We start from the raw sequence: 144,179 nt of genomic DNA on the forward strand, positions 1-144,179 counted from the left end.
CAGTCAAAGTGAAATAGTGCGATGATTATGATGAGAATAGTGTGATATCAATAACGTGCTAGGCTTCACCATTGTATTTTCCAATAGGATCAACGCAGCTATGACGGAAATTAGTTTAACGAAGGCTCTTTGAGGTTTGGCATTTAGGTTTCAGTGATGACATTATCTCAAATACATGTAAATTCAGTAAGATACGCCACGTATTATATTTATGCGACGCAGCTCGTAAGCGCACTCTTGATACTTTACATAATTGATTTTTTATGTAGTACTCCAAGTGCCCTGCCCGTTCCCATCCCTTTTCCTAAAATTCTCATTCACATTGCATTCTATTCCCATTCCATTTTCTTTCCTCCCCCCCCCCATTCCAATTCCCATTCCCATTCCCTTCCTATTCATGATTCCCATCCCTATTCTTTGTTCCCATTATTCCATTTCCTATGCCCACTTCTGCGTCCGGCCCATTCCCATTCCCATCACTCCCACACCCATTCCCACACCCTTTCCCACACCCTTTCCCACGCCAATTCCCATACCCATTTCCTATACCCATATTCCCAGTCCCGTTCCCACTCTCCTTCCAATCTTCATGCATTCCATTCCCATTCCAATTCCTTCTCCCATTCCTGTACCCTCTTTCAATTTCATTCTCATTCCCACCCGCATTCCAATTGAAATTCCATTCCCGTTCCCAGTTCCCGTACCCTGACCCGTTCCTATTCCCGTTCCCGTTCTCATTCCCATTTACTTTCCCATTCCCATTTACTTTCCCATTCCCATTCCCTATTCCCGTTCCCATTTCTGTTCCCATTCCCGTTCCCATTCCCATTTACTTTCCCATTCCCATTCCCATTTCCGTTCTTTTCCCATCCTGTTCCTATTACCTATTCCCGTTCCCATTCCCATTCCAAAATATGTACACTCTAAAAACTGTGTTAAGCAATTAAACACAATCTTGCTATCACTTTGTAAACATGTTTAGAAGCTAAACATTATAAATGTGTCCAATTCCTAAACATCAATGTTCAATAGCTAAACACAATCCATCCTTACATGTTTACAAACTGATAGCAAGAAAGTGTTTAGAAAAGTGTTTAATTGCTAAACACAGTTTTTGCAGTGTAACCTTGATCCCTGATATACCCTCAGTTACCGCCGTTCAACGTTTGCAGTGTATAGGTGCCTCCTACTTCCCTCGATCTTGTGTCCCCTCCAGTGACACGTGATGCACGAAATCACCCTCCGCAGTTACCGTGGTAACTTGTAATCCACTCCACCGCCATTAGCGTTGACACACTCAAAATCACCTCAATAATGAACGATCTTGACAACTGCCTTGTTTTCGTTTCCCCATGCACAACTGAACAGAACGGGATTAGAATTAAAACTCAGCTCAACTGTTAACACATTTTTTAATGCCATTTCGGTCAGCGCATCTTGCTATGACTGTACTTCTCTGAACGTAATTGCAGTTTCTTCTTTATGTTGAATTCATCCGAAACTAATGCAGGTGCCTTCCCCCCTCTTCAAATGTGTTGAACAGTGGGAAATTTACCTTTCACGAGTGAAGAGCTAAAAAAGGTCGTCTGTAAAAAAAACCCAAAAAACAAAAACATGTTCATTATAATAAAAAATAATACCGTAGACTTATATAGCGCACGTATCTACCAACAATTAGGTACTGAAGGCGCTGGTAATATGTCTATTTTTTAAAACAGGTAAATGAAGTTTATGAGAAATATGAGACCCATTATGTAGCACCTTTATAAGGGTTTACAAGGTGCTGCGGCGCATATTGCAGCCACTGCAAGAAACACCGGGGCAACCCCTTCTCTTAGCGATATTGAGTTCTTTAACGTGCATTACATCACGGGACCTACGGCTTTACGTACCATCCGAAGAATAATGGTAAAGTGCCTTGCTCAAGAGCACAAGAACCATGTTAACACGGTCAGGATTTTGACCCCATGTACCACGGCACACGAGTCGAACACCGTAACCATTGGACCACAGCCCCCACATCACAAAATAAAAGTTCAACTTTAAATATTCATTGGTGTCTTTCTTAGTTTACAAATGTATGTTTCAATCGTAGATATCATGCTGTCTAACTCTTAAGCCCCTGTCACACTTGTCCGAATCTATAATTCCGTTCATAAACCGATCTGAAGTAATATTAATTCGGACACGTTCGGAGAGAAATGTCAAAAAACCAGCCAGAAATGAAAATACACCGATCATAATCCGGTCTTATTCCGGATCTAATAAGTTGCTATTCCGATTGCAATCCGTCTATATTCAGAACCTCTCCGATCATCACCGGACATGCCAAACTTTGAAAAAATCATTGATCTCAAGACCGACCGCTTTCCGAACGTTCCGTTTATTTTCCGTTCGTCTCCGTTATATATATGGTATTACATCGTGGTAATGCGGTATATCATCGGATAAAGTGACATCAAAGTCCGTTTTTTGATCGGCATTACAATGTGGGTTCGGAATGAACTCTGAATACATACGGAGGCCTGTTCCGTACTCTTCCGTACTTATTCCGCATTGCAACGAATGGCAACGAATGAGTACAGTGTGTATTCCGTGCATTCCGTGCATATTCCGTGTGTATACCGGATACCGTTCGTATTGAGGTTGTCGCGACAATTCGGAGAAATTATTAAACAGGTTCAATCATTTCTCCGAGTTCCTCAGTGCATCACCGAACGTACACGAGTATATAGCGTTGGAAAACCGAGGGAAATCCGTTTGAGTTCAGTTCAAACCGATTAAACACCGAATCCACAATGTTTTACTCGGAACATGAACGGAGTGACGATTCGGACAAGTGTGACAGGGGAGTTTGCGCAGTGTAAATAGCGCATGTTGATCCGGAAGCGCGCCACTAGGGGTGAACTTTCAGGGTCTATTGTGGAACGGTTATTCGATCTGTGGAGGAACGTTCATTAAACGATAACATCCTTTGCCGAAAATGCCGTGTGATTTTCACGTTGGCCTACCCTCGCTAATCTAGGCCCAATTTCACGGCGCTGCTTGACACCAGAAAAGTTGTGTTTAGCATAGCAGAAACATTTGCTAACCTTAAGCACTATTTCACGGCGTGGACGTGCTAACGGTCACGTGTGCATGGAGATTTCTATTGTTACGTCACTACGTTAAGCAAAATTTTCCCCCGAGGTAAGCGTGCCTTTTGTTGTGCTTATGCTTACGGTCTCCAAGAAATAGACGAAGGCTCTGTTAGCATACAATCGTGTGCTTAGCAGCGCCGTGAAATTGGGCCCAGTTACCGAGTAAGCCCCTAGATAATCTAGGCTCGAACCTAAACGAAATTTAACGCGCGCGCACGCTCACGCGCACACGTGTCGCCATGGAGATAACAGCAGTGTGTGTTCCAGCCACAATCCAAACAACTTCGAGCCCAAGCTGATTTCATCACCTCACGCAGTAACTATAAACAGATTGCATTATTCACTCCCGACTGTTCCCGAGGTTAAAAATAAAGTGAATCACGTTAGGCGTGGTAGAAAATGCTTCCCACTAAGTGCTTCGAACCCTTCTTGTCACCCACCCCCTTTTTAGTTGATGCACTCACACCACACGTCCATTTCCTTTTTTTTTCACACGTTCATTTTTCCTGGCAAAAGTGACCTCGTTTTCCGGGTCGTTTCGGGCGCCGCGTAGGTTCGTTGTCACCGATGCATTGTGATGCATCAATCTTCATTACATGTTGGAGCACTGCTCAGGTGAAATATCTAAGCAACGAAAGATCGGGCCATAAGAAACGCGGATTTGATAAGACTTACATTCATCAATGCTGCTTCAGTTCAGTTGACACATCTTGTTCAGGCTGTTTTATTTCGTCAAAGTGTCTTGAGCTTAGTTTTGAACCTCGACTTTTTTCAAAGCAAGTTTCTCTTTTTCATTATTACTATTTCAATCGAAAATTTTAAAGGATTTTATTTTTTTTGGTCGCCATAATTTTGAAATGCTCCCCTTTCTCTGACTGTCAAATCAACATGCTGTTCCAGCAGTCAAAATCAATCAAGTGACTGTTTTTAATAGTTAAGAGCTCCCAGCCTGCACAAAGCAGAATTGACTGGTTTTGACTGTTTAATTACTTGATACAGCTTTCCTTGACTGTAGGTGATTGATAAGCGAGCTTTGCCAACCAGTTACCTGCTGTCGTCCGTTGACTGAATTTGACTAGTCACAGTGCTTGCTTGAAATATGATATGACTGTCGGTGACTAGCCTGTGTAAAAGGCATGGCAGGGGAAGATATGTGTTGACTGTTTGTGACTGTTCAGACAGCAGGAGGGCTCATTATTTGTCGTTTGAAAGGAATCACTTTTGTTTCACCAAATTCGCAAAGTGTGAATGAACGCTGAGTAAATGGAAGCATTGTATTCGTGTGCCATTTTGGATGATGACGATGATTATATACGACATACAAATGTGCACAGGAATGCTCTTACAACCAACTTGTTCAAAAAAAAACACAACCCTATTTACCCTTTAAAAAAATGTCCACCAAATTGCAATTCTATCAAGGGAATTTCACTAATCCTCTGGAACTAAGCCCTATTTCAGTCCGGATTTCAATTCAGATCGAGGAAAGCTTCTTAATTCCATTCCAGAATTGTCCAGTGTTTTTTTTCATAGCAGTGTGTGCATTTTATCAAACTGAAACCCTGACATGTTAAAGCATTGCGTCAATTTCTTCCCATATGCTACCGCATTAATGTAATTTAAATGCTAATGTCGCCATGGCTATTATGGCTGCGAATGGATGAGTTCTTGTCGACAGTTGCGCTCAGTGTCTGTCACATTTTGTAGTGGGGCAGATAGCGAAGTGTTTTAGGGAATTGTGCCTTTGATGATACAAGCATGGCTTTTGGCACACAGTCAAAGTATGTCATGAAAAAGATATTTAGCTATAGAGCCCTCGCAGATTTGTCCTTTGAAAAAATATAGGTAGAATAACAAGCAATTTTCAAATTTGCTTGTAATCCTATTTATAGTTTTTTCAAAGTTCAAATATGCGACGGTCTTATGGCCATTTATCTTTCTCATGACACCATCTGACTGTGTGCCAAATTCCATACTTTTATCATCAAAGGCACAATCATGATCACCCATCTGGGGTGTTGTGGTCCAATGGTTACGGTGTTCGACTCGTGTGCCGTGGTACATGGGTTCAAATCCTGACCGTGGGAACATGGTGCTTGTGCTCTTGAGCAAGGCACTTTACCATTATTGCTTCATCTTTCGGATGGGACGTAAAGCCGTAGGTCCCGTGTGTTGTGTAATGCACGTTAAAGAAACCAGTAACACTTACCGCTAAGAGAAGGGGTTTGCCCCGGTGTTTCTGGCAGTGGCTGCAATATGCACCGCAGCACCTTGTAAACCATTAATAAGGTGCTACATAATGGGTCTCACATTTCTCATAGACTTCATTTACCTGTCTTGAATAATAGACATAATTTCCAGCGCCTTGAGTACCTAATTGTTGGTAGATACGGGCGCTATATAAGACTCCGATATTATTACTTTTATTGTCTGCCTTACTATATAAAAAGATACATCACTCTTTGGGCGCGCACTCACATTATGCAGGACCATCCCATCCATACATCTGTAGTAATGTATTCCAACAGTTAATATTCATTTATAATTAAAATAATTTTATTTAATCAAATTGTTTCCATCCATCATGTTATAGGCGTTTTCCTTTGTAGGATGTTGTAGGAATTAAAAACAATTAAATAAAATTGACTCAATCAATTAGAATAGACACAACACCTGTTAGTTTATCCCAACCATATATATAAAATATGACAATAATCCTGATTGTTATCCAACGATACTTTAATGAATGAATGAGTTTTAAAAAAGTTACAAAAGTACAAAAGATAAGGATGGATAAAAACACGAAACCTAATTCCTCACAAACTTTTGCCCACTGTCTTGGAATGCCGACTACATTCCATGGACCATGTGCACATTTTATTTTGTACCATAAAAGTTAAATGCAAATCCGTCAAGTGCGAGTGCAGTCTTGCATGAAATCGATCAATGATGATCCGATGGCATTTAGGGAAAACCGTATTTTTGGGCAATTTTCTTGGGACGGACAGAGAGAGAGAGACCATCCGACCGACCGACCACCAAGTGACAAGAAGAAGCTCCTGCCAAGCTTAAAAACTCAATAGCAAGCCCCTTATTTCCCTGTCAGTCTTATACAAAAACCGGTCCTTAGTCTCGACCAAAAAAGGCTGACCAACACTCAAATGAAAAAAATCCAGGCTGAATGTCCGATCGATATCGGAATATCGATCTGTTTGTTACTCCTTATCCCCTCCTTTGATACCCAAAACTTCCCCCCTCCGGACCCCATTCAGCCCTCCCAAACCCATCTCGAACTCTGATAAATAATTGCTAAAGAATATCGTCCCTTTAGAAGGTGTCTGAATGTTTTGCATAGAGAAACTGAGCGTAAAATTTACTGTGAGCTACCGAGCACAAGACATGGGCAAATTTCAATGGAGCTGTAAGCAGAGAAATTGGTTAAGTCCGAAAGCTAGTGCTCAACAAAACAGGTTACCAACGAAAATGTCATTATAGATTTATACAGCATGTGCCTGGCACCCAGCTGATTTCTGCTTAGTACTGGAAATTTCTTAGTACTATATATTTTGTTTGTTAAGCAGTGCCATAGTGAAATACGGCCCCAATGCTTGCCAGTAGTTGTTGAAATACATGTGCCCTAATCGGAATCGTGTTTGTGGGGAAGGTATAGGAATGTACAACATTTTGCTTTTGCCCATTTTGAGAAATAAATGGATTTGGAGTATTAGTATGCTATAGCAAATATTGTTAAACTGACTTTTTTCACGTTTTGGGTTCTGAGATGCCGGAAAACCAAGAAAACCAATCATGTTCTTGTAGTCTGCCTCCCTGACCCCTCTTAAGATGAAACGGAGCAATTTATAGACCTTGGGAATTTTTGTAAGGTCAGTAACAGTCTAGCAGGCTTGCACTCCTTCACAGGTGTGTAATCAATTGCAAAGAAAATGCAGAACAACTAAATATGAAAAAATAGGAGCAGTTTTTGAGAAAAAAAAGCCAGTTTTCTCCAACGCTGGACGGCTGACCAGCGTTGGAAAAATACTATTTTTCTTAGAAATTTCAGCACACCAGGAGCCACGATTTTACAGCATGCTTTAGACTGTCATTCCCTAACATTCCAGTGAGGTATTTCCTGAGAATTGGATCATTTCGTTTTTGTTATGTTTGCAAATGTTGTATCATTCCCCTTAAGGAGCATTTGGAGTCTAGTTCGTGGGAATTTCGACCGTCCCCAGCCCCACAAAGTTGATGGTAACTGCAAAACCAGGCATAAGAATGTGGTCTGCATCTGCAGAACAATTATAATTCTCGTTGGGGATTTTTGACGCCCCGTGACCTTCAACAAATGTTGTAGTTTTCCCAAAAGACATCGATATTCCTGGCTTGTTGCTCTGTTGATACCATGAAGAGGCACATTGAGATTCGGATCGATCCTGTTTTTGTCTGAAAGTAGGCGTTTCACAACGCGGTCCCAAAATATTCTCTGTAGAAAACGCGGACGCCCTACATCTGTTATATTGCTTTAAACTCAACCGCACCACTTATGCGTGTCTTCAGAAGTGACATTCTGTATCCTGTGTATTAGGTATAAAAATTGACGCAGGAGAATTGCCCACGTTCAAGGTGTTTTTTTTTACCTTGTTAAATCTCTGTCCCTACAAATTCAGTAGTACTATGCATTACATTTTCTGTGGCTGTCTGTATATGTGCGTCTTAAATTAGTACTCGTATTCTTTGGTTGTTTATTTATTAAGTCAAATTGAATATATAAAGTTTATTTATACAGTACTTAACCAATCACCTTGTTGGTTTTTTTTTCAGAAAGAAACTATTTTCACAGCTAAGCACCAGAACACATTATTGCATTTTGGAAAGAAAGCCTTTGACTTCAACACGCGCACAAACATCACAAGACAGGGCCCACAAAAGAGCACAAGCATGAAACATGCACACAAAAACACTAAAATTAAAACTTGAAAAAAGTAAGACTGCTGAAAACTATAAATTAATGTGGCCTGACGTTGCGAACTTAGCAAGTTCTTCCAACTTCTCTGTTGCAGTATCCCTTCGTGGTGATCCTCCTTGCTGACATGTAAGTTTCATTGTGTTTTGTTTTGTTCCTTCTTTTGCACCCCCATGTTAATGTATGTACCTCTGTCATTTCTGTTTTAGCCTCTGAAGAAGAACTTGCTAAGTTCGCAACGTCAGGCCACATTAATTTTTAGATTTAAAATTAAAACTATGCAAATTATCAAACTGGACCAGCCCCGTCTCATCCCGTCCCGGCAGTCGTCAGTTACCTGCAGTAGACATACGGACAACAGACAAAGAAAAAAAATACAAAAAAAAAAGAGAGAGAATTGGATTAGTTGCACAGTCTAAACTTGATTTCAATATAGATTTTTGGACCAAAACGTCAGTGCGCCATTTCGTCACGGTTTTTTTTAAGAATTTGTTTTTTGAGAGCTAGCTTTTCTGCTGTGATTTACTCTCTGGAGTTTTAAAGGTCTTGACATTTTGGCACAAGTGTTCCAAAGGGATATATGCTTAGATCAGAACAAAATAACATTTTCAGATCTCGTGTGACGTTTCCTGTCGAAATTGGACAATGTTTTGCCACTAAAGCCTTAAATCTCGAAATCAATGAGATTAATCTCCGAATATAACGGTCTAGAAAAAGTCTTCAAGGGCGGATTCTTAATCCAGCCTGCTCGCAAGATGTACTGGCGCTTAGGACATTCAAATCCGCTTCTTATTATAAAAGCCGCGCCAGTCAAAAGCCGTCTTTAGAACCCATGTAAGCTTTTCTTCGCGAAAGCCGCTTTACGGATGTGTTAGGCTTCGGTCAAACCGCAAAAACTGCGCTCAAAAAGCAGCCTTGCAAGTTTTCGTGTAGTCGCCATTTTGTTCCGTTGTTGCATGGTACAAACAGAAAAGATTCTTTTGGCTTTGCAATATTAGCCTCTCTTTCGTTCGCAGGGAAAGAAGCTGATATTCTATCTGCATTTCAGCTTACGGTGGCCAGTTAGTGACACTCACCCACCCAATGTGTTTTTTATAAAACATAGATTGTTTTCACTGAAAACCATAAGTGCTGTTTTTCTGTGTAAATTAATTCTTATTTTATCATCTTTAGATCACTTTTGACAAGGCACAATGAGCTTTGTGTACATGGGGACCTTAATTACGCACCAACATATCAAATTTATAGAACTTCATTTTAAATTTAGACTTTATTTTAGTAAGGGCCAAAGTTGTCCATGGTTTGCAATTTATTTGAGCAGACTCGATTTTCAAGTCGTCATTTTCAATGGTCAAAATCTCACATTCCCATCCTACCCCCATTCACAGTTTCGTTCCCATTCCTATTCCTATTCCCATTCCCATTCCTCCCCCTTTCACAGTCTCAATCTAAGTTTCCCATTCCATTCCCATTCTTACTCACAATCTCATTCCTATTCCTATTCCCATTCACAGTCTCTTCCCATTCCCATTCCATTCATATCTCATTCCTATTCCTATTCCCATTCCTCTCCCTTTCACTGTCTCAATCTGTTTCCCATTCCATTCCCATTCTTACTTACAATGTCATTCCTATGCAGTATGCATATTCCCATTCACAGTCTCTTCCCACTCCGATTCCCATCCCTATACTCCCATTCATAATCTCATTGCCATTCCTTTTCCTATTCCGACGTATATCCCAATTCCTCCCCCATTAACAGTCTCATTCCCATTCATATTCCCATTACTATTCCCTCCCCTCCATTTCCATTCCCTTTCCCATTCCTATACCCGTTACCATTCCCAATCCCATTCCTATACCCGTTATTGCCATTCCCATTCCAAACATGTTAACTTCCTGGGTAAAACCTTAATATTTATGACGCTGATGGGGGAAAAAAGCAAATTATCTTTTTTTTTATACCGCCACTGGAACATAGAAATTTGCCAATTCACATTGTTTATAAACGTGTTTTCACAACAATTAACCCGACCCTTATAATCGGCCCCTTCCTTGTTGCGCCATCCCAGTAATAATCTGCTAACAATGACGTCAGCCTTAACGACGCTGACGGCGGGCGGTACATACATGTACACAACCTCCGATAGCACGCACGTTGATGAAGGCGGTATCAAACATAACGCACGGACAACGTGTGTGTATAACTGACTACCGATCAATTCTCCAATAAACTGTCTCTGTGTGTGCTGGGGGCTGCACTGGCGACCCAGGTTCTTCTATTGTCATCGAATTGTGAAGAGGTGGATTTTGTATTTTATGTGGTCGTCGATTATGCAAAACAAGTCTTTCACAGCATCAGTAGACTCTCTAAGATGCGAGCTGTGCAACTTAAAAAATTTGTGCTCTCCAACATGGAAACAATATTTTGCGATGAAATTAAAGGCTAAAATACATGAGGAAAATCTAAAAGGTTGACATATAGAGGAACCGTTTCTCTTGCACGACGTTGGATTGTTTTTTAACAGGGAAAATGGTGAAGACGTTTTTTGAACGGATGTATTGAGGATGGTGTCAAGGATTGTTCGGTTTGCGGATCAACGGAGTCTTCGTGTGCAGTTAGCGTGGCAGGAGCGGACAAGCGATGGGGTGTTCGGAGCCAGTTTCCCGCAGGTGACTCTGGCAACGCGCGCTGAGTGAGAGGATCGGATATTGGAGTTTAGTCGAGTGGCAAATATTTTTTGCCAGAATTCTGTGGGGGGGAAAAAGGAATTAATGATCTCGCTTTTCTGCAAGTGGCAAAAGGTAGGTCTGCTGTTTGGTTGCAGATGGACTTATCTTTGATTTGGAAACGGTATTCGAAACATGTTTCATAAATGCAAGGAAAATTGATGAGAGTTTTTGCTTTTTTTAAAGAAAAAGATGGCAAAAAGTCGATATATTTTGTAAAAAAAATTGTAATGTTAACGTGGCTTGATAATTCCACCGTTATTTGATACACTGAAAATGTGTGATTTCCACATTTAAATTACTTCAGAACGAAAGCCCAATTATGTTGCTGAACAAATGCACTTATCATTAGCGTTAATTAAAAATCAAATACGCAAATGCATTAGCTGTGGCAACGTTGCGTAACATCGCGATGGTCCGTGCAATCACCGAGAAAAAAGGTCTTCCGTTATGGGGGATTTCCTTCCGTTTCCCCGCGGCCGGATATGGCTGTGACTCGCTCCAAAATTTCACACCCCGAAGTTGCACCGTATCGTTTTTATATTTTTTTTTATTTCACAATTTCGGATGAAAGTCCCATATCGTATTGTTTTGTTCGTTTGATGTTTTGTCCGTTTACTTGTTGGTTTGTTGTTTATCTTTCAACAGCAAAACTATAAATAAAAGAAAATAATTGATGTTTACAAAAAATCGGAAATAGACAAAGATTACTTAATTTGTGTTTGCTTAACTTACAGCATTTCTTTTGGTTGAAATAAGCATAATGTTAAAAAAGTTATATTTTTATTATTATTATTATTGTTTTTTTTTTTTTTTTGGGGGGGAGGGGGTGGTTTGACTTTTGTTTTTCAATTTCCCTGTGTTTAAACTCAGAGAACTTGAGGTATACTTGCATTTATGTTTCTGTAAAGTCACAGAAAAAAAGTGAATTTTTTTTTCAGAAGTGAAATTTGGTATCACTAGGAAAATGACCAAACTAAAGATGTTATAAGCAAACAAAATCTTATTTTTATCACATGAGTAAGAAATTCATAGTGGACAATGATTTGCTATAATATTGTTAGACATTAGGCCACTTCCTTTTTTCCTGCCTGCCTTTTTTGAAATCATACATTTGCTATATTTGTAAATTGTTGTCAATTTATTGTCTTTTTGGTTTTTTTGCATGTAGAAAGGGTAATGGCTCCTTAGGACACAAATTTTGTATCAGCAAAAAAATTGAGAAAGTTGAAGAATCAATCCGCAATCTTTGAAAATCTGCCATCTTGGAGAGAAAAAAATGCACATTTTTCTCAAATAGCCCAGACAAGAAACTGTTCTATTTTTTTAATCGGCCTCATCAAAATAAAAATTAATGTGTGCATTGAATGAACCTATTGTGCAAAGATTACTAAATTGGTATTAAAAGAAGTTGTTCCTCAAGATTTTATCTAAAGAAGAATGTGCTTTTTTAATAACAAGAATTTTGAATTGCACATGAAAAGAAATGCAAAAAAATTGTTTAATTTTCTGCCAGTGCTGTATTATTTTGCAAAGTCTACGTTTTGAGGGAGATAAAACTCAAAAATTAAAAATTTCCAAAAATTTTGATCAACAATTTTTCTTAATGTTTTTTTAAACATCCCTCGGGCTATGTTTATGGTATGCACCGCACATGAGTAGTACTAAAAATGTCCTTATATGGAGATATAATCTCCTTTTATGGAGATATTCTGCGATGTGCCGCAGAATGCAGCGGTACCTTAAAAAGTGTTCAAAACCAGTCGGTGTTTTATCAACCGTTTAATGAAACCAACCACGTGGCGGGCTTTCGACCAGTAGGAATAGGTAAAATGTCTTAGATATTTCTGAAGATGTTTCAAAACCTTTCTAGAATATTTTTTTTGGCGTGAACTAGATAACTTGTTGATCTTTATATGCTTTAAATCACATCTTATTTCTTTTTGTTTTCAAAGAAAAAGTGACAGAATTTTTTAAGTTCATCCACAAAAAAATACAAATTTGTTGTATATTTTTTTCTGAAGAGAGATCATCCAAAGCAAAACAATTTTTTTTAATTGATCAGTCTCAAATTTCCATACCTGGATAAACCATTTCCAACTTTCTGTAATCTGAAAATTGTCAAACTTCTAGAATGTATGCGGGCTTTAGGATTAACCCTTACAGAACTCAACCCATCAAACCCCAATGGCATGTTTTGTTGGAATCTGTCAGGATGGGTACAGTACTAACTATCAGTCTTTTACATTGGGTTGGCACACCTCCAGAAACATAGTCAGAAATATGTGCGTGCAGTTTCCCATATGGTGTTGGAACTTGCCAGGGTATGCATGGTTCCTAGTAAATCATGCTAGGAAGTTAGAGTTAATATGTGTACTAATTATTCAAAATAACAGTCCTTTTATCTGTCTTTGTGCTTTAGCTGATTCAAGATGGGCAACAATCAGTCGGAAACGCTCGTTAACCACTACACAAATTATAGCAATGGCCAGGTGGTGGAGTACGTACCTTCAAATCAAGAACCCTGCAAGAGTTGGTTGCTGCTGCCGGCCGAAAACCTCTGGTCAGTTCCTCTCCGCGGTATTCTCTACATCACTGCCATGCTGTATATTTTCGTCGGCATCGCCATCGTGAGCGACATCTTCATGTGCAGCATTGAAATGATCACGAGCAAGAAGCGGAAGATTCTCCGCTGGGACTCGGAGAGCAAAAAACACGTGGAGAAAGAGGTTCTCATCTGGAACGAGACCGTGGCCAACTTGACTCTCATGGCGTTAGGCAGCAGCGCCCCTGAAATCCTCCTGAACATCCTGGAGACGTGCCAGCACGTGCAAGACTACGACCCTAACAACCCCCAAGACAGTTTGGGAACGTTTACCATAATCGGCAGTGCCGCTTTCAATCTTCTTATCATCACCGCTATATGTATCTCCAGTGTGCCTTCGCCCGACGCCAAGAAAGTCAAGGAGTTTGGCGTGTTTATGGTGACTTCGGTCTGGTCCATCTTTGCCTATATTTGGATTCTGATCGTCGTGGTTTGGAACTCGCCGGGCGAGGTTGAAATTTGGGAGGCGTGGGTCACGCTGCTGTACTTTCCCCTTCTCGTTATGAACGCTTACTGCCAGGACAACGGATGGTGGATTAAGCGACCTAAGGTGGGCGGAACTGAACCCCAGTCAGGCAGCCAAATGGTGAGTAGAAGTTTGGTTCTAAGCAAAGTTCTTGGACTTGGCAAAGTTCTTCAAAGATGTACTTGGTTCTTCCTGTAATGTTTCGTTGTAACTTTTTGTAGTTTAACTTTTCTTTAAAAAGTTAAGCAACCCCAAGTGGGTGGAGTTGAACACCAGTTAGGCAGCCAGATGGGAAACCATGGTAGCAAAAAGTTCAATACAAAGTTCTTGGTTCTTGCAAAAGTTCTTCATAAAGGTCAAATCATGACAAAGTTCTTAGTTAGTGGTGTGCATTTACGGGTAGCGTGGGAACCAGGCACCCGATTGAAAAAAATTCACGGATACTATATAAAATTCAAATCTCAGAAGTTGCTGTTCAGATTGTTCATAAAGGTCCGCACGATAATACTACCACATCAGTGCATCAATACAGCAAGATACAAGTGTGTACAGTGAGCTTTATAGCTTCACGATGTAAACTGCAACTTCCGCAAGCGTCATAAACATGAAATATGTTTTGTTTTCCCGTATAGCCTGGTTTTCATTTGGAAAAGTCTCTACAAATGACATAAAAAACCTTTCTTTTTCATTGTCTGAGAAGTTACTAAGTACATTTTGTAAAATATAAAGTTGTTTAAGAGTTCTCGATTCCATAATCTGGAACTGGTTTCTGACATCAACGATCGGGTGCTCGGGAACCCGGTTTCGATGCACATCCCAATTCTTAGTTCCTTCAAAGTTCTCAAAAAAAAGGTTTTTCGGTTCTTACTAGAAATTGATTTTAAACATTCTTGGTTCATCCTTTGAGAAAGATCGGGCTGATAGCAAACATTCAGACCCTTCTGGCAAGTGCATTAGTAACAGCAAGCAATTATTAATAAGTTCTTGGTTTACCAAAAAGTTCTCCATAAATGTTCTTAGTTCTTACAAGAAATATCCTAAACTAGAATTGTGTACAATACATGTGGACAAACACAAGCTGTTTCGTCTGTTTGAAATAACCGCCGTCTGTTAGATTTTCATGTGTAACACATCCATGTATACAATGTAGACAAGTTTTTTGTTAAAGCTATAGTCCATCATTTGCAGCAATCTGAAAAGTAACTGGCGTAATTATTGTTGAAAATTGTCGTGACATCGCGTATACATGTAGCTGCAATCAGCTCAGTGAGAACGTGTCTCGGACACTGAATTCAGGCCCAATTCAAAACATGTTTCGGCAACTTTTGATTTGAAATGAGATCCCAGAATGCTGTTTTTCTCGGAATATACAGCTGAAGCTGAACTGAACCTTCATCAGGTTAGTTGTTCAGTATCCTTCATTAGATTTTGAACTCTTTTGTTGCTTCAAACGAACAAAATGCACACATTACAAATGATGGACTATATCTTTAATGGGTACAATAAACAGAACAAAGTACTACCTGTATAACTAAGAATTGAACTTGCTGAAAATAAGGAAATTGGATCAACAGTTTGATAAAACATATTAAATAAGGCCAAAGTCAAGAAAACAACACTGCAAGTACAAGTAATATGAAATCCGCCATATATGGGTCAAAGTACAGCAGTACGTTACCTCCCTCTTTTGGGAATTAACTTCAGGACGTCTCTGCCATGTCTGCAGTCCAGACCAAGAGGCCTCTGTGGACAGGTAGTGAGACCCTGTAACCTGAGTTTACCATGAACTCCGAATGTGTAGAAAGTCTATGGCCACAAAATGCATGTTTAATAACTTGACACCTGATGACGTCATTGTGACAAAATTCTTCTAGGACATCCGTGGGTGATGGTCTAAGTATGTGCCAAGTCTGAAGTCCATCGGATTTACGAAAGTGCCAAAGTGTATGGGCAGACGAAAACATGTGTACAAAACCTACATGTACAATGTATGGAGAGGAGACTAAAAAATGAGAACTAAAATTTATAAAAAAAAAAAAAAAATTACGAAAACAAAAGCTGTTTCGGAGCATGTACTCCGAAACAGCTAAAAAGGTTCTTGGTCCATTGTACATGCACTTTTGTACTTGGGCCCTTTTAACTTTTAGAATGTAGCAAAAAAAAAGCCTATACAACGTTTGCCATTTGCATGAAAAGCTTGTTACACCGTGTACATTGTATTGTCTTTGTATTGTACGTGCCGGATTTAGTCCATGGAAAAATGCTTTTACTCAGTGATACAATTTGAGTGTCCATTTATAAACGGCTGGCCGTGAAAAAGTGACATTGGCCATCAACCCATTTTCTTTTCACAAGCATCAAGCATTCTTAGCGTGAATTTAAAAAAATGCATTTACCGGTGACGACTTTTATAGGCCATTAGTATTAAAAGCACCAATACATGTACTGTGATTATCTCTGGAGGCCTGATTATCTCCGGAGGCGAGATTTACTAAATTACTGCGGCCAAATGTTGCCGTTTATTCTGCTTTTGTGACAGAAGTATATTAGTTTACATGTACCCCTCAAGCGACTTAAATCGACATGGTTTTTAATCAATCCAAAGGGGATATTAAATGTAACGTACTACTGCGGGAACTATTAACAGCACAAAAAAATTACCAGAAGGGAGCAATTATTCAAGCTACAATGATTATTACTAAAACCACCCAAAAAATGTCCCTAACTGTTTTTTACCAAGTATTGGACTATGCAAGTTCGCCGAAATCCATCAATCACTCTGCTTCCAATGCATGCTTTGCTTTAGGCCTCCATTCCATCATACTCCATCAATATTTAGTCACTGAACCAGGCCTGCAGGACCAAGTCCCCCCAAATGCACCAAAATGGGAAATTGTTTTTGATGGAGTTTGGAGGTTAGGGATAAAATCAATCTACTTCTTACATTGTCTTGTGACTTTTTATTAATTTTTCTTTTTTTATATAGCTGGATCCCTTGGCTCTTTGTAGGAATTGTAATTTCCTGTTTCTTTAATTACTAATAGTAATAATCATGCAAGCTGCTGGCAATATGTTGTGTCCAATACTTTCAGTTTTATTATTTTTATTATTATTTTTTTCCTTTTTTGTGGAGGGGGGGGGGGGTGTTTCTTTATCTCATGTCTGAGTGTTTTTGTTTTGTTTTGTTAGGTTTTAAGCTATTTCTTGCAACCCAGCACATAGTTGGTATTGGTATTGATATTGTTATATTTCCATACATCACAATAAATAATGTCATACAGTTATTTACAAATATGCACAGGGCCACGGTGATAAATGGCGGATACCAGGCAAAATGCAAATGCTTGTACGTGGCCTGGTTCCTTATTTAACACGTTAATATACATACATACATGTACTACTATAATTACAAGGCATAGAAAAGAGAAAATAATACAAAAGGTAAATGACTGTACAGCTGAATTCCAGAATAAAACAAGGTGCTTTTTCAATGCAATACATGTATATACACAACTCGCGAATAAAAAGAAAATCTAAGTAGGCCTAGGCATGTTTATGACTGCATTGTAATATCTACAATAATGATAGAATGTAATACATGTACTGAATTCTAAGCATAAATAAACTATTAGGATATAAGAATATTTTTTAGCTACTTTTTAAAACCATGCATACTTCTAAAGTAAGGTACTGGAGTGATTTTATTCCAGAGCACTGGGCCTTGATGTCGAACTGTTCTATTAGTTGCCAAATGTACCGTACGCCATCGCGAGGCCAAACATCTAAAAAGAACATCAGGCGCAGAAGAAAAACATGACGCAGAAGAAAAAAAATGACATTGGCGCGACATCCACTCCACCACCTTCGATCTGTGTTTCTCATGTATACCGCTCGTTTCCCTGAGCACAAGTCAATACAACTCTCTTAAGACGTGCTCTCTTGTCGCTGTCCGCCATTGTTCCCGGCTTAAAGGAAGACCAGTCTGCCAAACAGCTCTGGATCCATATTCAAATGGTGGACAAATAATGCGGCTTTCAAGTCCCTGAGTGCTTAGCCTTTGTGTGTGTAGAATAGATTGTGTGGATGGGTTTCTCTTGAAGGACTTAACTACAGGCACATTTTGAATATAACTGGTCTTCAGTGTGTGTATACATAAGTGTACAAATGTGTAATGTTTAAGCCTGTTTGATGGTTTTCCATCATGTGTCTTCTTTCTCATCAAGTTGTTTGTATTTTGGCAATTCCACGGTTAGTTTCGTTACATTTTAAGCAATGTAGCGCCACTCTTGGGGCTCTTATTTCATCCAGCACCCAATTTCACGAAGTGTTGCGATGCGTCACAACTCGAGTTACAACGTGTAACACGTTGCAACTTGCGACGTGTCGTATCATCCATTTCACGAAAGTTGCGATGTGTTGAACGCGTCGTAAGTTCCTTGACGACGGCTTAAAACACGTCGCAAGTTACGACGTGTCTAGTAGTCATCGCAAAATAAGAAGAGTCCCTTTCTTAACCAGTTTAATGCCATAAACATTACATAAACGAGATCATAATACCAAGGCAATGTGTGTAAAGTTATGGAAAATTCATTGAATAATTATGAATTAGACTGGAATATTGCAGTTGAATTTCAAAGTAGCTATACAGTGCACTGAGAGCTTGTTTTCCTTCAAACTTGCATCGCACGACTGCCATTTTGTTTTACGTTCTAACAATTTCGAGCTGAGATCCGACGAATCTTTGTTGAATATCAGACGAGTATTTACTGTGCGCTGACTAAATACATACATGTAAAACAGTCACCGAGTTGTGCTATAAATACACATCTACGACGCGTCGCACTTACGACATGTTTCGTGAAATGGATCGCAGGACGCGTCGCAGCTGCGACGCATCGTAGCGATGCATCGTAAGTTACGAAGAGTTTGATGAAATCAGGTGCTGGGTCGCTTTCCATTCTCCATTTTTGCATCATTAATTCATCTTACCAGGTCCTATAACACAACCTTAGACAAAATAATTTCGAAATGTTTTGTGAGTTGTTGTGGGACATGCAATCTTGGTTTAGTTACGTTACGAAAAACGGACAAGAAAATCTTTGCATAGAAAGTGTCCTCAAATGGAATACAGCTGAAACAAATTATGGTATTTCTTTAATTGCTTACTTACTGACAAATGTTTTGACATATAACATTTCTCAATTTCTCACATATCAGTTTAAAACATTGATCTAAAATGTTGGTTAGTTACGTTACGATTAGGTTCCGGTACGCTACAGTTTGTCCGCCCATTTTTGGCTCACGTTGTACCATAATAAGAAACTAATAAACAAAAAAAGCTATTTTGGCACAGAATTTGAACCTTTTTCAATAACTTAATTGGACAAAAATTCACAATAACACTCAAGACTTACATGTTAAAAACAAGGTACCTAAAATCCATGATTTTAGCAAAAATACAATCATGTTTTTTTTTACCAAAACAAACTTTACTACATTCTATCTCACTGTTACACAATCAAACAAAGATTTTGTTGTCCCCTTTAATTTGATAACACAAACTTGCTGCTTGTAGTTCTGAAAATATAACAATTAAGGTTCCACTTTTAACAAGGAATTTTGCGTGAATGTATGTATGCATAGGAGGGTCATACTGTTTGCCTGAAAATTTTCCTAAATAATATAGTTTCTGTTACGTTTTCTTCATTTAACATTCAAATGTGCAAGGCAGTATGAATAAACCGAATTGTTTGACATCCCTTTTGAAAGCTGTTAAACCTTAAAATGGTGTGATCCAAATATTGTTGAGCTATAGTCCTATGTTTTTGATAAATTAAATATTTACGAAAAAAATGTAGAGAACAAGAATAGCTTCATAGTTGCGGTATTCAGTAATGTCCTCTTCTCTATGGGTGGTTTGAGAAAAACATAAATATCTCGGCTTAAAAAAAAAATCTAATTACGTTTTCTCTGAAAGATCCAATTTTCCGGATGTGTTTGTAGGTCATGCGTCATATCAAACTTGTATACATGACGAGACTTAGGTTGTCGGAAAGCTATGTTAGAATTCTCTAGGGGGAGTTCGCGCTGCCCGCAGAATAGGATTTATGTCATGGGAACAGTGAAATGATGCTAATACCGATGAAATAATTGGATTGAGTGATTGTCATCGATCTGGCTTGCCAACATTTTATCTTTTTTTGTCGGACCCAGAGCTAGGGCCCAACCTAGTGTTCTCTTCACCAGGAGTGAGGTTTGTCATCATTTTTTTTCAGGGTCGGATCAAGGAATTTTGGCGGGGGGGGGGGGGGGGGGGGGGGTGGGGGATAAAAAAATTGTGGAATGTAGACAGCTTTTTTTGTCCGGACACTTGGCCTCCGAGAAGCAATGGGAGGGGGGCTGGTACCATACTTTCAATGGGGGCGATGTTTAAATCCGACGATTATTAACACTATATTACAGAATAGTGTACAAATACCCCCTAACCAAGCTGGCACTGTCTGTATTTTGTGCACAGGCAAACATTATTACCAGTATTTTTTTTGGGTGTCAGCAGGGGGAGGGAGGGGGGGGGTGGTTGCATTATTTTTATGAATTTCTATGGAAAAAACCTAATTTTTGACAGCTGTTTCCCCCCCCCCCCCAATCTGCACCTGTTTTTGTAAGGATTTTTCAGGATTTTGAAAGAATCCCTTTTGAAATTTGAAATTCCTTCGGTGGGTTTTCCTCAGAATATTCTTTTGGGCTTTTCCTCCCACCTCTTAAACTGTAATTTCTTTTCATGCATTGTCTTCTTTCTACTGGTTTCTTCAGGCTTTTGAGCTACAGTGCCTGGGGCACTTTTGAGGAATCCTAAGTTTCATTACCAGAAAGAAATAAAATAAAATAAATATATATAAAATAGACTCTAATACACAGTATTGAGAGTCCCACATTGTCAGACTACCATAGACCCTCAATGCTGTGTGTGTGTGTGTGTGGGGGGGGGGGGGGGGGGGAGGGGTGCATACCTATGTTCCCCAATACCGATGTTCCCCAATACCGATGTTCCCCGAAATCCCTACCAATATAACCCTAACCCTAATCCTAAGGATTTCAGGGAACATCGGTAGTGGGGAACATCGGTATTGGGGAACATTGGGTAGATCCCCTGTGGGGACTGTTGATTCTCGTGGATTTTTCCCCCATTTCCCTGCCGAATTAACTACAAGTTTTGCTGAGTTTTGACTATTTCATATTGGCAATAATTCCACCGTGTTGATTGTTGCTTGATTGCCCGAACCGTGTAAATTGATCTTTCACACAGGTCCTATTTGAACAATTCCCAATAGGCCTATAGAGAAAAAAAAAAAAAAGAAGTCAGTATTGTGTGTGCACAGCAAATATTCACACACAAAAGGACGAAGTCAGTGTAAGCTAGGACAAATAGACCGCTTTTTGACCGAAGAAGCTCTTGCATACAAATGAAAATTAAACAGCAAATATAAACTGTCTTAAAAGGAATATACAACAATTGCTTTTGCCGTAATTTTCAGAAATGGATGGATTTGGGGGGTTAGTATTGATAGCAAATGTTGTTACACTGAAAAGTTGTGGTAAGTTTTGTGTTCGTACAGGCTGGGAAAACCAAGAAAAAAATCATGTTCTTGTAGTTCCCTGACCCCAAATCCTAAAGCATCTTCATGGTATATGGTGAAAAACGGTGCTGAAAAAAAGGCTAAATTAAGAAATGGCGATGGTTTAAAGGAAGATGGTCAAAAACCAGTTTGTCCACACGTGATTCTATGAGATACCAGTGTGGTCCACACAGTAGCGCTGCACGCACAAAGAACTGCAATAATGGTATTTAGTCGTCTATACGACTGCCATAGAAGCGGACGAAGTAATTACTGACCATTTTTCTGTATTAAAATGGCAACTATTTCTTATTTTCAACACCGTCTTCACCATACGACCTAGATCGTGTAGTTCAGGAATATCTGAAATTAATTTCAACTTATCTCATCAAATTTGAGAAATCTGCCTATTAAACATTGGGCATATTTTTAAGACCACGTTGTACATGTATGTGAGCCCAAATTTCACAATTTTTTTTGTAAATCTTACCTTGAACAACCATGTTCATGATACTTAGTGTGCAAGAAGATCATGCATAATTAGTGTTATGCGACTTAACATTTCACGCTTGAGCAACCATTGCAAGGCGTTAGTAAAATTAGTGAAACTTTTACATCCGCGATGAATGGCATTTCCCATCAGCAGAAAGACAATAGGTATTTTCATGGAGCATTGTAAATAATGCATAAGAGCATTCTTGAAGATAACATCATTTACATAGTTGCTAATGGATGAGTAAGGGCCATGCATGAATTCATCCTTTTTGTGACAAATCTTTGCTTGATCAACGATTGCTTGGCGTCAGTAAAATGACATGTACAGAATATGGCGCTTTTACAATGTATGCATCCGTGGTGAATGACATTACATTAGCAAAAAGACAATATTTGCCGGGAATGTTTTAAATAATACGTGAAAAGCATTCTTAGATAGCGTCCTGTACTTAGACTTAGCGGGATGTCTTTAAATAACGAGGTTGCAAAATACATATTGCACGAATTTGTCATCATAAAAGTTATATTTTGCGTGATAGCGATACGTTTTGGAGTGTTTCATAGAGATTATGTTGTAAGGCAAAAAAAAAATTCAAAAAATTCTGCTTCCCATTACATGGCATTCTAAAATACGGTAGGTAGGTAGGGAATTACTTTTCTTGGCCAATTTTTTTGTGTACAATCGTATGGAGGCGTCTGCGTGTAGTCAAGGGTAAAAGGTAGAAATTGATGGTTTTGGGAGTTTTTCTCATTCCCCCCCCCCCCCAAAAAAAATAAGGTAGGGGCTGTCAGGATAGGGTAGGTAGGGAAACCAGAAGCAGAACTTTTTTTTTTTGGCCTCTAACATTTAATTGTTCCAATACTGAAAGAAAAAAAATTGCCAAAAAAAACAAAAAGCAAAACAAAACAAAAATTATAATTTTTTGTCATGCCAATTGTGACTTTAGAGGACAGTTAAATCAGGGTATATAGCTACCACTTATACAATATTCAACCAAGCTTCTCTATTAACCCTTGCGTTTTGTGTTTCCGCATGCTTCTTAGGCCTTTTTAACTAAAACTAGACACACAAACATCAGACAGACAGACAGACAGACAGACAATGTAGGATCTTTTATGCTTGGATGAGTAAGAGTCATAATCCATGAAGATCCTTTTTGTGACAATACTGCTTGCTCAACAATTAACCTATGACAATAGAATCACGTCAACGCAGATTACATTGTCCAATTACATACAAATGGACGCGGAACGCGCAAAAACTCAAACAAAACTTTAACGTGTAAAATTCCATAGGGCTAAATGGTAATAGGTCAATTGCAATGCGTCATTTAAAATAAGTGCCACTTTTACATGTATATCCTTACAGAATGAAATGTCCCATTAGCAGAAAGACAATATTTGCATCTAGATATTGTTATTAATGCATAAAAAGCATTCTTAGATAATGCTGTTTACTTAGATGCTTGGATGAGCAAGGGTCATCCGTGAATATCTTTTTCGTCCGTAGGGTTTCAAGCCGCCTTCCGGCCAGACAGAATAAAAACAGCACTCACTTCCCAACCAGAAAACTGGAAACGTCATCGCTTGACAAATACAGATACACACCACGCACTTTCTTAAAAAAAAAAAAAAAAAACGAAATCCTTTTGTTTGATTTCAATAGCATGAGTCTGAAAATCCCTCTTCAAAGTCCATTTGGCTTATTTACATTAAGCATTAAGCCGATCGTATATCTTCCATCGGGGAGAAAAATTGATGCGGCCCGATCAATAACCATGTTGCCGTCGCTGTGAATTTTGTCATGTCAAACCGTCGCTCAGCCGTGTGTTAATTAAAATGCATTATCCGCGGACACCGGCCTAGCTCTGATGTCATCAGTGAGTCCCAGCCAATTAGTTCAGAATAGAGGAAAGTGGTCGTGGAAGTCTTATGCATTTTTGGTTTTTGGTTAATGGGTTTAAAGTACTGCTTGTTAACAAAGGCTTTCGCCATTTTCTCTTTGAGTTCTATTGGGCTAAACCATTTTGTCAGGCTTGTTTTAATCTTTGTAGCAACTTTTTTCATATAGATCTTTCCATGGACAGCTATAAAAAAGTTCTCTCAGTAAAACATGCCTAACCTCTACTAGCATATGGAACAATTTTGTTAATTCATTTTTTTTTAAGACATACTTCATTGGTGCACATAATTGCTTTTAAGAAAACAAGTGCGAGTGCACAATAAGCTCGGGCCGCCTTACATGAAAGTCTTGCATGAAATCTATCAAAATGATCCCTGCCTGAGCTTAAAAATGTGGCGCCCAAAAATACGACGCCAATGGCACATTTGGAACACCATACCCTATATTAGATTTACACCTAGATTTATAGCGATTTGTAATAAATACCATGCGAATGTAACATTACTGCACATAGTTTGCCTCCATTTACAAACTTTCATAAACATCCTCCGCATTGCAAGCAATTTTCATTAATTTTTAGTTAATTTTGTTTGCTTTTTTTTTAATTGAAATTTCTTATTAATATTTTATGGCACACTTAGGGGGCATGTTTAGTCAATTTTCCGGGGACCGACCGACTGACCACCAAGTGACATGTAGAAGTTCCTGCCAGAGCCTAAAAATCATGAATCCAGGGCCAAGTTCGCACATTAGGACTATAGTTGACCAATGGTTAACTAACGTTTGCCCGAACTCTGTCTAGTCGACGGTGATTGACTACGCTAGTCGACTATTTGGAACCAGCCTACTGGGGTCGGTTGCTTCGCTGGTAACCAATACGCTAGCAGAGAGCCAGGATCCAGAAGTTTTGCGTTGACATTTTGACCAACGTTTGACTAGAGACGTTCGCACGTTGCTATCAGTGCGCAGGCGTAAGGTACGTCACAAATCAACCATTAGTGGACTAATGGTCCTTGCCCGAACTTGGCCCAGGTCACTTTCTTGTTGACTCACAGGCTGTAAACATGTATTGACAAGAAAAATACTAACCCCCAAATCCATCCATTTCTGAAAACTTACAGCAAAAGCAATACATTAAAGGGGCACTGCGTCCTGAAATCCCCCAAAATTTAATGTTCTGGATTGTTTACTTATCCTAATTCAAACATCTGGTTGAAAGGAAACCATGATGTCTTACCATCCCGAGAAAAGACCAAAAAAGCCTGATTGTTCACATCGGACACGACGGAGTATGATACGTGTCTATTGTTGTTTAATATAATATACGATACGCGTTGTGTGTGTCCATAGTATCAGACAGGTACCTGAGCACCGTGATCACGAACAGCGGTAACCAATCTCCAATGCACAAAATGTGATTTCTTTAAATACATGTCCGCAAAAGGCGAACCCTTACGGCTGGAATCGCAACTAGGATGAACAGCCCAACTTTTTGGGGTCGTAAAAGTGGACCCCGAAAGTTGGCACGAATAACACAGAATACTACAAAAGCGCCCAGTTTTTTAAAGGATATAGTTGTGTGTGTGTTTATATCCTACTTTTAAATGTTCTTTCCGATTAACATCATTTCATTCAAAATGCCTTTTGTAGCCCAATGGGCGTATTCTAGGACTCAGTGCCCCTTTAAGTAACACTGTTTGAAACATTAGGGGTTGCTCCGCGTGAAAGATTAAATGTTCCGTGAAAGATTAACTGTTCCGGTTGTTTGACAGGCTTCAGTTTCTCTGAAGAAACATGTTAGTTTGGCTGAACTTAAAATACTTGTCCGTTCTGGAGGTGAAGACTGTAGCCTCTCTTTGACAGGGATAAAAATAAGCCTCGGTGTTTAATACAGATTCCAATTTGGTTTTTATTTATGCTACCGTCTGTATTACTGCACTGTTCTCATCAAGCCATGCCAATAAACAAAATCCCATTTTTCTTCCTGGAGACAGCTCTTTCACCAAAGTCAAAAGCTTCCAGCCTCCATTTGGCCAGGAAAAATTAAATCTTGGTTTCTTGTCTATCAGCTTAAAAATTATTGCAACAAACCATTTTTTTTATCCAGGGTTACAACGAATTCACATGTTTAAAAAAGGTAATACTTTTTCCACAGAAAGTGAAGTTTTGATAAAAAGGAGAAAAATCACAATCAGCTTATTTATTAATCTAGCTAAGCTTACTTTTAGGAAGGAAAATTATGGTAATTAATTAAATTAAGTAAATGTGGGGTAGCCCCTTTTACAATTGTAAACTACTGAATACTTTGCATGGGCGACAGATCTTGCTTATTTTTGCTATAAATGCTAACCCCCCAAATTCATCCATTGCTAAAAAATTACAACAAAAGCAAATGTTGTATACCTTTAAGGAAACATCTCAGTTCTTTTCAAGAACTGAGAATTTGCTTTTGCGATATCGTGTTTTGCCATCTGGGAAATCGGCTTTTTAATCCTGAAAAGGTTCCGATTTTTGACCAACATAGGAGAGTGGAGTAAATGTCGTATGTACTTCGGGGATTAATTTGTTAATTTCTTGCTTTTTTTTGGTCATTAGAACATCCGAGTGGTCAACGGCAACGTAAAGAAACATCACGTGTTCCACGGACCCTCCCCACAACTTGCAGCCTTGGAAGCAGAAAGATCTCAAAGGTAACCATAGCAACGGCTCGCTGATCCATCAGGTTATAGGCTGGGAATTGTTCTCTAGGATATATCCATGCAATTAGAGGAGAGATTTATGAAAAAATAATAGCGTCCCTGAACAAGAGTCAAAGAGTCAAGGTGATCGAAAAACAACAACATTTCAGAGGTTGTTTGTCATTGCCTTGCCTATAATGGGAATACTGAAATAAAGATTGACGTTCTTTATGCTAATTGTTTGGGGGTATTTGTACAAATAATTGTGCCGCCACCTATTGTTCGATAGTGGCCATCATTGTCCGGTTTGAACAGTGCTCTTGTTGATAGATAGTCACCACCCCCTCACCCCTCCCCTCACCCCTCCCACTTATTTTAGCTGCGGGATAGCAGCTCAACAATCGTCACATCTCTCCGTTATATAGTTTAATCATGGTTGAATAGTAACAAACGCTCAGGCGTGGTTTGGGGGGGGGGGGGGGCTGGGAAGGGGCTAAAAAGGTAATATATTAGGTAATATACATGTAGTGTGCATGATTTAAGTATTTGATAGCCCCTCCCCCCCCCCCCTCCACCCCACCTATTGATTTTCGGAGGCTAAGTGTCCAGAGAAAAGAAAACAGTCTACTTTTCAGCACGCCTCCCTGTAACAATTTCTGGATCCACCTGCTATCCCCCAAAAAATAAAGGCTCTAGAACTGCGCCTGCAAACGCTGACACTGTCTATTGCTCCAACATATTTTGACAGATTTCAACCAATTTTGCCAAAAGTATCAGTATAGCCCAGCCCCAACATGTCACATGACTAAATGGGGTCAAAGGTCATCATAGGGTCACTGGGATGATTTTTTGGACCAGTCAGTGGCCGTGTCACGCACACAGCCCTGTTTGACCTCAGTTTCTTGTCCCGAGGTCATGCACGCATGGCCCAAAAGCGTACGCGAGATTATTTACAAGATATATTCGAGACTACACAAAAACACGAAAAGTGCCTGAATACATGCACTGTTTGGCCAAGATGGCTAAATAAGTGAAAAGTTGAAATCGTGTGCTTTATTTTGATACCAAAAATAACTGCTTTTGACAAATATAAAGTGTTGTTACGGCCTGTCAAACAAAATCATATTTTTTATCAACAAAAGTGAGGGCCGATAGTTTTTAGGTGTACATTCGATTCTTAAAAAAGGCCCAAAGAAACGGCAAGGCTCAGTAGATAGAGGAAAGTATACGCTTCATATTCATGTGAAACACGTGCAGGAGCTAGACTTCTAATGTTTGGTCCCAATCGCCGTTGAAAAATGAAGACTTTTGCGAGACTTCATGATTTGCAATCACATGTACGAGTGTAAACGAACGTAAGTACGACGACGTACAAATGTACATGTACGTTGGCCTGAAAACATTGTGAATAGCACGTGTGAACGTGCAATGAATGACTTATGAATATAAGCAGGCCATATACTCGAGCTCGACCAATCAGTGGGCGTATGGGTACGAGGTCACACCGTGTTTGGGTTCCTCGCTCTATGCTTTACGATGGCGACGATCTTTTCGCGTTGCGAAAAATGGAAGTTGTTGAAACATTAGGTGTGCATCGAATTCTTAAACTATTAACGACATCACGTTCACGAGATTTTTGTAGATGAAGGTTCAATCTTTCCTTTGATTACCTCGACATTTGGGAGACTTTCGTCGTTCTCGGAAAAAAACCGGAAATTTCATGACCTAATTTTTAATCGATTTGTCCGTGAAATAATATCGTCAAATGCATCGAAATCCTTTTTTTTTTGCGAAAAAATACCTTGATGGATGTATGAAGTACATGTAGGTCTTAAACTATACCTAAAACAACTTTGTTTGTTTGGATCGGTTGTGGTTTGCCATGAAAATTGCGAATTTTCTGAAGCCGTTTTTGATACGGCCATTGTTCGCTGGCCTCGCGTTGCTATCAGTTGTGTGGACGAGAAAATAGAGCAGCTACGCATGACACAGCAACTGACTGTTACTAAAAACACTACTCCTTCCAGAAATTACATGGCACAATCAAGTGACTCGTGCGTGAACACGAATTCGTTGGCCCGCAGCTTCCTTGATATTTCCAATCGAGCTCGTTATTTTATGGAGGCCATGTTGCAGTAAAACAACCCTGTCTACCTTTCAGCATGGATGAGACGAGTGCCTTTTTTCACGTGTATCCCCCCCCCCCCCCCACCCAATAAAAATAACCTTGCAACGCCAAAGACACACAGAGCATCGGGCACGGTAATTGTTCGACAGAAACTACAAAAATCAATCCTACCTAACAAATGCAAACCTTTTCGCAAATAACTCGCAAACCCATAATGACATTTTTAAGTTGAATACCTCATTCAGATGCTGTGATAAGTGGTATATTTGGGGAAACTGGAGAACGTTTCAAAAATCCCAACTTAAGTTGTCCCTTTTTACCCATGATGGTGTGAAATGGAAAGCAGACGACGATCTAAAATGACATTTTCTTGAAAACGTTGATTTAAATCACACCAGAAAACGTAGAATAAAATAGCAATAACTGTATTGAATTTCATCCGTTGCCACGTATTTCACAGAATCTATCGAAAAATAAATGTTTTCAGATGAAAATTGGCGCGAGTCTTTCCTCTGCGTGGCGCTGCCGTTTTGAAAAACCACTGGCATTAGCGAGATTGTCTCCCCCCCCCCCCCCCCCCCCCCCCCCCCGTTTCGGTGCGCAACTATCCCGCTCTCTGTACCCCAAAGCTGTCTCTGACATCTACCCGGTACCAAAATTCTGCTCAAATGTCAAATGAATTTTAGGCCTTCCCTTTTGCCTCCTGTCACGCTGGCCTCGCGTTAATGACTGAACTCATATGTTTTCTCAGAGGTCATTTGTGAAGAAGACATAAACTGATCATTAGCAGGACCAAAAATAGCACTTGTTAGCGTGCAAGGCCATACCTATCATTTGTCTGATGACATTTCTCAATTTCCAAAGTTTCTGTATTCATTCTGTGCCGCTTTTTCTCTGTGATTTTGAGTAGGGTCTGAAATGAATGTGTCAAGAAAAACAGTTTGGGCATTATAGTTTCAAATGTTTGGGAATAGCAAGCAAAATTTAGAGCAGACTTGAACAGGAGACGAGTGATTCAAACCTCTAAATGCCTTCCAAATTCCAAACCTACCCCCCCCCTTTCCACTCCTCCCAATCTTCACATACTCACTATTCTACCTCATCCCACCCCACCTCTCCCTACCCCAACCCCTCCCCATCCAAACCCCTAAAACATCTTACCCTACCCTACCCTACCCACCCCAACCAACCCCACCCAACCTAAGCCCCCCCCCCCATATGTATGGTACCTACCCCACCCCACCCCAACCCACCCTACCCGCTACTGTATGTACATACAGGGTAAGTGGAAAAAAACGAAACCCAAATGTCGGTACCATTTTTTCATTGAAGTTCTGCATGTACATGTAGCACATTCATAATCTAGGATATAAAAGCCCAATTCATACGCTTTGTTTTAGTACAAGAATCATTCAAATCACTCGTGTACTTTTCAAGTTACGGAATTTTAAACACAACCGCCGTTTTGAATTTCTGTCCATGGATCAGCAAAAAGGTGTGTGTTCTTTCAGCAAAAGGAAAACAGTTCACACACATCCCTATGTGATTTGTTAACACTGAATTTCTTTGTGATCCGTGGACAGAACCTCAAAATGGTGGTTGTGTGTAAAATTCCGTAACTTGAAAAGTACATAAGTGATTTGAATGATTCTTCAAAGCTTTTGAATATTAGGCTTTCATGTCCTAGATTTTGCAAGTGCTACATGCAGAACTTCAATAAAACAATGGTCCCAACATTTGAGGCATCTTGCGTTGGTGCAGAAAAACATACCACCATTATTTTTATACCGTTTTAAAAGCTTGGAATCTGAACTTTATCCCTTGCGAGTATTGGTTTGATATTTAAAAGAGTTTGAAAGTATTCGTGTTCAAATAACAGCACGTTGAAAACAAGCTGGACCGATTTCAAGGAAAATCGATGATGCGGTACATCAGATGCAAACTGGAGTCACACTTTGAGCACGCTATTTGAATAGGTACATACTTGCACGTGCATTTCAAAATTGAATTTGAAACGAAGAACAATATTGTGAATTCATTTAAGGTGAACAGTGTAGTCTACGAAAATCGAAAAGAATAGGAAACACAGAAAGTAAAAGGCAACGAGATCGTCACATCATGAACATGATGAACCATTTCACATGAGAAAAATGTGATGATTGATTTTCCTTGAAATCGGTTGAGTTTTTTTGGACATGCCTTTATTTGAGCACAAATCATTTCAAAACCCTTTTGAAAATCAAACCAATACTTACCAGGGATAAAGATTCCAAGCTTTAAAATGATATAAAAATAATGGCGGTACGTGTTTCCGCGGCGACACTAGAGCCTAGCAAAAAAATGCCGCAGATATTTTTGGACGTGCTGTACATGAACATACATGGACATGCCTTTCAAAAAAAAGCTGAAAATTTTAATATGTACAGGTACAAAGAGCAAACATTTCTTTTTTTTTATATTTTCATTCTCAACAATGACGTATATTCACTTCAAATTCTTTTTTTTTTAATTCCTCCCCATGAAGTCTGTCATAATCGTGCAACCTATGTGCAGCTAACCATGTTCACTAAAATAACAAATAAAATACCTGAGCATGACAAAAAAAAATACAACAAAGCTTTGTGCATGTTGGCATACCCGAGCAGTAATCCTCTGAAAATATTGTTATGACGACCGTATAGCCTTGGCATTTTGCAATTGAGCAATGCCTGTCCCTTACCATATCGCTAAACAAATTAAGAGGGGCCCTAGACTCCCCAAAAAAAGACTCTACCTAACTCCATTAAATCCCTTCTGTCATCTCCTTTGTTGGCGGTATCGGTTGATATGTTTCGGCCGCTGGCATGATTTAATTTGTCGTCTCTGTGTTCCGTGCCGGAGGGCGAAGCGCGTTCATTTCCACGATGGGAAAAGGGAATCGACTCGATCCACCGTTCATCATTTATAAATTGGAGTTTGGGTTTTTTAGGCTGCTTGTTTAGTGAACACGGGGCGATATTTGTAGCTCCAAATGTTATTGTCATGCAAATTAATCGTGAAAGGTAATCCACTCAGAGAATTGTGACCTTTTTTATTTTAAAAAACCCTCAGGACCGTTAACCCTCCTGCTATTGAAACAGTCGTAGACAGTCAAAATTCACTTTTACGTCCCCTGCTATGCTTTTAACACAGGCTAGTCACCAGCATTCAGATCATGTGCCAAGCAAGCACTGTGACTAGTCAAACTCAGTCAACAGACCATGAGCAGACAAAGCTGGCCACAGCTGGCTTATCAATCACCCGGAGTCAAAGCATAGCTGTATCACGTTACATTTAACAGTCACAGCCCGTCAACCCTGCTTTATGTAGGCCGGGAATTTTTAACTATTAAAAACAAAGTTTATTTTGACTGAAAGGACTACTGGGCCCAGAATGTATACAGAATGTATGTTTGCATAGGAGGGTTAATGCCGCAAGCGGAGCTAATTTTCAAGCTAGTGTGGCATGGGTGGCTTAATGTGCGTAAAGCGCTCGCCTCTCACCAAGGTGACCACGGTTCGAATCCTGGCCGCGGATCACATGTGAGTAGAGTTGTGCGTTGGTTCCCTCCTGTGCCACGAGGGTTTTTCTCCGGGCCCTCCGGTTTTCCTCCGTCCGGAAAAATCAAACACTTTCGATCTCAGGCGGTGCTCCGTGGTCATATATGGGTCGATGTGGCCGGCAGCCATAGGCGCCTTTACGTGCCAGCAGCCTGACCACGTTGCAGCCGCGTCCTTCGCAATTCAGCATACCAGCTGCGAGTAAGGATGATTAGCCTCCCAAATTATTATTATTATTATCCTGCTACAGGGTGGTCGCCCCCCCCCCCCAAAAAAATCCATAAAATCGCCCTCTTTTTCTACAGGTTTAAAAAAAAATACATCGCAAATATGGATACATATTGGAAGGTAGAGTTCATAAGCTTTTCAACACTGAAAAAAAATGTGTCCCTTAATTAGCTGCAGCCCATGGTGTCACACTTTATATTAAGTTGTCTTTATTGAAGTCTCTGAATTAGGAACAAATACTTGATAAGTTCTTACTTTTAAATATTTTCTAGTCACAGTTTTTTCTTTCTGCGCAATTTGTGAATCTGCTGCATTTCTGAATTTTTTAAAAACAGAAACAGAGTTATGATGTTGATTGTTGACGAAAGCAGATCTAGCCCCCTCCCCCCCCCCCCCTCCCGGGCTTACTTTATTTCCAACCTTGTTTCCAATAGTAAACCCTGGATAGGAAACAATTTCTTCCTGTATCCTGATTCGATACCGCAATTGGCTAAGTAATGGATTTATATCGTGCAGTTGGTGTTGTTATTTCCAACAAGCAATACGTGTTTTAACGATCATTGTAATTATAACGTCCTAAAAATATTCCTTTCCTTTCCAATTTGCTCATATTGATATGAAATGTGACACTGCATATTGGTGAAATAAGATTGTAACATTTTAACTTTAAACATTTAAAAAAAAAAGTGTGTTTTCGTAACTCACGGCGCGACAAATTGATTCTGTTGTTACCCCAGACACTGCTTATAAAAATAAACGCTAAGCACGGGCAGGCACCAGACTATTCCTAATTCAAAATTGTTGGATACGCAAATAATCCAATACCAGGGTGAGAAAGCAGGTACCGTAGTGGTGGGAGTGTACTTGACACCCTGGAAACAAAGGTTGCCTCCCCCCCCCCCCCCAATTTCTTGAGAGCTTACATTTGTAGAATATTTCTTGAATCACTGCAATAAGTGTTTCACAAATATTTACATTGTTAACAATTTTTATAAATTCTTGATTTTTATTCCGCAGTCAAATGAACCTGAAGGCAACAACGGACGAAAGAACAAATGACATGCTGTAAGTTCCATTCCTTTTATTTCATATACAGTAAACTCCGGCTAAACGACATTGTATAAACCGTCATGTCGCTTAAATCGGCCGTCTGACAAAAGTCCCGATTGTTTCTATGCATTTCCATTGACATTTTCATTTCTATTAGACGGCCATTTTATCGGCGTGTTACTTTCAGTCCCATTTCCTCAAAACCACATAAAAATTCCTCTGTATAAGTCGGCATCGTGCTCTGCAGTTTGCAAGAAGTGTCGATCGAGTGAAAAGTCTCACACACTGTGAACTGACATCTGTTTATCAATGGCACTTGGTGCTCAGCCATCCGTGACGGTAAAATGGAGTTTGTGGTGTCAAGAAAAAGAAGACATGGTTATATGTAACAGACCTGGCTACCATTTTCCTAAATAATTAGTCATACCCGAGAAATCAACAAAATAAGCTCGGTTTCCTTTTTTTTGAAACACCCTGAATAATCAAAATGAAAAAGTCTACACTTTTGGACAGGAACTCGCAAGGGTGCCTGTTTGCTGAAGAAATCTGCAACGGTTCGCCGATTCCGAACACCGTGTTTAATTGCACCTCCGTGCCAAAATAAACGTAGCTTTGTGCATACGAGCGCCAATTGAGCGTGCTTGACTCACGGGCAGACTATGTGCCTCGAGCAAACGCCTGGAACGTGACTAGAATAAATTACAGCCGGAATTAAAAAAAACCAGCTTGGCGATATCGGGTGGGTTGATAAAAATACGTAGGTGGGGGATCGATATGTCTGGAGAGCGATTTATTGACGGGAGATTCCTTGCATGTTCATTTTATTACAGAGTTGCTATGTTGGCTAAATTACATTAATGGCAAAGCGTGGCGTCATGACGATAGAACGAGCGTCAGAAACACAAATGTTTCAGTGACTAAAACCTGGCGGGTTGAGCGCTCGGATGGCTATCTTGAGTGGGGTCAGATTAAGCAAAGCCTGTTAGGCCATTTTAAATCTTTTTTCCCACGTGCTGCATCTCTTTGGAATTCCTTGCCTGGTGCTTTTCCCTCCAACCAATGATCTGTCCTGAAATTTCACTTCCTTCAGTTTTCCTGAGCGGCTACTCTTCTTTATGCTAGTGTCACACATTCCCGACTTACTGCCACGAATACCCTAGCCTTTAGTCAAGTCCCACGCGCTTACCTGGACACCCCACGTACCCCGGATGCTGACACTTAAAAAGACTAGCACGAGCGGCGAAGCCCTTTATCATCTCGTGGAGAACGCTTATGTTTTTTTTTACATTTGCCTACCGATTTGGTAGACATGCATAATGCATTACCCGTTGTGAATTGACCAATGAAAATGCAGAATTACTAACGTAAATCAGCCGTTGTCTGGCGCCAGACAGCACGCGCACCATGGCGTGCGAGCTGTTGCTGGTAACCGCAAACCACCGTAAGATGATTGGTTTATATTGCTTGATTTATATTACGTGAATAAATGATTAAGTGATTAGTTCCACGAGATAGTAAAGGCTAGTTATTACGTTCCAGCATCCGAGGTACGTTACGGTCCGGATGGTCCGGGTATAGGCGCTCGGGACTTGACTAAAGGCTACAAATACCCCGGTCTATCCTGAAACAAAATTCTTGATGGCAACGGGAGAAATTAGCCCCAATCCGCTGTTTGTAAGAATGACTTTGTAATAATGAAACAGAAATAAGAACTAGGTACAAATTGGAAGCCGATTCAGATCGAACCAAGCCGAATGATTGCGATTTGATTAGAACCCTCCCTTTGCTTAAGAGGTCACCAATGGTCAAAATTTTCTTCCTCACCTCCTGGCCTACTGTGTACAAACCAATGGGGGTCTTGACCAATATTGACCCAAGTAATAAGCAGGCTGACAATGCTTAATAAAACTGAATTGTAGCAATTTTGTCAAGAATAACTTACGATTTAAGTCAAGTATCATGACCCAGAATTGTGCCGCTTTAGTGTATTTGTAAGTTATTCTTAACTAGTACATTTCTTGATACATTCGTAATGATTCGGCATGATTCTGGACTGTTCAACACCAAAAAAACTCTACGAATCTTGTGAGAAATGCTGTAAGAGTTCCCAGAAGCCTGTAAGAATATCCAGAATTAGTTATGAATACAACAAGAATAAACCCAGAATTGAAATTGGTTCCCGAAATGATGTTGAACATGTCCAAAATTGACGGCGCTTCCCGATCTTTAACGATCTTCCACTGAACTTACAGAATCATCCCGAGGCAGCCAAGAACCGGTTTACTCAAGATTTGCTATTCACAGCGGTTCGGCTTAAAAATTGGGAATGTGTGAACCTACATGTAGCATTATATTTCTCTAGTAGCCCTGTATCCAGAGCCTTGTTCAGGGCAAATTATATGCATAAAAAAGATACAGTCCTCTTTAATAAAAAAAAATAATAACAATAAAAGCAAATTTATTTTAACACACAGAAAGGGCCATAGCAAAATTTGGCATTGGAAATGGAGTAAAACTCTGACATTTCAACATTGAAGCACTAATGAAAGGAACCTCGAACTATAGTTTCCCCTTTGTAATCTATGATATTTTAGCAGATTCGGCAATTATTTATGCAAATCAAGACTGCGACTTGACCTCCAGATTCCGACCATTCAGTGGGTGCCTCCTATATCAGGTTTTCGGTGACCCGTTGTGACGTAGACATATAATAAAACACAGACACGACACCTAGTATGCTTTTACTTTGTGAATTGTGTTAGACTGCCTCACATGGCCTGTAACAACATGTTACGCGATGCGCGAACATCCTGTGGCTCCGAATGATCATCAAACAATAAGTAACGCGCGTAATGCGAACGCCCTCTTGCGCATTCATGTCACACACACAGTGAATGTTCGCGTATTCTATACGCGCAGCATTTTGCTAACAGTTGTGAGATATCCAACATTGTGCCTGGGATATATTCATAGATCTCTAGCTCGATGCCCGGCGTTGGTGTTTGGCATTCAAATTGACCAATCATTAGCTTTGTCCATATTTCTGATTGAAACGAAGTCACAATTTTGTAAAGTTGATGCCGATGGCTGGCGCACAAGAGCACATAACTTTGCTTGTTTAGATATAATTATCAGACGTTGGACCGGAGACAATGGACAACGGCTTACAAAATTCAGTTGTAAAAGCACAAACACTAACGATGTTAAAACCATAGAGCTATATTAAATTACTAGAGCGCTAACTCCTCATTCTTGCGCGCGGAGACGCTTTGAAGCCGTCCTAGGCGCAGACATTACAAATTCATGTGCATGTTTGTAGAAAACAATGAAATTAGATGGATTGAAATTTGAAAGTGTACTCTAAATGCAATCTGCTAGTAGAACGTACGCAAACAACTTCAGCGCGTCATTACGGTTAAAAAAAAAGGTAATGATTAATCGCGCTGTTTGCGCACAGCAAAATGACACGCTCATTTGCTGATCTTGCATTTCGTTTTAGGGCGTATCGGCTTCGGTAACGCACCTGCATATAATACAAACACAAATATGCAAAGAGCCGTACAAATCCCTTACAAAATTTTGAGTTTTCTATAGGTTTGTGTACAAACATGGATGCGCCCAGCATATCACTTTGTACACAAGTCTAGCCCTCTAGTAATTTAATATAGCTCTATGGTTACAACGCAATATCGCTCATGAATATGCCAGGGTTTATTTTTAATTTAACCTCCTTTCTGGGTTGACTTTCCCTGATAAAATCTGGCATTGTCTCTTAACCGGCAGAGTCTTAAAAGATTTAGAGGCCGCACCGGAAGACGGAAGAGTCGAGAGATCCGATGAAGAAAAGAAGCAACTAGCAAGGGCAAGGTAAACCATTGCATTGACATAGAAAGACCGTGAATTCATCAGAGTATCCCAGCGTCCTGTTTGCAGGGCGGGGTACGAGCGAAGACTCTATTAGGCTTGCTCCCAACCGCACGAGGGCAGTACACATGGGGACCTAACTTGCACAAATTTTGCCCAATTCAAAAAAATAATTACTGTACATGTTGCAATTTACTTTTTACAATTTCCTTTTGTGAATGATTTTTATTAGTTTAACGTTTGCACCCAAAGCCGTATTCTTTATACACTGGAGTGAACAATTAACAACCAAACTAATATGTTAACATTTTTAACTAGTGCAGTGCCCATTCAGAACATACCTATAGGAACAGGCCAATTGCTTGGTCTCTGGTAGACCGCCAAACGTGGCGGTGTACGGTATAGAGTGCAGTGCCTGTATAACAGCTTGCCATATCTACACCTCACTGTTGCGCGATCGTGTTCTTCAAAAAATTGTCGAGGCCCTCCTCACTGTAGTGAGATCTTCCCCCTTCAAGAAATGGTTAAGCCCATACAGCCAACCACCATTCCCACATGTGTTATAACCTATACCAGCCGATACAGGGGGGGGGGGCAACAGGGGCCATGCCTGTCATTCCCTAACAATCCAGTATTTCTTGGTAATTTGCTCATTTCGTTTTTTGATGTTTGCAAATGTTGTATCTTCCCTTTAAGCATCGGTCTTTAGATTTTGAGTACTTAATTCTGTTGGTTCAAAAGAAAACAAATGCACATATTACAAATGGTCAGTACTCTACGCTACCATCAATGCTAGATCTTTCAAAAATCCCCCGTTGCATTAAGAATTTTATCTAGCATTGCAAATTTGTCTTTTGAATATTTTGGCTTTTTTGGGGGGACGGGGGAGATTTTGGAATACATTCTCTCGTCACTCTCAATTAAATATTGATCAATTGCAAACACACTCCCACACACAAGAGAATTAAATCTCATGCTCCACTCATAGTCACAACCGGTCACAGCCTGTGATCAAAATTCACAGAACACAAACACAAAACAAAAATAATTAATAAAAATTAAACAAACAAAAAATTGAAAGAACAAGAATTGAACATCCTTGACCGAAACTAATTTCATTGGTGGTCTCTGCAGGCTTGGCTCGATGTAAGTAGGGGAAAACGTAATTACGGCTATATTATTTGATTATTGTGGCCGTTGAATGGCTAAATAATGATCTCATGGCCGCCTGGATTGACTGCTAACCTTTAGCGCTGCAGCCTCTAGGATAATACGGACATTTTTTTTCAAATGATAAACCATTCTTATTTTGATAAAATGAATTGTATGATTTTATGAGTAGTGGGCTCTCTGTACAAATAACCCATCAACGTTAAAGGTTTATACAACATTTCCAAACACTTAAAAAAAAAAACTACCTGAAATTATTATGAAATACCCGTACTTGACCGTATAAGGCCAAAAAAAAAGTCTCTCCGGTTTCTGGTATGGAGCTTGCCCAAAAAGTGGTGCGGTGACGCGGCTTTTTTTTTTTTTTACCTGATTTTTTTTGCTTCAAATGTCGGCTGATGACTGCAAATGGTGCCCGACTAAACTTAGTGCAAATATATGGGAGTCCAGAGAGGCCACATAGAGCTTATTCTCGACCATAACCCAATCTAAAAATACGTTAAAATTTTGCAGCAGCAGGATTCCAGTCAAACCAGTGAGTTGGCGGTTTTGAGACATCATCTTTCATTGAAAAAAAAACTTTTTTCATTTTGCCGACGCGCATGGCTACGGCGACGCGCACGCATACCAGAAACCGGAGACTTTTTTTTTTGGCCTAAGTGAATAATACTGTAAAGCATTCTGTTGAATCATGGCAGGGCAGACCATCGTTGGAAAAAAAGCTGACTTTTTTTTTCAAATACTGCCCCCAATTTACCAAATTTAAGTAGCCCGTCCACATTGTTTTGGCAATCGGTTACACATTCGTGAATGGGTGCGAGCCAGCTAGTCTGGTTCCCTGACCTGACAACTCCCCGACGTCTATATAAACTGCTCTGTTTCGTTTGAAGTATAGGTCAGGAAACCAGACTACCAGAACAGCATTTTTTTGTCTTGATTTTTCCAGCATCTATGAACACAAACATTTAAACAGGTCAGTGTAACAATATTGCTATAAAATACAAACCCCCAAATCCGTCCAATTCTGAAAATTACAGCAAAAGCAAATGTTGTATGTGGGGGAGACCACTGGAAGAGACATTTGAACATAATTGCTGACGACGCCTGACACACACGTAAAGACGCTATGGCTTTGTTTGCTTCAGAATAAAATAAGTTGTGCGTATTTCACACTACATGTATACGCGCTCTTGAAGTGGTACAAAAGCACCCTCTGTTGTTGGCACGTGGAGCTCATAATACTGTGGATTCCTTTAACCCTAACGAACCTGAATCCATCAAAATCCACACCCCTGTTTCGGGGGATTTCGACGCATTCAGGATACCTTCATATTGAAAAAGTTGGGGGATTTTGATGGATTCAGGACATGAAGCCTTTCGGTACTGTTTAAATCCGGCCACGTGACGGGCTCTCGACCAATAGGAATGGGTAAACTGTCTTAAGTGTTAATGAATGTGAGTTAACACTGTTCTCCATGTACTTGTAACATGTTAAAATTAACGCCCTTTTCTTTGTTAAATATAATATGTTTGTTGTGTCTTTGAATTAACACTGACTTCTTCTTTTGCCCTTTCTCTTTGTAACACTGACTCTCCTCGCACCTCTAATGTCTGACGCACCACCCCTCTACGTCCGATTAACAGCAGTAGCAGAACCGGTAAAGTATCTTTCTTATTTCTTCCAAAAATATTTGTTGGAAAGTGTATATAGATGCAGACTCCAGCATGCCTGAAAGGTCCTCATTGTTTAACCAGTTTGCGCCGGAGTTTAACCAGTTTGCGCCGGTTGTGTATACACGCAAAAGTTTTGCGGTATTCAGAACGGATGACAGATTAACATGCAGGGACTGGAGGCCGGATATATAGATCTGTTAGCGACCTGCTCGCAGCTAGTCCGCGTATCAAAAATGATCCACGGAGCCCAGCCTCCTGTCTAACGTCTGATATGTCAAAGCATGCAGATTGATGGGATCATAAGCCTCAGCCAATCGGAGTTGACTTTACAAAATCGTGACGTCCTTTCATTCCCAAATCAGGACTAAACGTTTGATTGGTCAGTTCCATGCAGTGTTTTGTAATACAACAATGGCCAGGCATCTATGAAACCTAGACGAGCTTGGCGCGTATCGCGTAACATAATACAGAGTGCATGAGTAATAACCATTGAATGACCGGAGATCCGATATAGAAAGCGCCCGCTGATTGGTCAAAATCTAGAGGTCAAGAGGCGGTTGTCTTGCGTAGTTAAGCAGCAAATCTGCTCACATTGGTCTAAAGAGCGGGGCCAGAAATATGAGTGTGCTGCCCGAGGGTGATGGCTTCAACCCGCCTGGCTTGAGGTCGAGTGAAAATATATGCCGCGCCTCGTTCCGTTCTTGTCAAAATAACCCCGGCGTGAACTGGTTAAACGGCAAAGAGTGCAAATTTTGAAGGACGCTTTTCTTACTATGTGTACACCAGAAAAGTGTCCTATAATCACAGTGCGGTCAATGTTAAGATGAATTCCAAGCACTTTTGTTGTTTGTTGAGGCAAGGAGTCCGTACCAAATCTGGCTCTGAAATTTTGTTGTTCTTGTTTGTGTAGCAGTACCATTAGTTTGCTTATTTGCTTTGAATATGTAAGTAAATAGGTTTTTTTTAGACAGCAAGACCCCAAACCTTGCTGTCAATTAAATATAATTCTTATTTTTGTACCGGTTTGACCCTAAAATTGTTTGCCAGAAAGTTTAATTTTTTGTAACGTAAAAAAAAAATTACGTGAAAAGTATTAAGGATATACTGTTGCGTAGGCCTGTTCATTTTCGAAATAATTAGTATTCGATTACTTGACACTATATTTGACTGAATATTCAAATATTCGAAATTACCAGCTGCCATTTTGTGCCACGCCGGTCAAAAATCGCTCGCAGAACGCACAAGTTGAAATGTGCGTGTGGCAAAATGGGCTGCTGGTCCTAAGGTTACGACCATTTTTATTGGTTTATTTTTATTTCTTCATTTTCACTCAAAATACTTTGCAAAATCCTTTCCATGTAGTGGGGCAGATCGGGAAGATATATTTTGGGGAATTAATTGTGCCTTTGATGATACAAGCATGGCATTTGGCACACATTCAGAGTACATGTATGGCGTGAGAAAGATATTTGGCTATATGGCCATCGCAGATTTGTCCGTTGAAAAATATTGTTGCTCAAAATGGCTGCCATTGCTGATTATTGTACCTATATTTTTTCAAAGGACAAATCTTCGATGGCCCTATAGCCAAATATCTTGCTCAAGACATGCTCTGTACGTGTGCCAAATTCCTTGATGTACCATCAAAGGCACAATCCCATCACCTATCTGCCGTACTAATGTTGCCGTGAGCAACTGACAATTTTTACGGCATTTCGCCCTCTTAAATTATGAGTTCTGTCCGTAATTGACAGGACGGAAAAAAATGCCATTCAATTCCCAGTGGGTGCCAAATTAATTTGATTGTTAGCGGATGCAAGGAGAGGGGCAGTTGTTTCAATATGTTCATCGTTAGCGAGACATATGGCATTGTTGTTTTGATACGACAAGCAGAAAGATTGATAAGGTCTTAAGATGCGAGAAACAAACACTCAAAATCTCTCATTTGCGAAATCTGTTGTCTGTCTGTCTAAGCTGTCAAAAAAACATCCATTACTTACTTTTTCTTCATCACGTTTTCCCGTTGGGGATATCCTTGTATGCGTCTGGGCTTTATTTATTTATTTCTTTTTGGCCTTCTACATGGGCGTCGCCAGGATTTTTTCTAGAGGGGGGCAAATTTTTTTTTTGTCAAAAAATGCTTGTATTTCTCAACACATTCTCGATTTATCAGTTTTAGAGGGGGGCAGGGACATTTTGCCCCCCCCCCCCAACTCATAAAATTTACACCACTTTGTCTTCGCGCCTCTTTTTTTTTTTTTTTTTTTTTTTTTTTCTTCCTTTTTTTTTTTTTTTTTTGGCTTTTCCAGGGGGGCAAGTGCCCCCCCTTGCCCCCCCCCCTCGCGACGCCCATGGCCTTCTACTGTTGCAGAAAATGCTGGAAACTTTGCACTTTGATGTTGAAGATATCATACGTCTGTGCGAATTTGACCTTAATTTATGCTGTAAAAACAGTACACATGGATTGAGTTATTGCAAAAATGTCATTCTGTGGCATTAAAAAAAAAACATTTGCTTTTTGTCAGCGCTGGAACGACAACAAGATAATGCTTAAAGACATAGTCCATCATTTGTAATTTGTGCATTTTGTTCGTTTGAAGCAACAAAAGTGTTCAAAATCTAATGAAGGATACTGAACAACTAACCTGATGAAGTTTCAGGTCAGCTTCAGCTGTATATTCCGAGAAAAACAGCATTCTAAGATCTCAATTTCAAATCAAAAGTTGCTAAATCATGTTTTGAATTGTTTTGAATTGCAGCTTTACGCGATGTCGCTCACTGATCCGACGAATTATAGGAACCGCGCGCGCGTGTGCGTCGTGCCAATGCTTGCGCGTGCTGCGCCGAATAACAAAACGAACTACTAATTTAAATTTTCCTACGGTGCTTCTTAAGACGCACCGTTGGAAATGCCTTCTTTCGTTGATTTCTTCAAAATGAGAGCTTAATTGCCAAAAAGAATAATTTCACAGGGAGTTTAGTCCCCTTACTATCTTTCAACCAGTATGTTTTTCAACAATAATTATGCCAGTTACTTTTTTGGATAGCTGCAAATGATGGACTCTGGCTTTAATGACAAACCGACAAACCACCAAGTGACGTATGTAGAAACTTCTGCAGAGCTTAAAAAAGCTAAAAAAAGAAAGGATTATTGTATTTCTATCATTTGCAAGTACTTGTTTATAATAGAATTTGAAGAAAAAAAACATGATGCCTGAGCATGTAGGAACTCATAGGCTGACATGCATGCTGCATGTCATACTGTTGCGTCCCATATTTTTTTTTCAATCAAATATGCATAGATATCAACTGAAAAAGAGTCGTTTTTACCAAGAATAGAACTCTAATAACATTTTGCATGCACCAGTGGTTATGTCCTTTACAATGCCTCATTAACATCATGGGAAGTTCATTTATTCATTGCCTGGCATGGCATATTCATCTGTGTAGGGGATCCATTTTAAATTCATTATTCCAAAGTGCTATGATCCTTAAAGGGAATATACATCATTCGCTTTTGCTGTAATTTTCAGAAATGGATGGAATTGGGGGTTTGGAAATACATAGCAAATATAGTTACACTGACTGTTTTGAGGTTTTGGGTTCGAAAATGCTATAAAAACCAAGAAAAAACTATCATTTTCCTGTAGTCTGGTTCCCTGACTCCATATAAGAAGAAACAGAGCAGTTTACATACATTGGGGAATTGTAAGGTCAGGGAACCAGTCTAGCTGGCTTGTACCCGTTCATAGGTGTGTATAATCGATTGCAAACAAGTGCGATGGTCAATTGGGGACAGTATTTGAAAAAAAGCCAGTTTTTTCCAACGCTGATTGGCCGACCAGTGTTGGAAATTGATACAAAAATAGCACTTTTCTTGAAAATGACAGTATACCAGGTGCCATGATTTTACAGGATGCTTTACACTGTCATTCACTAACAGTCCAGCAAGGTATTTCAAAATGATTTGGTAGTTTTATTTTTTGATGTTTGCAAATGTTGTATTTTTCCCTTTAAAGGTAATATACAACATTTGCAAGCATCAAAAAGCAAAACTGCCAAATTATTATGAAATACCTTACTTGACTGTAGTGAATGATAGTCTCAAGCATCCTGTGAAATCATGGCAACAGATGTGCTGTCATATTCAAGAAAGAGTGGAATTTTTGTATCAATTTCCAGCGATGGTCGGCCAATTATCGTTTGGAAAAAAAACTGACTTATTTTCTAATGAATGTACTGCCCCCATTTAACCCCAAATTTAGTGAGTCCACATTTGTTAGCGATCGGCTACACATCCGTGAACGGGCGCAAGCCAGCTAGCCTGGTTCTCTGACCTGAAAATTCCCAGACGTCTATAACTTGCTCTACTGCGTCTGAAGTATAGGGTCAGGGAACCAGACTATACAAGAATGACTTTTTTCCTTGGTTTTTCCAGCATCTATGAATACAAAGCTTTAAAAAGGTCAGTGTAACAAAATACTTAACCCAAATCCATCTATTGATGATCAACTACAGCAAAAGCGAATGTTGTATGTTATTACCTTAGATAAAAAAAAAAAATATTTTGTGTGGAATTCAGCTTAACTTGCATGCTTAACTTCGTCTTCCATATTTTTACAGTTTTGCGTGCACATTTACTCCTAGTTTAGGAGGGTGAGTGCCTGCCTGAAAGTCAGTCAGTAGACACGTAGAGGCAGCGTAGAAACACAAGTAGATTATCAGGCCAAAAAAAAAAAAAGTTCTGCTTCCGGTTTCCCTACCTACCCTATTCTGACAGCCACTACCCCTAATGTTTTTTAAGGGAAAAATGAGAGAAAAACACCCAAAACCATGAATTTCAGCCTTTTACCCTAGACTTCACGCAGACGCCTCCATTTGATCGTACACTTAAAAAAATCAGCAGAAAAAAAAATTCCCTACCTATACAAATGCACCTACCCTGTTTTCAAATCGGAAGCTGATTTTTTTTTTTTTTTTTGGCCTTAGCAGATTTTTGTTCTCTGTTCACTGAGTTTTGTTCGTTTTATTTTGCTTTGACAAGCCTTTTTTCGCATTGGTAGATTCTCTCCAGAAATTCTCTGGCATTTCTGCAGACAGGGCGAGTTGCTTTCTGAATCTTGAGACAGTTGCTTTGTAATTAAGCGTGGATCGCACAAGGGTTTCTCCATTGGCGGGGGCCTCGCGCGTGTACAGTGATGATATGCCTGGATTCGTCTATTAAATGATCCATCAGAAGGAATGTTATCGGAGAATGCGTCCCTTGTGGAAGGTATAACTTTCCGGTTGCTTCGATGGACGTAAAAAAAAAAACTGCCGAGAACGTCACCATCAATGTTGCCGTTGTTATTTTACGAGCCATTAGGCGGTAATGAGCGTCTCCCCGAATCCATTAACTTAGCCTCCAGGGCTTAATTCCTCTTTGACAAGGTTGCCACGGTAACCGTGACAGGCTCAAACATGCATGGCTGCCTTCATGCGACCACACAATAAAAGCCAGTTCTATTGAGACTCAATTTTTATTTTTCTTAAATTTTTTTTGGGGGGGGGGGGGGGGTTTAATGAGAGAAAAAATTCTCTCCATTTTTTTGTGAAGATTCCTTGCAAAACGTAGTCTATATGGAATATCCCCTAAGTGTCTATGATACGGGAGCAGATTGGGCAGTTAATTATGCAAAACGAGACTGCGTCTTGACCTCGAGATTGTGACCATTCAGCGGGCGCCTTCTATCGGGTCTTCCATAACCCATTGTTGTTTAACAAAAATGCGTCAGTTAAACTTGACCAATCAAAAGCTTAGTCCACATTTCTGATTGAAATGACGTCACAATTTCTAAAGTCAACTCTGACTGGCTAGCGCAGGTCACATAATGCGCATTATTCAGATATGCGAACATGTACATCAGATGTTGGATATGGAGAACGCTCCGATGGACAATGGTTGATACTCAGACTATATAAAGTGTGGCTTTGGTGAACATTTTTCTGAATTAAGAAAAAAAGAGAGTGTTCTACTTAGGGGCCGCTCCACATTACGGTACATCAACAATATTCATGACAGCAACTGTATGTATGCCTTGTCTGCAACTTGCTGCAGTATTTTTATCAGAGTGGTTTTGAGGGTGATGGGACTACTTCACGGTCATTATAATTTCCGTTTCGGATGAAAGGGTCAAAATTTGTTGACCTTAATTTGAACCAATTCATCTTACCCCACCCCTTTACACCCTACAATTCTCCTCATGGACTAAACTTCTCTTCGCTGTGACTAACAACATCATAAATTTAACCATTTTAGCTAGCAACTGTTTTCTTAAATCCTGCAAAATCCACTTTTGAGCGAGAATCCAACTGCACTTGTTTGGTGCACTGGTTGATCCAGGAATATAGGTGCCTTTTTAAAAAAAAATAACCAAACCAGAAAAGTGAAGACATCTGGTTTTTAAAATCATAAATGATGTTGCTTATCTTCTCGGCCCGTTTTCCTCCCTGTTTTTGGTGACGTATCAAAAAATAAATTAAAAACAGCCCTAGAGTTTGGTCATCGGCCGTACCCCCTTCCTCCCTCCATTTTTTTGGGAATTTGCCTTGGCCAGCTAGGCAGGCCCAGGCCTGGTGGGGTCGTGCCCCCCTTGGCGAGCAATTGTGTGTCCCCCCCCCCCCCAGCCCCAACGGCAAAACCATGTGCATTTTTGTATTTTTATGGTAGTGGGCCCACCCAGTTAGTACTATGCCTCCCCCCCCCCCCCCCCCCCCGACGCCTAGGGCTGGCGACGGGCCTGCAGCTATGCAGTCCGTCAGCCCTTCCATTTCCCCCCTCCCACCTTGAAAAGGAAGATTTGTATCGGAATCCCCCAACGTTTCTCTTGCTTGCAAGGTAACTAGAATTTAGCCCAATGTTAAGTAGTGTGACAGAACTCTACGATCCTCAATAATTCTTCCAAATCCTGCAAACTTCTTCATGGATTTTGCAGGACCACCACTGGCGTAACAAAGCGATCTGCTTCTAATCTCTAATTCATATTCAAAATTACTAATTACTAACCTTGTTTTATTTCCGCTCCAAATTCATACTGACCTCATTAATTCATTCTCTCATTACAGGTAGTAGCTGAAGCACTCAGTAACACTTTCATTAATCGATTACAATTAATCCATACAACTTACATTCACTAACTTACATGATTCAATATTTAGGTTTTGCCCTCCACCCACGTATAAACACTGTATACTCAGTGTGTTACCTCCCGAGTCAACGTCAGACAAAAATCACTCGGGTGGGACTCGAACCTACGACCTCCTGCTTTCTGGTGCAGACGTCTTACCACTCGACCACCGAGCTTGCGGGATCGGCGGGCTGGTTCGAATCTGATGTAGCAGCTGGTACAGCAATTACAGTATTCATACTGTAATTACAGTTTCTCACTTTCACCCGGGAGGTAACGCACTTTACAGTGTTTATAGTGTACATCGATGAAGGGAAAAACCTAATATTGAATTTACATCATCCCAATGCAGATTCCATCTTATGAATACACGTATGCCAAACGATGAAAAAAACCAATCGTAACTTGTTTGCGATTCATGTAAACTGAGCTGCAACATTCAAGGTGTTGACATGATTTTGTTTTGTTTTTTCACTTTTTCTTTCCATTTTTCACGGTTAGGTTTCGGCACGCCGCAGTCCGTTCTATCTTGGGGGTAAGAAGCGCGTGAACGGGTACAAGCCTTCCTCTGCGAGCCACCCCCGCCTGATGGAGCTAGTGGATAAAGTCCGCACGATGCAAGATGGCAGCTCGGAGGTTCCCATAACAGGTCAGATATTTTCTCAGCCTTTGAACGAAATTGTTTTTGTATTGTGTGCCCGATCATTGACCCATTTTGGGCCAGTAAACAAGGTGACCCCCCAAAATGCAACCCTGAAACGTTTGCCTTTTTTTTTAAAAACTGATTGGTGAATTTTTATGTTTTGGATATCAGATTCAAGCTGAGAGAATTTTCTTTCAAATACTGAAAAAAAATCATGGAAACAGCACGTTGAGTTGCTGAGAATATGCCAATTATGTAAAAGAAGTGATTTTTGTCTCACCTGGACAAAAATCTAGCCAATGAAATCATGTACTCCTTACACATGATTTTCAGATTTTTTGTGGGCAAATCTTATAAAGCCTGCTGGCGTTTGTTGCGACCGACAAACGAGAATAACGTGCTTTCATTGGCTAGTTAAGGCTGCTCAGGTTGACCGCACACGGTGAGTTTTTCGCTTCATGATTTGAAAGAAATCAAACAGGATAGATTTGTCTCACGGTTTCGCAAGACAGAAAACTCAGCAAAAATTCACCGCACACGGGGATATTTTGTGATCTACGTGCTGAGCTAACAGCCTCGAATTTGACTTTTTTCACTGCACGTAGCTCTTGTGTGCGGCAGGGTTTACCCACTTCTGGTCTGCTCCCCCCTCCCCCTCTCCCACTCCCCCCCCCCCCCCCCCCCCCCCCCCCGTCCCCTACATGTTTGTTTCTTGTTCCTCTGTCATTTACCTCTGAAGATGTCCTTGCTAAAGATGAAATATCAGGCCAGTTTAATGTTTAAATTTATCAACAAGATGATCAAATCCAGCCTTAGGTAGTGGAATAGCACAGTCATTTTTATTGGGGGGTAAATTTTTTTTGCAAAGGGCACTTGCACATCCGTGCTAAAATGTAGACACGTTTTTTCTCCCGGATACTTGGCCTTCGTAAAATCAAATAAGGGGGGGGGGGGGTTACCATCTGTCGATGGGGACGCTGTTCAAAACTGACGATTATTCAATTATGCACACTAATGGAAAATATATGGTCCTTCTAACAGAGATACATGCTCAAAATTAACAAAAAAGGCACCCGCAACGGCCGATGGTACCAAAAAAGGCCACCACATACTTTTAAAAAGGGCACTTGTTCAGAAAAAAAGGGCACTTGTTAAAAAAAAGCACTCTTTACAAAATATTGGGGGGTAAAACCTGGTGAAAAAATGCATTTGAATATAAAAGGGCAGTCTTTACAAAATATTGGGGGGGGGGGTGGTAAATACCCCCCTTACATCTCAACAATACCCCCCTTGTATCTCAACAAATATTTCTGACAATTTTGCTTTTGTTTTATTCAGAGGATTTGAGAGGCAAGTTTACATTTGCTGCGTCCAGTTACTCTGTGTTGGAGAGTGCCGGGAAGCTTGAAGTGGACGTGTTATTCCACAGAACCATTCCGTGAGTACACGTCCAATATTTATTGTTTTACAATTTAAAGGGCATCTACAACATTTGCAAACATCAGAAAACAAAACTAACAAATTGTTATGAAATACCTTTTTACTGGACTGTTAGTGAATGACAGTCTAAAGCAACCTGTAAAATCATGGCACCTGGTGTGCTGACATTTTCAAGAAAAAGTTTTTTTTTTTAATCGATTCCCAATGCTTGCCGACCAGGTTGGAAAAAAACTTCTTTTTTTTCAAATAATGTCCCCAATTTACCATATTTAGTTAGTCCGCATTTTGTTTGCAATCGATTGTACACCTATGAACGTGTACAAGCCAGCTAGACTGGTTCCCTGACCTTACAATCCCCCGACGTCTATAAATTGCTCAGTTTCATCTTATGTGGGGTCAGGAACCAGACTGCAGGAACATGATTGTTTTTCTCGGTTTTCCAACATCTACGAACACAAACGTCAAACAAGTCAGTATAACAATATTTGCTATAGAATACTTAACCCCCCCCCCCAAAAAAAACCCATCCTTTTCTGAAAATAACAGCAAAAGCAAATGTTGTATATTCCCTTTGGGTTATTTCTACTTTGTTTGATGACGTTTTACGGTCGAGAAGTTTGGGTCCAAGAAATTTCACCTGCAATGGTACTAGAGCACTCAGAGACAAGTATTGAGTGCTTTTGCACTGACAAGCTGTGGAAATCTTAAAGGGTCCATACAATGTAAATTTTGTCAACGTAGTCCTTGAAAATGCCCTTTGTGTCCCATTGAACTATATTTTCAATTTCGTTTTGCCATTTTCAAGGTTATTTTGGTGCCTTTTCGGTTGTTATGCTAATGCACATTTCCATATTCATGAGCAAAGTGTGATGTCGTTTCCGGCAGAAATCTCAATATTACAGCTATTTCGGCATTCATGTTGCAAGACTTTCTGATATTTGCTGTCGTAAAAACAAAATTTCTTTGGTGATTTGTCGTTGTGTCAGTGCGTGGCTGTAAGCCAGTGAGCAAACTTTTCCCGCAAACGTTTTCAAGGAGCCATTTTTTGGGTTCACAATTTGAACAGAGATTCCCTGAACTGAACAGTGTCTTCCTGAAATGACAACATCACCATCAGTTGTCCAGAAAAGCATGAACAAATTAATCTGTTTAAAGCACGTACTTTTAAATTGAATTAACCAAAAAGGGATGTCACATGAGTTTTCATACATTCAAAAGGAGTAGAAAGTTGCACAAAATGTATTCCTAAGAAAAAAGTCATTTCATGCTCCCTTTAAGAGCAAATTTTGATGAATACATGATCAGTAAAATGCCTTTCCCTCTTGGGGGGGGGGGGGGGGGGGCATTTGCCCCCAAGTTTTTCTCTTGCCCCCAGTTCCCCACCCCCAGTTTTCTCCCAACACTTTATCAACAAATAGATTGATTATGTTTCTTTTCTTCGCTGCTACTAGACTCATAACATGTGGACACATTTTGGGCCAATGAAAGCATTACAAACATTGGTACATTGTACTTCAGACAGAACACGCCACACATGCACACATACTGGAATTTGTATCGTTGTGGAGTCATGTCTTTGTTCTCGTGTACTAACATTTGCGAGTTTGAAAGTGTACTTTCAAAATGCTCCTATTTTTCATAACCAGAGTTAATTTCCTGGGCTGGAATTCAGACTTAATATCCATTACATAAAATACTTCAATTTGCAACAGATCAACAACACACCTTGGAAATTCCTAGTTTTCGAGTAAAAATCCATCTGTTTCGTGATAACCTTGTGGAAACGTATAATTCACCGACAGAAATTGCTCTGCGGAGAGGTATACAATCTTTTGTTTCCTATTGTGCACATGTCTCCACAAGGTACCGTGTACCATACCATTTATACAGCTGTAGATAGTGTGCAGCCCACGTCTTTGTTTTGGGTAATGGGCAATTTTTTTTTTTTATTGGCCATTGCAATCGCTTTAGCGCTACGGTATTTGTACACAATCCAACTGTTGGCTTCTGTAGATTCAAGAGCTGATTTATCGTCTTGTCATCGATGCCCATTGTTTTATTGCCGCTTAATTAAAGCAATCAATTCTGATGTCAGTCAATTATGCACGCGAGGAACGTGAAGGGATACACGTCCACCACCGGAAACTCAAGGAAAGCTTGACGATTTTAACCAGTCACCCGCCACTGCGAATATACAGTGCCAGATCGTGTTGACATGGCCTTCCGCGTTAACTGGTCAAATTCATAGATGGTCCAACCATGCATTCATGGTCATGGTTGTTGACAAAACCATCAGTCTGTCGTCAAAAATTGCCAGCTTATTCGGCCCTGAAATGCTGTTTGAGAACATTAATCAAACCTTTCATTCAAAATACAAATATTTAAACCTTCCAAGTTTCCTGGAACATTAGTTTGTTTAGAGGGAAAAGAATATTCTCCACCGTAGCGGTTCATGTCCGATGTTGACGCATCAGCTTCTTTGTTTGATAATATGTCTCAGAGGTGCAGTTCCCGCGTCTGTCAAATTCAATTTTTCCTCCAGACATCGGGAGAAATTGTCAGTTCTTCCTGTCACACAATGGCATGTTTGTTCACAAACAATATTTATATAATTTCCAATTTATATGATCTTGCAGTGCGCAAGGGCTTTGTTTGCAGGAACAAAGACTTATGTACAAAAAAAGCAAAATAAAAAAATTAGAAAAAGATTCTACTGCAAGTGAAATGTCATTGTATGCTGATCATTGATGTTGATTTAACGCAGCAAATGTTGTCATCTGGTTACCAGGTGGGGTATTGTCATTCGCAGATGTCGTCAGGCAGACGCGATGTTCAAAAGTGTTGCACTTTGGTAAAGTCAGCCCCACTGCTAGCATCCATATTTTATTTTTTAATCAAATTTCGTCAGCGGGACTGACAAACCGATGGATGTATCCACCATTCGATTGAACAGCTGGCCAGCAATTACTCATGTTTTTTGTTTTTGTTGCGACGCTCGGTAACGCGCAAAATATCGGCCACTTCACCTTTGCGCTTGCTTCTCCAAACGGTCGTCCTATACCTAAGCATGCACTTGATGACGCTTTTTAACCATCAGAACTCTGGCTGAGAGTATGTCAATTTCGGTTTATAAAAAACAAATATTATTTTTCCCCAGTATGTAGCTGAGACCTGGACTGATTGGCATATTTTTTTATTACCTCAGCTCTTAAGTTGTCTACAAGAGTTCAATCTGGGGGTTGGGGGGGGGGGTCTTTGTGTAAATAGTTGGTATCCCCTCTCTGCGACAGTGTTTAGAGCAACTTGTCGGTCTGACAACTTCTGATCGTTGATGCGTATCAGTTGATGAATGCGCAGGCAGAGAAGAAAGACAAATATTGTGGTGAGAAATTGAGGGTCTGGAAAATTTGCCTTTGTTTACGAGAACTGGTGGGATGAGTTGTCGTAATTTGAACGTGTTAGGCCTATTCAGGGGGAAATGTTGTGTCTGTTATTTTAAGAATTCTGAATTTGGATTTTAAATTAAGGTAGAAAGAAAGTTGTGCTAAAAATGTTCGCTTTTATTCAGTTTGTAGTACCCTGTAGTACCGCAGAGCATCAAAAAGAGTTTTAAGCAGACAAAATTAAAGCCAGTATTTGGAGGAAAGGTGTTTGCAAACATTTATAGGTTGTGACTAGTGATCAGAGGGTCAGGGGTTCAAATCCTGCCACTGACCATACCTAGTGTCCTTGGGCCAGCCACTTTACTCCAACTTGCCTTGCTTCACTCCACCCAGGAGTATAAAAGGGCACCAGCATAAGCTGGGGAGTAACCTGCGATGGACTGCCATCCCATCCCATCCGGGGAATAGAAGTAAGAGGGTCAAGGGTTCGAATCCTGCTGCTGGCCATATGTTGTGTCCTTGGGCCAGCCACTTTATCCCAACTTGCCTCTCTCTACCCAGGAGCATGAATGGGTTCAGATATTAGCTTGGGAGTAGGCAAATGACTGGCATCCCATCCAGGGGAAATACAATATTCTCAGTCGTTTCATGTCAAGGAAACCGGAGATAAACACCTTCCTGATGACACATGATGATACAGAGAATGGACTGTGTGTGATTATAGTGTGTTCTCGGCCATGCATCGAGATTGTGTATAATAAACACGTACTCGTACGCAGATATACACACATCAAGCTGACGATTGATATTGGTGTCATTTGCAATCCAACTTTCATTCCTCAACATCTACAGCTCTGGGCCCAAACTCACCGAGCTGATTAGAAAATATCGCTGAGCAGATTTGTGTGCTGAGTGTGAATCAGACGAGGACCAGTCGGGATCAATAGACATTGCATGACAGTTTGGCTGGTAGCCCAATTTTGCTTTGGAAATTAATTCTGTGCTTAACAGAATTCATAATGTGGGGCCAGGCCCCAGTTTCACGGATGCTTTGTTTACATATGAGCTTTCCTGTGGGAACAAAGTCGGGATGCCAGACGAAGGTGGGGACCGTCTACCACATAGGAAAGCGCACATGTAAGCAAAGAGTGACGTCATTAGGTCTATTCCATGCTTACAATCACCATTTTGTGCTAATTGTGCTAGCAGAAAAACTCTGTGCTAACCCTGTAAGCCTTTAATAGTTACGGGATGTATACGCATGCGCAGAAGCCAAAGTTCCTCGCTAACCTGTAAAATACACTTATACCGCAAGCAGGTTAGCAGATCGAGCCTTGAAATTGGATCTTAAAACGCATCGTTGAAAAGACCCTCTTTCATTGATTTCTTCAAAGTGACAGCTTGCCAGCAAGAATAATTTCACAGGGAGTTTAGTGCCATTACTATTTTTAAACCAAGTAAGCTTTTCAACAATAATTACGTCAGTTACATTTTGAATAGCTGCAAATGATGGACTGTACCTTTAAGTAATTTTAATAAAGCTGAAAAAGACAATGACAGCGAAATTCTTGAGACCAAAAACAAGCTAGTTGAAAACAGTCCTATTCCTTTTTTTTCAAAGGAGGATACAAAAATTATAATAGTAGAGATTCCTCATTTGGCCATTTTAACACGTCACCTTTGTTCGCTGTAAAATAAGAATTACAGAGAAGGTTTTTCAGAAAAGCGAACAGCGGGGATAACATTGTCAGGAGCAGCACGTCTCAACTGCTGACGACCGCGACTGAATTTAATTTAGAGGATGGACGCGCAAGGACAGCAAAGGCAAGCACTCGTCGCCAACCAAGTGTGAATTTTTGAAGATTTTTAACTGTCGGATTACGCAGACCATACCAGTCAGGGGCTGAGTTCGCCTGATGGAAACAGAAGTAGCGGAAATCAAGGTGAAATCAGGCGTTGCGTGCGACTTGTTTTAATTGTCCCTTCTGCCGACGGGCAAAAACGTTCGCGATGGGATTATGTTTGGCTGCTTTGCAGTGTCGTGGTCGAAAAACTTGATTTTTTTTTCATATAAATTTACAAGTAACTGGATGGACAATAAGACCACAATACCTTTTCTTTTGTCACAATTTATCTGAAAAGCTTGCGAGCTGATTTGGCAATGGATAATTCGTGATGATGGGCTTGTGATGACTTGTGATTAGCTTGTGATGACTTGTGATGACTTGTGATTGGCTTGTGATGACTTGTGATTAGCTTGTGATGACTTGTGATTGGCATGTTGTGACGTTTGATGGGCTTGTGATGACTTGAGCTTGTGGTAGACTTGTTGAGCTTGTGCTAGATCTGGGCTTGTGGGGACTGATTGTCATGGGCTTGTGATTGACTTGTGATTGGGCTTGTGATAGCTTGTGATGGGCCTGTGATGACTTGTGATGGGCTTGTGATGACTTGTGATGGGCTGATGATGACTTGTGGTGGGCTTGTGATGACTTGTGATTGGCTTGTGATGGCTTGCAATGGGCTTTTGATGGCTTGTGATGACTTGTGATGGGCTTGTGATGACTCGAAGCACGCTTATGGTTAACTCGTGATGGGCCTTTCATGTCTTGCGATGGGCTTTTGACAGGTGATGACCTTGTGATGAGCTTCTTTTCCCAAGCATTCGAATGTGAGAAATTTTTTTTTTAAAAATGGAATTTTGATTGCATAAAGTAGGGGTTGGAACCACAGCTCTTGTGAGACAAACTCCAGAGCTCAACCATGAAATAATTTTCCTTTTTCCTTCAAAGAGTGGAAGGATTTTCTCTCTGCCTTGTTTTAGAAGACGTCTTTTTTTGTGTGGTTTAAAGTAAAAAAGTAGGAATTTAATGAGAAAGCTGATATATCTGGTATATTTTTTTTTATCCCAGGAGACTTCCGAAAAAAAAAATCAATTACTAAGTTACCTTTGGAAATGGAGAAAACAATCTGATAGTCCTTTTAATTAAAAAAGGAGTATAAAGTTACACCTGATGAAGACTAAAATATGTGCATCTCGGATGACACACTTGGCCCTTCATAAGGGAAATTAGAATATTAATGGAATGGTACATGAGAAATTTATGAACAAAATTACATCTAAAATTTATTGGGGGAAAAATAAACAGGAGTACGGAATTATGCAGAAATAGACATGGGATTCTTGCAGTCAAGGTTCCACAAAATAGTCTTAACATTTTGTAGCGATTGAAATGTGATGATTATACAATGTAGGAAAGAATTACATTATTAGTGCGTGCATTTTATCAAACTAAAACCCCAAACATGTTAATAGCATGGCTGATAGGCGATGGGATTGTGCCTTTGATGATACAAGCATGGCATTTAAGGCGCACAGTCAGAGTATGTCATGAAAAAGATATTTGGCTATAGGGCCATCGCAGATTTGTCCTTTGAAAAAAATATAGGTAGAATAACAAGCAATGGTAACCATTTAGATCATTTTGAAAATTGCTTGTATATTCTACAAATGTACCTATATTTTTTCAAAGGTCAAATCTGCGATGGCCCTATTATACAAATATTGAATGCTTCGAGTGGTGTAGTAAAACTAGCCTCCCGAGGTGATCCATGGAAGTTCTATTTCTATTAGGGAAAATAGAATGCTCCATGGATCACTGAGGGAGGCTAGTTTTACTACAACATGAGATAAAGCATTCACTATTTGTTTTATAACACTTCACCCACAGATTCTGCTTGGTTTTAACATTTTAAATTATTTGAATCTGAATACAGTTGAAATAAGCTTCAATTTCAATACAAAATTGGTGGAAAATGTATTTCTCTCTTCCAAACTACCCCTTCACGAAATGTTTGAACCCAACTCTGTGGCGCGCTCTCTTTTGAACAAAACGCGCAACGCGCACACCAGCATGCATTTGCACACAAATACCACGCCGTGGCTATAGTACTTTGGTTGCTAATGGTATAGTACTTTGGTTGCTACAGGTATAGTACTTTTTGCCGTACACAGAAGATAGCAAAAATAGAAAGTATCATGTGACTCGCTCTCGGCCAATCAAGACACAGAATCTGTGGGTGAGGTGTTATAAAGCCAAGTATCTTTACTCTGAAATGTGTGCCAAATGCCATGCTTGTTTCATCAAAGGCACAATCCCCCAATTGTCTGCCCTATCTACCCCACTGTTTTCTTGAAAGTCAAATTCTTTTTGATGACGGCTTTGTGGCAACTTTTAATTGAAAGTGGGCGAAAAGCATCTGACCATAACTGAGCTTCTAGTTGTGACAAACAAAACCGCTGGAAAAGCTTAGTAAAATTCAGCCAAATTGAAAGGTCAGTGGAATAAACTTCTTTGCCTTGAGACCGAAAGATCAATACCATGATCTCTGTAAGATTTTCCTGGCCTTTGCTTATGCTCCTTTTTTGCTTTCGATGAGCTCAACATATCAAGTCAGCTTGACGCCCGTTAGACACAAAGACCTGATATTTGGGCTAGATTTGAGACTTTCATCTGTATTAATAATGATCTGTCCAACTAGAGCTAACGGCGTAAACTAAGAGTTGGATTGTCCCTCCCCAGTCTGCAACTATCGTCTTACACTATCTGCGGATTTGCCGAGATCTTCTCGCGAAATGCAGAAAAAAGCAATCAGTTCTTGAGTGTCTACAGTAATTGGAGATTTGTAGGCCTTTAGGGAATGGAGGATATGGGAATTCCCGTGATCTTCTGGACGGATGAAGTTTCAGCCCATCAGGGTGTCAATATCCACGGTTTTACGGTCGTTGACTTTTTCAGGGTCTTTAGTGTTATCGATCCTCTTGGATGAAGCAGCTGCACGGACATCGCGTGGACTCAAAACAATGCATCGCAGACGCATACAATCTTCTCGTTCGTGGTGTTTTCTCTTGACAGACAATCTTATCTTTGGTTCAAATCCAAACTGAGTTACAATTCATTTTTTTTAAATGAGCCCTTTCTGGAAAAAGGATTTATCATGTGAATCCTGTCATTCGTTTTAACCCTATACTCCCTCGGCACTTTTGCTAAAGGATGTAACCTCAATCCTGCAAAATCCTCCAACTGCCTTCATGTAAAAATAGCATACAGCCCCATTCCTGCAAAATCCTGTTATTTCTTGAGTGTGGTCCTTGGAGGGGTGACCACTGCCTCAATCCTGCAACATTCTCCAGCAATCACTGTCAATATGTTGAGGCAGAACCAGGGACATCCTGGAGCAGAAAAAGAAACTTTTGAAAGGGAAAACAAAATGTCCAAGAGCTACTAATTTAAACCCATTCGACAAAATTTTTGATATATTTTGTTACCTTTCATAAAAGTTTGGGTTTCTTTTTGTGTTACCTCAGAAAAACATTTTTGATCTCTTTTTTTTTAAAGACAAAATACTTCTTACATAAAGCAATACTTGTTATTTGTAGTAATTACACTAGCTAAACTATTAGCTTCAGTTTGGTTGTTTATTAATCATGTAGTCACCATGCCATCTGTTATTTTCCGAGGCAAACGTCCACAAGACAAAACAAGCTGTCAAATATACATCTGACCACGATTACATATCCTCATCAGATGGCACCACAGTTCTCTGATGAATTTGACTGTTGCCCCCTCTGATGTGAAAACATCTTGAAGCCTCTTCTGTCTATCTCTTCCAAGGTCCGTCTGAAAATGACTGTTTCTCGTTCAGTTGATGAGAGAAAGTCATCTTTATGCCACTGTCCGGGCATTGCCAGCTCCGACCTTTAGCATAAATTGACAGTACATGTAGTGGACAAATCTCGAAAACTTCCGCTGATAATGAAATCCTTGATTTTTTTAATGGAGTGTCAATCGATAATTTTAGCCAAAGGCTTGCGCTCAGTGCCCAATCCAAGGACGCTTATAACAATGGCTCAACTCCCCGACGAAATATTGTCAGGAAACGCAAAGCATTTTGGGTAGTTTTTGTCATGGGTCAAGGAGGCACAAAAGCGTGTCTGCAGTGAGGGCGCTACATGTATGTTCACAGTGTCTATTATTAGTTATCTTGCGAGCGCAAGTTATCCGTGGAACACGGAATAATGTAGTGCGTCTGTGTGGGACACAGACACACTACATTTTCCGTGTTCCACGAGCGTGAGCGGGACAACGAATTTATCTTCAAGCAAACTTGACGTGCAATACGCGGAGTGCGGTATTGACCGTGGCCGTGCTACATGGTTATATGTAGCACGGCTTGTTGCCATGGAGCGACCAATCAGGATGGAGGATTCAAGTTTACTTGAAGATGACAGATAGGTTTCAGATACAGTAATTAATACACAGTCTGGCAATACAGACTAACTAACCCCAGACCTATAACCACTACACATGTATGGCGTGACAGTCCTTCTTAATTGTGGCATTTTGAAGTGGTTAAGCCAGATTTAAAGTGGGCCTGCCGGTGATTGTACTTTGCGCATTGGTTATTTATCAGCTAATCAACTGTGTGTGCTGAGCGTCAAATTTCATAGATGCATGTACGTGTATATGTACGTGTATATGTGCTTGTACATTAGGGCAATAACGGTTGCAACTGGGTTCCGCGTGACACTTCAGAAATTAAAGTTCAACTTTGAAGTGAAGATTTAATTTCGCAGGGTGACGTGCTTGTGCGTGCTTGTGTTGTCCGAACAGAGTGACGTTTAGGCAGGCTTTAAAATATCATTTGATATGATTTTTTTTTTAAAGGTGAGCTAAGGAGAGTTGATCAATTAAAGTGTTTATTTTGTCATTCACCCTGGAAATTATACCGGGGAAAAATATATATTGCAAAAAAAAAAGCTGAAAAAATATTCGATAATTATCACCAATAATTGTTTTTCTCAATTTGTTTACTTATTTTTCAGGAAGAGTAATGGTGCCCTAATGGTGAGTACAATTTCAAGTTTTTGTCCACAGATATGTTTGGAAATTGAGGACTCCTTGTTCAAACAAATTTAAAAAAAAACACCAACACATTTTTGGTTGTTGGCAACCAGTACATACCGGTAACCAAGTTTTTAGTAAGTATTATAACATCCAAATTCTGCCACTGTATTGTAGTCAAGTCAAAAAGTCCTCACAAGTCCTTACAAGTCCTCACAAGTTCTCACAAGTTTTCACAAGTCCATACAAGTCCTTACAAGTCCTCACAATTCCAATAAGTCCTCACAAGTCCTTTCAAGTCCTCATAAGTTCTCACAAGCCCTTACAAGTCCTCATAAGTCCTTACAAGTCCTTTGAAGTCCTTACAAGTCCTCACAAGTCCTCACAAGTCCTTACAAGTCCTCACAAGTCTTTTCAAGTCCTTTCAAGTCCTCATAAGTTCTCACAAGCCCTTACAAGTCTTCATAAGTCCTTACAAGTTCTTACAAGTCCTTACAAGTCCTCACAAGTCCTCACAAGTCCTCACAAGTCCTCACAAGTCCTCATAAGTCCTTACAAGTCTTTACAAGTCCTCCACGAGTAAACGTGGGGAAGTAATCGAACGCACTCATAATACTGCAATTTTGGCCCATATCGTGCGGCACACGCAAATTTAACTTGTGCGTTCTTGCGTGCAACTTTTGACTAGCATGGCACGAAGTTGCAGCTGGCAGTTTCGAATATCCGAATATTTGGTCAAATGCTGTTTCAAGTAATCGAATACTAACTTATTCGAAACTAGACAGCCCTAATACTTCCCCATGGCCAGAATTTGTACTGGACTATTTCTGGCCACATATCGTCCCAAAATGGTCTTGGCAATTCTTGAAAATAAAGATCTCACACCAATTTGTCTTGTGATTTGCCTGCCTGTGTAAAACATTATAAAAGAGTTTAATGCCATTGAAGGATTACCATACATGTATTCATGACACTGCAGAAAGTGCTTTTGTCGTTTCAAACATGCACTGTTGCTATGGCGACTATTGCGCCAACAAAACAAGCTTTATAGCAGGTAATGATCATAATCATAAAGCAGTCGTCGCCCGCGGCGACACAAATTAATTTTCAACGAAAGTCGTTTCCTCTAGTTGTTTGTTTTGTTCATGAGTGACCCCGTACTCGAGGGAGCGGACTAGATGAGTATCTGTCAGAAATCAATATTACAGGGATCTAGAGAAATGTGATTAGTCAACATTGACATTTTGATTATCTTCAAAACCTGCCACAAATTCTCATTACTGTTGATTCATTATTCGTGCGCATTCGTTGGTATTTCGTGAAAATGAGAATGGCTTGAGTTATCATAAATGTTTTATTATGAGTGAGTCCCTGTTTGAATCCATTTAATGATAAAATATGATATCATATTCCATTCTAACTGTTGTTGTGTATTTATTCATCTTTCACTTTATCTTGTTCACTTCAATGCGGCTTTCATATTTTGTGACCTGCCATATCATAATGAGGAATAACCCCCATCTTTACTTTTAAAGTTATTCATGTGATGCAATCAAGCTAAATTAGTCATTTGAAAACTTGGTCCCATGGTCAATTTGACCTCTCTTGGAAAATTACTCACAACTCTGTCAAAAATTATCAGATGTGGACGTTTGATGTCTCATTTTAAAGTGGAAAGGCGTATCTTTCAAACCATATCTATATTATCTATGTTGGTTTTACATTCTACGTCTGGCAATCCTTTTTATTTTGTTTGCAATTTTTTTTTGAGAGAGACACTGTATATCCGACTTCAGGCGCAGATTATTCAAGACATGCTCAAAACAAGGTTTTGGGGGACACTCCTCATTTTGCCACAGCAGGTCACATTTGTATCTTGTATAGTGTTACTCTATTGTTATGTTTAAACGATGTAAAGGTACCTAATTTTTGACTGTCTTTTTTTACTCCATTCTAAAGACATCTGATAATGAAAACTGCTTTGGTAGCCTGCTATATATATGTGAAATAACAGGGAAAAATGCACTAGTTTAACATAGAAATGGCTGTTTATTTCTGATGGTACAATTAAAGTTGTTGATTGCTTTCGTCACTTTGTAGTTTTTTTCCCAAATTTGTAAAATTTAGAATTTGATATTCGGGGAAGTTCTGCATGTGCTCTTTCCAGCTAGTGGCATTGTACAAAGCATCATGGTTCAACGACGATATGCCTTGGCTTTCAACACGACAGACTAATTAGTCTGTATTATTTAGTTGATATCGTCACCATGGTAACAGCTAATTTTGTAAAGACGTCCTTGGTGCATGGATCCATTTTTTTTTTACCCGCGCATCGGTTGCCATTGGAAACGGGCACTCTGTCTCGATGCTTTTAGCCTTCCTCTCCTGTTTGTCTTGAAAAAAAAAATGATTAAATCATTAATTCTCTTCCTTCCAGTTCATCAAAAATTAACGGGTTTGGAATGTAGCAAGGTCTTTTGGGGTGATTAAACTAAGATGTTTTGTTTTTGGTTCATCCATTAAGAATTATGCTTTCATTGTAATGTATTTTTATATTCTTCTTTGCGAAGTGCAAGAAAAAAAAACACATTGTGTATTGACAGTTCAGAGTGAGAAAAAAAGAAGAAACCCAAATGGCGCCCCCTATTTTTTTTTACAGAACTTCTGCGCGTAGCACTTTCCAGATCTAGGATATGAAAGCCCAATTAATAAGCTTTCTTTTAGTACAGGAATTATTCAAATTGCTTATGCAAATTTCCAGCAATGGAATTTTGAACACAAACACCGTTTTTTAACCTTGTCCACAGATCACATTAAGGTACGTGATTTTTTTCAGTAAAAAAAAGAATGTCCTATCCTGAAAATGATATCAGAATAATCTCATAAGTCCCCGGGTAGCCAAGTAGAAGGCAGGGCAAGACTATAAACTCTTGAAATTATTCAGCATGTTTTAACTTTGGAAGCAGCAGGTTTTTAAATAAATGTTAAGTGCCAGTTATCATGGTTATGAGAGTGTTTTTATGTGTTTTTTTGATATGTAAATAGTTTTTGTTTTGCTGAAATATCACTTACCTTTATTGTGATCCGTGGACGAGGTTAAAAAACTGTGTTTGTGTTTAAAACTCCTTAATAACTGCATAAGTATGTGAGTGATTTTAATGATTCTTATACTAAAAGAAAGCTTATTAATTGGGCTTTCATATCCTAGATCTTGAATGCCTACATGCATTTAACTTCTATACAAAATAGGGCTTGCCATCTTTTGCTGGTCATAATCATTACCTTAATAAAAAAATGTCTATGGCACAAAAAGAAAATGATATCATGATTTCAAGTCAAACATAAAATTGGTATATTATAGGTTTTCCCGGGCAATTTCCTGAAATGTTCATTCACTTCTGAAAATTGGTCATTCATTTTCGCCGGAATGTGAGAATCGTTCTGAACAGGCATTTAATTTTCTTTTTTTGACGCAGGAAAACGGGAAAGCAGCAGCTTATGAAGTTCAAGAGGACAACAGTAAGAAAGAGGATGATAGCTACATCAATTCTGTCGTCAGCATCTCGTACGAGACAAGAGAAGGAACGGCCAAATATGAGACGGAATTCAGATACACGCAAGGAGTCCTGGTAAGAAGTCTGTCAGAAATTAGGTTGTCAGATCGAGGTCAAAAGTTTGGATGTCAAATCTTTGTGAAAAAGTCACACGACATCAGACTACTGTCCATAGTAGAGATTTTCAAATATACCACAACGAACAAAGACATTGACAAGTTGGAGAACCGCCAACAGAGGGCTGGAAAGCTCAGTTGGTAGAACACTGGAGTTGGCAATCTGGAGGTCGCAGGTTCAAACCCCACTCCTTTCAATTTCTTTGTTCAACTTAGATGTTTTTGGAAGATTGTCATATCAAAAGTTAGAATGTTAAATCTCTGTCAAAACTTATAATGTCAAATCTCTGGCAAGAAAAGGTTGTCAGATCTTTGGCAAAAAATTTTTACACAAGATCTTTGTCAAATGTTACGATGTCAAATCTCAGTCAGAAAGTTAGTTTGTTAGATCTCTGTCCGAAGTTAGGAGGTAAGACCTTTGTCTATAGTTACACTGTCAGATTTCTGGCAAAAAAGGTTGTCAGATCTCTGGAAAAAAATTGGACATGAGATCCTTGTCAAATGTTAGGATGTCAAACCTCCGACAGAAAGTTAGTTTGTCAGATCTCTGTCGAAGATTAGGAGGTAAGATCTTTGTCAAAAGTTAGACTGTTAAATCTCTGGCAAGAAAATATTAGATCTCTGGCAAAAAAATTGGACATGAGATCCTTGTGAAATATTACGATGTCAGATCTTTGTCAAAAGTTAAGTTGTCAGATCTCTGCAAAGTTAGGATGTCAGATACTATTAAAATCCTGCAGTGGGTATAGAAAGATAGGTGCTGTTCACATTTCTCTCATGAAAGGATTTTCTTTGTGAAGATGTAAATTTGAAAATTTGGTTTTGGCCATTAGGCATCATAAGTCCTCCTCACTTTGTTTTGATCTTCTCCGCATCTCCGCATCCTGTGCTCTGTGTGCTCCTCCCATACTACCAGATCTTTCAAGAGACGGAGTGGCGTAAATCCATCTCCATTCCCATCATCAACGACAACCAATTTGAGAACAACATGGACTTCTACGTTATCTTGAAGAATCCCGACGGAGGGGGTGCCCTGGGGGACCCCAGCTTGACCCGGTCACGATAATTGATGACGATGGTGAGTACATCGCCATGGTAACAAGGTCATCCTCCTCGCTTGGCACTGGTTTACGTAGTTTTTAATCCTGTTTTTCGTTACAGTTTGATGGCCAAAAGCACCAGCTATCTAACAAAAGAAAAACGGTGCACTAACAATGGATGTTCATTGTTAGTGCACCGTTTTCCTTTTGGTAGACGTTCACAGTGTGAATGCTGTATATTCTAAAACAATGTTCTAGGATCTCGATTTCAATTCCAAAGTTGCCGAGTCATGTTTTGAATCGCGCCCGAAATCAGCATCCAGAACACGTTCGCATTCAACCGATTGCAGCTGCGCGATGTCACACTGTGAACGGACGGATAATAGCATGCCTGCACATCATGTCAACGCTTGCGCTCACCCAACTACAAACCTACTATTGAAGGAAATTTCCCAAAAATGTGTCACTTGACTCATCTTTGGAAATGACCTTCTTTTAGTGTTTCCTTCAAAATGACAGCATGCCAGAAGGAATAATTTCACAGGGAGTTTAGTGTCATTACTATCTTCAAGCCAAGTAAGCTTTTCAACAATAATTTGGTCAGTTACATTTTGGATAGCTGCAAATGATATACTCTACCTTTAAGCTTCAACTGCTAAAAAATTGAAAGAGTTCCAAGGTTCAAACGTTCATCCAAAATGTCCAAGCTTCATTAAGAATTCTGTGAGGTCGGGTCGTAAGACCTTTACTGTTATAGCTGGGGCAGAAACAAATTATACAGGTTGAGCATCAGATTAGATAAATTATGCAATTTTCGATGATTTTTTAAGCAGAGTTAAGTGTATCACTGGTCTTCAAAAATTGAGGGCTTTCATTTATTTTTGGAAGGCTACTAAATGGTTGATAATTTTAGTGAGCAAAAATGTGTGAAAAGTTTGAAGACAATGTGGACATTATTTGTAAATGGTGAAAACAGTTTTGTGAAGCTTCTTACCCTTTTTTTTTTTACTGAAGGCATAAGTCATTGGGTGCCGAAAGAAGGTCATAGGGCAAAAAATGGGTCAAAAGGTCAAATTCGGATTTTTTTTTCGGGTAATCGATTAAGCTTGGAAATATCTTTCATTTGATATACATATTGTCTCAAGGGGCTACGTCATTCTGACGTAATTAACAGTAAACAAAGGAGGTTTTTCATTATTTGTGCCCGGCAAAAGGTCGTAAGCGTGTAATTATAATGTAACAAAAAATGTTCCAAGTGCCCTAATGTCCCACACGCAAAGCCAAGTTTGTTCCCGGCAAAAGGACGTTAGGATTTGACACGCCGCTTAAGCGCACGTTTAATGCAGGGCGAGTTCAAGTTTAAGACAGATGGAGTTCCCGGTAAAAGGTTGTAAACAGAAAAAACTAAATAACTTTAAAATTAAGTAATATTTTGAAATAAAATGCACTTTATGATTTTAAGTTTTAACGACTTTCATGAGCCCAAATTTCAGCCTGATGCGATTTTTCATTTAGAAATGGCAGCACATAACCTTTCAACTCGATAATCTCCAAAGGTGCTTTTTGCGTGCCTTGGCTCCTAACGTGCTTTTCTTAGTCACACGTCAAAATCATGATCTGCTACCTCAAAACCAGGATAGCGTTTGAATTGCGCTCTTGACATTTTTAAACCCTAACATTTTTTTTTTTTTAGTTCTTCAAAACTTCTTTCTGTTTAAAAACAATTAAACAATTTCATTTCTACCTTTTTTTGTATTGTCTTCATCTTTCCAGTTCCTGGTGAGTTTTCCTTCGACAGCGCCAACTATGCCGCAGACTTGGAGAAAGGCATCGTCACGGCGACTGTATTAAGATCAAACGGCTCGGACGGCACAGTTTCAATACAGTATGCAACAATGTGAGTAGATACAGTACTTCTGAGGTTTTAAAGAGGTTGTGGAATGCTCGAAGACATTTCCGTCATTTTTCGGGTATATGTAGCCTAAGGTGTGATGAAATAAAAACGACTATTGTTTCTGTCATAAAATGAGTACAAAAGGTACTTTTGAGAGCTGTTTTTCAAGTCCTGTTATGCCTGTTTCAACCCGAACGTACAATTTGTGTATAAGTCGTCGTTGCAGGCAGCAAACAAAACACAGTAAATCGTGACGTAATAAACAGGACTCCCGATGCAGAGTAGCATATACGAGTCCTGTTTATAATGTCACGATTTACTTACAACCAATGAAAAACGTGGAAACCGGGGGTTCCCTTATCGTTGCATTTGTTCTATTGCGCCTGTCTGATGTTAGGTAATCGAGCGGCGCTGTTCGCCAGTTGGCCTATTTGCATAATTTATGTCAGTGAATTCTGATAGTGATGTTTGATAGTGCACAACTCTTCTTCAAATTTCTGGGTTTCTGGCTGAATACAGGGATGGCACAGCGCGTGGTGGGCTGGATACCAGTGTAGCAGACTACCGGGCAACATCGGGGACGCTACTCTTTGAGCACGGGGAAACCAGCAAGCAGATCGAGGTTGAAGTCAATAGGAAAACCAAGGTGGGCGGAGCAATGCTCATACATGTACATATTCATTAGTTATTCACAAAACTTCAATTATTCGTAACTATTCATGGTTTTACTCGTGAACTTGTTCAGTAGTGCAGATGGGAAGGAGTTTTAGAACAGCTTGCAACAAATTGCAATATTTAAAAAACTACTTTTAAATAACGTGATTTTAGACTTTTTGAAAATTTGAAATTTATGCACTTGTGTTGCTTCAAACGAACAAAATGCACAAATTACAAATGATGGACTATACCTTTAACAACCTTTGTCTTTATTTGTCCACCGTTCAGGATCCGAAGAACTTTGTGCTTACAATACGAAACCCCAGCCTCGGAGCTAAGCTAGGTGAACATAGTGCAGCTGTGGCTAATCTTGCGCTCGGTAAGTTCAAAATTGACTTTACATTTCTCTGATTTAGAGTCACTGATATTTCGGCTTGACCGAATAATGGAACCAAATTTAATGGCATTATCAATCTGAAAGAGAATTCACATTCAATTTTTGGAGGGGGGGGGGGGGGGGGGGTTCTGTGATTCACTTTAAATTTTTTTCATTATATTGATTTTTCAAGAAATTACGGAGGGAGGGGGAATGTGTAGTTATAGCATCAAGTAAACGCAGTCATCTTGTCCAATAAGCCATTTGCAAATAACCTATAGCCTTTGCGAGTTAAATTTGAATGACATCTGGCACACTGACTTGCTCATAATGCTTGGCATGTTTTAACTTTGAAATCTCCAGACCAAAGACACTGTTGCTATATCACATGATTCGGGGCAAGCTCTTGCATAGTTACGTAAGAGACGCTCAGCATCAATACATTGTTCACAATGGGCGAGAATGGCACAAAGACACCAGGCCATGCTGGAGCTGGGCGTTGCTAGCATAAGGTTTGCCCCGAATCACGCGATATAGCAACAGGCGCTTTGGTCTGGAGACTTCGAAGTTAAAATGTGTCAAGTATTTGAGCAAGTCAGGGTACCAGATGTTCCTTGAATTTAATTTGTATTCTGTTATTTAATTCAGAAAAAAACACAGAATATATAGGGGGCTAAAGTTACCCTTGATCAATTCCTTTATTATTTGGTTATTTTTGTTTCGTGGTAAGATGACATTTCGGAGCGTCTGGCCAATCTGTTAGCCGAAAACGAGGAAGAAGAGGAAGAAACATGGCTCGGCCAAATCAAAAGGTACTGTGCATGTTCATTTTGGAGTAGCCTCATAGCAATTGTCCAGTGCTGAACTAATTTATTGATTGATTATTGTTTGGTTATTGATTGGTTATTGATCAGTTATTGATCAGTTATTGATCAATAACCAATGATGCAGTTCGAGGTGGCAAGACAAGGGATTGATTCTTTCTGCCATTTTTATGAATGAACAGATTGGTCAAGTTTTGATTGACTATTGATTATTGATTGGTTATTGATCAATTATTGATTGATTGGTTTTCCCTTTACAGTGTAATGACAGTAGGAGGTTAAAAAACAAGGGATTGATTCTCTCTTCCATGTTTATTGATGAACCGATTGATCAAGTATTGATTGACTATTGATTATCTATTGGTTATTGATCAATTATTGATTGATTGGTTTTCCCTTTACAGTGTAATATAATGACAGTATGAGGTGACAAGACAATAGGAATTCATTCTCTCTTCCATGTTTATTGATAAACCGATTGATCATGTATTGATTGACTATTGATTATTGATTGGTTATTGATCGATTATTGATTGATAGGTTTTTCCTTTACAGTGCAAATAACAGGAGGTTACAAGACAAGGGATTGATTCTCTCTTCCATGTTTATTGATGAACTGATTGATCAAGTATTGATTGACTATTGATTATCGATTGGTTATCGATCAATTATTGATTGATAGGTTTTTCCTTAGAGGTGGTTACAAAACAAGGGATTGATTCTCTCTTCCATGTTTAATGATGAACCTATTGATCAAGTATTGATTGACTATTGATTATTGATTGGTTATTGATCAATTATTGATCAATTATTGATTGATTGGTTTTCCCTTTACAGTGTTATGATAGGAGGTTACAAGACAAGGGATTGGTTCTCTCTTCCATGTTTATTGACTGTTGATGATTGATAGATTCTGCAACCAATTTTGATAATTTCTTGCTGGTCTCTTGATAAACTGATTGATCAATTATCGACTATTGATTATTGATTGATTATTGATCATTGCTTATCCTTCTCAGTGCAATGAATGTAGGAGGCGACAAGGACGAGGAGGGCAACGAGATCCCGCCAGCCAAGATCGATTATCTCTTTCATTTCATCACATTCCTCTGGAAAGTCGTCTTCTCACTCATACCACCAAGGTAAGAAGATGATCGAGCAAAGACTTCCTCAAATATCTCTTTAATCTCTCTATAAACGGGGCTCCGTGCGCCAACAAAAGAGGGCGCCCTTTTACATAGCAGCGACGTTCCTTGTGTGTGACGCACGTACACCAGGGGATTTGTACTATGTTACACGCAGTGCTAGTGGTGGCCACCGTCGCGGCAAAATTGCAGTCAGGCAAGATATGGCGTCGGTCGGTCACCCTCAACTGTACTTTCTTTGCCGGTGAGGGGTACTTGTGAGCGGAGCGGATATTAAAAGATCCTACGCTGTCTGCTATGTCTGTGTTTCATGTTTTTTGTAAAAGGTCGAAGGAGTGTATACGGAAGCGCAAAATGCAAGGGTTAATGGAGAGGTATCTAGTGTACACATGCAGGTCCTATGCTCCGATGTCACTGTCCTCTAAAGTCATGGTTGGCATGTGAACAAAAAAAATCCATGTGAATTGGGGGGGGGGGGGCAAAATATTTGGTTCCCCAAGAAGTGGTTCCGAAAAACAACGACGTGGGGTTCGGGACCCGCTTAAGTGCCCCGGAAGATTTTGGATTCCGTGCTCTTTGGTGCGATCTGAGGCAATTTCTGACCACTTTAACCAAATCTCTTGGAGGAAAAGATGGTGGTGTACGTAGTGCCTGCCTTTATTGCAACGTCACTTAAAAAAAAGAAAAAAAGTTGGGTTCTGGGAGGGGGGAAGGTCCCCCCCCCCCCCCCCCCCCCCCCCCCCCCCCCCCCCGAGATCCACCCTTGAGTTAGTAGAGTTTGGTCGAACCTGATACTATTTGGTTAAATGCCGCTCTAGAGGACTATTCTGAAATTTGTATAATTGATGAGCTTTGAAAATTGAGCTGAAGAAATATTTTGAAAGATAAAGAACATTTTTCTAAAACTTAAAATATTCATGAATCTAACAACACGTATAAGAAATGACAACCCCCCCCAAAAAACCCTCCCTTTTGAATGAAATTTAAAATTATAACCCGCAATGTTCCTCCAAATTTATTTGCCTTAAAAGTGCAAAAACTTACTTCTGTTATTTTATTTTATGTTTATTTTCCAATTTTTCAGGAGTATATGGGGCGGATGGCCAGCTTTTATTCTGTCGCTAGCCTGCATAGGTGTACTCACTGCAATAGTAGAACAGGTAAAATGCATCCAGATTTTTTATAAGCACCGCAAAAAATTAAAAAAAGAAAGTTCACACTTATTGGAGGGGTCATAATTTTGAATCTGATCGTCTTATGATATCGTCATTTATATAGACCTTTGGGGAATGTTGTTAGCTACATTTTGATACCCCGTTTGCTACTAAGGCCAAAAAAAAAGTCTCCGGTTTCTGGTATGGAGCTTGCCCCAAAAGTGGTGCGGCGACGCGGCTTTTTTTTTTTTTTACCTGTTTTTTTTTTTTTTTTTTTTTGGCTTTAAATGTCGGCTGATGACTGCAAATGGTGCCCGACTAAACTTAGTGCAAATATATGGGAGTCCAGAGAGGCCACATAAAGCTTATTCTTGATCATAACCCCATCTAAAAACACGTTAAAATTGTGCAGCAGCAGGATTCCAGTCAAACCAGTGAGTTTTAGCGGTTTTGAGACATCATCTTGTATTAAAAAAAAAACTTTTTTATTTTGCCGACGCGCATGGCTACGGCGACGCGCGCGCATACCAGAAACCGGAGACTTTTTTTTTTGGCCTAAAGACTGTAAATCGTCCAAGATTGGCAAAAATTGATAACAAACTCAGGTTGAAAAACTGTGAGTTACATGGTTTTTTTTACAACGAAATGTCCACACTATATGGGTGAAGGGATCGTGAACTTTAAGGTCATGTTTTCACAAATACTGTTAAAACGGAAAGATTGTGCATTAAAAACCTGAAGAAAAACTACATCCAATGCGTATTACAGAGATTAAAAGTTGTTATTTTTTTTTTCTGTCTTTTTTAGCTTGCGACACTGTTCAGCTGTGTACTGTACTTCAAGGCAGCCGTTGCTGGTATCACCATCGTTGCGCTGGGCACCAGCGTACCGGACATGTTCGCCAGTCGTACGGCATCCATTCACGACCAGTATGCAGACGCTGCTATTGGGAACATCACAGGTATGGCTGCGAATCTAAGGGGGGGGGGGGTTGCCCTCCCGTACCCATCTCTAAATTTGGACTTTTACGCAGACCCCCACACATGCGCACACTTCTTCAATCATGCGGGCCTTGTATTGTTCTCCTATTTTTTGAAATTCAATTTTTTGGAAAGAACCCTTACATGCAGGGTTTGACCTTAGCTGTAGTCCGCTCGCCAAATGCGAGTAAAAACAGCGGTGACTAGTCAAAACCATTCTCTAAAGTAGTCCGGCTGGTGACAGGTGCGGTTCTAGAGCCAATATTTTTGGGGGGGGGGCTAGCAGGGCGGATCCAGAATTTTTTTAGGGAGGCGTGCTGAAATGTAGATCGGTTATTTTCTCCGGACACTTAAGCCTCCAAAAATCAATAGGTGTGTGTGTGTGGGGGGGGGGGGGGGGGGGGGGGGGGGACTTGTGCCATATTTTCAATGGGGAGCGCCAATAAAATCCCACAATCAGGCACACTATATTAACTACAAATGCACCCTTGTCACGACTATTTCTTTAGGGGGAGACCATTTGCATGTACGTCACATCCCTCAGTCTTTTTGCTATTGAATGCAATTTTTTTATGGAATTTTTTTTTGGGGGGTGGGGCGGTAGACAAATTTTTGGGGGGCTAAAGCCCCCCCGTAGAACCGCCACTGGCTGGTGAGTAAAAATGACAGTCATGAGACTGTTCCCCATATTCGCGGATCTCTGCGTTTTCAAAAAGCCGTCCATGAAAAAAAAAAATCTGAAAGTGACTCGCGTTCTGGCTCTGCATTTGGTATAGGTGTATAAAAGCATTAAAAAGTACAAGACACAAGACTCGTTGGTCCGCATTCTCCAGCGTACAGTGTGGCCTTTTTATGAATTAGCGTGCCGCCATAGCGCCGTCTATTAATGCTGCACCCGTTTTCACGAAAATCACGTAACTTACGATGCATCGCAGCGCTGCGACACGTCATATCCCTTCAATGTCTCGCAGCTGCGACGCATCCTGCAATGCATCGTTGGTGTATACACGGTGACTGCTTCTTTTTTTTTTTATTCAGCGTACAGTCGTCTGATATTCAACAAAAAGTTGTCGGTTATGACGCGTCGCGAGTTGCGATGTGTTACGTTTTCATTTTCTTGGTTTTACCCGCATCCACGAAAAACAAAAACACAGCCCATTGGAACAATATTTGAATAACCCTCAAATCCATCCATTTCTGAAAATTTCAGGAAAAGCAAATGTTGTACATTAATTCCCTTCAATTTTTTTTTATATTTGTGACGTCAGGAAGTAACAGCGTGAACGTTTTCCTTGGCCTGGGAATTCCGTGGATCATCAGCGTCATGTACAACCTAGCCACCAAGAAAGGACCGTTCAGGATAGAACAAGGAAACCTCTTCATGTCGGTACTCCTCTTCACCGGTATCGGGACCCTCTGCATCATCATACTCATCATGAGAAGAAAGGTAGGTGAAGAAGGAGATTGGAAAAAGGGGGGGGGGGACGGGACAGCGAACTTTGTCTGATTTTGGTGAGATTCCAGACTCGAGTCAGTGACCGAGTCAATTCACCTAGACTTGGTTTAAGGCTGAAATCGGATGTTATTCCCTGGATCCAGTCGGTTCCAATCCCTGGCAAGTGCGGTAGAGTCTTGGGAATTTTGGCACTTGGACCCAGGAAGTTCCAAGCATACCTGATTCACGTATTAATAACTTCAAATACAGCATAGGCTCAGAATTTTCTTTGGTCCGAGTGCGGAGGTTTTTAAGATACTGCGAGGAGAAATTGCATGATATTCGTGTAGATTTGGCAATAAATCATGCAAAACAAGACTGCGTCTTGACGTACAGATACTGACCATTCAGTGGCCGCCTTCTATTGGGTCTTCAGTAACCCCTTGCTGTTTTACAAAAACGTGGCAGCCAAATTGACCAATCAACAGCTTAGTCCATATTTCTGATCAAAACGACGTTAAAAGTTTTTAAATTCGACACCAATTAGCTGGCACGCGGGGTCGCATAAAATTTGCATGCTTGGATATATCAGATATCATTCGTGTGGCTCCACACACGTACGTGACTGTCTGAACCTCCGAGACTAAGAATTGGGACAGGTTTACTAAAAGAGAGTCCGCAGTGGTGCAAGGGCGGATCCAGAACACAATTTTTGGGGGGGCCAAAAAAAATTTTGTCCCCCCAAAAAGTGGGTCAAAAAATTTTGGATTCTAGATGCTCTGTGGTGCGATCTGAGGCAATTTCTGACCACTTTAACCAATGTTTTTGTGAGGAAAAGATGGTGGTGTACTCATTGCCTGCCTTATTGCAATGTCACATAAAAAAAAAAAAAATTGGTTTCGTTTTTGGGGGGCCATGGCCCCCTTTGGCCCCCCCTGGATCTGCCCTTGCAGTGGTGTTTGAATTTAAACCTGTGTCACAATTTTAAGAAATCCATCATTCTTATTTCAAATTGCACCACACGTACATCTGCATACAATTTGCTTCTTTTTTTTTGACAGCTTTTTGGAGGTGAGCTAGGAGGCCCCAAGATCACGAAGCATTTGTCGGGAGCATTTCTGGCCATCCTGTGGCTGGTCTACGTCACAATCATGTGTCTTAAGGCGTACACTGTGATTTAGAAGTGTTGCTTGACAACAGATGCATTCTGTGTTGCCGTCTCCTGTCGTACCCGAGAGCTAATTAGATGAAAGTGTGCAGCATCAACCTTTGTGGGTTGTGGTCGACGTTACGCTGTAAATCTACCCCCAGTTGGAGACAAAATATACCCCGGCTTAAGGCGCTTTTCCATATGCACATTTTTTCCCCCGTTAAGTCTGCGTTCATGTGTTTCATTTATCAGGCATGCAACTTTTCCTCGGATCAGCTGATTTTCTCATTTTCCACCTCAGACTTTTGCCATTTAAAATTGAAAAACACTGTACAAAGTCCTGTAAAGATTGGTATTTCCTCGTTTTTTGTTAATTCCATGTTGCATGCCTGATTTATACGGACACAAAAATCGACTTCATATTGTAGCACACATCCCTTTTCATATGTACACAAACACAGCGTGTCCGTTCTGATCGCCCGTCAAAATCGCTCCAAGACTGATTTTGACGCATATGCAATGCTTCGCACAAGCGCAATAACCCGGCCGTTATCGTGTTGCCGTCAAACCGTCGGATCGATTGCAAGCAATTTGCTTTGGAAAATTGCATGGACCCAAACCTTGTGACTTCATTTTTTACTGAAATGAACTTTTTTCCTGTAAGCATGCAGCTGCAACCAGTAGACACATTTCAAATTTTGACGGCTTGCCGTTTTCATTTTCCTACCTTGCTAACCAATTTCATTGCGCATACTTCACGTTAATATGGAAAGGTAAATCACGCGCGCGAAACGCATCGCGAACGCAACGTATATGCAACGGACACAACACGGACTGAAAACGTGCATATGGAAAGGCGTCTTTAAGGCTTCTAAGCCTATCAGTTAGGTTCCTTTCAGGCAAAATTACATAATATCCTCGCTATGCAGTCAAGGTTCAGAAACTAGACCAAAATGGTTTGCACATGTATAACATTGCTGGGTGAAAACAAATAAGTGTGCTAAAATATATAAAAGTTTGTAAGGGCACTTGTTTTGAAAACAAAATACCTATATTACAATCAAATTTAAAACTTTAACAAAAAATTAAGTGTTTTAATTTGTTAATACATGTATGCAATGACATTTTGTTGCAATCAACGTTACAACGATATCATATAAATTTACAACAGTTTGCAGCTATGAGTTTCCTAATTTGGTTCATATAGTTCTTGAATTTTGACAATCAGATAAGATTTGGCCTACAATAAGTAGGTTCCTTTATAGTTTTACCATTTGTCTATAAAGGACCTTTTTTTATTGATTACTGTTATTAGAATATGTGGCACAGTGGAAATAAATGAACAATAAACAATTATGAACAAAATTGATAATCAGAACAAGAAATGTAAACAGCGGCAAATAACTTTTAAAATTTGTAAAAAAATATATATTGGAAGTACGGCACAAAATTTAAGGTATAAAGGAAAACAGTTCTTTTGATTGAGAATATTTTAGTTCAATTTTTTGCCGTTAGTGTGAGAATCAAAGTATATAACTAATGCTATCTTTATAAATTCAGATTCGCGTACAAAACATTCCGCTGTCGATTTAGCAAAGTTTTTTATAATCTAACGATATGAAGTAATACTAATACCTCATACATATTTATGATCGAGAGCTGAATTCTCACTGGTCCATTCACCATCACGTGCCAGATGCTGTTTTTGCTGTTTACCAAGCGCGAACGCGAGTATTCACACACTGGGTAAATACGCATGTTTAGTAGACTATTACCCGTGCGAAAGTCCACTACGCCGCTTTACGAAGCAATTGTGGAACTATCGCACTGGTGTAGTACGCACGCTTGTGCACATGCGAGTATTCACGCACAAGGTAAATACGCATGCTTAGTAGACTATTACCCGTGCGAAAGTCCACTACGCCACTTTACGAAGCAATCGTGGAACTATCGCACTGGTGTAGTACGCACGCTCATGTGTCTACTAAAAAAAGTCATCCATAATGCGATATAAACTCTTAGGAGTTACTGTATTTGCAAAAGAACTAAACTTTACTGAGGTTGAGCAATATTCTTCTGGTGAGCTGGACAAGTTTCTCTGAAGATTTTATGCCGAGGTGTATACTGCAACGGGAAAATTTGACAACTTAATACGTATGAGGTATAGTAAAACAAATATAACATGGTATATTTCGGCTGGACAGTCAATATTAGCTCCCGATCGGTATTGGAAGTTGGCAGACTAGTTCCCTTGGCTATCACCTCAGGAACTACTTTGTCAACTTCCAATGCCTATGTTATATTTGTAAATTAAAATAGGATATTAAACAGTGAGCTTTGTTGGTCAATATATAAATGTTCAAGGGTGGATATTATGAGCATTTATTCGTTCCCATTTCCAACCAACAGCGCCCTCGATTGTTTGTCAGTGGAGTCCACAAATTCGGTTCGGATTAAAAAGATGCCGATTTTGATGAATTTAACTTCAAAATCAAAACAAATTTCTCAAAATGTAACGAGTGTAAATGTACCAGATTGGATGATATATTGAAGGTAGTATATTTTAAATATGAGCTAATTTTTATCTTGTATTTATTTACAGAACCTTTTGTATTCGGTGTTCGCTTCCTATATCCCTATATTACACTATATCGGCTGTTACGAACGATCAAATTTCAAAATTTTAATATATGTGTATATATAATCTATCATATAATTCTATGCATGTTCACAGAGTCTCAGCGATTTTAACTATGAAAGTATGCCGAGCAAATTTTGATTAATATAAAATTGTAAATATAAGAATTGTTTTTTCATATTTTTCAACACTTGTTTTTTTTGCTGTACCCAGCAAAAATGCTTTAAATAGCATTGTTGCTTTTTTTCCCCCTGTGTGCTATTGTATATAACTGTACATATGGAAATATATCGTTTATTTCAGATATTTTGTTGTCTAGATGTAAAAAGTTTTGACAAAACCACACCAAAAAGTGTGACATCTGAACTATTGCGTTTGAGTGGGTGTGCTTGACTAGAATATGTAATTGGATGAATTTGAGAATGAAAGTCACATTTGTGTACATTTTCCCCTTTGTATAATAAAAACCAAACTGTTTTCATATTTTCGGGAAAATGCTTCTTTTCGTACTCCTCCCTGATTGAAAATTATGATTTTACATCTTTTGATCAAGTCGGTTGTGATCATATAGTTATAGTTCTTATTCATAAAAAAAAATCTTGTTTAATATTGTGCTTCAATTCAATTCAATTCAGTTGACATTTATTTAGCACTCTCCAATAAACCAATACATAGTTGGATAATGTAAGTACAGTTGACTCTTGTTAGTACAAACTCTGTTAATACAAAATTCTGGTTATAACAAACATAAAACCTTGGTCCCTGCTGTGTATTTTTGTGCACAATGAATGGGACTGATGTTCCTCTTAATACAAAATTCTGATATAACAAACAATTTGGCTAGGTCCGAACGAGTTTGTATTAACAAGACTCGACTGTACAATACAGTTATATTTAAACATGGAGGAAGTTTGTGTTCCTTCCTCCATGATTTAAACAAGCAATTACAAATGTGAAGGTAATTACCACCAGAAAAAAATAATGCTTTAATTGAATCTAATTATTTAAATTAATATTAAAGCTTCTTGAAATGAGATCATGCTGTTTTGGATAAAAACAACACTTTTAAACAAAGCAAAAACTAGAAAGTCCAACTCATTAGAGGGTTCATAATTTCGAATTTGATCGTCTGATGATGACGTCATTTATATAGACCTTTGGGGAATGTTGTTAGCTACATTTTGATACCCCGTTTGCTACCAACGACTGTAAATCATCCAAGATTGTCAAAAGAGTACGGGAGTGGAGTGGAAATTGTTCCGTGACAATGTGACACTGCCCGAAACGAACGGCAGGGAATATCGATCGCACAGTGCTTGCATGCATGGGAGCACGCAAATTGAATTACCCACGCTTTGTTCGGGCAATTTGCAGTCGCTAGGGGCCAATTACGCGTACAGGTATGTGTGTGTTTGCACTGAGCAATTTCTCCTCGCGTACTCTTTAAATTTTTACTTTTCAAACTGCATCATTTTTCATAAACTGTTGTCAATCTTTGACGATTTACACTCTTTGGTAGCAAACGGGGTATCAAAATGTAACAACATTCCCCAAAGGTCTATATAAATGACGTTAGGCCGTTGGTATGGAGCTTGCCCAAAAAGTGGTGCGGCGATGCGGCTTTTTTTTTTTTTTACCTGATTTTTTTGCTTCAAATGTCGACTGCAAATGGTGCCCGACTAAACTTAGTGCAAATATATGGATGTCCAGAGAGGCCACATAAAGCTTATTCTCGACCATAACCCAATCTAAAAACACGTTAAAATTGTGCAGTAGCAGGATTCCAGTCAAACCAGTGAGATTGGCGGTTTTGAGACATCATCTTTCATTGAAAAAAAAACTTTTCCATTTTGCTGATGCGCATGGCTACGGCGACGCGTGCGCATACCAGAAACCGGAGACTTTTTGGGGGGCCTTATCATAAGACAATCAGATTCAAAATTATGACCCCTCCAATGAGTGTGGACTTTCTTTCTTTAATTTGCAGTGTTTCTTTCAAATGTGCATGACATTTGGGAAGTTCATAACGTTGATGAAAATTTTATTTCGTGATGAATAATGCAACCATCAAACAGAGATTCATGGTCTCGGACTTGTTTTGCTATTGAAGTAGCAAAAAAAATCAAAATTTAAATCTCCAATTTTTTTTTAGAATAGTTGGTGCATAATTCTTTTCATTTATTTTTATTCCTTTGATTTCTTTTTGTGTTTTTAGAATCCTGTACATTCCCACCACAAAATAAAGCAAAACATTCACCATTAAAAAAAAAGAGTTTCTCTCTTACTAAACAATTGTGAGATTATTTGTTTTCCAAGAGAGAACTTACGTTGAACAAAAAAAGTGTTTTATTTTGTTTGTGAAAGTGAAGAAAGTGTATGATTCGGGTATGCTTGTAACAGAAAGTGTGCAAATATATAACTTTTCCTGTGTAATATATAAAAAATTCAATTTATTTTTAAGTCTTGCAATTGAATTTGAAGACATTCAAATTGTTTCTTGGGGAATAATTTATGTATGATGTGTAATATGCAGCGTTTAAAGTCTTCAGTTTTCTTACAAGTGAACTGTCAAGGTGCAAATATACTTCAAATTTAAACTTGTCCTAATTGTAATTTTCCAAAATCTGTCCCAAGTGAAACACCCTGTTTTGTTTAATGTACAGGGTTTAAAACTGCAGTGTTCTGTAATTTTAGTCAAAATTGTACCGATACTTTATTCACGAGTCGGCCATGTTAAATTGAAAGCGAGGTAAACTCTTCATTTTTGGAACTTGCGAGTAGAAACGAAAGCATTGGCACAAAAATTCATTACAAAGTAATATCAGTCTGCTCTGATGAATAATTAAAAATTTGTGAGTAAACATACCTTATGTTTTAAGCCACATTTAAAAAAACAAATTCAGAGCAAGGCTTGGAGCGCACTTCAATCATAAAATAGTCTGGCACCCTCCCATTCAGCAGTTTACAATTTATAAAACAGATTCAGGGAACACCATCAAAAATGGCTGCCTCGCGAATAAGGTCTTTTTCCAAATTTAAGAAAAAAGTTTAATTTCTTTTTTTTGTGGGATTGTATAATCACTTTTGTGGCATATGAAAGAGTGTTTTGTTCCTATATATATATATTAATGGCAGTTGTGATTATTTTTACGAAAGTTTAAAAACAAAACTTGTATCCTTAACAATGAACAGTGTCAGGCTGATTGCAAGGTGATTTTGGAAAGATTTCCATATACGAAGTTCACTAATTTTCCTCTGTATTGACTAACAAGCCTCCAGATAGCAATTTCATGTCATCAAAGTCATTTTGAGCAGTGAGAAAATACAAGCATTTTCTTAGAAAACACTTAGAATTTTTCAGTCCAATCTCATAGGGTTTGTACACAGGGTGTTGAGTGAACTTCGTATATGGAAATCTTTCCGGAGATTTTTGTTTTGGTCTTAAAAAATAGAAAAATATAAATAGAAGAGTATAAAATTTAACAACATTGCAAGTAAGGTTAGGACTGATTACTTTGCCGTTCTTGAGATTTCAAATTCTCCGCAATAACTCTCCCTGTCGTGTTTAGGTAAACAAAATTATTAATCAATTGATTGAAATCCGTATGCTCCATCTGCCTTTGTGTGAATTCTAAATAAACTCCAGTTTACGAGTCAAAGCTTAAAAAAAAATCTACTTATAGTTATTTTTGAGTGTCAGCTTCCTAGACAAGTTAATTGGTTCTCGAACCGCGTGTCTCGCCTGCTTTGGCGATTATCTTTTATGAGTGACCTTTGACCTTGGTGTGTGACCTTTGACATCATGTGAAGGTTGCCATGTTGCATCTGTGACCCAAGTTTGGTTCCAATTGGACTTCAACTTTTCAAATGAGACCAATTTTACATGTTCAGCCTATTTTACAACTTGATCTCAGATGACCTTAGACCTTGGTATTTGACCTTTGACCTTGGTATGTGACCTTTGACATCATTATCATATGAAGGTTGCCATGTTGCATCTATGATTCAAGTTTGGTTCCAATTGGACTTCAACTTTTTGAAATGAGACCAATTTTACGAAACTTGCACCAATACATACAGTCCTTTCCTAACAAAGTCCAGGCAAGACAAGCCAGTTCTTAAACGCTCATCTGAAACGTACTTCTTTTGGTATTTTTTGATGCCATGACCAAGTTAGAGGACAAAAATTGCATTTTCAACAATCAAATCTTGCATAAGAAAGAGCAATAGTTACCTAACCCTTCCTAAAAAGAAATTTAAAAATTGAGAAATTTAAAAATTCACACATAACACGTAGACTGATTTTTTTGTTCTCGTAAAATCTCTTGTCTTTAATATTATACAGACTTTTATCCTTTATTAAGTTAAATACATCTTTTCCTTAATAAAATATACAAAGTGCAAATCCACCTCAGAGTGGGGAATAAACAAAGAAACAAAGCCTACAATGGCAGTGCTTTAACAAAAAAAAGGCAACTAACATATTAAAGGTAACATACAACATTTGCAAACATCAAAAAACAAAATGCCAAATTATTACAAAATACCTTACTGGACTGTAAGTGAATAATAGTCTCAAGCATCCTATGAAATCATGGCATCTAGTGTGCTGTCATTTTCAAGAAAAGTGGAATTTTTGTATCAATTTCTGAAAATGGACTTTTTTTTTCAAATACTGCCCCCAATTTACCAAAGTAAAATAGTCCACATTTTGTTTGCAATTGGTTACACATCTGTGAATGGGTGCAGGCCAGCTAGTCTGGTTCTCTGACCTGACAATTCCCTGATGTCTATAAACTTCTCCATTTCATCTGAAGTAGGTCTGGGAACCAGACTACAAGAACAGCTGCATTTTGTTCTTGGTTTTTCCAGCATATATGAAGTATGAACACACAACTTAACAGGTCAGTGTAACAATATTTGCTATAAAATACTAACCCCTAATCCATCCATTTCTGACCATTTCAGCAAAAGCAAATGTATATTATCTTTAGCAGCTTTTGAACAAGAATTTGTCCTAAAACCGAAACATTTCAAAAGAACATTTTGCTCGAAGAGTAAGAACATGTAATTACAGAATTGGAAAGATTTCCATATACCTACCAAGTTCACTAATTTTCCTCTGTATTGACTAACAAGCCCCCAGATAGCAATTTCATGTCATCAAAGGCAATTTGAGCAGTGAGAAAATACAAGCATTTTCTTAGAAAACACTTAGAATTTTTCAGTCCAATCTCATAGGGTTTGTACACAGGGTGTTGAGTGCACTTCGTATATGGAAATCTTTCCACAGAATTTGACAACAATTAAGCCCAAACACATTGTGCACTTGGGCCATTGTGGGCCCTTCAAACGTTGGTTTGAAACACCAGAACATACCAACATTGTGTTTATTTTGATAAATCAGGGTGCAAATTCCAACGGGTAACCTAAAACAAAACTGGGCACATCGTGAACGTTGAAACAACATTATAATATCAAAAATGTCGGAGAGAATGTTGCATCCTGACGCTACTTTTTTTTTCATCGCATATTATCTCAAGGTCAGTCATTTCAAAAACGTTGAAAAGACGTGAATCTTGGTCTGGGAAACATTTGTGATGCGATCAAGCTACATGAGTCGTTTGTCAGGATTTTTAATTTGGAGATACAGGACAAAATAGGGCCACTTCATCACATCACTTCATCACATCGCTTGGTGTTCCGACTTCCATAATTTTTGAACTAAAGATGGTACCAGCATGCGGTTTTCACAGCAGTAATGCTGAGATTGAGCTCTTTTCAAATCTGTAATAAAAAAAAATTGATCGGGGTCGACAAACGACTCCTTTAGCTTGATCGCATCACATTTGCAATTTTGTTAGAAAATACTCTGAAAATGCACTCGACTCTCCATAGACTTTGTACACAACCAAAAAAAGTGGCGTCTGGAAACACTAATTCCAAGATGTCTTCAGAGCTGGGTTTAACTTTAAGGCTATTTCATATAAAATTGTAAAAAGTAATTTTATTCTACTTTAGTCTGGTAACGGTTATCGGGGGTCATCTTAATAACGCAACAATAATTTCAGTTGATAGTTCAAAAGGCAACAAACTCACATTTCAAAAACTATGCACCCTGCAAATTTTCAAAACAAAACAGGAAATTGCAAAATTCTAAACATTGAACAATAATAGCCCCATAAATGTAGCAAATTTACTAGACTACCTCCGTTTTTATATGTCATTTTGTGTCATGTGTCCCGCACTCTACATACGTACATCACAGTAACTGTTCAAACACATTAGGTAAATAGCACACTCTTTCATTGTCCTTAGTAAAAAAAAAAAAATTATGAACTACAAATTTTCATTTCTCATTTTTTCAAACATGTCTAAGAACTGTGCAACGCTGGAAATAGGTTTTAATACAATGCACATTGTGTCAATATTGATTAATAAATAAATAAATAAATATTCTCCATTACAGAGCTTTGAAAATTTGAATCACTGACTTCGGGGCCACTTAAAATTGTTGTAAATTTTGGGTTTGTAACTATTTTTAACAAAGGCCAGTGAAGGGAAAGGTCAAATAAGGAAAAGAATGGTCGTGTTTTAGTTCAATCCGTCACACCACCAGTCATAATCAATTCACAAGTCCAGTCACAAGTAACAGAAGATGAACAATAACAAAGGAATGTCTTTGTCATAGTTCATTTGAATAGCTTGTGACTTGACTTGGACTGGATGACTTGTGATGACTTGTGATGGACTTGTGATGGACTTGTGATGGGCTTGTGATGGACTTGTGATGGGCTTGTGATGGGCTTGTGATGGGCTTGTGATGACTTGTGATGGGCTTGTGATGGGCTTGTGATGGACTTGTGATGGGCTTGTGATGGACTTGTGATGACTTGTGATGGACTAGTGATGACTTGTGATGGACTTGTGATGGACTTGTGATGGGCTTGTGATGGACTTGTGATGGACTTGTGATGGACTTGTGATGGACTTGTGATGGACTTGTGATGGGCTTGTGATGGGCTTGTGATGGACTTGTGATGGGCTTGTGATGGACTTGTGATGACTTGTGATGGACTAGTGATGACTTGTGATGGACTAGTGATGGCTTGTGATGGACTTGTTATTGACTAGTGATGACTTGTGATGGACTAGTGATGACTTGTGACGGACTTGTGATGGACTAGTGATGGACTTGTGATGGAATTGTGATGGACTTGTGATGGACTTGTGATGGACTTGTGATGGACTAGTGATGGGCTTGTGATGGACATGTGATGGACTTGTGATGGACTTGTGATGGACTTGTGATGGACATGTGATGGACTTGTGATGGGCTTGTGATGGACTTGTGATGGACTTGTGATGGACTTGTGATGGGCTTGTGATGGACTTGTGGTGGACTTGTGGTGGACTTGTGATGGACTTGTGATGGACTTGTGATGGACTAGTGATGGACTTGTGATGGACTAGTGATGGACTTGTGACGGACTTGTGACGGACTTGTGATGGACTAGTGATGACTTGTGATGGGCTTGTGACGGACTTGTGATGACTTGTGATGGACTAGTGATGACTTGTGATGGGCTTGTGATGGGCTTGTGATGGACTTGTGATGGACTAGTGATGTACTAGTGATGGACTTGTGATGGACTTGTGACGGACTTGTGACGGACATGATGGACTTGTGATGGACTCGTGATGGACTCGTGATGGACTCGTGATGGACTCGTGATGGACTTGTGATGGACTTGTGATGGACTTGTGATGGACTAGTGATGACTTGTGATTGACTTGTGATAGACTTGTGATGGACTTGTGACGGACTTGTGACGAACTTGTGACAGACATGTGATGGGCTTGTGGTGGACTTGTGACGGACATGTGACGGACTTGTGATGGACTTGTGATGGACTTGTGATGGACTTGTGATAGACTTGTGATGGACTAGTGATGGACTTGTGATTGACTTGTGATGGACTTGTGATGGACTAGTGATGACTTGTGATTGACTTGTGATAGACTTGTGATGGACTTGTGACGGACTTGTGACGAACTTGTGACAGACATGTGATGGGCTTGTGGTGGACTTGTGACGGACATGTGACGGACTTGTGATGGACTTGTGATGGACTTGTGATGGACTTGTGATAGACTTGTGATGGACTAGTGATGGACTTGTGATTGACTTGTAATGGACTTGTGATGGACTTGTGGGGACTTGGGATGGACTTGTGATCGACTCGACACAACACTGTAAAATGGAAATCAACCCCCCCCCCAAAAAAAGAAATGCTGTCAGTATTTAGGGAATGTAGCAACAACTCTTGTACTACCCCAACTCTTGCAGATCATTTTTCTTGGTCACGACCTCTACAAAGATTCAACTTCCTTCCGAGGACTTGAACAAGAATGTACCCTCTGATAAGGTGATATTGGTCCTATTTATGTCCCATATATAATTCTCCTAATAACCTACTTCACTAGTTATTTCTCTGTGACTGCAGCATGGCTATTTGTGTGTGTGTAGACGCCTTTATCGGGTTTCAGGATAAGTGCGCTATATTATTATTATAAAATAGCAAAACAGCATCTTTTTTCTTTACAATGAGAGCATGTACAATGTACATCAGATGGAAAATGAAATTTGGAAAGAATGTTGCAACCTGACGCTGCTTTTTTCTTCATATATCATCTCAATGAAGGTCGGTCATTACAAAAATGACGATAAGACATGAATCTGGGACTGAGAAACATTTCCAATTTTGTTAGGATATACTTTTCTTCATTTTCAAGAAAATTGTCTTGACTCTCCATGTACTTTGTACACAACCGCCGAAGTAGCGTCAGGTTGCAACATTCTTTCCAGAAGTTTTTGTATTTTGCTGCTCCCTATGAACATGATGAATTGCTCCCATTGACATGACTGTAATAAAACCCCAAAACATACTCAACTATTTTTTTAGACTTTTAGTAACTTTAATAAAAGGAAGAAAGGTTTGACTTAAAAGGGAAAGCCATCCGTCACAGTTTTCACGAAGAGAAAAATTGAGTGTGCTGAGGGAACAGGAAATTTGTCTCTGTGCGGAAACTGTGACGAAGTCCAACAGTGATTGTGGTTCTCTTACTTAAATTACGGAAATTTCTTGGTTTTACTGAGTTGCCCGAGTTTTATTGCTGGCCGCTAATAGCCGTGCTAAGAAGAAGCGCTTTTTTTCAATAATGAGTTAAGCTCGGTTCATACTTCATGCGAAAGCAAGTGCGAAGCGAGATTCATGTTGTCAACAATGGTGGACGCGCTTTGAACGTATTATCGACGCCACAAATTTCGCTTCGCTTTCGCGTGAAGTATGAACCGGGCTTTACACGTACTCTCAAAGGATGGTGTAAAATAATATTAATAATAATCTGGGAGGCTAATCATCCTTACTCGCAGCTGAGAAGCTGAATTGCGAAGGACGCGGCTACAACATGGTCGAGTCGCAGGCATGTAAAGGCGCCTAAGGCAGCCGCCATGCGACCCATGTCTGACCACGGAGCACAGCCAGAGATCGAAAGTGTTCATTTTTACGGCCTATTATTTAAAAATGAATACATATAGGCCACTGAATATAAACCTTATTAATACTGACACACAAAAAACAGCTGTCTTATGCAATACTGTATGGTATATTAAACAGTTTTTATGGTAACATATCTTCAAACAAAATTTTGGAAGATATATGAATCAAGTGAAACCAACTCCCCCCCCCCCCCCTAAAAAAAACCCAGTAAACATTATTTTCTGAAGTAGAATAAAAAAAAACAAACATACAAAAGAATGAAATAAATAAAAAGAATGTTGTATTTGGCAGCATGGTAGGTCATCGGTGTCTCAGTGAAAATGAGACAGATATAGGTTAAATAAATGACTTTGTACAAACTATATACATAATGAACATACATGTACATGTTTTAACTTTAGCACATTTCCAAAAGTTGTTTTTCTCTTTTCTGAGAACGGGGGGAAAGTGACAAGATTGCTTGCTTCAAATGTGATATGCTAATAACTAATGGAATGGATAAGTGAGGAGGTGATTCCGTGAAATTTATGGAATTTTTTAAAGACCCCGAAAAGTGCCCCCAATTAAGGTTTTGCTGTACAGGGTGGTTCAAAAAAAAGGACACCCACTTTTGACAGCAATTTTCACCAACTTAATGAAGTTATTTTAAATATTTTTTCACATAGTAGGCCTAGAAAAGTATAGGCCTTTAACCATGCATGGTGAAAAAAGCTTAGTAAAAGTCGCAAAAATAGAGATATTATGCTAATTTGAATACAGGTCACCAAAATCAGTCTTGTCCACGGGTTATTCTTTGTAAATTGGACGTTTTCGTAGTTCATAGAAATTAAAAACCTTCCCCCAAAATACATTTTGCCCTGGTAACTTTTACTGAAGCTGTCCAATTATTCATGTCACTGTTAAGATCATCTACTCAATGAGCTGTGCATTGTTGCATAACATAACATAACAATCAAATGTCATGCTCCTTTAAATAAAGCTCCGATAGCTGAGATCAGTCAAGCGAAGGGAACATATACCTCCGTGGACGAACAGGTTTCGCACATGAAATGTTCAAATTAGCATAGCTCAACGACAAAATGTGCAAATGCAACAATTTTTGTCGTCACATTTGCTTAAAGGCCAGTACTTTAATATCTACTAATCGACAGTTAAAAATAATTTTTAAAAGTAGGTGAAAATTGCTGTCAAATGTGGGTTTCCTCTTTGTCGAACCACCCTGTAGACCATACCTGTGAGCATTTTTATGTTATCATTTTCCCACTTATTATGTTTTCTTAAAAAAAAAAAAATCCAATTGCAGCCAAAATTGCTGGATAAATAAGCGAGTTCCGTATTCCAAAATAGTCTTGTGTACAGCAAGATTTGACGATTTCGTTTTCGGGATAACCGCAGCAGATAAATGCACACAAGGCTATGGGGGACGTGGTGACCAAATCTGCATTCTGTGCAATTTTCCGTGCAATCGAAAAGAGATGGAACTTTCGTCCGCACCAAAGTTTTGACACGCAAGACACCTAAAAACACTTCGCTGTCCAAAGTTTTTTCGCAACATGTTATACTTCAGAACACGATGATCTCTTCAATGTTGCCTGTACCCTGCTACGCTTTTGCGCGCATACGATAAAATGTTTATCCGAAAGAAATATCGTCAAAACTTGATATGCACATGCGCAGGTGGATTACGAAGCACGCTTATGGGAATCCTACAATTATATGATTACCATTTTCCCCCCCTAAAAGGCAAGTTATCAAGTTCCCATGGAAACTCGACTAAATTTGGCACAAACTTTATTTTTGAGACACATAAATAACTCTACAGATTGAGTGAAACATGTCAAAAAATCCTACTTTTATATCCAATCATGCCTGAAAAAACAAAAAAGGGAACGTATCTTTCACACTCAGGACAATATTTCCCATCAAAAGTTGGTATAAAAATATTCTTGCTTTCAAGTTTGACTTGTTTTTTTTTTGCGTTGAGTTTACTTTTTGACATATTTCCGAATCCTGTAGATCCATAACACATTTCTTAACTTTTATGTAACACAACTTTAAAACAAATATGTCGTTACCTGTACACACATAAATTGTCACTTGTCCGCATCAACTGAGTCTCTCTGAACTGTTTAATACATGTACCTCCATACTTCTTGTAAAAAGAACTTTTGTCACTTATTGCTTCTCCCACCCAGGAGTAAATGGGTACCTGTGAGGGCAGAGATGGTTATTGTGATTGAATTAGCTTCCTTGCGCCAAACAGGCTGCATCGAGCTGTATACTCCCCAGGGAGCTGAGATGGTATTTGGAATGTTTAATTGGCCCAATGATCTGGGGTAATAATAATGTAAAGCGCTTTGATCTTAGTTAAAGGCGCTATATAAGAACCGCTATTATGATCATTATTATTATTCTGAATTTTAAACAAACATCCCCAAGATGTGTCTTGGGACAAGGTTCGACCCATTTCTTTTCCCACGATGTTTGAAACAGTCCAGTTTTATGGCACAAAAAAGGATATTTGCAGATTTTGTGAGAAACTGTCCGAGTTGAACATATGAAATGGCAAACATTTTGGCAAAACATCTGAAACCCGTCAACACTCAACAAAGATTGTTGATTTTTTTTTTTAAACCTCTTGAGCTTAAGCGAGCTGTTTCTTAAACCAACAGTATTTGTGTGACCTTCACAGGTTTCCATTTTTGAAGAAAAAAAAAACAGCCTGCCACTGACTGCTATTGAACACTTACCCTGTAATTAACAATGGCACTTGCCTGTATAAAGGCATTAACGACTTGAGAGGAGACTAATAAATGGTGGCAGAAGTGGGATGGGAGAGCTAGAGCCATCAAGCTGACCTGCACTACGCAAACAGTGACACACATTCCTGTAGCTTCCGCAACGTTGTTTGATCCAGGGAGCAGAGGTCAAAGTCAAACGTTGCATCCGTTATGTTAAAGAGTCCAGTTTCCTCGATTAGGTCTACTACTCTCTGCAACTGGTCCCGGTTTTGCAAGTGGCTGAGTTTCTGGTGTAAGAGAACCAAGTCGTTGAGGTAACTCTGGTTCCCCTTGGAGAGTTTTGAATCTGCATGTTTGAGTTTTCCTTCGTTGGTTTTGGCCGGTTTGGAATCACTCGATTTTTTGTCAGCATGTTTGGGCTTAGTGTCCACCGCTTTGGATTTGTTCTCGGAGCTCCTTTGCTTCCCATCAGAGCTCTTTGGTTTGGCTTCTGGAGTTTTCTGTTTAGCGTCTGTGCTCTTTTGCTTTGAGTCGCTGCCCTTTTGCTTCCGTTCGCCTTTGCTACTGTAGCTGTTTTTCTTTGAGCCGTTGCTGGTGCTGTTCTTTTTACTACTGCTTGATTTTGAGGTGCTCTTAGTTTTGTCTGAAGCAGCAGGTGTCACTGAGGGAAAGTTCCCGTAGCCTTGTTCATTGGATGAGGTGGAGTGATTGCTGAGTGGTGGCAGCGGTGGGATCGGAGATGGAGTCTTCCTGTATGGCAGACCGATGTCTTGATCATCGTCATCATCATCGTTCTCGTCTCCGAGTTCTGCCATGAGGGTGTTTAAGACTCCCCCACCTCCTCTTGGTAAGGAAGAGAAGCTGATGCTGGAGCTAGGGCTGTGCGCCTCCCCGCCTTCTCCCGTACTCAGCTCATCCTCAAACGGAGGTAGCTCCTTAGGAGGTTCAGGTGCCATCTTCGACGGCTTCCTTGAGATACAGATTTCAGGAGTAAAAAGTCCAGCATCGCCCCGGCTCATAGCTGGCTTTGCAGTTTTTGGTTTACTAGGTTTCTCTTTCTGTTTGGCTTTATCTCCTGAAGAGCTCTTTTCTGCAGGAGAAGGCTTAGCCAAGGAGCTCTTTTCATGCGGACCTCTGTCGCTTGAGTCCTTCCGTTTCCGTTTCTTGGCAGAGTCCTGAGATGTTGGGGCAGGAGCTGGTGAGGTAGAGGAAGGCCGCTTGGCACTGGGTTTAGTCTTAGTGGAATCTTTAGGGGGTGGTTTGGGGCTAGTTTTGGATTCTTTGGAGCCCGACTTGGGCTCCTTAGAGCCAGACTTGGTATCCTTCACAGGAGTCTTGCTATCTTTACTTCCAACCTTAGAATCCTTCCCGCTACTGGACTTGGGTTCTTTGGAGCCTGTTTTGGGTTCTTTGGAGCCTGTTTTGGGCTCTTTTGGACCAGGTTTGGGCTCCTTGAAGCTTGTTTTAGGTTCCTTGGAGCCCGTTTTGGGCTCCTTTGATGATGTCTTGGGCTCCTTAGAGGCAGTTTTAACCTCCTTGTGATCCTTCACAGGCTTGGACGAAGTTTTACTGCCATCCTGGTGAAATCAGACGGAAATTGCAAAAAGTTACAACATGGGTCACATCTTCTTACAAAAAGCAAGCTTATTTTAACCTCAAGAGTGTCTTAAGGATGCCTTGGGCCTAAGCTGATTAAATTAACAAAAGAACAGCCTCCATTGAGATTGAAGAAATTTGGCCTCGTGTTTTGTTTATTGCAACTGTAGACGCTTTCAAATTCAGTGCAACCTCACCCCGATTTAGTTTAGACGCCAAAACAACAGTACACCCCAAATTTTTGTATCTGAAAATCCATGTTTGACGTCACCCCAATTACAGATGCCAAAATAAATTACTAACTCCAAAAACGTCTGAAAATTCATTTGTGACTTTGACTCAATTTGGTATCGAAGCAAAAATAAGTGCGTGCACTTTATGTTAAATTATCTAAAAAATGTAAAATCGATTATCTAATACCCACCCACTCCCCCTGTTTTCGGAATGGCAGATGTTTTGGAAAAGATTGAATTCCGTTCTGACCTTGGCTGCTTGTGTCTTCTTTTTGTTGACCTGAAGACTGGGTGCGGCGGCTTGGGGCTTGCCCTTGGCATACAGGGACGAGTCGCTGAATGAAGGTGGAAGGGGCTTGCCTCCAATCCCGCCCTCTGACACCGGGAAATTGGGCGGCGTCGTAGGAGAGGTAGGAATGCCGGGGTCGGTAGGCAACACGCCGACCTGATGATAATAGAATGTGTGTAAAATTAACCCTAAATCCCTAGGCATTTTTTGGCTGGGATGCAACCTTAATCCCGCAGAATCCCCCAATAGCCTCCATGTTAAAAAATTGCATACAGCCTCAATCCTGCAAAATTCTCCGTTATTTCTGGAATGTGGTCCTTGGAGGGGTGACCACTGCCTCAATCCTGCAAGATCCTCCAGCAATCACTGTCAATATGTTGAGGCAGAGCCAGTGACATCCTGGAGAAGTGCGGGGATTTCAAGTATAATCTAGGCCTAAATTTATGCTTGGCTGAGCATAAACAACACAAGGTCCGGCCCAAAACCTTGACACAGTGCATCCTCTAAAATCGGCCACACATTTTTTGCCATTTAGCCTCAATCCTGCAAAATCCTTCATTTTGCAAAGATGATTTTGCAGGAATTGGGAAGGTTTACATCACAACCCTACACGATTAGGGGTGTGCATTTACGGGTAGTTCGGAGACCGGATTCCTGAACGAAAAAAACCGACCAAACTCAACACCGATTTCAAATCTCATAAGTTGCTGTTGAGATTGTTCATAAAGGTCCGCACGATAATACTACCGCATCGGTGCGTCAATACAGCAAGTTACAAGTGTGTACAGTGAGCTTTATGGTGTAAAGTGCAACTTTTTCACGCGCGTCATAAACGTGAAACACGTTTTGTTTTCCCTGTAGCCTGGTTTTCATTTGGAAAAATCCCTACCAAAAAATCTCATAAATCTCATAAGTTGCTGTTGAGATTGTTCATAAAGGTCTGCACGATAATACTACCGCATCGATGCGTCAATACAGTAAGTTACAAGTGTGTACAGTGAGCTTTATGGTGTAAAGTGCAACTTTTTCACGCGCGTCATAAACGTGAAACACGTTTTGTTTTCCCTGTAGCCTGGTTTTCATTTGGAAAAATCCCTACCAAAAAAAAAAAAATTCAAAACCTTTCTTGTTCATTATGCGAGAAACTACTCGGTGATTGTAAAGTTGGTTACGGGTGCCCGATCCCATAATCTGGAACCTGATGACGTCAACGGGCGGATACTCGGGTACCCATTTCATACGCACAGCCCTACATGTATGTACACGATGCAACACTGTTCAGTGGGCCATGGACAAATTCTGAGGTATTGAGAGCTAGATCAAACGAACAATGCCGCTGTTGTATCGTGCTGCAGTTGGTGACCGCAGACTCAGGGGCCGTTTGGCCGTAAGATTTTAAACACTATGGGATCTTGTTAGACTAAGCAGGCTTCTCCTTTCAACAAGCATGACATCTTGTTGATGCGTTTCGCAGGGTTTCGAGGCTTAATCCCCATGAGGGTTTTGGGTTGTGGTACTGATTCTTACCCCTCCGGCTTTGAGCAGTTTCCTGCGGAAGTCCTCGGTCGGATTGTGGAAGGTCAGCTTCTCGCATCGGATGTGGTTGACCGGAGGTTGCTGCTCCGTGTTCAAGAAGAGGTCGTAGTTCAAGATGACCTTCTTGGGTTCTTCCTTGGATCGGAAGTGAACCTCGATGGTCATTAGGAAGCCTGCGTAGCCCGATTCAGCAACTTCATACGGTGGCTCTTTGACGACTGGGGAAGGAACGATACATAAAACAGTTGTAGGAAATAGGTTTGTGAAAATAGAGATGGGGAAAATGCTACAAATGGTTCTGATTCTGAATGGTTGATTTGCGATGACTTGTGATGATTTGTGATTTGCTAGTGATTTGCTAATGATTTGCTCGTGATAACTCGGGATTGACTTTTGATAACTCATAATGACTTGTGATTGACATTAATTTTGATGACTTGTGATTGACATTAATTTTGATGACTTGTGATTGACATTCGATGTTGTAATTGTCTTGTGGTAACTTGTGATGACATGTGATGACTTCCGATTGACTAGTTGTCGACCTTGGAATGATTTGTGATCGACTTATGATGCTTTGTGATGACTTGTGATTGACTTGTGATTGATTTGTGATTGACTTGCGATGACTTGTGATGGACTTGTGATGGACTTGTGATTGACTTTTGATGACTTGTGATCGACTTGTGATCGACTTGTGATTGACTTGTGATTGACTTGTGATTGACTTGTGATGACTTGTGATGGACTTGTGATGACTTGCGATGACTTGTGATGACTTGTGATTGACTTGGGATGACTTGTGATTGACTTATGATTGACTTGTGATGACTTGTGATTGACTTGTGATGACTTATGATTGACTTGTGATGACTTGTGATGGACTTGTGATGACTTATGATTGACTTGTAATGACTTGTGATTGACTTATGATTGACTTGTGATGACTTGTGATGACTTGTGATGACTTGTGATTGATTTATGATTGACTTGTGATCGACTGTGATGACTTGTGATTGACTTGTGATTGACTTGTGATTGACTTGTGATGACCTGATTACTCTTTAGGCCAAGTAAAACAATAAACCAGTTTCTCATCTCCACCCACTTCCTTTTTCCCGCCCGCCTCCTTTTTTTCTAAAATTCATACATTTGCAATACGTTCTGCAAATATATTGTCAATTATATGTCTTTTAAATTTGTTTCCAACAAGACTGTAACTACATGTATAATCGTAGAAAGGGTTATGACTCCTTTGGACTCAATTTAGCATCAGCGAAAGAGTCGAGAAAATGGAAGAATTCATCTACCAATTTGGAAAATCTGCCCTCTTGCTCTTGGGACAAGTTGTCGGAAAAAGATTTACGTAAACAGTGAAAGTAAAAATGCCACAAATGGTTCTTGAACAATGTTGGATAGATTAGGCTTGGCTTGACTTGTGATGACTTATGATTTGTGACTGATTTGTGATCGACTTGTAATGACCTGTGACGATTTGCAATTGATGCCTTGTGATTGACTAATGATGACTTGTGATGACGTATGACTGTGACTGATTTGCCATGACTTGCGATAGCTTGTGATGACTTGTGACTGACTTTTGATGTCTTGTGATTGACTTGTGATTGACTTGTGATTGACTTGTGATGACTTGTGATGACTTGTGATTGACTTGTGATTGACTTGTGATGACTTGTGATGACTTGTGATTGACTTTTGATGTCTTGTGATTGACTTGTGATTGACTTGTGATTGACTTGTGATGACTTGTGATTGACTTTTGATGTCTTGTGATTGACTTGTGATGGACTTTTGATGTCTTGTGATTGACTTGTGATGACTTGAGATTGACTTTTGATGTCTTGTGATTGACTTGTGATTGACTTGTGATGACTTGTGATTGACTTGTGATTGACTTGTGATGGACTTGTGATGACCGGACCAGAAACTATTTATTTTTCTACTCGGCCTAAGAATCAGGGTCATTTTTTATACCTCTTCTGGGCTTTGGGAAGCTCTCGTGCAGCTGAAAGACGACCTTATCCACAAAATGGTGGATGTTGCTGCCCTCTGGCCCCCGGACAAACACCATCCAGTCATGAGTGAATCCCTGAGGCGTGGGTTTGTCACGAATGTTGGCTCGGTGGCCAAGCTCCAACTTGACCTGAACGCTCTGTGTGACGGAATGGGAAAAATGGACGTTATGAAGCATTAGGCCAAAAAAAAAGGGTCTCCGGTTTCTGGTATGGAGCTTGCCCAAAAAGTGGTGCAGCGACACGGCTTTTTTTTTTTTTACCTGATTTTTTTGCTTCAAATGTCAGCTGATGACTGGAAATGGTGCCCGACTAAACTTAGTGCAAATATATGGGAGTCCAGAGAGGCCACATACAGCTTATTCTCGATCATAACCCCATCTAAAAACACGTTAAAATTGTGCAGCAGCAGGATTCCAGTCAAACCAGTGAGTTTGGCGGTTTTGAGACATCATACATTGAAAAAAAAACTTTTTCATTTTGCCGACGCGCATGGCTACGGCGACGCACGCGCATACCAGAAACCGGATACTTTTTTTTTTGGCCTTAGCAATCCTATTTTATGAAGTGGAGCGGTGTGTATCGTCTTTTCTCTCAAACCTACAAGGCCTCAAGCGCAGAAAAATTACTTGCAAACCACTTCACCCCGGGATTATTTTGCCGCAAAGTTCGATTTTCGCAAAAGGCAAAGGGCTCGGACTTGTTGTTCAATCGTGCGGTGTTAAAGGGAATGTACATCATTGGCTTTTGCTGTAATTTTCGGAAATGAACTATTTGAGGGGTTAGTATAATAGATCAAATATTGTTACACTGACATTTTTGAAGTTTTGTGTTCGAAAAGGTTGGAAAAACCAAGAAAAACAAAAATGTTCAAGTAGTCTGGTTCCCTGACTCCACAAAAGATACAATGGATCAATCTATAGATGATGGAAAATTGTAAGGCAAGGGAACCAGTCTTAGCTGGCCTGCACCCGTTCATGAACATGTAACCAATAGCAAACAAAATTTGAACTGAAAAAATGGTAAATTTGGAGCAGTAGTTGAAAAATAGTTAGGTTTTTCCAACGCTGGTCGGCCGACCACCGCTGGAAACGTATACAAAACTACCATTTTCTTGAAAATGACTTCACACCAGGTGCCATAATTTTACAAGATGCTTGAGACTGTCATTTACCAACATCCTAGTAAGGTATTTCGTAAAAACTTGGTAGTTTTATTTTTCGATGTTTGCAAATTTGTATATTCCCTTAAAGGGAAAAAAATCATAACTTTTTGGTAATGAGAGATAAAAAGCTGATTCAAAAATCAAACTAGGCCTATTGTTTATTTTTTAAGGATTCCTAACCACCATAACCACTAAACAGTTTGATAAGTTTGGAATTTTGTGGGAAAATTTAGAGGTGTTAAATAATAATTTTGACACTAAAAATTACAGAATGTTATCATTGGATTTTGCCATTTAAATTGTTACATCTCCAAAACGTAAGCTCGTAGTATGAAAAAGATTCAAACGTTCTTGATTTTGTCGTGTGATTCTCTTTCCAGTGACACCAAATTTTCAAGGGTTGTATGAAAAAATCCAAATGCTGTACTCCCTAACAAAAGGCACGAGGGATTAATTACTGAATTAGCGTGTTTAGAAGTCACCCGATATAATCATGAATATACTGTCTTACTGATACTTTGGCGATAGTGAAGTGTAGGGCCCCTGTTTTGTTTTGATCAAATTAGAGTAAAAAAATGTTTTGTATTGCTCAAAAATCATCTTTACAATCGAAAGCAGACTTTTCTCAATTCTAATGCCATCCGTTTTGCAGTTTTGAACAGATTCTTGGGGAAGAAATCATGATTTTCCTGCGCAGTTTGTGCCTTGCGATTCAGCGCGCCATGCGTGCTCACAGTACATCGCGCCGTGATCGCCATATTTATTTTCGGGTCGCGTGTTGTTGCCGCGCTGTCATCGTCATTTTACCCCCAAATTTCCCTCAAAAAATCAAAACCCTGCCCTTTATCTATGACATAGGCCCTACCTGTTTATTGAGAATGTTGCCAACTAGTTTGGTAGGCCCAATAAATTTAAGTGGATTTTGTTCCCTTTTTTATAGGAACCAGGCCCTACACTACACGATCGCCAATATTTCTGTACATTTGAACTATTATTCATGTTATTGGAGGCCTATTCTGTTAAACAGCGATTGGCCTACCAGAACATTGTAACGTCTGAAAAAATACTGTTTTACTTTTAGTGTTTACAAAAAAAAAAGTTTAGCCTAGCGTCAGCACGTTTTGCATTCATCACAAAATAAAAATAGCAATCGTTCCAAATATTCAATTTTAAAGGTCGAATTCCCAATTCTTTTCCCCTTTACCTGTGTGCTCATCGTGCTGGCTGCAAACGCCTCTATACAAAACAACGCTGCCCTTTCAAAAACTACAATATCTGAAGCGGAACGCTGTCATCTTGCCGTAGAAAACATCACTCAAGCGTCAAAATGGCGACAGATATGAGAAATTCCCACAATGCATCCACACTAAATTTATGTCAAATTTTATTGAGTTTGAGTGGTCGTCAGAAATACGTCAAAAACTCTGAAATATACACTTTTATATTTGTCGTCCAACCATGCTTTCTAAATAGTTTTTGTGTTAATTAAATAAGAAGCACTTCGAATGGGAAAAATAGGTCAAATATTAATGAATTACATTATAATTTTCATTGATAAGTGCATCAAAATATTGCGACATAAAACAGTCGTAAAGAATATACGGAATATACGTCTTGTATGGTATCCAAACGACTGTCATTAATTTCTTAATTATTTGAAGCGAATCTCGAATTGTAAGACCGGGGTTGAGAGCCAGACTGTTTGTATTATAACGCATGAACCATGAACACATCTGAGCGATGAGCGGCGCGGGCGGATGACTCAACTTGTGTCCAGATTTTTTGCCGACTAATTCGTCCATTTGTTCCTCATCTAATCAGCTATGACATGATAAAACCGAGGAATATAAGAATCTGTTGCGTGTTGTGAAATCGTAGCTCCATTTGAAAGAAGAATTTGGAGATCGAGGGAAGTAGAATTGTGGCTCCAAATTTCCAACATGATCCCGGAAGTACTGCATGGATCGGGTTAAATTTGCTGACTGCACTGGGAGTGGGAGTGCGACTGCGAGTGAATCCCCGTGCGAGTGAGAATGTTAATATTGGAGTGATTGACAAGGCCCGGTTGGTTTGTAATTGAGACTTTTCGTTGATCTGGAAAAGACATCAATCCCCAATAGACAAGATGGTGAGTATTAGTAACTTGATACAGTTTCCCTTGTGATATTTGAGCTTAATTATTTCTGAATTATGTTGACCTCAATGTCAATGACACTGTACAAAATTGGTTGACGCTTGAACATGTTGGTGTTGCATTGTTGGAACTTCCAACAATGCAACATACATAGTGATAATGATAGGTGGGGCTGGCTGATGTCATGGACTAGCCCCATAAATGTGGCCAATTTACTGGACAGCTGGACTACCGTCATGTCTGTAAATAAAGGCCACACTTGGACATTTACAAAACGCAGTGGCTATCGTTACGGCAGCATTTCCCATTTTCTATTGTTACGGTAGTAGGCCTACTGCAACTTTTATAAAAACATGAGAAGAATATATAAAATTAAAAGGAAAAAAGTGAATTGGAACGTTATAAAATTCGGACTTTATTTCCCTTATAAAAAAATCCTCCAAAGCCTCAGGTTTAATAGAAAAAGAAAAAAATTCGAGTGCAAAACTGAGACGCGAACCCGCAACCTCGCGGTTCAAAATCCTACCCTTTATCGACTGAGCTGCCGCACTGCTTGCTAAAATGTGGGGAAACAAATAATTATATACCTGCGTGCGTATCAAAAAAGAATCGTAGAGGGCGCTAAACAACGGCTGCCGTAACAATAGCCACTTCGTTTACAAAAACATGTAGAACTCTGTCAAATTTTGATTTTCACATTTAGGCTTAGTTTGAAATTTATTTTTGCTTTAGAAGCATAGTCACCCTTTTTACAGCTAATCAGAAAGTGCTGCCTTTTTCAGATCTCCAGATTCGTTTGCACACGTTTGCGTATCAAAATTTCAACATGAAATTTCACAAAAAGTAGACATCTGAAAAAGGCAGCACTTTATGATTAGCCTATAAAGACTTTTTAGAGGGTGAGTATATGCTTCTGAAGCAAAAATAAATTACAAACTAAGACTAAATATGAAAATCAAAATTTGACAAAGTGACTTCTACATGTTTTTGTACATGATGGAAGTGCGGCCTTTATTTACGGAGGTAGTCCAGTAAATTGGCCACATTTATGGGGCTAAACTGTGATTTTAAAGAATAATTATATCGATGATGATAGGTGGGGCTGGCTGATGTCATTACTATGATGGATGTCATTGTCATCCGATGAAAAAATCTATTCAAATGAATTTCATTTACACACCAACATGACCAGTTTTCATCGGTTGCTATGTGCATAGAGCTAGTCAAGCCAATGTAAACAACTCTCTGATGGCAACGCCCACCTATAAAAATATATGATGATGTTCATTGATATTAATTTTGAAACTCAATCTTTAAAAGAGAATTTCAAACTATAAAGGAGAGTGTATGATAATGATAAATTTAAATTATGATAAAAACACTAACTTTTATTTATTTGTTGATTTTAATTTTTATGCCCCGCGGCGAAGCCGAAGGGGCATACTGTTTCCGCCTTGTCCTTCCGTGGGTGGGTGGGTGGGTGGGTGTGTGTGTCCGGACAAATCTTGTCAGCGCGATAACTTGAGAAATACTTTACATATGAACTTCAAATTTGGTTTGTGGATTGTCCTTGGTAATCCTAAGAAGCCTTTTGCATTTGGGGCCGAAAGGTCAAGGGTCAAGGTCACAGTGGCTGAAACAATAGAAATTTTGTCAGCGCGATAACTTGAGAAATACTTTACATATTAACTTCAAATTTGGTTTGTGGATTGTCCTTGGCAATTCTAAGAAGCCTTTTGCATTGGGGGCCAAAAGGTCAAGGGTCAAGGTCACAGTGGCTGAAACAATAGAAATTTTGTCAGCGCGATAACTTGAGAAATACTTTACATATGAACTTCAAATTTGGTTTGTGGATTGTCCTTGGTAATCCTAAGAAGCCTTTTGCATTTGGGGCCGAAAGGTCAAGGGTCAAGGTCACAGTGGCTGAAACAATAGAAATTTTGTCAGCGCGATAACTTGAGAAATACTTTACATATGAACTTCAAATTTGGTTTGTGGATTGTCCTTGGCAATTCTAAGAAGCATTTTGCATTTGGGGCCAAAAGGTCAAGGGTCAAGGTCACAGCGGCTGAAACAATAGAAATTTTGTCAGCGCGATAACTTGAGAAATACTTTACATATGAATTTCAAATTTGGTTTGTGGATTGTCCTTGGCAATCCTAAGAAGCCTATCGCATTGGGGGTCAAAAGGTCAAGGGTCAAGGTCACAGTGGCTAAAACAATAGAAATCTTGTATTTATTCTGAGATGATAGGGATTAGGGATTAATTCATATAAAACCTACAGAAGACACTAATGCTGTCAGTGAACGTTCCATTTGACCAAGGTACATGTAAGTTGATGTTAGAGTGGTGTTATGTCATGGAAACAGTCACGGTTGCGGGGCATTTGTGTTTGTAAACACACCTGACTTGTTTACTGATGTAATTTAAGTACAATTCTGAAAATAATTATGACTGTCTTTTTAAAAACACTAACTTTTATTTATTTGTTGATTTTAATTTTTTACTGATATAAAAGTACAATTCTGAAAATAATTATGACTGTCAAAACTAATAATTATCAAAAATAAAACCCTAACCCACCTCAATCCTCCAAAAATCTCCTGGCAGTTCTGGAAAATTTTGGAGGATTGAGGATGAATGGTGTTGAAGCACATGAGGATTCTGGAGGATTGAGGATGAATGGTGTTGAAGCACAAGAGGATTTTGGAGGATTGAGGATGAATGGTGATTGAAGCACAAGAGGATTTTGGAGGATTGAGGATGAATGGTGTTTGAAGCACAAGAGGATTTTGGAGGATTGAGGATAAATGGTGTTTGAAGCACAAGAGGATTCTGGAGGATTGAGGATGAATGGTTTTTGAAGCACAAGAGGATTTTGGAGGATTGAGGATGAATGGTGTTTGAAGCACAAGAGGATTTTGGAGGATTGAGGATGAATGGTGTCGAATGAGGATTTTGGAGGATTGAGGATGAATGGTGTTTGAAGCACATGAGGATTTTGGAGGATTGAGGATGAATGGTGTTTGAAGCACATGAGGATTTTGGAGGCTTGAGTATGAATGGTGTTTTAAGAGGAGCAGGATTTTGGAGGATTGAGGATGAATGCATTTTGAGAGGCAGGACTGTCTGACGATTTTGAAGGATTGAAACGCTGGGTATTCTTCATCTGAACATTTAGTGCCCAATTTTGGAGGATTTTGGAGGATTTTGGAGGATTGAGGATGGCTCCTAGCAAAAAGGGCCTAGGGGATTAGGGTTAAAAAAATTATGACTATCACTTATGACAGTAGGTCTAAACAACTGGTAAAGATACAAATTTGCTGATTGATATATTTGATAACCAAAAATACGAAACTGATTTATATCAAAGTTGATTTATTTTGTAAATAACTCATTTTTTTACTTGACAGTCAAAAAGTTTTGGTTTGAAGATGGCCCTGTTTATTTCTCCATGTGCATGTACTGACAATATAGAAAATGGCCTTGAAGTGTTGTCCTGAACATTGTTTTGTCGCCTTGAATAGTGGGCTGTGGACAGCACTTTTTGTTATGTTGATCGTTGAGTGATTCCCAAGAATGGCCATTGATTGTTTTGTATCTTCTTTTGTGCACATGTCCGCATAGTCTCGCTCTTTTCAAGGCCTTATCCTTTTCAGACTGGTCCACTGTCCAGTTTTGCCTTTTGTGAAGTTGTGTTGTAGAATACAAATTTATGACACACTCATATAAAATACAATGGAATCAACATAATTTCATGGTTTGTAACAATGTGTAAAAGGTAAAATTTGTTGATCTGATTGAACCTCTGTGTCCTATTCTTTTACCACGCATGGTCCAAGCTTTCTGTCAAACACACAAAAACACATTTGTGGTCAAAATGTCTGGAGAAAGTATGTAACTTTCCAAACCATTCACAAAAATGGTTGACATGTAGATGAACACGCACTCTTGTTTTACTGTACTCCCGAGGACAATGCTTTGTGTTTTCCTTTGTCCCTGTAATATATAACACCACCCTATAAAAAATAAACTAAGCAGGCAAACTGACCCGAAACTGACCCCCCTAGTTTGTACTGCGCCCCCCCCCCCCTCGCACTCACACATTTATTTCCTTAATTTATGTTACATTTGTAATGAGAGTTTAATTTAGTCATATTCCTCTGCATGATTTTTTTAAGTGTCAAATTGTCTTGTTGAAAATTATACAATGTTAAAAGGGAAGATACAACGTTTGCAAACATCAAAAAACGAACTGATCAAATTATCACAAAATGTCTTACTGGATTGTTAGGGAATGGCAGTCTAAAGCATCCTGTAAAGTTGTGGCTCCTGGTGTGCTGACATTTTCAAGAAAAACTGTATTTTTCCAACGCTGGTCGGCCGACCAGCGTTGGAAAAAGTGGCCTTTTTTCAAAAAGTGCTCCTAATTTTTCATATTTAGTTTGTCTGCATTTTCTTTGCAATTGATTACACACCTGTGAAGACTACAAGCCTGCTAGACTGATTCTCTCATCTTACAATTCCCCAAAGTCTATAAATTGCTCCGTTTTATCTTAAGTGGGGTCAGGGAACCAGACTACAAGAATATGATTGGTTTACTTGATTTTTCCAGCATCTACGAACCCAAAACGTGGAACAAATCAGTGTAATAATATTTGCTAAAACATACTAATCCTCCTCCAAACCCATTTATTTCTGAAAATTGCTGCAAAAGCAAATGTTGTACATTCCCTTTAACAAACAAGCAGAAAACAGTCATTTCTTTCTTTAATAGTATTTCTTCAATGTTATACATGTATGTGTGATCATAGATAAAGTTGGGCATACATGTACATGTAAGCATTGTTTTTATGGGGGGGGGGGCTATCAGAAAATGAGAATGCACTTTGCCATTGAAACAGGTGTAGAGTCTAGCACTTCCTGAGGATTTCTGCTTGCACAACTTTATCTCTGTGGGTGCAGCACGAAGGAAGGAAATGAAACAATAGCTCAAATGAAACGAGAAACAGACCAAATCATGACAAGCCCAATGCTTTGTACGTGGTACTCAATGGGATATAATTATTCAAGTGACCCTTATTCCTAGTCTTACATGTACAAAATGCATTAAAGGGAAACTACAACAATTGTAAACATCAAAAAATAAAACTACCAAATCATTTTGAAATACCTTGCTGGGCTGTTAGTGAATGACAGTGTAAAGCATCCTGTAAAATCATGGCACCTGGTATACTGTCATTTTCAAGAAAAGTGGTATTTTTGTATCAATTTCCAACGCTGGTCAGCCGACCAGCGTTGGAAAAAACTGGGTTTTTTTAAATACTGGCCCCAATTGACTATCGCACTTGTTTGCAATCGATTCCACACCTATGAACGGGTACAAGCCAGCTAGACTGGTTCGGGACCTTACAATTCCCCAATGTATGTAAACTACTCTGTTTCTTCTTATATGGAGTCAGGGAACCAGACTACAGGAAAATGATTGTTTTTCTTGGTTTTTATAGCATTTTCGAACCCAAAACCTCAAAAAAGTCAGTGTAATTATATTTGCTATATATTTCCAATCCCCCAATTCCATCCATTTCTCAAAATTACAGCAAAAGCAAATGATGTACGTATATATGCCCTTTAAAGGGTCCATGAAGTGAGTTTGTCTTAGGAACATAGGCCTACAATTTTGTATTTTGGCAACTTTTTACTCAGTTACTTGTATACCTGCAACAATAGAAATCTCCATGCTAATCTTAAAAATAAATAAAAGGTGGTTTTGTATACTTGACCATTCTATGAATTAAGAGTCCAAAGTGTGACATTTTTTCCTGTCCCTGTTACCTTGGTACTTTGGTAATTTGCCAGTCAAGTATCATTAAGAATGACTTCAAATGGTTGTTGTTTATTTGTTGGATACATGTACCGGTACATGTACGTATACATATTATAGGTAGTGTGCTATTCGTAAACACTCTTGCAGGACAACTGCATTAATTAATTAATTAAACCCTCCTACCGTAGATGCAAACATACATTCTGTGCCAAGTTGTCCGTTTAGTCAAAATCAATCAAGTGACTGTTTTCAACAGTTAAGAGCTCCCAGCCTACACAATGCAGGATTGACTGGCTGTGACTGTTTATGTAACTTGCTACAGCTATGCTTTGACTGTAGGTGATCGATAAGCCAGCTGTGCCTACCACTTGCCTGCTTTTGTCTGTGGACTGAATTTGACTAGTCAGAGTGCTTGCTTGAAATATGATCTGACTGTTGGTGACTAGCCTGTATAAAAGGCATGGCAGGGGAAGTGGATGGAAATATTGACTGTCTGTGACTGTTCAAACAGTAGGAGATAGCATCAGAATTACAAAGTCAAAGATGTCAGATGTAACAGGGACAGGAAAAATATAAGTGGACCTCAAATTTATAGAGTGCCCCATATCCAACTTTTTCACATTCTGAAAATGTATAAATTCATCAGTTATTACTCAGAATACATTTGTACATTTACATGTAGTTGAAGAGGTGGGGGCCTTCCCCGAAATAATTTTTTTCTTCAGACTTATTTAAATTGATATTTTACTGTAACCAGAGTGGGGATTATTATCATTTTGTAATCCTCAATCTAAACTTTATTACCGTTAATTAAACTCCATTTCCTTAGTTTCCCTGACCGTATTTTGCAAAGTTATTTTAGGAATGAACAGCCGTTAGCAACCGTGCATAAAGCTTAACCAAACTTTCTTAGTCATTCTGACGAAAATAGCCTTTTCAATAAAAGTACATGTTGTTCAAGTGAACTTGTGTATTCAAAAGAATGGAAGTTCGGTTATCTGAACTCTGAACAGTTCAGATGTCAAAATATTTACAAAAAAAAGAAGAAGACATTAAAATAATATTTATTTTTTGTGAGTTCAGACGCACTGTTAACCCAGGGAAAGCAATGGGTTTTTTTTAGTTGGGAGGAAGTTGAAATTAATATGACAACAGAAAGTAGCATAGAAAATAGTTACATAGCATGCTTTAAAGAGGTTGTAGAATGCTCGAAGACATTTCCGTCATTCTTCGGGTATATGTAGCCTAAGGTGTGATGAAATAAAAACGACTATTGTTTCTGTCATAAAATGAGTACAAAAGGTACTTTTGAGAGCTGTTTTTCAAGTCCTGTCATGCCTGTTTCGACCCGAGCGTGCAATTTGTGTAGAAGTCGTCGTTGCGGGCAGCAAACAAAACATAGTACATTGTAAATCGTGACGTAATAAACAGGACTCCCAATGCAGAGTAGCATAAACGAGTCCTGTTTATTACGTCACGATTTACTGTGTTTTGTTTGCTGCCCGCAACGACGACTTTTACACAAATTGCACGTTCGGGTCGAAACAGGACCTGAAAAATAGCTCTCAAAAGTATCCTTTGTACTCATTTCATGACAGAAACAAAAGTCGTTTTTATTTCATCACACCTTAGGCTACATATACCCAAAAAATGACGGAAATGTTTTCGAGCATTCCACAACCTCTTTAACACTAACCACCCTGAATTCAGCAAAATCAATACCCCTGTTTTGGAGAATTTCGGCGGATTCAGGATACCTCCATATTGAAAAAAGTTGGGGGGATTTTGATGGATTCAAGACAGTAAGCCAAGCAGTACTGCCGGATTAACAGCTCAACTTTTTGGAGTCGCAAAAGTGGACCCTAAAGGTTGGTCTCGCATGCATAATACAGGAATAACACAAAAACGCCCAGTTTTTAAAGGATAGTTGTGTGGATGTTTATCCTACTTTTATATATTCTTCCCGATGAACATCATTTCATTCAAAGTGCGTTTTGTAGCCCAATTGGGCTGTTCAAGGACGCAGTGTCCCTTTAATTATGGCCAGCTTTGCCAGGGCCAGGGTCTATTACATGTACATCATAGACTACTTGCCCCCCCCCCTAAACCTTTGGTTTTGGATCCGCCCTTGGATTTAGGCATTTAAAGGGAATGTACAACATTTGCTTTTGCTGCAATTTTCATAAATAAATGTATTTGGAGGATTAGTATGTTAGACCAAAAAATAAAAATACTCGGTCTCTGGTCAGCGCGCTTATCGATTTTAATCATGCGCGTCAACCTTTTTTTTCTTCAAATTAACACGGAAGCTACAACAGCCCCCTCTATTCCCGCCCCTCCTCAAATTTTTGTACCAAGGAGCACCAAGGAATGGGGAAATTGCACCAAGGCAAATTATGGAGGACACCAATGTATAATGAGGACACAAAAAAGCAAAATAGTACCCACCTTGTCTGTACAATACAAGCTTGAACAACAAAAAAGCCACCAAAACAAAAGCTATACATGTACATTTACATGTAAATAATATCAATCAATTTAGCTGTGTGTGCTGCACTTCTTTATACCGATATCTTTGAAATCTTTGGAAAGTCCTTTTTTATGGCGATTTACATAATTTGTGTATGCTGGAAGTATAAATAAATTTGCAAACTAGAGCTTAAACTCTTGGTTTCATTTTAGGTGCCGAGCTTCAGTTTCATTTTTAAAGATGTTATTTGAAAGCTGTTAAAACTAAGCCAGCAGAGTGAATAGTGAAACGAACAAATGTTCATTAAACGGGATAATTGATTTATTTCTAGGCCGTTGGAGGTTCTCTGAACGTGAGTTGCCGGGATGAAACAGAAATAAATCAATGAAACGCATTCAATTTCTAATTGTGTAAAAGAAATCGTGTATGTAACACATTTGACCATCTGTGTCTAAATATCATTTTCATAAATTCATAACACCACTTTTATTGTACAGCTTTTTTCCCCCTTAAGCAATAAGGAAATCAATAAATCCTGAAAAATGAATAAATTATCCAAAACAAATGCAGGGAAAGCAGGGTTAGACTTTCAAATTTCTCTGTTTACCAGAGACATTTACTACCGTACTACACTCGACCAAAAAAGAAAGTCCCCCTTAATAATTTTTGACTAACTCAAAAACTACTGGGCACATCTTGCTCAAATTATGACTGATCAGTGCAGAAATTCCTTAGCAATCCAGCCATACTCTTTGTTTGGCCCAAAACAGTGATAATGTGTACGAAATTATGCAATGTATGACATGCTACTGGTAAAAAAGTTGCACTTTTGTATACACGCAAGGTGTGAACCACAACTTTTACGCCTATAAACGGGTAAAAGCCAGCTAGACAGGTTCCTTTCCTTACAATTGCCCGATGTCTGTAAATTGCTCTGTTTCATCTGAAGTGGGGTCAAGGAACCAGACTCTACAAAAACACGATTGTTTTTCTTGGTTTTTCCAGAATCTTCAAACTCAAAACTTCAAACATGTCAATGTAACAATATTTGCTACATGTACATGTACATGTATGCCTACATGTACATATACTAACCCCCCAATCCATCCTTGTCTGAAAAATACAGCAAAAGCAAATGTTTGTATTTCCTTTGACATTGGAAGTTGTACACTTCCAGGTATCGACAAATTTTCCAAAGCAGACGATCGTTGCTCGGTTGAATAAATACGTGCAGTTTCCTCCTCCGCACAAACGCATTGCCTCCATCCATTGTTGTGGAACAACACAACGTTGGAATTTCCATCAAAATTATGACAAATGTTATTTATTGGGTATTGTGCAGAGCTGGCCAGTAGTGTAGCATACATGTACGTGTGCATGATGTTCAGATACATGTTATTGAATGCGCAATGGAATTTTGGCAAGTTCAGGTTTTTTATACTTCCTTATTTCCTGGACAATTGAAAGCTACATGTAACACTACACACATACATGACACACAGCACACCCTAGTAAAAAATAGTTCAGTTTTCTTACCCTAAATTTGCCAATATACATGCACATGTGCATGTATCGTGATTTGTTGAATAATTAAAATAAGATCTTAGACCATGTAAAAATAAACCAGTTTCTCATACACGCCAACTTCCTTTTTACCCGCCCCCTCCTTTTTTTGTTTTTAAAGGTAAAGTCCATCATTTGTAATTTGTGCATTTTGTTCGTTTGAAGCAACAAAAGTGCTCAAAATCTAAAGATGGGTGCTGAACAACTAACCTGATGAACTTTCAGCTCAGCTTCAGCTGTATTCCGAGAAAAAACAGCATTCTAGGATCTCAATTTCAAATCAAAAGTTGCTGAATCATGTTTTGAATTGGGCCTGAATTCAGCGTCCGAGACACGTTCTCACTGAGCCGATTGTAGCTACGCGATGTCGCGCACTGATCCGACGAATTATAGCAACCGCGCGCGCGTGTGCGTCGTGCAAATGCTGGGGCGCGCTTCACCGAATAACGAAACGAACTACTAACTTGAATTTCCTACGGTGCATCTTAAGAAGCACCGTTTAAGAAGCACAGACAGTCAAAATCCACTTCCACCTCCCCTGCTATACTTTTAACAAAGGCTAGTCACCAGGGCCCAATTTCACGGTGCTGCTTAACAGTTAGCACAAAAGTTGTGTTCAGCATCTAGCAGAAAAAATTTGCTAACCTGAAGCACTATTTTACGGCGTGTGTGTGCTAACGGTCGCGCGTGCATTGAAATTTCTATTGTTACGTCACTGAGTTAAGCAAATTTTTCCTCTGAAGTAAGCGTGCCTTTTGCTGTGCTTATGCTTATGGTCTCCATGAAATAGACGGAGGCTCTGTTAGCAAAAATCGTGTGCTAAGCAGCGCCGTAAAATTGGGCCCAGCAGTCAGATCATATGTCACTTGACTGATTTTGACTGAAAGGACTACTTGGCACAGAACGTATGTTTGCATAGGAGGGTTAATGAATTTAATTATTATCAAAAACAATTTCCAATTTGGCAAACTTTTCTGTTTACCAAATTAACCCATCATGTGCGTACAAGCATGCTGTAATAAAATGTTGACGCTGCTAAAATTGAAAAAATTTCATTCTGTTTTGATTTCTTCAGACGTACCATTGGCAGAGCAACACCAAGAAGCAGAGCGGGGTGGAGGACATGGTCTTACTGACCAAGATACAGGAATCCTCCATCGTTGAAAACCTCAAGAAACGTTTCATGGACGACTGGATTTATGTATCCTTTCATTTTTTTTTTTATAAAAGTCGCTGAATACAAGGCTGATACCCACTTGGTGTAAAATCTATTAAAGATATAGTCCATCATTTGTAATTTGTGCATTTTGTTCATTTGAAGCAACAAAAGTGTTCAAAATCTAATGAAGGGTACTGAACAACTATTAAGTTTCAGCTCGGCTTCAGCTGTATATTCCGAGAAAAATAGCATTCTAGGATCTCAATTTCAAATCAAAAGTTGCTGAATCATGTTTTGAATTGTGCCTGAATTCAGCGTCCGAGGCACGTTCTCGCTGAGCCGATTGCAGCAACGCGATGTCGCGCACTGATCCGATGAATTACAGCAACCGGGGGTGCGTGTGCGTCGTGCCAATGCTTGCGCGCGCTTCGCTGAATAACAAAACGAACTACTAATTCAAATGTTCCTACGGTGCGTCTTAAGAAGCACCGTTGGAAAAGCCTTCTTTCGTTGATTACTTCAAAATGACAGCTTGCCAGAAAGAATAATTTCACAGGGAGTTTAGTCCTCTTACTATCTCTCAACCAAGTATGTTTTTCAACAAGAATTACGCCAGCTACTTTTCGGATAGCTGCAAATGATGGACTATAGCTTTAACCAGTTTGCGTCAAAGGCCGTGTTAACACGCACTGGCTGTTTTTATACACAGGCATGGCTGACGGGTTAAAACGTCAAGATTGCCTCGACTCGCCTCAGAGTGCCGTTCAAACACGTTAGCCCCTCGTGCCTTTTATACACACCCACACAAAATCTACGAAGTCTGTGGAGGCGGACTGTGTGTTGATCTTGAATTGGCCGTAGTGCACGGCCTATTGTTGTACAATTTATGCTCCAGTGTACCCTCTGGAGTATTGAAACAGACATGTATGAGGTCTCGGCAAGAAATATCATACAAATACTGTTGAAATGACTCTTGAGAATCAGTATTTGTGGCGTTTGGCTGTATATCAGAAGTTGGCTGGAAAATTTTGCCTTTTGCCAAAATCAAAATTTTAGGCAAAAATAATCCTGGTGTGAAGTGGTTAAGAAAAGTGAAGGAGATAAATTTATAAAGCGTATTTATCTATGAGTGTTGGTGTTCAAGGCACTACATCATTATTACCCTGCTCATTAGGCCAATGAAACACTCCAAAGACAATCTCAGCTCCCTGGGGAGTATACAGCTCAATGCTACGGCGCAAAGCGGCTAAAATTAACCACAATAACCATCTCTGCCCTCACAGGTACCAATTTACTCCTGGGTGGAGAGAAGCATGACAAAGTGCCTTGCCCAAGGGCACACAAACCACAGCTGCCAAGACAGGACTGCGCCAGTAAACATTTAGCACAACTCGGTGACTGTTTTATGTATTTATTCAGCGCACAGTAAATAGTCGTCTGATAATCAACAAAGAGGCGTCAATACGCATGGCCACGGCGCACTTATGTTTCAGCCCCATAGACCATGCGTGCATTTAGTTCGTCTTCTCAGGCATGCGCAATGGTTTCCTCTGCGTCGTTTCCATACATTTCCAACGCGTCGAAAGATTTCAAACGGAGCACCGCGGCGCGTGGCCCGTGGCTAGCCATGTTTACGGGCCAGATTCCAGGGTCTGTGTACAGGTACGTGCACACTAACGTTACATTCAACGAAAAAAAACGTATAACGTGAGACCTTACTTCTCTCATTGAAACGGTTTCCGACTTAAATGATATTTATGCATCGCACTTTCCGTGGCATCCTTTTCCATTTTTCAGTGAAGACAAGTTTACAATTACTCGGCAAAACTGAAAAATTATCCCCTAAACTGTCGCCTGTTTTGAATTTGTGACCCAATACTTTCGTACTACACGACACGGAAAAACAAAAAAAAATGCATCAAATACTCTCTGTTTTTTGCGCTAAGGTTTGCAAAAGTGACTTTGATTGCCTTAAATTCCTGTCCACGTGGAAAGAAAACTTTATCAAAGTACTTGGAGCGTGATGTTGACTGATACTTCAGTGGGTCAAACTGCGACTGCAGGCATCCATGTTTGCTGATTATCAGTATTTTATATTTTGAGTGCGCATGCGCGCAGACTAAATGGGCGGCTGAAACATACGTGGGCGGGGCTCGAACCCACAATCTCACGATCATGAATCCTGTGCTCCACCGCTAAACCACACGGGCCCCTACTCACTCTTAAAATGTGCGGAGAGTCTATTTTAAATAACTTTTCCTGAACCGTATACAATCGTCCAGACGTACATCGGCCCCGTACTAATCTCCATCAACCCCTTTAAGCAGATGCCATACTTCACTGACAAGGAGCTGGACATGTATCAGGGAGCGGTAAACAAGCAAACATTTTGTTGTTTTCTTCAGTCAACGTTTGGGCTTCGCTCGTACCCCCCGCCCTGCAAACAGTACGCTGGGATACTCTGATGAGCTTCACAGAATCTTGTGAAGGAAGTGGCCTATGACCTATGTATAAAGCATCTGGCTGCAGCTGTTCAAGACCGTAGTTAGACAATGTGCCAAAACGCTATCCGAAAACTTCCCATAGAATTGCGCACATTCTATACCGGATGTGATTTCTGTTTCATTGCGGACCATGTGGACAAAATTTTGAGCGTCGCATAATGCAATCCGACCGTTCGTGATTCGAAACAGAGCCTGAGCGAGTGACGGGAATTGTAAATTTACAACACAGATAAGTTTTACAGAATTTCCTACATTATTACGCTTTTCAACGAGAAAAAAACATCTCTAAACTGGAATACAAGAGTAATGAATCAGTCTTAACGGCCGTTTCAAACCTTGCAGAGTCATGACCTTGATGACGCGCAGGTCACTTGTGACATAAAATCCAACCAATCAGAGCATGAATTCATCAGAGTATCCCAGCGTCCTGTTTGCAGGGCGGGGGGTACGAGCGAACGTTTGGGCTAGGGTTAACATGGTTAAAAAAGAAAGTGAATTGGGAAAACCCCAGAAATCCTGCCATATCCGATTGCAAACAGAAAGTAGGCATTAGTTACACGTAACAACAGTAGTTCAAGGAAACAAAATAGCAACTGTGATTTGTATTTGCGGCCAGACTTTCCAAGTTCTCAACACGAAACCTAGATCCAATCCGATTATATTCTTCCTGTTATCATGCTCAAATTACATGTACAAAGCTTAAAGGGGCATCAAGGCCTGATTCCCCGAAAATCTTATGTTTTGGATTGTTTACTTATCCTATTTTAAAGGTCTGATTGAAAGGAAATTAACCTAATGTCTTACCGTTCTTGAGAAAAGACCAAAATAACTGGTTTACATCGGACACGGTGGACATTTTGTGGCATACGTATTTCGAGCTGTGTTGTGTGTTTGTCACATACAGTGTAATACACACAGCACTAATACACAAATGTTGTTGCTCGCACGTCTGCAGAATGCAAACCAGTGTGCGGCAGGATGCACCAGAGTTGTAATGACTTGAGTCAATGACTCGACTCGAGTCCGATTCGAGTCACAATTTTTGGTGACTCGACTCGACTGGGTAACTGACTTGACTCGACTCTAGACACTACAAGCATATGACCTCAAGTGACTCGACTCGACTCGACCTTTTTGACCTAATGACTCGACTCGACTCGACCTTTTTGACCTAATGACTCGACTCAACTCGACCTTTTTGACCTAATGACTCGACTCGACTCGACCTTTTTGACCTAATGACTCGACTCGACCTTCTTGACCTAATGACTCGACTCGACCTTCTTGACCTAATGACTCGACTCGACTCGACTCGACTCGTGTCACTTCTTTCAAATGACTCGACTCGACTCGAGTCACTGCTTTAAAATGACTCGACTGGACTTGAGTCACAAAAATCAGTGACTTGTTGCAACTCTGGGATTCACAACTACATGTAGCACTCAGCAGCTACGAGCAAATGACCTTGTCTCCACTCGACTCGACCTTCTTGACCTAATGACTCGACTCGACTCGTGTCGCTTCTTTAAAATGACTCGACTCGACTTGAGTCACTGCTTTAAAATGACTCGACTCGACTTGAGTCACAAAAATCAGTGACTTGTTACAACTCTGGGATTCACAACTAGCACTCAGCAGCTCGATTTTTGAGAGTCAAAATTTTGACCCCCAAAATTTGTTCTCGACTGGTTCTCTCAGGAATATAAATACAAAAACGCCCAGTTTTTAAAGGATGGTTGTGTGGATCCTTATAATGCTATTTCCAATAAACATAATTTTGTTTAAAATGCGTTTTGTAGCCCAATTGGTTGCACTCCAGGACATAATGTCCCTTTAAATTTGCATTTCAGATCTAGACATATATAAATGTAGCGATAAAACAGTTAAACTAGGGTATTCCCCTAAATTTCACTGTTCCCTTATCATTGAAAAAAAATAAAAGCCGTGAGTTGATTTTGAAAACTTCATGTGTAAAATAGGGGCCGAAATCGAATGAAGCTATTGATTAATTTTAATGTCATCCAAGAAATTGATGCTTGCATGAACAGTTCAGTGAAAATTCCCATGTATGATATCGGGCTGCAAGTTTAGGGATGAAAATTTGGAAACTGGGCGATTGATATTTCTCAAGATGTAAAAATTGTCAATTTTTTTGGTGTTGTGTTTGTTCTAGGCTTCATACGAGAACCCTCCACATATCTACGCCTTGACGGATAACATGTATCGTAACATGTTAATAGAGTACGAAAACCAGTGCGTGATTATCAGGTGAGGTGTCAAATTATTTCCATATTCATGATCAGTGGCATATCTAGGGCTCCCCCCCCACCCCCAAAATAAAAATAGGTGTTTCCATAGGCGTCACTAAAGGGTGGAGGGGGTAGTTGTTTTGGGTTGTTTGCGATACAATTGTCATCCTGTTGACAAAAGCACGAGTTTGTTGGCAGATTTGTCGCAACGAAGAGCGTCACCTAGTGTTCAATTATGACCAAGATCGTCTGATATGAACCCCCAATGATAAGATGGTCTTTAGCCCCCACCCGGAAAAAATATCTTGACTACCTTACAGCATGAAGACTACCTTTCAGCATGTTCCCCCCCCCCCCCTCGAAAAACCAGAAACTAAACATTTTTAGAGCTAGTATACAAATAACTGCTTTGAGTGATGTAGTAAAACTAGCCTCCTGAGTAGCCCAGGTTGGACGAAGTCTTCATTGCATTACGACTGACGTCCAGGATGAGAATTCTCCACATAAGACCACCCAAAATTTTGACCAGAGTTTTGTTATGTTTTACCTCGTTATAGAAGCTTATTTCACGCCTACATACTCTATGTGTCCTTATCTATTGGTCCGGGGGGGTCAGGATTTCCATATGTGATGCTGACCGACGTTAATCAGGAAAATAAACTCTAAAGCAACGTTAAACTTGTACGTGTTTGTAGACTCTTTTCATCAGTTTCTAATCACCGTACCGCGTTGTACGAAAGCGCACACGCTAGCGCCCTCCTTGGTTGGTTTTGGTGGGAACGTGCAGTGACGTCACTCCAGCCAACCGAAGTCATGAAAACACTCCACCAATGACCAAAGCCGAAACATGTTTCTGGTCACGGTCGCTACAACATGCCCGGTCATTGGATAGGCGATCGCGCTTACAAGTTAGTGTGCATGTGTTTGAGGGTGGTTACTTAGTCTGGTTCCATTTAGACATGAGCGTCGGGAATAATTGTCAGGTCTGGGAACCAGACTAGTGGTTACTAAGCAAATCGCGCGTGCGCACTGCGCGTTCACGCTGCACGCCACGGACGTACGTCATGCATGTACGACTAGACTCGGCGGTGAGAAACTGATGAAAAGAGTCTACAACAACGTACAAGTTTAACGTTGCTTTAGAGTTTATTTTCCTGATTAAGGTCGGTCAGCATCACATATGGAATTCCTGAACCCAGCGGCCCAATAGATAAGGACACATAGAATACTACGACGTAAAAATTGGCTTCTCCAACAAGGTAAAAATATTGAAAATATTGGTCATAAATTTTTTCGCCCGGTTTTGAGCACTTCATATCCTGGACTCCCTCCGTAACGTAGGGAGGAAAGGGAGTCCACCTGGGCTAGCCTCCTGAGGTGATCTATGAAGCATGTTATTTTTCCCGAGGCAAGGCCTAGTGAAAATAGAATGCTCCATGGATCACTGATGTAGGCTAGTTTTACTACACCATGCGTTATACATGTAGCAGTCAATATTGGCTTAATAACGCCACACCCACAGATTCTGCTTGATTTTAAGCGATAACTTATTAATTTTATCTAAATACAAGTAAGATATATTTCTATTTCAATACAAAATCACTTGAAAATGGACTTGCACTTTACCAGACTACCCCTTCACGAAATGTTGGAAACCAGTTCTGTAGCGCTAGCACTTAAGAAGAGTACGGGCAACTTTCACACTCGTATGCATGCACACAATATCGGTTGCTATGCGTATTGTACTCTGGTCGCTATGCATAGAGTCTTTTTGGCCGTGCACAGCAAGATAGCCAAAAAAGCATACATATGGCCAATCAAGATACAGAATCTGTTGGTGAGGTGTTGTAACATTAAACGTGACATGGTTCACTTTTTTTTCATATTTTTCCGTGGTTCTCAGTGGAGAGAGTGGTGCGGGTAAGACCGTCGCAGCCAAATACATCATGGGATACATTGCGAAAGTGTCGGGAGGCGGGGCCAAGGTGCAACACGTCAAAGACATCATCATCCAATCAAATCCTCTCCTTGAGGCGTTCGGGAACGCCAAGACGGTCCGCAACAACAACTCCAGCCGCTTCGTAAGTCATTCGTTTATCTGTTTAATAAAGAGGTTGTGGAATGCTCGAAGACATTTCTGTCATTTTTCGGGTATATGTAGCCTAAGGTGTGATGAAATAAAAACGACTATTGTGTCCGTCATGAAATGAGTACAAAAGGTACTTTTGAGAGCTGTTTTTCAGGTCCTGTTTCGACCCGAACGTGCAATTTGTGTAAATGTCGTCGTTGGGGGCAGCAAACAAAACATAGTAAATCGTGACGTAATAAACAGGACTCCCGATGCAGCGTAGTATAAACGAGTCCTGTTTATTACGTCATTATATTTTCATTTTACGAAGAACCCGACGACTGTTGATTTCAATTATGCGCTTGCCGACCAACAACGACTGTTGAATTTCAGTTTTATAAACATATAAACGCACATTACAAAAGAATGGGACTTTGACATTATGATATATACGGGTCTACTCTACAATAAAAAAAATATAAAAAACAAAACAAATTTCAGCATTCCTTACCTCTTTAAAATTGTTCTTGTGAAGATATTGCAGCTGCTGTGTTTTTCTCATTATTTAAAGCATACCTTATGACGACACAAAACAGTTAGTGGTTTACTGTTCAGGATCAAGTTACACCTGAGCTACAACCATTTGGAACATTGTTCATTGTACATTTTTCAAAGAAATATGTAACCTTAACCCCGGGAGCACTTTTACTATAAAGTATCCCGAATCCGCAAAAATCCACCAATTATGTCACGCAAAAAAAGTTGGTGTCCTGAGTCCATCAGAATCCACCAGTGAGTCCATCGGAATCCACCAGTGTAGTACATATACCTCGTACACACCAAACAAATGGCCAAGGAGGTAAACTGTTGAGATCCTGAATCCATCAAAGTCCCCCAACTACTCAATATGGAAGTATCCTGAATCCATCAAATCCTGCAGTTCCGCTAGGCTTACTGTCCTGAATCCATCAAAATCCCCCAACTGTTTCAATATGGAGGTATCCTGAATCCATCAAAATCCTGCAGTATCGCTAGGCTTACTGTTCTGAACCCATCAAAATCCCCCAACTTGTTCAATGTGGAGGTATCCTGAATCCACCAAAATCCTCCAAAAAAGGTGTGTGGATTTTGATGGATTCAGGTACGTTAGAGTTAAAGAAGAAACCTGTTATTTTCTCTTAAATGTTGTGAATTGGATTTTCAGAAATATTAAAAAAGAAAGTTGTCCCCCATAAAAAAGTATGATTGGACTTTTCAGTAGAGCATGCAGATACCTTTTTTTATGATCATAAAGTCAATACCATCTAATACATCTACTTCTCTTCCTCCCCCAGGGCAAGTATGTGGAGATACAGTTCAGCAGAGGGGGTGAGCCCGATGGTGGGAAGATCTCCAACTTCTTGTTGGAGAAATCGCGGGTCATCACCCAGAAAACGAGCGAGCGTAACTTCCACATCTTCTACCAGCTCCTGAAGGGGGCCGATGCTGAAATGAAAGGTCCTTAAAAAGTTTGAAGAATTTTTTTTTTATTCCAACCCTCCGGCGCAGAATCTAGCCCTTTTGGGGACCCAATTTGGTTAATTACCTTAATTAAAAAAAATTTTCAAACCAATTCTGGTGATCTTCCATCTAATCCTAGCAAGAGACACCCACTACGGATATATGCAGTCACCTTTAGTGTGTGACCCCGGGTCAGGCATATCTGAGCATGACAACCTGGGCTAAGGACCGATGCAATTTCTGCCCATCCGGGGACCCACTATATACACGCGCACAAAACAACTCCGACGCAATTTCTGCCCACCCGGGGACCCACCATATACACGTGCACAAACAAGGTCACTTGCGAGTAGACAGTGCACGGCTTGACCACAGACTGTGTATACAAATACACCTCCTTAGTCTAGAGACATGGCAAGATTGTGTTCATGTGGATACAGTGTTGTGTAGCCTCAAACCGTGGCGCTAAATATTTGGGTCCCCGGGGGACCCCTTACTGCAAGTGTGTTACTAAATTGGCTTTCTGCGTCGGAGGGTTAAACATCATCTTGTGAATACATGTATGTTGTGTTTTTTTTTTAACGTGGCGCACTTCAACGTCTCCCCTGACTTTCCTCATGCAGTGTTGCCAAACTTCTTTGTTGACAAACTTCAAATTCATTTAGTTATTACTTTTACCTTGATAGTAATGCTTGCTGTTGAACCTTTGTGGAAAATTTCAGTGTCATGGAATTTAGTCCGAAAGTCAAAATGTCGAAATTGGGCACAAAATCGGCCGAGTGTTGTCTAACGTGGCGCACTTGAACAAATCTCGGAAAATTCCATATTAATATTTAAGAATTTCTTGTCGGTTGATAAACTCCAAAAAATAATAATTTTCTCCACTCACATATCGGTACCCAACTATAAGTTTGTCCAAAAATGAAATTCTTATTTTTTGAATTTCGCATTTTTAAGGCCAAAAAAAAAAAAGTCTCCGGTTTCTGGTATGGAGCTTGCCCAAAAAGTGGTGCGGCGACGCGGCTTTCTTTTTTTTTTTACCTGATTTTTTGGCTTCAAATGTCAGCTGATGACTGCAAATGGTGCCTGACTAAACTTAGTGCAAATATATGGGAGTCCAGAGAGGCCACATAAAGCTTATTCTCAATCATAATCCCATTCAAAAACACGTTAAAATTGTGCAGCAGCAGGATTCCAGTCAAACCAGTGAGTTTGGCGGTTTTGAGACATCATCTTTCATTGAAAAAAAAACGTTTTCATTACGCGTGCGCATACCAGAAACTGGAGACTTTTTTTTTTTGGCCTAAAAGGGTTCACTGTGCACTTTGAAATAAAATTGGAAAATCATGCCAAAATAGAATTTCTGCGGAACTTTGTAGTGGGTAGATTAACTAAATATTTATGACTGGGGACGTGCAAAACCGACCTAAAACTGACTTCAGGTTGAGTCTGGTCGGTTTTACCATCATTTTAGTCAGGTCGGTTTCAATTTTGTGGTTGCGATTTTCAGGTCGGGTTGGTAAAGCTATCTTGTGAAACAAACGAAATAAACCGATAAAATATCCGAAGTTGTTCGGAAATTCACGCGGTGCAATATCATTGCACAGTTGTTGTGCCTGGTATGACCAACGTCAACCCATTACGCAAATGTGCCTGTGGTTTGCAGTAATGATGTGCATCAGGTCGGGTTGACCGGGCCAAACCGACCCGAAACAGTAGAGATATAAACCAAATCCGAACTGAAACCGAGCTTAACTCCCTCAAACCGACCCGACCCAACCCGACAAAAACATAAGGTAAAACCAACCCAACCCGAAAAAAATACGAAAAAAATATGAATACCTTGCTTGGACAAAGTGATTACTTTTTTTGCCTTCCCTTACCCACGTGGCATGAATTCTTTTGCAAAACCATCTTCTCTCTCTCTCTGTCATACTCAGTGGGTTGATCGAGAGTAACTCCGCTTATTGAACAAACACACGGTATCACCACGCGGTATCATGAAAACTGTTACAATGTATCTATTTCACTGTCAGTCCCATCCGACTGGAGAAATTAATACCGTGGGAACTTGATAGTGCGCTCGGTGGCCACACCACACTAGGGCTGCGGTCACAGTGACTGTCAATAATATTGCATCACCTACATTGTAAATTTCTCAACTGTTTTGGTTTATTTTGGTTTATTTTGGTTTTTTCATAAGATGGCTAAACCGACCCGACCCGAAAATGACAATACAAAACCTAAGCCAACCCGACCCGATTGAAAAGATGGACACACCGTCCCGACCCAACCCAAAGTCGGTTTCGGGTCGGGTCGGTTTCGCTTTCGGGTCGGGTTTGCACATCATTAGTTTGCAGTCTATCACACACGGTCTATAACATGTAGGCCCACTAGAAGGTAACGTTTTGAGTCTTCACTGTACCATACAGTATGATTCAGTTACTGAGAGAGGATGATTTTCACGCAACGCGGGTAAGTTCAGCCACAAAAAGTGGACATAGTTGCCCAAGCCAGATGTTCAGGGTTTTTCAGGTTGGTTGAACTTGGTTGGTTGGGTTTCGGGTCGGTTTGGGCTTCAATTTTTGTCGTTTCGGATCGGGTCGGGTCGGATTTGAAAACAGTGGTTGCTTATCATTTGTTCTTTGAATCGCAATTAAATACAGAATTTCTTGTTAACTTTTTTTTTCTGTTCAGAGGGTTTTGGTCTGACGAACCCAGACTACTATTACTACCTGAACCAAAGTGGAACGTTCCAAGTAGACGGCATGAACGATGCCACGGAATTCAACGACACGATGGTAAGACAGACCTCGTCACTAGAGGGCCAAATTGGGGGCGGAGCTAGACTACTAAAGATGGGGGTGTAGGTCAAACAGATTTAAGAGTGTGAAACTGGCTGTAACTACTCAGAAGAGTACTGTGCTCCAGTGGTTATGTGTGCCATGGTATGTATGTGAGGTGCTGTGGTCCAGTGGTTATGGTGTTTGACTCGTGTGCCGTGGTACATGGGTTTGAATCCTGACTGTGGGAACATGGTGCTTGCGCTCCTGAGCAAGGCACTTTACCATTATTGCTTCGTCCTTCGGATGGGACGTGAAGCCGTAGGTGCCGTGTGTTGTGTAATGCACGTTAAAGAACCCAGTAACACTTATCGCTATAAAGAGAAGGGGTTTGCCCCGGTGTTTCTGGCAGTGGCTGCTTAATGCCCCTGCAGCACCTTGTAAACCATTATAAAGGTGCTGCATAATGGTTCTCATATTTCTCATGTACTTCATTTACCTGTCTCTAGTAATAGACATAATTTCCAGCGCCTTGAGTACCTAATTGTTGGTAGATACGTGCGCTATATAAGACTTCGGTATTATTATTATTATGTGGGTTCGAACGCTGACGGGGAACATGGTGCTTGTGTTCTTGGGCAAGACACTTTACTACAACTGCTTCTCTCCACCCTGAGTATAAAAGGGTATCGATGAGTGGTAGAGACCAGATTATGCTGATCTCGATCACGCCTGATGAACAGGGGTAATAAATGCGAAGCACTTTGAGATCTTTTGTAAATAACGCTTTAAAAAACACCACGTTTGTTATTATTATTATTAGTGTGACAATACACTATTTTTCCTTTCAACAATATTCAAATTGATAATGTTAAGAATTAAACTTTTAAAAATTGTATTTCGTTGTCCTTTCAACTTTTGTTGTGTGTGTACCCTTCCCAGAGTGCAATGTCAGTCATCGGTATATCGGAGGACGACCAGTCCAGCGTTCTCAATTGCGTCGCCGCGATACTCCATCTTGGCAACATCCAGTTCAAAGAGCAGGGAAATTACGCAGTAGTGGCGCAGGAAGACTGTGAGTACGGGGAAAATGACAGGGACACGTCTGGAAATTATGACTTTCGCTTATTGCTGTTTGAAGACAGTGTTTAAAATTGTGTTTAATCGCTAAACACATTTTTTTTGGTAGGCCACGCAGAGGCAAAACTTGGTCCCATGGTCAATGTGACCTCTCTTGGAAAATGACTCATAACTCTGTCAAAAATTATCAGATTTGGACGTTTGATGTGTCATTTTAAAGTGGAAAGGCCTATCTTTCAAACCATACCTGTATTATTTATGTTTGTTAAACATTCTGCGTCTGGCATTCCGTCCTATATTGTTTGCATTTTTTTGATACGCACGGCATACTTTGTTTTGAAATCTTATCTGTTAAAGTTTGGAAAATTTCCCGAATTATTTCTGATTTTGTTTCCACAACTTTAATATGTCAAGTTCTCGTTTTCCTTTCATGATAAAACTGTTTTGTTTTCAAACATTCAAGCATTAATTTATCAAAACTATTGCTGGGTTTTCCTTTGAAATAAAGCCCTTGCAACATTATCGAAAAATTGATCAATTTTATCTGAAACTTGTTTTATTTCCTGCATATAAGATGGGAATGTGCATGGTAAGTGCTTACTGTTCCAAATCACGACCTTTTTTGCAAATTTAGTTTTGTACTTACACTCCAAACAAAAATTTGAATCTATTTGTTTCTCTCTTAATACCACATTTCTTTCTTTCCTTTCTCTGTGGTTTTCCTCTGCTGCGACTTTTGTCCTCAAATTCTGAAATAGCATACGGTCCGGTGAAAATTTCTTCAAGTTTAGTGTAGAGCATGTTTGGTAACAAAAGTAACCAACAAAATTGTGGTGTGCTGTTGTCCGTTTCAAAGTAAATTCTGGTAAACATTTCTTCAAGTTCCTTCCTTCCTTCCTTCCATGGAGTGCAGTCCTCAAAAGATGAGTATAGTCGCTGCGACTGTGGTGTGTGTGTGAATGCGTGCAGGTGCAGTATGTACAGATGTGCAGAGTAAAAAAGTGATGTATGTGGTTTACATCACTGATTGATCCCTTAGCGCAGACTTGAAGGCGTCAAGGGATGGAGATGCTGCAGGGTCCTTCTTAAGTGTGTTCCAGTCACGCCGTGTGCGAAGAAAGAAGGAGTTGGTATACGCTTGTGAGCTTGAGTATGGGCACTGGAAGCGAGACGCATGACCTCTGGTGGTAGTTGTGGATGGTATGAGGTACTGGGGCCATTTGATGTCGATCAAGTCAAACCGAATGCGGTACATCATTTCCAGCCCAGCTAAGTACCGTCTATCAGCTAGGGAACGCCAATGGAGATCTTTGATCATGTCAGTAGCACTGCTTGACCAGTCATAGTCGACTGTCACAAATCTTGCTGAGCTACGCTGAACTTGTTCCAGTTTTTTAATGTTACGTTGAGTGTGGGGGTTCCATGATGTTGATGCATATTCTACTATTGGTCTGACAAACATGGTGTAGCTACTTTCCTTGATCTTTCAGCTGCAATGACTGAGGTTGCGGCTCAAGAAGGCACAGGTAGAATTTGCCTTCTTGGTGACTGTATCTACGTGTATGTTGAAGTTTAGCTTTGAGTCTATATGCACTCCTAGATATTTGGCCGAGTCTACGAGTTCCAATTCGTGCCCGTGGATGGTGTAGGTCGTTGTGATTGGAGCGCGTTTGTTGTAGTTTAGTGTAGAGCATGTTTTGTAACAAAAGCAACCAACAAAATTGCGGTGTACTGTTGTCCGTGTTGTGTGTAGCCCACATATTCCTTTGATTACAAAACCATAAATATACGCACATGCATGAATGACTAAATGATAAGATTTATGAATGTTAGTTATTTTATCATCGTGTTGATTAGATGATTTGTAGAACTGTTCACACAAAGAGTGGTTTGCATGTCAGTCATTCTGTAAAAGCTTGGTCCACTTTCTTTTCCTGTCCCTGTTAAATCTGACGTCTATGATTTCATAAATCTGATGCACTCCTTAAAGATATAGTCCATCATTTGTAATTTGTGCATTTTGTTCGTTTGAAGCAACAAAAGTGCTCAAAATCTAAAGAAGGGTGCTGAACAACTAACCTGATGAAGTTTCAGCTCAGCTTCAGCTGTATATTTTGAGAGAAACAGCATTCTAGGATCTCGATTTCAAATCAAAAGTTGCTGAACTATGTTTTGAATTGGGCCTGAATTCAGCGTCCGAGACACGTTCTCACTGAGCCGATTGTAGCTACGCGATGTCGCGCACCGATCCGACGAATTATAGCAGCCGCGCGCATGAGCATCGTGCCAACGCTTGCGCGCGCTTCGCCGAATAAAAAACTAACTACTAACGAACATTTCCAACGGTGCGTCCATGCACCATTGGAAAGGCCTTCTTTTGTTGATTTCTTCAAAATGACAGCTTGCCAGAGAGAATAATTTCACAGGGAGTTTAGTCCCCTTACTATCTTTCAACCAAGCATGTTTGTCAGCAATAATTACGTCAGTTACTTTTTGGATAGTTGCAAATGATGGACTATAGCTTTAATGCAGTCATCCTCCAAGAGTGATTACAATTAGCGAGCTACCTACTCAACTCAGTTGATGTCATTCTTAGGCCGCCCTGGGGTCAACCTGTGAATTGCTTGTGCCGCGTAACTGTCAGCATCAAGCAGATAAGTCATGTTCAGGTCACGAAACTGAGAAATTGTGTGATTCTCGTGGAACGAGCGGCATCTTGACACAAAATACTTGTAAGCGCAACCAGGCTCATGTCACCCACAATGAAACAGCGATTCCACAGCGTAGAGAGTCATGTTAAAAGCAATTACGGTTAAAGCATGTTGATAACAATCACACGACATCCACAGTCACATCTGTTAAATCTCCAATTTTTGCCGCACGCTGATTAGCGACACGACTGTGATGATGATTCCCGCCTGTTGGGAACACGTCGCAGAAGTTGAAACTTCTCTACTCTTGCAACTGTGGATTTCTATCAGCGCCGACTGATGCCGATCATCTTAATATCATCGCAGTTCCACTCGGGTCGCAAAAAAAAGCCGACTAAGTTATTCCTGACAGCTCTAGCTCAGGTGCAGCTTGATCCTAGCAAGTCAGTCGCTGACTGTTCTGTGTCGACGCAAAGTCGACCTGAGGTCGGCTTTAATGATTTTTGATTGGCAAAGTACCAAGGTAATAGGGACAGGAAACAAATGTTGCACTTTGGACCCAAACTTTATAGAGTGAACCATGTTGCTTCCATGGTTCCAAAAGGTGTCCATTCCTGCACAAAAATGCATGTTTTTCACTACAGGGGAGGGGGGTGCAGCAGGGTCGCGACCCCCTCCTTTCCTATTTGGAGTGCTGTGGTCCAATGGTTATAATGTTCGCCTCAGGTGCTGTAGTTCATATGTTAGAATCCTGACGGGGAATATGGTGCTTGTGTTCTTGGGCAAGACACTTTACTACAATTGCCTCTCTCCACCCAGGAGTATACATGGGTACCTGTGAAGGTAGAGACCAGAACGCGCTGATCTCGAGCTGCTGCAAAAAATAGTCTCATGGCCTGATGAATAGGGGTAATAATTGTAAAGCGCTTTGAGACCTTTGGTATTTAAAAGCGTTATATAAGCACCACAATATTATTTTTATTAGTATTTTGGGGTGTGGTTTCTGCTGGTAGCCGTCAGTATTAAGCTTAGTATATGTTTGGAGGGTGGCCACACACTTTTAGACTTTTCAAATAGCATAAAGTAACGGCTGCTATATAAGAGCATGCTGGCAGAGTTACAAGCAAGGCCAAGTTCGGGCAAGGACCACTTAATAGTCGACTAGTAGTTGATTTGTGACGTACCTTACGCCTGCGCACTGATAACAACGTGCGAACGTCTCTAGTCAAACGCTGGTCAAAATGTCATTGCAAAACTTCTGGATCCTGGCTCTCTGCTAGCTTTATGAATGCGCACGGCTATTGGTTACCAGCGAAGCAACCAACCCCAGTAGGCTGGTTCCAAATAGTCGACTAGCGTAGTCAACCACCGTCGACTAGACAGAGTTCGGGCAAATGTTAGTTAACCATTGGTCAACTATAGTCCTTGCGCGAACTTGGCCCAAGCTGATCACTATAGTTATCACAAGTCAAGCACAGGTCAATCACAGATCATCATAAGTCAATCATAAGCCATCACAAGTCTATCACAACTTATCACTCTACAATCGCAAGTCATCACAAGTCATGTCCTGTTATTTTTAACCTGACTCGTGCCAAATTGATTTGTGATTGCCTTGTGATTGATTTGTGACTGCCTTGTGATTGCCTTGTGATTGCCTTGTGATTGACTTGTGATTGATTTGCTATTGATTTGTGAGTGCCTTGCGATTGATTCAGTTTCAAACTCTGATCACAAATTTGTACATTTTCCAATAGTCCTGGATTTCCCTGCCTATCTCTTTGGCGTGGACAAAGAGCTCCTGCGATCCAAACTGATCAGCCGACAGATGGACAGCAAATGGGGAGGACAGACAGAATCCATCAAGGTCACGCTCAACACGGAGCAAGCCGCTTACACCAGGGATGCCTTAGCCAAAGCCGTCCACGCTAGGGTCTTTGACTTTCTAGTAGAGGTAGGATAGATGAGATTTTGTAAGTCCTCACTAATCATCATGTTCATCACAAGTCCTCACAATCCTCACAAGTCCTCACACAGCCTCATGAGTCCTCACAAGCCCTCACATGTCCTCACAAATCCCCTCATGTCCTCAAAAATACTGATAGGTCCTCACAAATCCTCACAAGCCGTGACAGGTCCTCATAAGTCCTCACAAGTCCTCACACAGACAGACAAATGGACAGCAAATGGGGAGGACAGACAGAATCCATCAAGGTCACGCTCAACCCGGAGCAAGCCACTTACACCAGGGATGCCTTAGCCAAAGCCGTCCATGCTAGGGTCTTTGACTTCCTAGTAGAGATAGGATAGATGAGATTTTGTAAGTCCTCACAAATCCTCAAGTTAATCACAAGTCCTTACAAGTCCTTACAAGTCCTTACAAGTCCTCACAAATCCTCACAAGTCCTCACACATCCTTATGAGTCCACACAAGTCATCACATGTCCTCACAAATCCCATCATGTCCTCAAAAATACCGATAAGTCCTCACAAGTCCTCACACAGACAGACAGATGAACAGCAAATGGGGAGAAAAGTCCATCGCAACTCCTGTCAATCATTACAAGTCCTCACACATCCTTATGAGTCCTTACGAGTCCACCACAAGTCTTCACAAATCCTCGTAGGGTATTCAAAAGTCCTCATTAGTCCTCACAAGTCCTCACAAGTCCTCACAAGTCCTCACCAGTCCTCACAAATCACTACAAGTCCTCATAGGTCCTCACAAGTTCTCAAAAGTCCTCGCAAGTCCTCACAGATCTGTCACACCTCACAAGTCCTCACGGATCTGTCAAAGTCCTCAAACCTCACCAATACTCAAAACCCCACAAGTCCATCTCAAGTTCTCACAGGCACATGAAAGGTCCTCAAAAATCCTCACAAGTCCATGAGAAGTCCTCACAAATCCTCACAAGTCCACAGGAAGTCCTCACAAATCCTCATAAGTCCTCACACGCATCACAGGTTCTCACAAGTCCTCACAAGTCGCTCAGTCTCGAGTCAAGTCACAAGCTATTCAAGGGAACTGTTACAATGGCATTCCTTTTTTACTGTACCTCCCCTGTCACAAATTTCTTGAGTCCAACGACCAAACTTTCCAAGACCAATCCAGAATCATCTTATTGATGCGACCTCTATCGCCACAACAACTCGACAGTGGTTGCCTGGGATTGGGACCGGCTACATCACGGGAACCAAAGTTCAAATCCAATCTTGGACAAAGAGTCGATCGAACCTGCCCCCAAAAACTTTTTTTTTTGTTCTCGTCTTTCAGTCTATCAACCAGGCCATGCAGAAGGATCGCGAGGAGATCAATATCGGCGTCTTGGACATCTACGGCTTTGAGATCTTCCAAGTAAACGGCTTCGAGCAGTTTTGTATCAACTTCGTCAACGAGAAGCTCCAGCAGATCTTCATCGAGCTCACGCTGAAAGCTGAGCAGGTCAGTCACTGAGAAATAAAAAGCTGTTTAGTAATGGGAATGTACAACATCTCGCTGGAATTTTCAAAAATGGATGGATCAGGGGGTCACTTTTTATAGCAAATATTGTTACACTGACTCGTTTGAAGTTTTGTGTTTGTGAACGCTGGAAAACCCAAGGAACACAATCATGTTCCTGTAGTCTGGTACCCTGACCCTACTTAAGATGAAACGGAGCAATTTATAGACGTCATGGAATTATAAGGTCAGGGAACCAGTCTAGTAGGCTTGTACCCATTCATATGTGTGTAATCAATTGCAATCAAAATGCAGACTATATATGGTAAATTGGGGGCACTATTTGAATAAGCCAGTTTTTCCAACGCTGGTCGGCTGACCAGCATTGGAAATTGATACAAAAATATCACTTTACTTGAATATGACAGCACACCAGATGCCATGATTTTACGGGATGTTTTAGACTGTCATTCACTAACAGTCAAGTAAGGTATTTCCAAAGGCTTGAGAATTCTGCACCCACTTACGATCTGGACCGACATGAACTTTTTTTCTGGAAATTTGGATCAACAAGACAAAAATCAGAGAAAACGGTAACATCAGACCATACAGTGACATCGACATCATGCATGAGCTGCTAGGCCGGTCAGCGATCAATTACAAAATTACAACATCGGCTGCAAATGGTGCTGGACTAAATCATAGTGCAAAGTACATGGGAGCCCAGAGAGGCCACATAAAGCGTATACTCGATCGTAAGGCCAAAAAAAAAAAGTCTCCGGTTTCTGGTATGGAGCTTGCCCAAAAAGTGGTGTGGCGACGCGGCTTCTTTTTTTTTTTTACCGGTCTTTTTTGCTTCAAATGTCGGCTGATGACTGCAAATGGTGCCTGACTAAACTTAGTGCAAATATATGGGAGTCCGGAGAGGCCACATAAAGCTTATTCTCGATCATAACCCCATCTAAAAACATGTTAAAATTGTGCAGCAGCAGGATTCCAGTCAAACCAGTGAGTGTGGCGCTTTTGAGACATCATCTTAGGCCAAAAAAAAAAATACTCGGTCTCTGGTCAGCACGCGCGTCGATTTTAATCATGCGTGTCAACCTTTTTTTTTCCTTCAAATTAACACGGAAGCTACAACAGCGCCCTCTATTGCCGCGCCTCCTCAAATTTTTGTACCAAGGAGCACCAAGGAATGGGGAAATTGCACCAAGGCAAATGATAAAGGGCACCAAGGCAAATTATGGAGGACACCAATGTATAATGAGGACACAAAAAAGCAAAATAGTACCCACCTTGTCTGTACAATACAAGCTTGAAAAAATAAAAAGCCACCATTTTTAATGTTGCCGATGCCCATGGCTATGGCAATGTTCGTGCATACCAGAAACCAGAGACTTTTTTTTGGGGGGGCCTTCATGGCCTTAGGCACCCTAGATACATTTTTCGGGCCAAATGATAATGGTCTAAAAATGTCAATCTTTGTAGAAAACTGATTTATTTAACATGAATTTTACATCTTTTTGTTTTTGGTTTTCAGGAAGAGTACGTGCATGAAGGGATCAAGTGGAATCCTATTGACTACTTCAACAACAAGATTGTGTGTGATCTGATTGAAGAGAAAAAGGTCAGTCTGGTTCCCAGACCAAACGCTTCTGACTAATTTTAAGTCAGGTAGCTGTCACATTCAAACGTGGGTACCTGTTAAAGAAACCCAACCGTCAAATTCAAATCTCAAAATCTTGGGTTTATTTTTGCCAAAAATTTTTGCCAACATTTCGAAATTTTCTAAAGGCAAAATTTCACAGCCAGCTTCTGATATACAGCCAAACGCCATAAACGCTGATTCGCAAGAGTGATTTCGACAGTATTTCTGCAATGTTTCTTGCCGAAACCTGATATGTTTTAATAAACCGGGGCGTGCACTGGAGCGTTAATTGTTTAACAATAGGCCGTGCACAACGGCCCACACAACGGTCAGTACGCGGTCCACCTCCACAGACTTCATGGACTTTGTGTGTGTGTGCAAAAGGTACGAGGGATAAGCGTGTTTAGACGTCACCCGGAGGCGAGTTGAGGCAATCTTGACGTCTTAACCCGTCAGCCATGCCTGTGTATAAAAACAGCCAGTGCGTGTTATCACTGTCTCCAGCGCTAACTAGTTAATAAAGGTCAGAGCAATAATACTACAACATCGGTGCATCGATACAAGACTTCATGTGTGTATGAGCTCCGTGCGCTACCAAAAGAGGGCGCCCTTTTGCCTAACAACGACGCCCCATGGGCGGGACATTTCGCTGGTTGACGCGCACCGTTCCTTGTGTGTGACGCACGTATACCAGGGGATTTGTACTATGTACACGCAGTGGCCGCGCTTCGCGGAAAATAAATTGCAGTCAGGCAAGATGGCGTCGGTCGGTCACCCCCAACTGTACTTCCTTCGCCGGTGAGGGGGTGCTTGTGAACGGAGCGGATATGTAGGTTTTTGATGAAAACTTCGACTTACACAAGCGTCCTTAACTTGACATCTGTTTTGTTTTTTCCACTTACCCTGGTTTTCACTTTGAAAATTCCTCATTCATGACCCTCAAAACCTTTCTTTTCATTGTCTGAGAAGTTACCAAGTACTTTGTAAAGTTGGTTACGGGTACCGGATTCCATAATCGGGAACCGGTTCCTGACATCAGTGGCCGGTACTCGGTACCCAGTTCCATGACGCAGCAAAGCACAGCCCCTTGTTTTATAATCAAGAATGTCCGGTTTTTTTTTTAATTTTCAGTCACCTCCAGGAATCATGAGTATTCTGGACGACATCTGCGCCACCATGCACGCGAAGAGCGAAGGTGCCGACGAAAAACTGCTGCAGAAACTGAACGGGGCGGTCGGTACCCACCAGCACTTTCAGGGCACCGGCACAGGGTTCATTATACACCACTACGCTGGCAAGGTACGCCCCGTAATTTCCTTTTCACAATATTACCATTTTATAACACCTCACGCACTAAGTCTGTCTCTTGATTGGTCACACACTGTTGTTTTACCATACAGGGTGAGTAAAAAAAAAGCAAAACCCAAATGTCAGGATCGTTATTTTAGTGAAGTTCTGCATGTAGCACTTTGAAAATCTAGGATATGAAAGCCCAATTCATAAGCTTTCTTTCAGTACAAGAATCATTTAAATCACTCATGTAATTTCCAAGTTACGGAACTTTAAACACAACCACTGTTTTAAAGTTCTGTCGACCGATCACAGAAAAGGTGTGCGTTCTTTCAGCAAAACGAAAACAGTTCACACACATCCCTATGTGATTTGTTTTCATTTTGCTGAAACAACACTTACCTTCTTGTGATCCGTGGACAGAACTTTGAAACAGTGGTTGTGTGTTTAAAATTCAATAACTTGAAAAGAACATGAGTAATTTGAATGATTCTTGTATTAAAAGAAAGCCTATGAATTGGGCTTTCATATCCTAGATTTTGAAAGAGCTACATGCAGAACTTCACTAAAACAATGGTCCCAACATTTGGGTTTCGCTTTTTTTGACTCACCCTGTACTCTTGAGGACAATACTTTGTGTTTCCCTTTGTCCCTGTAATATAACACTCTCCCGTAGACTAAGCACACAAACCTACTACAGAGGACCGTTTTGAACAAAAGACCCAACTTCTGAGGACTGAAAGGATCTGTTGTTCTCCCTTTGTGTGTCTGTCCTCGGGGTTTATGTAGAACAATGCGTCACATGGTGTTCGCTAATGTGACCATTTGACAGCGCATAACCATAAAAAACTATACCACTGGAGCCTCACTATGAAAAAATATCATAGCGTCTCCCCCTCAGATTCTATCTCCTGATTGGTCGAGATTGCGTCACATGCTATTTGCTATTTTTAGCATTTCACAGTGCATAACCAGAAAGACTAAGGGCCTAATGCTCGAGTTGGCCATTCTTGTCGAGTTCCCTGAATGTATTTCATTAATTGTGAACTGTTGAATGGGATGGCGCCAGACTATTTAGGTAGGCATAATGCAGCCTTATTTTACTGTCATTTTTTAAAATCTGGCTTTAAACATTAGGGAATGTCTAATTGCAAATGTTGAACTATTCATTGAAGCAGACTGGAATTAAATAGTAATTCACTTGCTTTCGTTTCTCTTCGCAAGTTCCAAAAATTAAAATTTTACTTCATTTTTAATGCAATATGGCTGACTCGTGCATAAGGCCCATACCACTAGAGCCTCACTCTGAAAACCTCTGTATGCATAGCAACCAACGTTGCAACAAGATGTCTGCGTGCACATGCATACGGGTGTGCGTGTTGCGCGTATTGTTCCGACGCGCAACAGAGTTGGGTTCAAACATTTCAGGAAAGGGTAGTTTGGAAAAGTGCAGTTGTTTTCTGTTATTTCTGTCGCTAGGTGACATATTCGATTGACGGATTCTGTGAGCGGAATCGAGACGTGCTGTTTCCTGATCTGATCGAGCTTATGCAGTCTAGCGAAAGGTGAGTCATGATAACATCATGTCAAAATAACCCGCCAAATTTCTTTTTGCCCCAAAAACCTGGACTTCTCTTTTATCCCTGACTAAATTCTGTCTTCCAGCCATTTCATACAGAGATTGTTTCCGGAGAAACTCGAGACAACAGAAAGGAAACGGCCTACGACAGCATCAACCAAAATCAGGGTGAGTCCATTCAAATCGACATAATCGAGAAAGCTAATTTTTCTTCCCTTTTTCTGAGAAGGGGAGGGGGGCGTGAAAGACTTTACTTCATGAGTGAGACAGAGTTCATGGTCGTGACTGTCAATTGAAAAGGATTCCCATTATTTTGTGGAATGTCAGTTGGTGCATGGAGTGTTTTATAGCACGTGGAACACCCAATTTGTGTGCAGTACAGTGCTAGCCCAATGCGAAATGAGTGACCTCGCGACCCATTTTCGCGACTGCAATAAGTTGGTAGCTGGTCAGTGGAGACCTGAAGCATGTGTTGTTGCGAGGGCCTAAGGGACAAGGTGATTGATTGCCAAAAAAAGGCATATGCTGAAGTTTGTTACTAACCAACGGGGAAACACAATCATTTCTTGAGCTGCTTTACGCAGCTGAAAATATATGGGCACTTCTAGTGTTATGTTACGTCAAGACGGCTTTTAGGAGCTCAGTGAATAAACTTGAATATGTATTTTTTCAAATCTTATACATCCATCATCTAGAAGTGGTCCAGGAGATTGCAGACTAGGAGTTTGGGATCATTTCTCTGAATCATTAATTAGATATCATGGTTAATGGGCTCTGTTGTGGACATTACCAGAGATGACATTTTTCTGATTTTAATCAGAAATCTGACTTTTTGACTTTTCCAATGAACCTTCCGATTTTCTTCAACGATTTTACCTCAATTTGAAGAAATGTGGATGAAAAGTCGATGAAAACAACATGTAAAAATGAGCGTAGGTTTAATCTCTTTCACCAGTTGTTAATAGAGTGTTTCTAGGGGAGAAACACCTAGGCCAACACCGATCGGAGCCTTTTCCGGCTGGATAAAAGGTTAAACAATGACCTTTGACATGGAAAAATCACTGCGTCACACGGTAATACAGTGTTTGCTGCGTGCGTGTACTAGCTGCACATGATGATATGCAACGGTACCAACGTATGTATTGTGCCGCTCGCTAGCACATGGTTGGTCGGGTACGGGTTGCCTCATCTGCTCAGTAACATCCAGTGGATAAAATCCAACCAGCATGTGTGATTATGGAGGTTTCAGATTGAGTTGTACAAAATGCAATGCTTTAACCCTGCGCAGCGTTTACAAAAAACTTTACAACAACTCGTCAACTGCTGGGCAGCAGGTACTTTCCCGCACTACGCAAGACCCTATTCATAGCAATACAACAAAAAGCCACGTGCCAGACAGTGTCCAGACAGTTGCCAGACAGTGCGCTGGAAAGATAATTGACTGGCGGCTGTGGTATGCAGTTATGAAGGGAGATGACTGTGTCAAGTTACAGGTCTTTGTTGAATTTCAATGAGACTTGGCAGGAGGCCTGGTCAAAAGTTTGTTGACACGGCCTGGGTGCAGCCCTGGCTGCAAAGTTCATTGAACCAGCTGATTTGGCAAGGGTTGAATGAGGATTAGATAGGAGGTGAACGTTATTACCTGGGGCCCAAAAGGTAGCAGGTCACTCTGCACAGGGTTAAAAATCAGGATGATTCTCTTGAGGATGGCGAAGTGAGCATTAGTGATACATTTCACTGGCATTCGTTGGAAGAAAAAGACAAGCCCGATTGTTTTCCCACGTACATGTATGAATATTACAAGTGGCGAAGTGGAGTTGTATGGTTGAATCACATGTGCCAGTTTCATTTCTGCATTACGCTTCTTTTCATCAAGCTGGAATTGCCTATATATTCAAATAGATTTTACCGGTGATTAATTTGGGGTAAACGTAATTTAATTGGGCCAGGTTGTACAGTTTGCCAGTCTTTGTTCTTCGCAGACCCAAGCCAATCTGCTCGTGACGAGGCTGATGAAGTGTACGCCTCACTACATCCGCTGCATCAAGCCGAATGAGACCAAGAGACCGAGAGACTGGGAAGAAAAGAGGTGAGTTTGAGAAGAAAAGAAACTAGAGTTCTGAAAATGACATGTCATGAAAAGTGTGTCATTCCACACTTTATTTTGTGTGGGGGAGTGCGGTCTAGTGGTTAGGGTTCGTGACTCATGATCAGAGGCTCAGGGGTTCGAATCCAGCTGGTGGCCACATGTTGTGTCCTTGGGCAAGCCACTTCACCCCACTTGCCTCTCTCCACATAAGAGAATGGGTACCGGCATTAGCTGGGAGTAACCTGCGATGGACTAGCATCCCATCCAGGGGGAATAGAAATATTCTCAGTCTGCTGGCCATATGTTGTGTCCTTGGGCAAGCCACTTCACCCCACTTGCCTCTCTCCACCTAGGAGAATGGGTACCGGCATTAGCTGGGAGTAACCTGCGATGGACTAGCATCCCATCCAGGGGGAATAGAAATAATATTTGTCTGCTGGCCATAGGTTGTGTCCTTGGGCAAGCCACTTCACCCTACTTTATTGCCTCTCTGCACCTAGGAGAATTGGTACCGACATTAGCTGGGAGTAACTTGCGATGGACTGGCATCCCATCCAGGGGGAGTAGAAATATTCTCAGTCGTTTCATGCCACTGAAACCGGAGATAAACGCCAGCCTGATGGGCCATTTTGGCTTGTGACAGACTTCACTTCACACATTTTATCCCCCTGAAAGGAATTTCGTCCCAAAAGAAGTGTCTTGAAAAACCTGGAATGCTTTGAATGTTAATCTGCGAATTCCAGAGAGAAATTGACATCTGTTTCAGGAGAAAAGACTTTTTGATAGTAAAACTAAACAAATTTCTAAAATCTTTTTTGTTTCTCTGTTATTTTTACGTCGTAGAGTGCACCATCAAGTGGAGTATCTAGGATTGAAGGAGAACATCCGAGTTCGACGCGCCGGCTTTGCCTACAGGAGGGAGTTCGACAAATTCCTCAGAAGGTTCGTTCTGCCACACCCGAACTAATTTAAAGCTACAGTCCATCATTTGTAATTTGTGCATTTTGTTCGTTTGAAGCAACAAAAGTGTTCAAAATCTAATGAAGGATACTGAACAACTAACCTGATGAAGTTTCAGCTCAACTTCAGCTGTATATTCCGAGAAAAACAGCATTCTAGGATCTCAATTTCAAATCAATAGTTGCTGAATCATGTTTTGAATTGGGCCTGAATTCAGCGTCCGAGACGCGTTCTCACTGAGCCGATTGCAGCTATATGCGATGTCACGCACTGATCCGACAAATTATAGCAACCATGCCCGCTTGTGCGTCGTGCCAATGCTTGCGCGCGCTTCGCCGAATAACAAAACGAACAACTAATTTAAATTTTCCTACGGTGCGTCTTAAGATGCACCATTGGAAAGGCCTTCTTTCGTTGATTACTTCAAAATGACAGCTTGCCAGAAAGAATAATTTCACAGGGAGTTTAGTCCCCTTACTATCTTTCAACCAAGTATGTTTTACAACAATAGTTACGCCAGTTACTTTTCGGATGGCTGCAAATGATGGACTATAGCTTTGATAATCTGTACACTGGCATGTTTTGGAATGTTTGGTATGGTGTAAATTTGTGCATATTATAAACGGATAGTATCGTTTCGGTCTGCGGTAACACCACGTGGTAATAACTACTGCTTAGAAGATATTTAGTTCTGAAAAGAACTTGTCCTGCTTATTATCAACTTTCGCTAAGCAGTTTTTGTTCTGATAAACGGATAGGCGTTAAATTTGGGCACTCCAGTTCATTATCATCATCATTGGGCGGCCGCAGCCGAGATGGATGCAACCAAACTCTTCCAGACTCTCTTGTCCGCTGGCCGTGATGATGTCATCAACGTGCTGGCTCACATCATTGCATACAGTGTCAACGTAGTTGAGGGGTCTCCTCCCTCTGTTGGGGCAAGGCAATCACCAGCAGATGAGGTCAGAGACAACTTGCTCTTTGGCTCTATAGCAGTGGGCGGCGAAGCGTGCTCTGCGTTCTGCTATTGTAGTGATAAGTGGGATGCTGCCGTATATTTCCGCCTTTGTCTTATGTTCCCTCCAGGAAATATTTTGCGCTCTTATGAGGAGGCGAGTGTAGGTGCCATCTAGCCTCTGTTTAAGCTGCTTTTTCAAAGACCATGTCTCGGTACTGTATAGCAGGATACTTTCGACAGAGGATCGGAAGAAAGCAAGCTTGGTGGATTGAGATATGTTGGATTTCCAGATAGAGTGGAGTTTGTAGCACGCATTCCATGCTTGACCCTTGCGTGTGAGAACGTCCTTCTTGCTGTCAGCTATTTAGGGACCAAGATATTTGAAGTCTGGCACCTCTTTGAGTCGGGTGCCACCTGTAGAGAGGACAGGAGGGTGGTTTGGTGCCTCGTTAATGGTCACCAGCTCGGTCTTCTTAGCCCTCAAGAAAAGTCCAAATTTGGAAGCAGCACAAAGCTTTTGATGATATGCAAAATAGCAAAGGAATGAGTAACTGTTGTGTTTATAATGATTTTCTGTTGTGCACCATCAATTTGGGCAATTCAGAATACAGTGCGCCACCAAGAGTTTGCCATGGAGAGTTCATTTTTTCCAGTGCATTGTGGGAGATGGTCGACAAATTCGCAGCGCGGTGCATTTGAAATTGTTGTTTTTTTCCAGTCAGTTGTTTTGTAAGCGTATGATTCGGGTATATATGTGCCCTTCTCTTTTCTTTTTATCAATATGGTGTTTTTTTGTAAGGCGGCACAACGCCTCAGTCTGTAACAAATTAGCGCGAGTTGTCAACTGACACTCATTCAAAATGGGCTGTAATTTAAAAAATGGACTCTCCATGGCCAACTCTTGGTGGCACACTGCATCGTAAATTGCCCGAATTAAAAAAATCATGTACATGTAACTCAAACGTATTTTTGTTGACTACCAATCCGATTTGCTGGGTTGGGTCATATTTAAACAAAGAATTGCCGTTTCATGTACATAATAAAAACTAGATTTTACCAGTACATGCTCGTCAATCCTCCCGACAGATACTCAGTCATCACCCCAGAGACATGGCCCCAATGGCGGGGTGACGTCCGGTCTGGTATCAAGCATCTCATGAATGCCGTCAATATGGAACCAGACCAGTGGCAGCTGGGCAGAACCAAAGTCTTCATCAAGGCCCCTGAATCGGTAAGTCCCCCCACCCCCCTTGTCAATACCCAAGTCAGATGGGCAGTCATAACCTAAGAGACATGGCACCACTGGTGGGGGATGTCCAGTCGAGTATCAAGCATCTCATGATTGCAGTTACCGTAATGATATCGGAGTCTTATACAGCCCACGTATCTACCAGCAATTAGGTACTCAAGGCGCTGGAAATTATGTCTATGACTAGAGACAGGTAAATGAAGTTTATGAGAAATATGAAACCCATTATCTAGCACCTTATAAGGGTTTACAAGGTGCTGCGGCGCATATTGCAGCCACTGCCAGAAACACCGGGGTAAACCCCTTCTCTAAGCCATAAGCGTTACTGGGTTCTTTAACGTGCATTGCACAACACACGGGACCTACGGCTTTACGTCCAATCCGAAGGACGAAGAAGTAATGGTAAAGTGCCTTGCTTAAGAACACAAGCACCATGTTTCCCATCAGGATTTGAACCCATGTACCACGACACACAAGTCGAACACTAACCATTGGACCACAGCACCCCAAATAATCAGTAATTCTTTTTTTCATAAGAATCTTTAGGACGTCTTTATTACTTTCTTCATTTTCTCATCTTTTCTTCTCGTTTCTAGCTCTTTCTGCTCGAGGAACAACGAGAGAGGAAGTACGACCACTTCGCTCGCATCCTCCAGAAAGCCTTCCGTCGCTTCAATGCCCACAAACACTACCTACGACTCAAAGAACAAGGTACAATTAAAGGGAATATACAACATTTGCTTTTGCTGTTATTTTCAGAAATGGTTGGATTTTGAGGAGTTAGTATTTTATAGCAAATATTGTTACACTGACATGTTTAAAGTTTTGTGTTCGTAAATGCTGGAAAGACCAAGAAAAAAAAATCATGTTTCTTGTAGTCTAGTTCCCTGACCCCACTTCAGATGAAACAACAATTTATAGACACTGGGGATATTGTAAGGTCAGGGAGCCAGTCTTGATGGCTTTTACATGTTCACAGATGTGTAAAGATTGCAAACAAAAGTGGACTAACTATATTTGGTAAATGGGGGACAGTATTGGAAAATGCCAGTTTTTCCAACGATGGACGGCTGACCATCATTGGAAATTAATACAAAATTCCACCTTTCTTGAAAAAATGTTAGCTTACTAGGTGCCATGATTCCACATTATGCTTTAAACTTTCATTCACTTACAGTCAAGTGAGGTATTTAATAATAAGTTTTGTTTCCTAATGTTTTCAAATGTTGAATATTGCTAAAAACTATCACTTTTTCTTACCACATTTTTGTCTTCAACCGTATATATTTTTCTATTTCATTTTGCAAAATGTCTTGTTTATAAAGTATATGATTGAACAATTAAAACTAAAGACCAATTAAAATAACCAGTGAAGTTACTCATATAGCTGAGTTCACAAAATATTTGGGGTACGAACAGTTTTTATTGATACTCTCAGTTAGAAATGGTTAATTTTCCTCTGTGCACCTCCGGACAAACACATTCAACAGCTAGCCCTGAGTGGGTCTTATATCGGTCTGACTGGGCCGTATTTGGAAATACAAGTACTTGTACTCAGAAGTACTCGTACTTGTACTTGTACTTGTACTTGGTAACCAAAGTACTTGGCAGTGCTTGGTACCAGTGTTGTAGTCGAGTACTTTTTTCTGAGTACCGAGTACTGCCGAGTACTTAGATTGCTGAGTATGAGTACAAGTACGAGTACTTGTACCTCCAATTACAAGAACGGGTCTCCGAGTACAAGTACTTGTACTCGTACAAGTACTCGTACTCGTACTCGGAAGTACAAGTACTTGTACTTCCGAGTACGAGTACGAGTACTTGTACTTCCGAGTACAAGTACGAGTACGAGTCAGTACGAGTCAGTACGAGTACTCGTATTTCCGAATACGTCCATACGGCAAATGGTTCACTGTGCCTAATTGGCCCAGGCCCAGTCGACCGATATACAGACCCACTCACGGCTAACCGTAAAATGTGTTTGTCCGGACTTGCACAGAGAAAAATCAGGAAATCTTGATTTCTCCACAAGCCAGTCAACCATTTCAAACTGAAAGTATCGATAAAATAAGGTCATGGTAAGAGACGCTATAACATTTTCCTCGGCCGAGTACTGCTATTCGAGGACGAGTACTTTAATGATCGAGTACAATTTTGACATGTCGAGTACGAGTACTTTGCTGCCCGAGTACGAGTACCGTCATTTCGAGTACGAGTACCGAGTACGAGTACTACAACACTGCTTGGTACTTGGAAAAAAGTACTCGACTACAACTCTGCAGGAAGGAAGGAGGGGGTGTGTCCTACCTGCACCCCAGACCATTTTAGGATTAAAGCAAAGTAATCAATGTTACTTTATCTGTCTTTTTCTTTTTTGCAGCATCTGATCTGCTGTACAACAAGAAGGAGCGACGACGATACAGTCTCAATCGCAACTTCGCCGGCGACTACATCGGGTTTGAGCACAATCCTTTGCTGCAGGCGCTGACCCAACGCAGGGAACGCGTCGAGTTCTCCGACAAGGTCAACAAGTATGATCGCCGCTTCAAGGTAAATATTTTGGTTTATGGCTTCTCTAGAGTTTGGTTTATGGCTTCTCTAGAGTTTGGTTTATGGCTTCTCTAGAGTTTGGTTTATGGCTTCTCTAGAGTTTGGTTTATGGCTTCTCTAGAGTTAGTTTATGGCTTCTCTAGAGTTTGCTTTATGGCTTCTCTAGAGTTTGCTTTATGGCTTCTCTAGAGTTTGGTTTATGGCTTCTCTAGGGTTTGGTTTATGGCTTCTCTAGAGTTTGGTTTATGGCTTCTCTAGAGTTTGGTGTATGGCTTCTCTAGAGTTTGGTTTATGGCTTCTCTAGAGTTTGGTGTATGGCTTCTCTAGAGTTTGGTTTATGGCTTCTGTAGAGTTTGGTTTATGGCTTCTGTAGAGTTTGGTTTATGGCTTCTCTAGAGTTTGGTTTATGGCTTCTCTAGAGTTTGGTTTATGGCTTCTCTAGAGTTTGGTTTATGGCTTCTCTAGAGTTTGGTTTATGGCTTCTCTAGAGTTTGGTTTATGGCTTCTCTAGAGTTTGGTTTATGGCTTCTCTAGAGTTTGGTTTATGGCTTCTCTAGAGTTTGGTTTATGGCTTCTCTAGAGTTTGGTTTATGGCTTCTCTAGAGTTTGGTTTATGGCTTCTCTAGAGTTTGGTTTATGGCTTCTCTAGAGTTGGTTTATGGCTTCTCTAGAGTTTGCTTTATGGCTTCTCTAGAGTTTGGTTTATGGCTTCTCTAGAGTTTGGTTTATGGCTTCTCTAGGGTTTGGTTTATGGCTTCTCTAGAGTTTGGTTTATGGCTTCTCTAGAGTTTGGTTTATGGCTTCTCTAGAGTTTGGTTTATGGTTTCTCTAGAGTTTGGTGTATGGCTTCTCTAGAGTTTGGTTTATGGCTTCTGTAGAGTTTGGTTTATGGCTTCTGTAGAGTTTGGTTTATGGCTTCTGTAGAGTTTGGTTGATGGCTTCTCTAGAGTTTGGTTTATGGCTTCTCTACAGTTTGGCTTACTAATAAATTGACCTTCTGAAATTTAAAATATTTTGACAGAAAGACTACCTGCTAAATTTTTTTTAGAATTCTAGAGTTTTTTAAAGCATTCGTGTATTTTAGGTCTGATTCAGTTCTTTAGACTCTTTGTGAATATATCATTGGAACAATACAGGGTGAGTAAACAAATTAAATCCATATGGTAGGACCAATTTTTCAATGAAGTTTTGCCTGTAACACTTTCAAAATCTAGGATATGAAAGCCCAGTCATTAAGCTTTCTTTTAGTACAAGAATCATTCCAATCGCTCTTGTACTTTTCAAGTTGCGAAATTCTGAACACAACCACCATTTTAAAGTTCTGTCCACGGATCACACAAAAGGTGTGTGTTCTTTCAGCAAAACGAAAAGAATTCACACACATGTTACGTGATTTGTTTTCGTGTTGCTGAGAGAACACTGAACTTTTTTGTGATCCGTTGACAGAACCTTAAAACGGCGGCTGTGCTTAAAACTCTGTTACTTGAAAAGTACATGAGTGATTTGAATGATTCTTGTACTAAAAGAAAGCTTAGGAATTGGGCTTTCATAGCCTAGGTTTTGAAAGTGCTACATTCAGAACTTCACTACAAAAATGGTCCCGACATTTGGGTTTCGTTTTTTTTTACTCACCCTGTATTGCGCTAATGTTCATATTTGTTCTGCTTGAATGCTGAAGCCAGATTTCGCAATGTTGTGGTCAACTTCTACAAACTTTGAAATGCGTGTTAACCGTAGTAATCACGAATGTCCTCATTTCGCAGGTGACGAAGCGCGACTTGCTACTGTCGGCCCGCAACATCTATCTGATTGGTCGAGAGAAGGTCAAGAGCGGACCGGAGAAAGGACAGATCAAAGACGTCATCAAACGCAAGATTCCCCTCGAACAAGTTCAGAGCGTATCACTCAGGTAAGATGACATCGCACACAAAGCTACAGTCCATCAATATCAAAAATTCTGATAATTTATTTATTAAACTAATATCGATTATATCGAATATAATTTACAGCACCTGTTGTTGTTGTAAGTGAATTTTGTGCTGGCAAGGCAAACATGTGGCGGGCTGACACAAGTACGGCAGTGACTGTCAATATGTTGAGGCTTGGCCAGTGACATCCTGGAGCAGTACAGAGGATTTCAAGCATATTCCAGGCCTATATTTATGCGTGGCATAGCAAAAACAACACAAGGTCCAGCCCAAGACCTTGACAATTGAGCTTTTATATCCTAGATTTTGAAAGTGCTACATGCAGAACTTCACTAAAAGTAAAACAATGGTCCCGACATTTGTGTTTCGTGTTTTTTTACTAAGCCGGTATAGTTTTTTGATATGAAACATATTTCTTTGTTTTTAGGTTCTGCTTTTTTGACTCACACTATATATTGGAATCGTTTCATTTTTTTCCCTTTCCAGTACCTTGCAAGATGATATCTTTGTCCTCAACATCCAGAACGACTTCTCGAGTCTCCTGGAGTCCGTCTTCAAGACGGAATTCCTGACAGTACTCAGCAAGAAATACCGTGATGCGGCGGGGCGTGAGCTCCAGCTTGACTTCCGCGACACGTGAGTGGGATCTTTTCTCGTCCAAGGAAGATTTCATCTTCTCTGCTAGGTTCTCTGGACTATTCTAATCCTTGGAAGTTTTGACATGCATGACATGTGATCGTGGAGTGCAGTGGCCTCGTGGTTAAGGGCATTGGATTTGTGGTCTGCGGGTAAAGCTGCAGGTTGTGGGATCGAGTCAAGCCTGGGGTTGTGGTACGTGTGCCCTTGGGCAAGGCACTTTGTCACTCATTGCTTCTCTCCACCCAGGAGTAAATGGGTACCTGTGAGGGCAGAGATGGTTATTATGATTGAATTAGCTTCCTTGCGCTTGACAGGCAGCATCGAGCTGTATACTCCCCAGGGAGCTGAGATGGTCTTTGGAATGTTTCATTGGCCCAATGAGCAGGGTAATAATGATGTAGCGCCTTGAGCACCAGTCCTGGTGGATACGTGCGCTTAATAAATACCCATTATTATTATTTTGTTTTGGGGGGTTTTATTTTTGATATTTCTTTTCTTTTTTTTCTGGTATACTTCTTTCGGATTCTAGGATTAACGTCATTGTGAAGAAGGAAGGTTGGGGTGGTGGGGGAACCAGGACAGTTCGTTTTGCGCAGGGTACCGGCAACATGGCTGTCATGAAACCCAGCGGTAAAGTCATGACGGTCAGTATAGGACCTGGACTCCCAAGAAACTCACGTAAGTTGTTGGAAATCGTTCTTTTTGAATTTGTTTCCCTATATTTTATTGGAGATCCTTATTATGTGGAGCACCATGGTCCATGGTTATAGTGTCTTACTTGCAATGGTGGATGATCGGAACCCTCAGTGGAACCTGGTTTTTGTGTTCTTGGGCAAGACACTTTACGACAATCACCTCTCTTTGACTCTTGTGCGATGGTATGTGGGTTTGAAATCTGACAAGGAACATGGTTTTTGTGTTTTTGGGCAAGACACTTTACGACAAATGCCTCTCTTCGACTCACGTGCGATGGTTTTTTAGTCCGATATCTGACAAGGAACATGGCTTTTGTGTTCTTGGGTAGGACACTTTATGACAATCGCCTCTCTTCGACTCATGTGTGATGGTTTTTTAGTCCGATATCTGACAAGGAACATGGTTTTTGTGTTCTTGGGCAAGAAACTTTACGACAATCGCCTCTCTTTGACTGATGTGCGATGTTACCTGTACGTAGGTACGAAATCTGATGAGGAACATGGCTTTTATGTTCTTGGGCAAGACACTTTACGACAATCGCCCCTCTCTGACTCATGTGCGATGGTATTTGGGTTTAAAATCTGACAAGGAATATGGCTTTTGAGTTCTTGGGCAAGACACTTCACGACAATCGCCTCTCTCTGACTCATGTGCGATGGTTTTTGGGTTCGAAATCTGACGAGGAACAAGGCTTTTGTGTTCCTGGGCAAGACACTTTTCGACAAACGCCTCTCTGTGACTCATGTGCGATGGTTTTTGGGTTCGAAATCTGAGGAGGAACAAGGCTTTTGTGTTCCTGGGCAAGACACTTTACGACAATTGCTCTCTTTGACTCATGTACGATGGTATGTGGGTTTGAAATCTGACAAGGAACATGGTTTTTGTGTTCTTGGGCAAGACACTTTACGACAATCTCCTCTCTTTGACTCATGTGGGATGGTATGTGGGTTTAAAATCGTACAAGGAACATGATTTTTGTGTTCTTGGGCAAGACACTTTACGACAATCGCCTTTTTGTGACTCATGTGCGATGGTACAAGGAACATGCTTTTTGTGTTCTTGGGCAAGACACTTAACCACAATATCCCCTCGACCGGTTGTAAAAACTGGTTGCCTGTGAGGATCGAGACTAGAATACAACAGTCTCAAACTGCTGCTGAAATATAGTTTCATGGCCTGATGAACAGGGGTAATAATTGCGAAGTGCCTTTAGACATTTGT

The 144,179-nt window shown here is 40.2% G+C and overlaps 3 protein-coding genes and 1 pseudogene across 5 annotated transcripts in view; 3 read left to right on the forward strand and 1 right to left on the reverse strand.

Annotated features, from left to right (window-relative positions):
• The first annotated feature begins 10,258 nt into the window (after positions 1–10,258).
• Positions 10,259–48,048, forward strand: LOC119737513 (sodium/calcium exchanger 2-like). Of its 2 annotated transcripts, XM_038211937.1 has the most exons (7): positions 10,259–10,908; positions 13,256–14,024; positions 26,514–26,608; positions 33,548–33,595; positions 37,364–37,447; positions 44,912–44,944; positions 47,956–48,011. In XM_038211937.1, the coding sequence occupies exons 2-7, from the start codon at positions 13,266–13,268 to the stop codon at positions 48,002–48,004; spliced, it is 1,068 nt and encodes a 355-aa protein (XP_038067865.1). In that variant the 5' UTR covers positions 10,259–10,908; positions 13,256–13,265; the 3' UTR covers positions 48,005–48,011. The 2 variants fall into 2 exon arrangements, with proteins under 2 accessions (XP_038067865.1, XP_038067874.1); XM_038211946.1 differs by lacking the exon at positions 44,912–44,944 and having other exon boundaries at positions 10,261–10,908; positions 47,956–48,048.
• Positions 48,012–75,406, forward strand: LOC119737506 (annotated as a pseudogene).
• A 13,318-nt stretch (positions 75,407–88,724) lies between these two features.
• Positions 88,725–97,332, reverse strand: LOC119737526 (protein ENL-like). The gene is made up of 5 exons (XM_038211957.1): positions 97,149–97,332; positions 94,742–94,919; positions 92,738–92,964; positions 91,172–91,366; positions 88,725–90,669 (listed from the first exon to the last, which is right to left on the reverse strand). Exons 1-5 carry the CDS (start codon positions 97,158–97,160, stop codon positions 89,215–89,217), a joined length of 2,067 nt encoding a protein of 688 aa, XP_038067885.1. The 5' UTR covers positions 97,161–97,332; the 3' UTR covers positions 88,725–89,214.
• A 314-nt stretch (positions 97,333–97,646) lies between these two features.
• Positions 97,647–144,179, forward strand: part of LOC119737535 (unconventional myosin-Ie-like) — a 56,859-nt gene continuing 10,326 nt past the window's right edge. The window contains exons 1-23 of one of the 2 annotated variants that reach the window (XM_038211969.1): positions 97,647–98,072; positions 109,015–109,140; positions 111,381–111,470; positions 113,776–113,870; positions 115,755–115,932; positions 117,254–117,416; positions 120,117–120,220; positions 121,145–121,277; positions 121,857–121,871; positions 125,691–125,887; positions 127,208–127,375; positions 128,913–128,999; positions 130,152–130,319; positions 131,790–131,875; positions 131,976–132,057; positions 133,872–133,978; positions 134,822–134,920; positions 136,983–137,127; positions 137,742–137,856; positions 139,526–139,695; positions 141,459–141,604; positions 142,110–142,259; positions 142,792–142,940. In XM_038211969.1, coding sequence (XP_038067897.1) covers positions 98,070–98,072; positions 109,015–109,140; positions 111,381–111,470; positions 113,776–113,870; positions 115,755–115,932; positions 117,254–117,416; positions 120,117–120,220; positions 121,145–121,277; positions 121,857–121,871; positions 125,691–125,887; positions 127,208–127,375; positions 128,913–128,999; positions 130,152–130,319; positions 131,790–131,875; positions 131,976–132,057; positions 133,872–133,978; positions 134,822–134,920; positions 136,983–137,127; positions 137,742–137,856; positions 139,526–139,695; positions 141,459–141,604; positions 142,110–142,259; positions 142,792–142,940 — 2,776 coding nt within the window. In that variant the 5' untranslated portion in view covers positions 97,647–98,069. The remainder of the gene's footprint in view (positions 98,073–109,014; positions 109,141–111,380; positions 111,471–113,775; positions 113,871–115,754; positions 115,933–117,253; positions 117,417–120,116; positions 120,221–121,144; positions 121,278–121,856; positions 121,872–125,690; positions 125,888–127,207; positions 127,376–128,912; positions 129,000–130,151; positions 130,320–131,789; positions 131,876–131,975; positions 132,058–133,871; positions 133,979–134,821; positions 134,921–136,982; positions 137,128–137,741; positions 137,857–139,525; positions 139,696–141,458; positions 141,605–142,109; positions 142,260–142,791; positions 142,941–144,179) is intronic. The other variant, XM_038211978.1, reaches the window with a different exon arrangement.

The sequence above is a fragment of the Patiria miniata genome, unplaced genomic scaffold (assembly GCF_015706575.1).
Source record: "Patiria miniata isolate m_02_andy unplaced genomic scaffold, ASM1570657v1 HiC_scaffold_10, whole genome shotgun sequence".
Lineage (NCBI taxonomy): Eukaryota > Metazoa > Echinodermata > Asteroidea > Valvatida > Asterinidae > Patiria > Patiria miniata.

Bases quoted from the DNA above. Each gene is read 5' to 3' on its own strand.
- LOC119737513 (XM_038211937.1), top strand. From the start codon at position 13,266: ATGGGCAACAATCAGTCGGAAACGCTCGTTAACCACTACACAAATTAT. The intron at 26,609-33,547 runs GTAACCATAGCA...TTTATTCCGCAG, and splicing joins GAAGCAGAAAGATCTCAAAG to TCAAATGAACCTGAAGGCAA. The intron at 44,945-47,955 runs GTGAGTGCCTGC...TTTCACGGTTAG, and splicing joins TTTACTCCTAGTTTAGGAGG to GTTTCGGCACGCCGCAGTCC.
- LOC119737526 (XM_038211957.1), bottom strand. The intron at 92,965-94,741 runs GTATAAAAAATG...TTCCTTCCCCAG, and splicing joins CTTCCCAAAGCCCAGAAGAG to TCGTCAAAGAGCCACCGTAT. The intron at 90,670-91,171 runs GTCAGAACGGAA...TGATTTCACCAG, and splicing joins AGAAGACACAAGCAGCCAAG to GATGGCAGTAAAACTTCGTC.